General features: G+C 45.8%; 2 protein-coding genes and 1 non-coding gene across 5 annotated transcripts; 1 reads left to right on the top strand and 2 right to left on the bottom strand.

Moving 5' to 3' along the window:
• Positions 1–33432: 33432 nt before the first annotated feature.
• Positions 33433–33733, bottom strand: LOC142426394 (large ribosomal subunit protein eL43-like). Its single transcript, XM_075531943.1, has one exon. The coding sequence runs from the start codon at positions 33706–33708 to the stop codon at positions 33433–33435; it is 276 nt and encodes a 91-aa protein (XP_075388058.1). The 5' UTR covers positions 33709–33733.
• A 3342-nt stretch (positions 33734–37075) lies between these two features.
• On the top strand, positions 37076–114284 carry MARK3 (microtubule affinity regulating kinase 3). 3 transcript variants are annotated; one of them, XM_075532094.1, is made up of 18 exons: positions 37077–37577; positions 62473–62664; positions 67364–67417; positions 79905–79953; positions 83418–83483; positions 87801–87871; positions 92342–92398; positions 94636–94872; positions 95043–95162; positions 95397–95496; positions 95835–95947; positions 96435–96588; positions 102450–102667; positions 103973–104076; positions 109523–109780; positions 111235–111261; positions 112314–112358; positions 113806–114284. In XM_075532094.1, the coding sequence occupies exons 1-18, from the start codon at positions 37527–37529 to the stop codon at positions 114149–114151; spliced, it is 2262 nt and encodes a 753-aa protein (XP_075388209.1). In that variant the 5' UTR covers positions 37077–37526; the 3' UTR covers positions 114152–114284. The 3 variants fall into 3 exon arrangements, with proteins under 3 accessions (XP_075388210.1, XP_075388211.1, XP_075388209.1); XM_075532095.1 differs by lacking the exon at positions 112314–112358 and having other exon boundaries at positions 37076–37577; XM_075532096.1 differs by lacking the exons at positions 111235–111261; positions 112314–112358 and having other exon boundaries at positions 37076–37577.
• Positions 58770–58876, bottom strand: LOC142426983 (U6 spliceosomal RNA). The gene has a single exon (XR_012779832.1). It is a non-coding gene; the product is annotated as a U6 spliceosomal RNA (small nuclear RNA).
• Positions 114285–115049: the final 765 nt, after the last annotated feature.

Raw genomic sequence — 115049 nt, 5'->3', positions numbered from 1 at the left:
GCATATAAAATACTTGTTTCCTGTATGGTGTCTGATAGCCACTGTCCATTTTATAGACAAGAGATGACGGTCTCTGAAAATTCTGTTAAATAACAATGTTACTTCTCAAGGAGGGGAAAAATTCCTTTTTAAAAATAAACACCAAAGTCTGGTCTTGAAAGGACTTTACCTTGCGACCAGATGTAGAACCTGCACAAAATCAAGCTCTTTAGAATTTACACACTACTGCAACTGAACCCAAATGTCCGGATGTGTATTCTTTCCTGTAGTACATATCAGCTGATGTTGCAGAACTAAAGACAATTGCAAAAGTTGCTATTACCAATTTTATGTCTACTGTAGCAAGATACCTTAAGTTACAACAAAGTCTTAGGAAAGAAGACCAAATAATATGTGTTATAGAAATACACTGCTACTTACTAACTCCCACCCTCTCCCACCTTCAAAATCATAAGCAGTTTTCTGTTTTTAATTTAGTTTTATTATTTTAAAAATTCATTTTATTGGGGGCTCTTACACAATTCATATATAAATCCATTGTGTCAAGCAATTTGTACATATGTTGCCATCATCACTTTCAAAACATCTTCTTTCATTGGGGCAGGGAATGTATGGATGTGCTTTATACAATTGATGTATGTATATGTATGGATTGTGGTAAGAGTTGTATGAGTCCCTAATAAAATGTAAAAGAAGAAAAGAGAAAAAAATGATTAGGGCAAAGACTGTACAGATGTGCTTCATACAATTGATGTATGTATATGTATGAACTGTGAAAAGAATTGTATGAGCCCCAATAAATTGTTAAAATAAATAAATAAATTTTAAAAAAAAAAACATCTTCTTTCTACTTGAGCTCATTTCCCCCCCCCTCCCTCATGAACCCTTGATAATTAAAAAATTATTTTCTTCATGTCTTACACTGACCGCTGTCTCCCTTCACCCACTCAATGTTTTTTATAAAAATCATTTTACTGGGGGCTCTTACAGTTCATTTTATACATTAAAAAATTCCATACATGATTTGCATCAAGCATATCTGTACATATGTTACCATCATTTCCAAAACATTTTCGACTTGAGTTCTTAGTATAAGCTCTTCTTTTTCCACCTACCTCCCACCTGGTGTGTCCTTGATCAATTGTATATTGTTATTGTTATTTTCTTTCTCACACTGCCCATTGTCTCCCTTCACTCACATTTCTGTTACTTATCCCCTTGTTGGTGCTATATATCCAGTCTCCTGATAGATTACCTCTTTCTCCCCCTCCCCCTTCCCTGGCCATCCCTCGACCCTCATGATACTGCTGCTCCCGTTAGTTCCTGAGGGGTTCATCTTTCCTGAGTTCCATGTGTCCAGACCTCTTGTCTGTACAAATGTGTGCTCACCGGTCAAGCCAAATCTGTAAGTTACAACTGGGTCATGGGGGGTAGGAAGTATTCAGGAACTAGAGGAATGATGTGTGACTCATTGGTGCTATACTACACCTTGTTTGAATCATCCTTTCCTTATACCACTTCTGTGGTGGGGAGATCCAATTATCTACAGATGGGCTTTGGGTGTCTACTCCAACCTCCCTCTTTCACATCAGTATACTTGTTTTGGATCTTTTGATACCTGATGCCTGATCCCATCGACACCTCATGATCACACAGGCTGGTGTGCTTCTTCCATGTGGGCTTTGTTGCTTCTGAGCTAGATGGCATCTTGTTCACCTTCAAGCCTTGGAGACTCCAGATGCTCTATCTTTTGATAACCGGGCACCATCTACTCTCTTCACCACATTTGCTTATGCTCCCATTTTGTCTTTAGTGATCTTGTAGGAAGATGAGTATCAAAGAGTGCCAGGTTATCAGAACAAAGTGTTCTTGTGCTAAGGGAGGCCTTGAGTAGAGGCCCAAAGTCCGTCTGCCATCTTAATATTTAACATATAAATATATGTACACTGGCATCTATCCCTTTCATTATAAATTAATATATTTACATATGTACATGCCTATGGCGATACCTCTCTAAATAGTTTCTGCCTCCTAGTTCTTTCCTCGATTTCCTCTCCCCTTCCTCCTACCCCACTAGCATGCTCACCCTCCATTCGGCGCTCGGCGCTCAGTATTTCCTCCGGGTACATTGCTCTGGATCAAGCCCCACCCAGCATTATATGCCCTCTTCACCATCAATTTTAGATCTCTTGTTGTTATCTCTGAGTTTGTTGGCTCTCAACTGCCCCTCCCCTCCTATGCACCCTCCCCCCACCCCCCACCAGTCCTGCAGTTTTCTCCTTGGGATTGGTCATCCTGCCTACCTTATGTAGACAGACATAGGGAAAAAGAACAATAAAAACAAACAGAACCAAAACATAATCAAACAATGTGTTAGACAGGGTTCTCTAGAGAGACAAAACCAGGTTGCTAATAATTTTATATTTATATATACTTATACAGATAGATAGATATATAACACAAGAAATGAATAAATTATAAAGCAGTACAAATGGCTCAGTGCAACTCACTCCAGTGAGAGAGTTGTGAGACACTGGCAGTCCTTCAAGTGTTGTGGGCCGCCAGGTAGTCCTCTGTAGAGAGATTCAGGCTATCCCGGCACAGGCAGCAAACAGCAAGGCAGGTCACCAACAGTTAGCCAGCTCACCAACAGTCAGGTCACCAACAGTCAGTCCCTAGTCCAAGCGGAAAGCAAGAGTTTTGAGACTGATGAGGGCAACAAATGTATAAGTGTGCTTTACACGTTGATGTACATTCCAATTGTGTGGTGAAGCAGGTCTTGAAGGAACCTCAAATTACAGCGAAACAGTCCACAGGTTAGGTGTCCCACAGGTAGTGTAGCTTGCAAATTGAGGCACAGAACAAGCAAGGCACACTGGTCCGATGATTAAAGAGCAAGAGGCAAGAAAGGCGAGGCTCACTGAGCCATTTATCTCTCCACCCTTCAATTAATCCCACATATGTTATTGGCCAGGCTGGCACAATAAACTAACTCCCTCAAACAAACAAAGAAAAGAAAACAGGAGGAGAGAAAGAAAAGAAAAACCTAATAGATAGTTCCAGGTCTGTCTACTGACCCTGATGTTTGCTTCCCAATCAAGTCTGACGAGATGCCAAGCCCTGTCCCCCAAATCAGAAGTCTATATTCAGGATTCCTTGGGGACTTGGTTCCTTCGCTCCCCCTTGCTGCCCAGTTGCACTCCCTTCACGTTCCACCCCACTGTGCATGGGGCAGACTAGGTACACTTTCTGCACAATGTCTCCAGTGCTGTTCTCTGTAGTGCTATGGGTCAGTGAGGGAGCATCATGTCTCGTGGTGGGGCTGGCCCTACGGTCATCTCTATGTCATTATGGTTCTTTGTTCTGGGTCTCTGATGCCTGATGCCTGGTCCTGTAGACACCTCATGATCACACAGGCTGGTGTGCTTCTTCGATGTGGGCTTGGTTGCTTCTCAGCTAGATGGCTGCTTGTTTATCTTCAAGCCTTTAAGACCCCAGATGCTCTATCTATTGATAGCTGGGCACCATCAGCTTTCTTCATCACATTTGCTTATGCACCTGCTTTGTCTTCAGCGATCCTGTCAGGAAGGTGAGCATTACAGAATGCTAGGTTATTACAACAAATGGGCATCCTGTCATGTTCTGCTCTGCTGGTCATATCCTGAGCGGCAATACTTCCCACCAAAGGGTCAGCAGGATTATGGACTGTAAGAAGTGAGCAGATAGAAAGGAGAACCTATAAATGGTTAGCACTGGACTCCATTTATCTTTCAATATGTCCAAGAATATAACTCCTTGACTGTTAATATTATAGTGCTAGATTCTTATCTGAAATGTAACCTTTGGAGGCTTGAAGGGATACTCTGGTGCAAATATTGAGGAAGAATACACCCCTCATACACAGATCCTGGAGGCCCGAGGATGATCAACTCCATGCACAGATGTTATTGCCCTCGGACCCAGCACTGCAGTTGGGTCTGACATGATGCCCATCAGAGCCTTCTGAATCCTGCCCACTATCACAGGTGACCTGAACTGCCTGAGCCACAGGGTTGGTGCTCCCTGGTGACTACTCCAGAGGCCTCTGCCATCACCATCCAGAGTGTAAAATATCAAAACCACTTTAGGAAAAATTCTGGAAGCTTCTTACAAAACTGAATACATAACTTCCTTATGAACCAAATAATCTCACAATGAATTCTACACCCCAAAGAAATGAAAGCATATATCTAGAAAATACCTGATGAGAATGTTTGTATCAGTTTTTTCGTAATAATAATTCTAAACTGTAAAGCACCGAATGACCCATCAACAGGCGAATAAATCCAATAATAGGCACTAAGCTGTGCTGTATCTCTTAGTGGAACATTGCCCAGGGAGGAAAGACTGGTGCAACAGAATACGTGAATCTCAAAACCGCTGTGGGGAAGGAAGGACGTCTCTTAGCAAGCAATGCATGCTGTATGGTTTCATTTATGTAAAATTCTAACCCAGCTCTCCACAGTGGTGGGATTCAGCCAATTTACACCGGTCAGCAGAACCAATACCCAAGTTTTTGTTGACTTCAGCAAACTGGTTGTTAAAGTGGGACTTGCAACCCAGGTACTCTCTAATATGGAAAACACAAGTTTACATTGCTTACTCTTTTTTAAATGTTCGTCAGAGCTACAGAATAGTCAAAGCATCTGTAGTTGGTGTAAACTATTAGACAGAACTATACTTGTAATATTTATTCATTCACTACATAAAACACATTATATTATTCTTTAAATCAGCTCGGTCATCGGGGCTGTGGCAGCAGAGGAGCTGGGACGATGGTGAAGAGAAACAGAGTGCTATTACTGTTTAAAGGTTCTAAATTTCTCTTCCTCGGCGGGCCTAAAGGGGTGGGTGACAACCGTCTCATCTTCACCAGCATCTCGGCTGCCCTGAAATCCCTCGGGAAGCCCGAGGGTCAAAAAGGAAAACAGGAACTTCATCTGACTCCCGTCCACCTAGAGTGCCGACTCCTCAGGGCTGCTGCCTGCCCAGAAGCAGGACAATAGCGTGCAGAGGAAACACAAGGAGCAGGGCTTGATGCCCAACGTGGGCTACAGATGCAACCAGAAAACAAATGCACGTGGCGTGGCTTCCGAAAGGGCCTGTGGTCAGTGTCCAAGCCCGTCAGCAGCTTCCCGGGCTGCCATTGTCCACTAAGCACCTCCCGGAACCCTAAGAGCTGCTGAGCCAGCCAGCAGTCACCAACCTCGGTGCCAGGCTGCACGTGAACCGAGTGTGCGGACAGCTCCTTTGCAAGTTTCATTTGTGCTGAATAAAACGATGAAAACTTGACCAAAAAGGCAGCAGCAGCTTCCCGGGGAGACCTTGTGGTGGAGACCAGCAGCTGTAGGGAGAGAGCGCGGCAGGGAGGGTTTGCCGCTGTGTGCGACCTCTGTGACCCCTGTTCCTGCCGCCAAGCCCTCACTCTGTGACTCTGGGCTCCTTGGGGCTGGCAAGCAGCGGGGATGTGCCATCCATCCCTGGAGAGGGCTTGCCCTCACCTTGTGAGCCTTCAGCGGAGCTCAGTTCCTGGAGTGACTCCGCTCAGAGCTGTCAGGTGGAGTTGCGGAACTGGCCTGGGGGCGGGGCGGGTAGGGCAGGGAATGGGAGCACGTAGCTGCAAGGAGGGTGTTGTAACGATTGTCACAACACGAAAGATGTATAGACTGTAGAATGGGAAGCTAATGTGCTCTGTAAACTTTTGCCCAAACCACAATTGCTGTTGTTGTGGTTAGTGCCATCCAGTTGGCGCCCACGCACAGCGCCACCCAAATGCACAACCGAAGGGAATGCCATGGATCCCCGCACCATCCTCACCGTCCTTCTTATGTGTGAGCCTGTTGTCAATCCCTCTTGTGTCCTCGTTTCTGCTGCCCCTCTGCTTGGCCAAGCGCAATGACCTTCTCCAGGGACTGGTCTCTCCTGCTAACCTGTCCAGGTACGATAGGCGGAGCTTCCCCAGCCTCACACCCGGATGTGCTTCCTCCAAGAGAACTGGCTTCTCCTCCTGGCAGTCCAGGGTAGCTGCGACACTGACACTTCACCGGCACCATCATGCGATTCTTCTTTGATCTCCCTTAGTCCAGGCCCGGCTTCCACATAACTCTGAGGTGACTGAAGACACTCGGGTGTAGGTCAGGGGCACCACGGTCCTCAAAGTGACAGCTTGCTATCTACACTTTCCAGAGCTCTGTGCAGCAGTCGGCCAGTGCAATTCATCGTTTGATTTCTTGACTGCCATTCCCATGAGCATTGATCGTCTGTTTAAGCAAGCTGAAGTCCTTGACAACTTCAGTCAAAGCCACACTAAAATGGCCCGGAAAATGATACCCAACAATGGGCAATGACACTTCTTCTGGCTAAGTTGTTGAAGTTCAAAGATAAAAGAATTTTCAGATCTCCCTGGAAAACAAGTCACTGTCTAAACTAGGCTGCCCTTTGACTTCTCCCTTAGTTCTTAGTGATTTTTCTGTATGGGGATTATCTGACAACACCTTTAGTCATAGAATTAAAATGTCCAATTGATACAGATGTTTATGACCCAATTTAAAATGATAATAACAAAATCATTACATCTTAACATGGTCGATGACTTTGAAGACAGCTGTATTCTCAAGTCTTCTTTCTGCCTTTAATCTGTTGTGATGTTTTTGGGGGGGGCTGTGGTTTTAGTTGAAACTTATAAAGAATATGTGGCCTCACAGAGAGGGGTAGTTGGGAGAGGAAAGCAATGCTTTAGCAGCTTTACATACATGTTCGCTGGACGACACTAAACTCAACAAGGAGTAGTTCCTTACAGGCTACTTGCAGGGAGGCATCTGGAAGATGAGGCTTCTGTACTTTATAAATGAGAGACTGAAACGGAGAAAACGCCAACCCAGTATTTTTATACAAGGCTTTTTGAGCACAAGGACTCTAATTCTGAGAGGCTGTGGAGGGGCACCTTGAGGTGATTGCCTCGCGGTGAGGGGATCTGTGGGCTGGTGCAGATGCCTGCGTGCTTCGGAGCAGGTTCCAGGCATATCGACAACCCAACCGCCATCCGGGTCAGCTGTCAGCACCCAGGGAAGGGTGGGTACAGAGCCCAGCAGAGCTGTAGACTTACTTTGCTCTTCTTTTTGCATTGTCTTAAAGTGGAGGTTAGGTAGCTGTTATGAGGACTTTCTCGTGGTCATTGACAGCGATGGTCTAAGGTACGCCTGACCCAAGCCACGGTATCTTCGATGCCCAGAAGCATGACAACAGCATGCTTCACGTGCTGTGAATGGTGGACAAGATGAAGGAAGGAAGGCCGGAGAAGGATGGACGCGTTTGAATTGTGGTGCTGGGGAAGAACACAGAACGATCGTGCACTGCCAGAAGGATGACAGTGGCCTGTGTCCTGGAGGAAGGACAAGCAGGAGGCTTCTTGCAGGCGAGGATGGCAGTATCTGTCTCAGGTCCTTTGCACATGTTATCGGGACACATGAGTCCCTGGGAAAGCAGCGGTCAGTGGAGGAACAGCCAAAGGAGGACGAGCTGGACAAACTGGATGAAGATGAACGCAGTGGCTGCAGCGAGGAGCCTGACCATCGTCTGCATTGCGAGGGTGGCGCAGGATGGGGCAGTGTTGCCTTCTGTGGTGGTTAGGGTCTCTGCGTCAGAGCCAGCTTGAGGACATCTACCAACAGCAATGTTGACAGCTAGACATTCCCTCCTAGCATTGCTTTACTGATCTGTCTTCAATTATAAGAGGCATTTTAATAGAAAATATGGTAAGTAATGTTAATAACAAAATTGAAATTGAGCTTACAGTTTAGCACAAATGTCGCTGAGCCAGAGCATTGAGAATGAACAGAACTTAGGTGTCAGAGGTAAGCACTGCTCTTTTATTTTTTCTAAGCACTGCTTTAGTTGCTATGTTGTGTTTTCATTTTTAGTCATCTCCAAGTATTTTTAATTTTCCTTGTGATTTCTTCTCTGACTCATTGATTTCTTAGGAGTGTGTACCAGTGTACATGCTATGGTCTAGCTGGATTTGTAAGGTAGAATTGGGCTCATGATAGTGGGGGGCAGGAAACATTAAAGAACTAGAGGAAAGTTGTTATGTTTTATTGGTGCTATACTGCACCTTGACTGGCTTGTCTCCCTTCTTGTGACCCTTGTCTACAGATGGGCTTTGGGACTCCACTCCACCCTCCCCCTCATTCACAATGATATGATTTTTTTGTTCTGGATCTTTGATGCCTGATGCCTGATCCCATAGACACCTCATGATCACACAGGCTGGTGTGCTTCTTCCATGTGGGCTTTGTTACTTCTCAGCTAGATGGCTGCTTGTTTATCTAGAAGGCTTTAAGACCCCAGAAGCTATAGCTTTTGATAGTTGGGCACCATCAGCTTTCTTCATCACATTTGCTTATCCACCCATTTTGTCTTCAGGGATCATGTCAGGAAGGTGAACATCACAGAATGCCAGGTTGTTAGAACAAAGTGTCCTTGCATTGAGGGAGTACTTGAATAGAGGCCCAATGTCCATCTGCTGCCTTAATACTTAACACATAAGTATGTGCACATAGATCTATATCCCTATCATTATATATATATTTACATAGGTACATGCCTACATTCAGACCTCTATAAATATCCTTTGTCTCCTAGTTCTTTCCTCGAATTCCTTTTACTTTCCTCTTGTCCCACTACCATGCTTGGCCTTCATTTGGAGGGTTTCTGTAATTCCTCTCGGCTACATTTGCTCTTGATCAAGCCCCATCAGGTATCCTATGCCCTCCTCACCATCGACTTCAGGTCCTTTGTTGTTCCCTTGTGCCTGGGTTTGGTGACACCTCCCCTTCCTTTCCCCTACCTCCCCCTCTCCCGTGCCCCCCCTCCCCGAGCTGTTGGTCCCGTTGTTTTCTCCTCCAGATTGTTTATCCCACCTATCTTATCTAGATAGAACCTGACAATAGTAAGCACAAAAATAAGACAAACAAATCAAAAGAAAACAAAATAGCAACAACAATAACAAAACCAATGACAAAAAAAAAAGAAAAGCCTATAAATAGTTCCACTAGTTTGTTGACCTTCAGGTGTGTTTTCCAGTTCAATCTGATTGGGTGCCATGCCCTGGCCCCAAAGCTCCCTTTGCTGCTCTGTTGCATGCCCTTAATGTTTTGTCCACAAGTGTGGTGGGGTCAGATCCGGCACAATTCCCGAACTGTGTCTCCAGTGTTGTCCCCATAGCACTGACCATATGGGTCAGTGAAGGACTTCATGTCTCATGGTGGGGCTGGCCCTATGGTCCTTTCTGTGCATTGGCTGCTCTGAGCAGAAATTCATCCTCAGATGTTGGTGGGCCAGGATGTGTTCCACTCTCTCCTTCCCTCTTCATTTGCTCCTGTTTGACCTGATCAGATGCACCCCTCTTTCTGAGCTGTCACTTAAGTGCTGTCTTCTGAAGTGTGTTCTTTAGGGTGGGGGAGAGGGGGTGTCCACGTAGCTGGGATTGGGGTCGGCCCTGCAGACCTCTCTATCGGTTTGCTACTTCATGCTGGTATGTTGCATTCACATCTTGGCATACCGGGTTGCAGTCTGGTTCCTCTTGCCCTCTCGTGTCAAGATATAAACAAGACTCTACTCTTGGGTGGGTTAGTACTCTTTTCCCTGGTACCCATGTCTTTTTTCTTTCTTTTCCCCTCCTTTTCAGTTGGCTACCATATGTATCCCTGGATTGGGTCTGGCCCCTGCCATAGTACCTGGACTTCACTCCAGGAATGTTTGTATACAGTAGCTTTTTCCCTGTGCCCCTTTTGCATTTTTAAGCTTATTTCAGCAGATTCATGTTGAACATGTCTTTTTGTGCTTGGCTTACTTTGCTTAGCACAATTTTCTCCAATTCTTCCCATGAGACAATGTGATTGATGTGCTCATCACTGCTTTTTAGGATGCACAGTACTCCATTGTATGTATGTACCACCGTTTTTTAATCCATTTGTCTGTTGATGGAAATTTGGTTTGTTTCCAACTCCTTGCAATTGTGAACTGTGCCACAATGAACATTGGAACACAGATGTCTGGCCGTGGTTTGTTTCTTGCTTCTTCTGGGTATATGCCCAGTAGAGGGATTGCTGGATGGTATGGTAGCTAGATTTCCATCTGTTTTAGATATCATCAAATCAATTTCCACAGTGGCTATAAATACCTACAGGGCCACCAGCAGTGGATGAGAGTTCCTGTCTCCCCACAGGTCCTCTGACACTTGTTACCTTCTGATTTTTTTAATTGGGCTATCTTTGAGGGTGTTAGGTGGTATCTCATAGTTGTTTTAATTTGAATTTCTCTTATGGCTAATGATCAGAAACTTTTTCTCATATGTTTATGAACCATTTGGGTTTCTGCCCTTGTGAAACTTCTGTTCAGGTCCTTTACCCACCTCCTCAATTAGTTTTTTCTTTTTTTTTTAATTTTTTTTTTTTAGTTTTTTCTTATTGTAAGTTAGCAATTAATTTTTTCTTATTGTAAGCTAGCAGAGTATTGTAGATTTTAGTACTGTATACACTGGAGTATAAGCTGACCCAAATATCAGCCAAGGCACCTAATTTTACCACAAAAAACTGTATTAAAAATGTGCTGAAAACCTCGGCTTATACACGAGTATATACAGTAATAAGGCCTTTGTCTGATATGTTATTGCTAAAGATGTTTTCCTAGTCTGTGGGCTCTCTAATTACTCTCTTGGCGATTTTTTTCTGTCTACACAGGTGTTGTATATTCTGTATATTCTACTTGTCCATTGGTACCTCTTCTGTGTCTGTGTCCTTCCCTATTTCCAACAGCCTACGTATTCCTTGCACCAAAATTCTCAGATTTGTCCTCATTCCCTCATTGATGGTCCTATTAGTTTGGGGTTTTACCTTAAGGTCTGTGATCCTCCTTGAGTTTATTCTTGTGTATGGAGTGAGGTGAAGGTTTTGATTTTTCTGCAAGTGGATATCCATTTTTTCCAGCACCACTTGTTGAAGAGGGCATCTGCTTCCCTTTGGATGTTTTTGGGGCCCTTATCAAAAAGCAGTTGTCCGTATGCTGATAATTTTTTTCTGGGTTTTCAGTTCTTTTCCATTAGTCTGAGTATCTGTCATTATACCAATACCATGTGGTTTTGACCACTGTGGCTGTATAGTATGTGGTAAAGTCAGGTAAAGCTACGCCCTCCCACTCCGTCCTTCTTCTCGAAGAGTTCTCTGCTAATTCTGGGCTTCTTCCCCTTTCATATGAAGTGGTAATCAGTTTTTCCATTTCTTTGAAGAAAGATGAGGGTAACTGTATTGGGATTGCATTGGATTTATATAGTGCCTTGGGCAGAACTGACATCTTTACTTTACTGAGTCTCCCGGTCCACAAGCATGGGATATTCTTCCATTGGTTGAGGTCACTCTTGGTTTCGTGTAATAGTGTTCTGTAGTTTTCCTCATACAATTCTTGTGTTTTTCTAGTCGGGTAGCTCCCTAGAACTTGTGCTTGGCTATTGTGAAGGGTACCATCTTTCTGACCCCCTCTTCTGTGGTCTTGTCTGATGTTTACAGCAGTCTGATAGACTTCTGTTTGTTGATCTTGTATCCTGCCACTCTGCCATATTCCTCTATCACTTCCAGCACTCCCCTTGTGAAGATTTTTGGATTTTCCATATATAAAAACATATCATCTGTGAATAATGATAGTTTCACCTCTTCCTTCCCCAGGCGAATACCTTTGATGTCTTTTCTTTGCCTTATGTTGTTAGCTAGGACCTCCAGTACGATGTTAAATTCCTGTGTCGGTGGGATTGTTCTTGTCTTTTCTCCATTGACTGCCACGTTGGTTGTTGGCTTTTCATAGAAGGAGTTTGGGAGTTTGCCATCTTTTCCTATGTTCCGGAAGAGTTTGTATAGGATTGATGTTAGTACCTGAATGCTTGGTAGAATTATCCTGTGAAGCCATTTGGCCCAGGTAATTCCTTGATAACCTGTTTGTAATTCCTTGATAAACTTTTCGATTTCTTCTAATGCTAAGGGTCTATTGGGTATTCTTGACATCTATCAGGGATAGTCTAGGGAGGGATTTTTTTCCCAAGTATTTGTCCATGTCATCCAAGTTGTTGAAGTCACTGGAGTGCAGGCCTTCATAGTACTGTGTAACTAGCCTTTTGATGTCATTAGCGTTCGTTGTAATGTCTCTTGGTTCATCCCTCACTCTTGCTATTGAAATTTGTTCTCTCCTTTCTTTGGTTGGGTTTGCCAGCGGTCTGTCGATTCTATCAATCCTTTCAAAGAACCAACTTTTAACTGCATTTATTTTTTCCATTATTTTTTTGTTTTGCCTCTCATGTAGCTCAGCCTTGATGTTTATTATTTCTTTTCTTTTGCTATTAGTAGGTTGTCTTGTTGACTTTGCTCTAAGTTTTGTTCCAGCATATCAATCATAAGCCTCTCTTCCCTTTTCATGTGTTCATGCATTGCTATCAAACTTCCTCTGATAATTGACTTTGCTGTGTCCCAAAGGTTTTGGTACATTGTATTCTCATTCTCGTTGGTTTCTAGAAACTTCCTAATTTCATCTCTGATCTGGGCCAGTACCCACTCCTTTTGCAATAGAGAATTATTCACCTTCAAATTGTTTGCCTTTGCTTTCTTAATCGTTCTCTTTTTTTATTTCAAGCCTTATGGCATAGCGGTCGGAGAGAGAAGTAGTATAATCTCTATGTGCTTGAATTCACACAGATTTGACTTGTGTCCCAGCACATGGGAGTAGCAATGTCATGAGGGCAGGGGGATGATCAGGGAGGGGGGAGGGAGAGAAAGAGGAACTCATCACAAAGTTGGATATATAGCCCCCTACTTAAGAGGGCAAATAACAGAAATGTGAGTGAAGGGAGACAACAGACAGTGTAAGATATGAAATAAAAATAACAACATATAATCAATCAATCAAGGATTCATGAGGGTGGGAGGGTGGGGGAGAAAAGAGGAGCTGACACCAAGGGCTCAAGTCGAACATGTTTTGGAAATGGTGGTGGCAATATATGTACAGATATGCTTGATACAATTGACATATGGAATGTTATAAGAGCTGTAAGAGCCCCCCAATAAAATGATTTTTTTTAAATAAGGAAAGGTGAAGGTGCCCAGCTATTAGAAGATATAGCGTCTGAGGTCTTAAAGGCTTGAAGTTAAACAAGTGGCCATTTAGCAGGGAAGCAAAAAAAAGCCCATAGAGGAGAAGCACACCAGCCTGTGTGATCAGGAGGTGTCAACAGGATCAGGTATCAGGCATCAGAAGACCCATAACAAACAATCAAAGCGATGTAAATGAGGGGGGTAGAGAGGAGACCCCAAACCCATCTGTAGACAATTGGATATCCCCTCACAGAAGGATCACAAGGGAGGGAAGAGCCAGCCAGGGTGCAGTATAGCACCAATGAAACACACTACATTCCTCAAGTTCAGCAGTTCTCAACCTGTGGGTTGTGACCCCTTTGGAGGTTGAATTATCCTTTGCAGGGGTTGCCCAATTCATAACAGTAGCAAAATTACAATTATAAATTATCAACAAAAATAATTTTGTGCATTGACTCTGCAGCTCTGGGAGCTGAACATATCTGATCAGAGCACACGGGAGAAAATGAAGGGGCAGGAGGAGAGAGTGGAGCACAGCCTGGCCCACCAGGCCGTGATGATGATGTTCCTGAGTAGAGCAGCCAGTCCACAGAGAGAACAACATGGCTGGCCCCAATATGAGAAATGATGCCAATCAGTGACTAAGGGCGATACAGGGGACAGCACCGGAGACACAGTGTGGGAATGGCACCTGACCTGATCCCACCACACCGAGGCAAATCACTGGGGGAGTGCTGCGGAACAGCAAGGGAATGGAGTGGCAAGGTCCCCAGGGAATGCTGAAAGTGGACTTTGGGGCCAGGGTGTGGTGCCCCAACAGACTGGACTGGAAAACGCTCCTAAGGGCCAGCAAACGATCCCTGAACTAACTACAAGCTTTTCTCTTGTGAACTGTTTTGTTCTGTTCTTTGTCAGTGGTTTGTTTTTGTTGTTTTGTTGTCTGGTTGTATACTTTTGCTTTGTTTTCCTCTGTCTTGTTTGCGTGCATGTTAGTGTCTCCACAGGTCTGTCTGAATAGGACAGGCTGGATGAACTATCTGGAGGAAAAACAACGGGACCGACAGTTCCGGGGGGACTTGGGGTGGGGGGGTAGGGGGAGTAAGGAAGTGGTGTTAACAAACCCAGGGACAAGGGAAAAACATGGGACCCCAAATGGTAGAGAAGGGGGAGTGGCAGGCCTGGTGGGAAATGATCAAGGGTAAGGTTGCTTAGAGAAGAGGTATACTCTAGCCCAGGTGGCGACGAAGCATGGTAGTGGGGCAGGAGGAAAGTCAAGGGAGATGGAGGAAAGAGCTAGGAGTCAAAGGGCATTCATGGAGGTCTAGATAAAGACATGTACATGCAAATATATATAGGAGAATGGGGAAATAGATCTATGTGTCTATATTTATAGGTCAAGTATTAAGGTGGCGGAAGGACCTTGGGCCTCTACTCAAACACTCCCTCAATGCATGAATACCTCCTTTTATTAAATTGGAACTCTATGATGCTCACTCTCCCGACACAACGGCTGGAGCCAAAGTGGGTGAACAAGTAATTGTGGTGAAGAAAGCTGATGGTGCCCGGCTATCAAAAGAGATAGTGACTGGGGTCTTAAAGGCTTGAAGATAAACAAGCGGCCATCTAGCTCAGAAGCAACAAAGTCCACATGGAAGAACACACCAGCCTGAGTGAGCGAGTGGTCCCAAAGGGATCAGTTACCAGGCATCAAAGAACAAAAAATCATATCATTGACTGCACACCTCCATGATAGGATCGCTGAAGACAAATGGGTGCATAAGCAAATGTGGTGAAGAAAGCTGATGGTGCCCGGCTATCAAAAGAGATAGTGTCTGGGGTCTTAAAGGCTTGAAGGTGAACAAGCGGCCATCTAGCTCAGAAGCAAATAAGCCCACATGGAAGAAGCACACCGGCCAGTGCGATCACGAGGTGCCAAGGGACCAGGTATAAGGCATCATGCAAAAAAAAAAAAAGATATAAGTGTGTGTATGTATGTGTTTATGTATATATGTATATGTATATATACCATATTAAATGAAGGGGAAAGTACAGAGTGGAGACCCAAGGCCCAAGTGTCGGCCAATGGAGATCCCCTTATAGAGGGGTTTAGGAGAGGAGATGGGTTAATTAGGGTGTGAGGTAGTATCGATGAAAAACACAGCTTTCCCCCAGATCCTGGATGCTTCCTCCCCCCAACTACCATGATCCGAATTCTACCTTGCAGGGCTGGATAGGACAGAGGCTGTACACTGGTACATATGAGGGCTGGAGGTACAGGGAATCCAGGGTGGATGATACCTTCAGGACCAAGGGTGTGAGGGACGATGCTGGGAGAGTGGAGGGTGAGTGGGTTGGAAAGGGGGAACTGATTACAAGGATCCACATGTGACCTCTTCCCTGGGAGAGGGACAGCAGAGAAGGGGGGAAGGGAGACTCCGGATAGGGCAGGATATGACAAAATAATGATGTATAAATTACAAAGGGCACATGAGGGAGGGGGGAAAGGGGAGGGAGGGGAAAAAAAAAAGAGGACCTGATGCAAGGGGCTTAAGTGGAGAGCAAATGCTTTGAGAATGATTGGGGCAGGGAATGTATGGATGTGCTTTATACAATTGATGTATGTATATGTATGGATGGTGATAAGAGTTGTATGAGTCCCTAATAAAATGTAAAAAAAGAAAAGAGGAGAAAAAAATGATTAGGGCAAAGACTGTACAGATGTGCTTTATACAATTGATGTATGTATATGTATGAACTGTGATAGGAATTGTATGAGCCCCAATAAATTGTTTAAAAAAAACAAAAAAAATAATTTTGTGGTTGGGGGGTCACCACAACATGAGGAACTGTATGAAAGTGCCGCGGCATTAGGAAGGTTGAGAACCACTGCTCTAGTTCTTTAATGCTTCTTCTTCCCCATTATCATGATCCAAATTCTACCTTACAAACCCAGCTAGACCAGAGCATGTACACTGCTTCAATAAGAGGTTTCAACACAGGGAATCCAAGACAGATAAACCCCTCAGGAACAGTAATGGGAGTATTGATACCATGAGGGTAAAGGAAAGGTGGGAGGAGAAAAGGGGAACCAATCACAGTGATCAACATACAGCACCCCCCCCACACACACACACACAGGGGAACAAACAACAGTAATGTGGGTGAAAGGAGACAGTGACTGAAAATAATAATAATTTATAATTTATCAAGGGCTCACAAATGCGGGAGAGTGGGGAAAGGAGGGGAAAAAAAGAGAAGCTGATACCAAGGTCTCAAGTAGAAAGAAAATATTTTGAAAATGATGACAACATATGTACAAATGTGCCTGATATAATTGATGTATGGATTTTTAAAATAATTTATTGGGGGCTTATACAATTCTTATCACAATCTATCCATCTATCCATTGTGTCAAGTGCCTTTGTAGATTTGTTGCCATCATTTTTAAAACATTTTCTTTCTACTTGAGCCCTTGGTATCAACTCCTCTTTCCCCCTCTTCTCCCTCCCCCCAATGTATGGATTGTTGTAAGAGCTATAAGAGCCCCCGATAAAATGATTTATAAAATAAATAAATAAATTAGGAAAGGTGTGAGTTGGGGTTGTATCCTTTCACTGTACTTATTCAATCTGTATGCTGAGCAAATTTCCAGAGAAACTGGCTAATATGAAGAAGAATGTGGCATCAGGATTGGGGGAAAGCTTATTAACAACCTTTAATATTCAGATAACACACATTTGCTTGCTGACAGTGAGAAGGGCTTGAAGTACTTGCTAATGAAGATCAAGGATTGCATCCTTCAGTGTGGAAGACAACTCAGTGTAAAGATGACCCAACTCCTCACAACTGGACAAAATAGGTAGCATTGAGGTAAACAGAGAAAAGACAGAAGTTGTCAAGGATTTCTTCTTGCTTGGATCCACAATCAATGCTTACTGAAGCAGCACTCAAAGTCAATGACATATTGCATTGGGTACATCTACTGCATAAGACCTCTTTAACGTGTTGAAAACAAGGACGTCACCTTGAGCACTGAGGTGCGCTTTACCTAAGCCATGTTTTTTTCCAATCATCTCATATCCATGTGAAAGTTGAGCACTCAACAAGGAAGTTCAAAGGAGAATCGATGCACTTGAATGATGCTGCTGGCAGACAATACCGAATTCACCACGGACTGCCCACAGAACAAACAAATCTCTCTTGAAACAAGTGCAGCCAGAATGTCTCTTGCAAGTGAGCATGGGGAGACTTTGTTTCATGTGCTTTGGACATGTTGTCATGGCGAGACCAGTCCCTGGAAGAGGACATCGTGTTTGATAAAGTGGAAGGACAATGGAAAAGAGGAGGGCCTCGGGGAGATGGATTGACACGGTGGCTGCATCAATGGGCTCAAACAGAAGAACAATAGTTAGTAGGGCACAAGACCAGGCGGTATTTTGTTCTGCCGCACATAGGGTCCCTATGCGTCAGAACCAAATCAGTAACATCTGCCAGCAACACAATGATTGCCAAAAGAATAAGCCAATATATCCTGGAAGCAGGAGAGCCAGAATGCTCTTTCGAACCAAGGGTGGTGAGATTTCATCTCACATACTTCGGACATTGTGTTAACTGAGTGGACTAGAGAAATGAATCCAGGGATACTCATATATGTGTAAGAGAGCTTTATCTCGTAGAGCAATTGCATATTGAGAAAACATCCCAGCCCAGTGCCTAAGTCTGATATTAGCCCCTATGTCTGATATTAGTCTATACATTCCTCTTCAGACGCACGCAGCACATGCTACGATGCCAAATACATGAAGATTCCAGGCCAGTGAGTGCAACGTCTTGTGGATCCAGTGGTGGTGGACACATCTCAGCACTGGCGCTGGTCTCCATGTGGCTCCTCCAGCTCTGAGAGTGTGGCTCCTCCACCGGAGGGTGAAGCAGAGAGAGAGGGGCTCCTGTAGGGCTCAGCAAGTCCCCGCGTGGCTTGTCCACAGGAAGATGGAGGCAGAGAGAGAGGAAGTTCCCTGAATTCTCATGAGAATACCATGCCCACAGGGAGGCATTCTCAGGCTGTGACCTGATTGACAGGCTAGACTCCACCCTACACTTCGTTATCAAGTTGACATGAAACTGTGTAACTACCACAGAGATGTTGTCAGGAGAGGCTCGTCCCTGGCAAAGGACATTATGCTTGGTAAAGTGAAAGGGCAGTGAAAAAGAGGACGACTCTCAAGGCGGATGGACACGGTGGTTGCAACAATTGCCTCAGATATGACAACTGTGAGGATGGCAGGACAGAGCAATATTTCCTTTTGCTGTACAAAGGGCTGCCATGAGTCAGAATCGACTCAACAGCACCTGACAGCAACACAGGTCTGCCTGACTAATGTCTTCCACCCCCCACCTCCATTTCCCCTTTAAGGAGCTCTGGTGGTATAATGGGTTACATATTGGGCGGCTAAGCACAAGGTCAGCGGTTCAAATCACCCATCTGCTCCATGTGAGAAAGATGAGGCTTTCCGCTCCTGTGAAGGTTTACAGCCTTGCAAACCCCCAGGGGCAGCTCCTCTCTGTCCATGGGTTTCTACGAATCAAACTTGAGTCAGTGGCAATGAGTTTACTCCCCCCTCAATGACTTTTATTCCCCTCAAAGTGAATATTCTCTAGTATATCATTTTAATTCCTTTACTAATTTTTCAAATGTATAAATAGTCTTAGTTATTTTCTGAGTGGTTGCTCTAGGAATGTTGTGGGAAGCTGAAGGCCTGGTGGAGAGTGTATACAGACACATTCTTTATTCTCACAATGAAGAAACCTGGGAGGCCAGGGTTCTGGGTGGAGGGAAGCCTTCACACTTGTGAGTTACAGAGGAGTCCCAATCACATTCTCATATTAAGATTAATCCCCACAACATCCTCCCCTAAGAGTGCTACCTTAAAGTGACCTCTCACAAGCACATGGCTGATTGCTACCTGGCCCACAGCTTCGTCTATAGGGCAGACATGTTGCTATTGTATTGCTCTCCCTGCTCAGGGGATAGTCACTCCCCATTACCTGCACCCAGCACTAGTGTTGGGTTAGTCACCCAATGGACTCACCCTAGAGTTAGAGTACACCCACTTTGTGGTTACCTGTAATTAGGGGGGCTTACATGCCCCCAAACTAAGTTGATGTAAGAATATATTTTCTCTCTGTCCCAGACCTGGTTCCTGGTACCATGGAGGAGGTGAGCACCCCAAAACTTCTGTTTGCCTCTTAGTTCCTTCCCCTCAATTGCAGAACCGCCCCTTAGGAATCCGTCTGGATGTGGGCTGGATCCCACAAATCACAAAACAGCTCTTCTAGCACCAGGTTTGGCTTTTTAATGTTTCCAGAAACGTACATAGTCCACCTAGATGTCAATGATTTTAATACATAATGGTGTATCATTTTCCTAAAAGGTGTCTTGGATCACAGGTACCGCCCGGATCTGTGCTGGATGTGGTTTGCGTGTTCACTTAGTCCTCTGGATCCCTTGGCCTTGCCAGAGGGTTAGTAGTTCGTTGATATTTTTAATGAATCAACTTTGGGTTTGGTTTATTTTTTTTGCTTATTTTCTTCATTTTAGTGTGTGTTTTATCTGTTTGTGCTTGCTCTGTTGTCCCTTTTCCTGCATCTCGAGTTGAGCTCCTGGCTCATGTGTTTTATTCTTTCTTAACTTTTGACAAATGGGGTGATAGATCCTGCAGTTGTGTCCAATCATTGTTTTGTCCCACATATTTTCACATGTCGTGCTTCCTGTGTTACCCGTGTTCCATTCACTCCTGATCCCTCTTACAACCTCCTGTACAAAGCGAATTTAGTCATAAGCCTTCTCAGTTTCCAGACATACTGGATTTTTTAAGTATCCTTTTGTTCTTGTGTTTATTGCATTGCATTATGGCCCCTGGGGACATGATGGAGAGCTGTAGACGCACCCGTGTCAGCAGCTGCCGAGCAGACACACAAAGCAGAAATGTGGAGAGGACAGACAGAGGTGGGCCAGCATAGACCGCGTCATCGCAAGTTCTTGGGAAGGCAGCGGTTGTGGGATCTGCCTGCAGTTCTCCTGCAGTAGGCCTGGGTCAGCTCAGCAACGTGTATTTCCAACACATTCCCAGGGGATGCTCTTACTCCCGGTCTGGGGTCCACAGTTGGAGAACCGCTGATCCTGGGAGGACACAGAAGATGCCTCTTGAACCAGAGTTTGTAAAGAAGCTTCCCTGTGGGAGGCCTGTTCAGCCAAGTGGTGAGAGAAGAACAGAAGTCACCTGAGACCTGCTGGATGAGGGGGGGCAAGGAGGACAGTGGCCATTCCGATTCCGAAGCCTGGGAAAGCATGAGTCATCATCATCGTCATCAAGCACCACCACCACACACACGCACACACGCACCAGCACGCACACACGCACACCACCACACACACGCACACACGCACCATCACGCACACCACCATACACACACACGCACCACCACGCACACACGCACACCACCACACACGCACACACGCACCACCACACACGCACACCACCACACACGCACACATACGCACCACCACCACACACACGCACACACGCACCACCACACACGCACACACGCACACCACCACACACACGCACACACACGCACACACACGCACACACACGCACACCACCACACGCACACACACCACCATACACACACACGCACCACCACGCACACACGCACACCACCACACACACGCACACGCACCACCACACACACACGCACACCACCACACACGCACACACGCACCACCACGCACACACGCACACACGCACCACCACGCACACACGCACACCACCACACACACGCACACACATGCACCACCACCACACACACACACGCACCACCACATACACACGCACACCACCACACACGCACACAAGCACCATCACGCACACACGCACACCACCACACACACGCACACCACCACACACGCACACACGCACCAGCACGCACACACGCACCACCACACACACACGCACACACGCACCACCACACACACACGCACACCACCACACACGCACACATGCACCATCACGCACACACGCACACCACCACACACACGCACACACACGCACACCACCACACACGCACACACGCACCACCACACACACACGCACACCACCACACACGCACACACGCACCACCACGCACACCACCACACACACGCACACACACGCACACATACGCACACACACACCACCACGCACACACACACACCACCACACACACGCACACATACGCACCACCACGCACACACACACACCACCACACACACGCACACATACGCACCACCACCACACACACGCACCACCACCACACACACACGCACCACCACCACACACGCACACACGCACCATCACGCACACACGCACACCACCACACACACGCACACATACGCACCACCACGCACACACACACACCACCACACACACGCACACACATGCACCACCACCACACACACGCACCACCACCACCACACACACGCACCACCACCACACACACGCACCACCACCACCACACACGGACACACACACGCACCACCACCACACACACGCACGACCACCACCACACACACCACCACCACCACACACGCACACACGCATCACCACCACCACACACACGCACCACCACCACACACACGCACACACACACCACCACCACCACACATACGCACACACACACCACCACCACACACACGCACCACCACCACCACACACACATGCACACACACACCACCACCACCACACACGCACACACGCATCACCACCACCACACACACACACACACCACCACCACCACACAGACACCACCACCACACACACGCACCACCACCACACACACGCACACACGCACCGCCACCACACACACGCACCACCACCACCACCACACACACGCACACACGCACCGCCACCACCACCACACACGCACACACGCATCACCACCACACACACGTACACACACGCACCACCACCACACACACGCACCACACACGCGCGCACCCACCTTTCCCCCATTTCAACCCTAACAGTACAGATTTTAGAAGGTGCTCACAAAAACAGTGTTTCGTGCTGTGATGTTCGGATGCGTGTCTGTGTACTGTCTGGATCCGAAAAGTTTGCTTTGGGGTTCACTGGTGGTGAAAGTCAACTGCTGCCTCTTCTGTGGGAACACACCAGTTATTCACGTGTGCTAGGACACCTCACACGCACGTGGTCACCCCTACCCCCTTCCCTGTGCATGAGGGCTCAGCTGTGGAGCCTCACAGGGAAGGCATGGAGGAGGGACTCACGGCGACTCAGAGGCTGCCCTGGATGGACCTCATGTGAGAGCACACCAGGAGGAGGAGGCGGAGCTGCCCAGACAGAGTCTTGTTCTGAGACTGCCCTGGCACCAGGCTGCCTCCCCGAGACCAGGCGCTCAACTGGCCCCACGAGGCCAGGGACCGGTCAAGATGAAAGGCTGGACTTCTGAGGGCTTCGCTCTGTCCACTCTGCCTTGACCTTGACTGGGCACCCCCAGGCTGCAAACGCTTCCCGACAGACAGCTGCTTTTCTGACGATGTGTGTGGAGGAGCCGCGGCAACAGACCGGCTGTGATCAGCAGACAGGAACCTGCTCAGGGGCCGTGCAGGCATGGCCCCTGTGCCCTGCTGTCCACGCCCATGCCTCATCAGCTTCCGGCACAGAGCCACAGGGTGTCCGGCCTGCTGTTAGCCAGGCCCTCGTGCACTGACTTCAGACACAATTAGTTGCCCTTTCTCTTTAAAACACATAAGAATAGCCAATGCCAACCAGAGACACATTTTAGCCTTGTTTGGGGTGTGTGTGTGTGTGGGAGGGGTACGGTTGTCATCCTGACACTTCCAAATGACTGACAGGCTACTCAGCCCAGGAAACCCGAGCGTATGAGGTGGAATGTCTCCACTGTTTTGCTATTAGTTGCCATCTAGTGTGCCGTGACTCACCGAGACCCCAGGTACAATGGCCGTTAAACGCTGCCCCATCATGCACTGGCCCCATGGGCTGGGAATCCCACCATTGCGAGCCATGGGGTTTTCATTGGCTGATTTTCCGACGTACGTGACCAGGCTTCTCTTCCTTGTCTCTTGGCCTGGAAGCTCCACGGAAACCTATCCAGCATCACAACAGCTCACAAGCCTCCACCGACAGACAGGGGCCCGTGGTCGGCTGAGTAATCGCCCCTGAGAGGCGGAGAGCCTGCCAAGGCTCCACTCTACGCAGAGCCTGTGAGCGATGAAATTAAGGATCTTGAGGAGGGGCGAATATCCTAGATTTGGTAAGGAACCCTAAGTACTACCAGTAAGCTGTGGCTTGGTGGGGGTTCTGACCTCTCTGACTGCCCGAGGGCCTCAGGCCCAGGTTGATCCCTCTGATCCGAGATCAAAGGCCTCCTCTTTCCAACGTCTTACCAGTCCTGATGTCGGCTGTCTGTCCCTGGCACTCTGCCTCTCTGCTGGGTTCCATAATTTGTTGCAACCACCACATAGAATTTACAGATCATGCTCCCGGGGGTGGGCACAGTTCAGGCCTGTGACCCCTCTGACCGGCCTCTGCCCTGTTTGGGTCAGTGTCACAATGCTCTTTAGCGCCACAGATAAATGCCCAGAGGTTCTCCACTCTGCAGGGAAGCCTGCTTGGCGCAGCGCAGCCCTCCCGGTCCGTGCGTCAGCAAACCCAACGCCTTGCTTTGTGGCCACGGAAGCCCAGCACACCCACAGGAGTCCTCATTCTGCTGCCGCGGTTTCTCGGCTGTCTTCTGTTGTCTCTGGTGTTACAGTTTGCCGTCTCTATCTCCTGGTGGCCTGAGTCATGACAGTAGCAAAATTACAGTTATGAAGTGGCAATGAAAATAATTTTATGGTTGGGAGGGGGTCACCACAACATGAGGAACTGTATTGAAGGGTCACGGCATTAGGAAGGTTGCATTCCACTCCTGGGAGAGGCTAGTAAAACAGACCAATCCCTTCATTAGCAACCCATATTCCTTATTTGTGTGACCCCACCCACAAGGATGCCATGTACCCGATTTGCATTATTAGCAAGTTGTCCAATGCTCTTGGAGGGCCAAATGCACTTTCTTTGCATAGCCTCACCCAGGCATTGTGTGGGCATCACAGACCATAGCAAGAAAGACCTTCAGAAATCAATCCCTTGAACCACACCGTCACGGGAATCCTCAGGTAATGGAGGCAGACAGGAATTAGACGACACACAGGAGATGGCAACATGCCCACACAGCCAGCGAGAAGGGTGATGCAGCCACAAACCCAGGGCTACTGGCAGCCACCAGCAGCTGGCAGAGTTCTGCCAGCCCCGTGGTTGTGGCCCAGGGATACAGTCTGAATTTCTTCTCCAGGACTGTGCGCAAATGAATTCCTGTCATTTAAGTCACCTAGTTTGTGTCTTGTGGACATTTGTCATGATGGCTACAGGACACTAAGAGAGGGAGACGCCTCACCCACAAACCAGAGAGAAGGCCCCCGGAGGAAAGCTGTAAACTGTGACCCCTCATCAGGAGCCCTGGGGGCACAGTGGTTAAGGGCCACACTGCTAGCCAAGAGGTGGGCAGTTCGAGCCCTCCATCTGCCCTGTGAGAGAAAGATATGGGTGGCACTCTGCTTCCATGAGGACTAGACCCTTGGAAACCCACAGGGGCAGTCCTACTCCACCCCACTGCATCACCAAGGGTTGGACTAGACCCTGTGGCAACTTTTGTTTAAGTTTGTTCTGACTCAAAAAAGTGCTGGTGGCCCAAACGGTGGGCGATGGCTAGGCAGGGCAGGGCAGGGAGACATGAGCAGCAGCAGAAGGACCTGACTGGGTCCCAGAAAGAAGGGCTGAAGTCGAACACAGTCTTTAGAGCAGGGCCTCATTGCCAAGAAGCTCCTAGACCCCCGGGAAGATTGATACCAAGATACATGGAGATGTCCAAGGAACACCAGGCTCACAGATGCTGATGAAAGACACTCAGGCTGGTCACTGAGAGGCTGGTGGTTGGAAGCCACCGATGGCTGTGTGGGAGGAAAGAGCCAGCAGCCTGCTCCTGTAAAGATGACATCCTTCCTGAGTGGGAGGTGAAGAAAGGCAGATGGGATAAGTTCTAATAGTAAGGCCACCTGAGACTGTGACCTGGGCCAGCACTTAGGGTAACGGCTGCATTCCCGGTGGGGCTCACAGACAGTGGAAGCAGCAAGATGAGCAATGGGAAAACTGCAGATGCTGTGTTGACCTGACAACAGAGTGACAAGAAGCTCACGCCCAGGAAAGCACAGGGCAAGATTGTCATTTATTCTGCCCAGGCCTCAGCCGCACCATCTTGCCTCTGAAGGTGGAATGGCTGGACCGAGAGGACTTTTTCCTTCAGGAGGCCAGACTGATCCCACTTGGTCAGTACACAGACTTTCTAGCTCTGTCTTCATTTATCTCAAGCCTCTCACCATGATCAGCACACGATGACCTAATCTTGAAGTCATTGCTGTACCTAAAGGACACATGTAATTCGTTGGAACATGATTTTTTTTTTTAACCTCAGGGTAGGACAAATATTTGTACCGACCATATTTGTGTGCTTGGAAGGGCTTTGAAGTTGTGTGGCTCCTACCACACTGTTATTGCTTTCAATTGCTTTAAAAAGGTGGACCCCGGTGCCCGGTGCCCTTATCGGTGAATCTCTCGGGGCAGAGAGAAAAGGAGAAATGAGCAGAGGAAAGAGGCTCCTGATTACCATCGAGAAAGACAATGTGGAGGAGAGTACAATATTTGGAACAAGGTCCTAGTGCTGAGAACCTCTTAGACCTAGAGGACATTTGAAGCCAAGAAGCATGGAGAGAACTATTGAATTATATGATATGTAAATTACTTGCCAGTAAAACTGTTTGGAAAAGCAGCAGCATGGAGACCTTAAAAGCCCCACAGATGTCAAAAGAAGACAAAGACCTCCGTGCAGAGTGGACCCAGCAGGCAGGGTTTCTGGAGAGCACCACTCTGCATTCAGACTTCTAGTTATGAGAGCGTCTTGGAAGCAGCACAGCCACAATGTGCCTCAGAGGCTTCAGCTCAGGCACTTTGGACAGGTTTTCAAGAGAGACAGTCCCTGTAGAAGGACATCATACTCGGTAAAGCAGCGGGCCAGTGAGAAAGAGGAAGACCTTTGACCCGATGGATGGCACAGTGGCGGCATCGGTGGGCTCAAACAGTTATGAGCATGGCACAGGACAGGACAGTGTTGCGTTCTGCTCTACATAGGATCCCTATGAATCAGAACTGACTCACTGAACCCAACAACAACAACTACGAGATGATCCATTTCTGTTTGTTAAAGCCAGAAGGAATGACCGCCTTGGAAGCCCTGCCGGGTAGTTCTATTCTGTCACATGGGTTTGCTGTGAGCTGGTGTCAACTCCACAATATGTTGATGTGATTAAGTGTCCTCAAGGACCAGGGCTGGAAGTCACTGGGGCTGCAAGTGGAGCCCGGGAGATAGAGTCACCAAGAATGAACAAGTCTGACCTCAACAGAGAAGGGAGACATGAAGGCAGAGGCTGGGGCAAGGGACATGGAGTTGAGGGTCCCCTCTCTTTTTTCAATCATTTTATTGGGGGCTCGTACAACTCTTATCACAATCTACATATATATCAAGCACATTTATACATCTGTTGCCATCATCCTCAAAACATTTGCTTTCTACTTGAGCCCTTGGTATCAGCTCATTTAAAAAATCATTTTATTAGGGGCTCATACAACTCTTATCACAATCCATACATACATCAATTGTGTCAAGCACGTTTGTACATTTATTGCCCTCATCATTCTCAAAACTTTTGCTCTCCACCTAAGACCTTGGCATCAGGTCCTCATTTTTCCCCTCCCTCCCCTCTCCCCCCTCTCTCATGAACCCTTGATAATTTATAAATTATTATTTTGTCATATCTTGCTCTGTCCCATGTCTCCCTTCCCCCACTTTTCTATTGTATGTCCCCTAGGGAGGAGGTCACACATAGATCCTTGAAATAGGTTCCCCCTTTCCAATCCACCCTCCCAGTATCGCCACTCATATCACTGGTCCTGAGGAGATCATCCATCCTGGCTTCCCTGCGTTTCCAGTTCCCATCTGTATCAGTGTACATCCTCTGGTCTAACCAGACTTGCAAGGTAGGATTCGGATGATGACAGTGGGGCGGAGCAGCGGGGGAGGGAGGAGCGCTCTTTTTAGAATACAGAAAAATGCAGGAATTTGTGTCTGAGAGCAGCCCCACCCTTGCCACAGAGGGCTCTCCACAGCAGACTTGCCTGCCAGGAGGGGGTCAAAGTGACAAAGAACCTGAAGTCACAGCTTTGAGCTACTTGGGACTTTTAATAAGTGGAAGTGTCTAGAGGCAGGCAGTGCCCTCAACAGAACACTGTTGGAAGCAGGGAGCAGAGGAATGTGGGTCATATCCACACCTGCCCTCCTCCCCCAAGTCTGTTTCCTTCATAAACAGGTGACAGTAGCTAATGTGTTGCCACAGGTGCCCCTACTTCCCTCCTGCCACTCATTTTCCCTAGACAGAAATGATGACTCAAAAGAGGTCCCAAATCAGGCCCGACAGGCAACCCAAGGAGAATGTGTCCCTAAGCAGAACTGAATATTTTGTCTCATGTAACTGTCTTATTAGCATATAATTTATGTATCATGCAATTCAACATTCAAAACATATTTTTAAAGTTGTGCAATCAAAAATTTTAATTGTGGTAAATATATCTAGTTAATATCTAAAAGTTGGTGGGAGAAATTCCATTAGTTTTCCGTTCCACTTTTCCATGAAAGTTTTTGAAGCCCTGGATAGGTAAGAAACCGTTTGTCGGTACCATGATCTTCATGTGTCCTGTTCACAGAAGTGCCCAACTATCACCATTCACCCAGTGTGTCCATTGTCCTTCACCTAAGCCCAGGGTCCCCAAGCTGAACCGAAATTGTGGATTCTGTCCCTACCCTGTGCATACCACATATGTTCCATCTCAGCTAGTGGTACAACTGCCAAATAAGACCCAGGAGCCAGTCAGTCTTAGTTCATCTTTCCCTCTACCCACAAGAACTTACGCATCAGGAAGTCCTGCACCCCAACCTGACACTCACCTACCGTCACGAGTCCATTCCGATTCAGGGACACTACACAAGGTTTCTGAGTTGGAAATCGTTACAGTTGCAGACAGCTTCATCTTTCTCCCACCTACCTTGACAGGCTCTCTCAGTTCACACTCTGGTCACACGGGATGTGATAGGTAGGTTTATTGTGCCAACCTGGCCAATAAGAACATGTGGGATTAATAAGGTGGCAGTTTAATTGGAGAGCAGAGATAAATGGCTCGGTGAGCCCCACCTCTCTCTCTCTCTTGCTCTCTGGTGATCAGACCAGTGTGTGGCTGCCTTAACTTGTGAGTTACACTACCTGTGGGACAACCAACCCATGGATCTTGTCGCAAGAGCTTGAGGTTTCTTCAAGACCTGCTTCTCCATGCTGCTGGTGTATACATCACTTGAACTTAGGACTGTTGGATCCTGTCATCTGGCTGACTGTTGGTGACCCACCCTGCTATTTGCTGCCTGTGGCCAGACTGCCAGCATTGCTCTACGGAATACTCAGCTGTCTGCTTCCTTGACTTTGGACCCAGCAGTCCTCGAGTTGAAGGGCTTCCGGTATATTTACTGTTCCATGGAAGTGAGCTGAACTGAGTCCTCTGTACTGCTGTGTGGACTAACTAGCTGTTATATTCCATATATATATATAAAGTATCCTGTTTTTCTTTCTCTAGAGAACCCTAACACTCATGGTACCATAATGTGTTAGTCTGGGTAGACTAGAGAAACAAATCCATAGAAACTCATATGTGTATAAGAGAGAGTTTTATGTAAAGGGCAATTGTACATTAAGAAAACATCCCAGTCCAGTCCAAGCCCATAAGTCTGATACTGGCTCATATGTCTGATACCAATTTATCAAGTCCTCTTCAGACTCTCACTGAACACATGCAAGGATGCCGAATGCAGGACAATCACAGGCCAGTGGGTAGAAAGTCTAGTGGATCCAGTGGCATTGTAAGCATCTCAGTGCTGGCTGGGGAGGGGGTGTCTTCACATGGCTTCTCCAGGTCCATCAGGGTAGGTTCATGTGGCTTCTCTTCAGGGATGACTCGCAGGGGAGGGAGCCAAGAGAGAAAGAGAGCAAACTGTTTTCCCTCTTCAAGGAGGAAATTTAGGAATTCCCAGGAAGCCATGCCCACATAGAGACCTAATTGGCTATAACCCAATTGATAAACTAGATGCCATCCCTTCACTCTTGAGCCTCTCAAGTACCAAATTGACACCAGATTATGTAACTACCACAGGGCACTTCACCACTGACTCCCTCACCTTTTCCAGGTCTCTAATGGTTTCTTTTTCTGAAAGGCTTTCCTCAACCTCCTTCCCTCAAAAGGGCAATCCCAGACACCAGACGTGGATCTGCTCAGAGAGAGAGACAGAGGGCCGAGGGGAACCAAGGGGAATGGGAACTTTTGAGCATACAGCCCTTTTCACTTTGGGAATTTTGTATCATGTGTATCTATCACTTGAATTAAAAAAATAGTGAATTAATCATCTCTAATTAGCCTCTAGAACCTGATTTGGTTTTTCTTAGTTATCACAACCTAAAACCATGAATATCCACGAATCCTTTCCCTATGTGTCATAAGGGATACAAGGTATGATAGTTTCCTGTCTTGTTAACAGCTGTATCCTTTGTGCTTATAACACATCGGTGCAAAGTAGGTGCTCAAGAAATATTCCACCTTGGAGGAAAAGAAAGCAGGAAGGAGAGAGGGGAGGAAAAAGAGAGTCACTCTGAGGAACTACTATGGCCTTTCACCCACCACCCATCTAGTAGTGTGTTGTACTGTGGTGACTTGAGTGTCATTGTGGAACTATGCCACCAGCATTTCAAATGCCCACAAGGACAGTTGTGGTGGACAGGCTTCCGGGGAACATGCAGGCACAGATGGTGCTCAGCTCTTTGCATTATGCTCCCTATCAGCTCAAAATACACACACACACACACACACACACACACACACACACACACACACACACACGAATGATGCCCGGGTCTCCCTTTGGGTGGAGTTGTGCAGGCCAGTGCCCCCGTGGTGCTGAGGATGGTTCCAGAGGAGGTGAGGCTGTCAAACTCGACATGGTACAGAGATTATGGGGGGCCTGGGAGTTAAGAGATCTGATCGGTTAGAGCAGTGGTTCTCCACCTTCCTCATGCCACGACCCTTTGATACAGTTCCTCATGTTGTGGTGACCCCCCAACCATAAAATTATTTTCGTTGCTACTTCATAACTGTCATTTTGCTACTGTTATGAATCAGGTGACCCTTGTGAAAGGGTCATTTTACCCCCAAAGGGGTGGTGGCCCCCAGGTTGAGAACCGCTGGTTTAGATGGTGCTGGTTAGCCAAGCATTAGGCTACAAGTAAGAGACAACCTGACGGTGGCAGCTTAAACAGGCGCCCATTGGTTTTATTGCAGGACAAGTCTCGAGAAGAGCAGGGCTGGGACTATCGCCAGTGACTCACAGGTGCTGTCAGGGATCTAGGTTCTTGCTTTCTTCCTGTCGGGTGGGGTGGAAATGCTGAAGACCTCCCACAGTGAGCCCCAAATAATGGTGGAGCCAAGACACAGGCGGCAGCTTGGGAGACATAGGGTCCATTCTGGATGAGCTGCTAAGCTAGTTGTGGAGCTTGAGACAAGTCACTTCACTCGCTCCATCTGTCTCAGGGGGCCACAGGTAAGCCTAGATTATCTTCAGCTTCTTCTTCTTTTTAAACAGTTTTATTGGCACAAGATTTACACAGTATACACTTCAACAGTTCAATCTTTTTTTTTTAACAATTTATTGGGGCTCATACAATTCTTTTCACAGTTCATACATATACATACATCAATTGTATAAAGCACATCTGTACAGTCTTTGCCCTGATCATTTTTTTTCTCTTTTCTTCTTTTACATTTTATTAGGGACTCATACAACTCTTATCACAGTCCATACATATACATACATCAATTGTATAAAGCACATCCATACATTCCCTGCCCCAATCATTCTCAAGGCATTTGCTCTCCACTTAAGCCCCTTGCATCAGGTCCTCTTTTTTTTCCCCCCTCCCTCCCCATTCCCCACTCCCTCATATGCCCTTGGTAATTTATACATCGTTATTTTGTCATATCTTGCCCTATCCGGAGTCTCCCTTCCCCCCTTCTCTGCTGTCCCTCTCCCAGGGAAGAGGTCACATGTGGATCCTTGTAATCAGTTCCCCCTTTCCAACCCACTCACCCTCCCACTCTCCCAGCATCGTCCCTCACACCCTTGGTCCTGAAGGTATCATCCACCCTGGATTCCCTGTACCTCCAACCCTCATATGCACCAATGTACAGCCTCTGTCCTATCCAGCCCTGCAAGGTAGAATTCGGATCATGGTAGTTGGGGGGAGGAAGCACCCAGGATCTGGGGGAAAGCTGTGTTCTTCATCAATACTACCTCACACCCTAATTAACCCATCTCCTCTCCTAAACCCCTCTATGAGGGGATCTCCAGTGGCTGACACTTGGGCCTTGGGTCTCCACTCTGCACTTCCCCCTTCATTTAATATGATAATATATATATACATATATACACATACATATATACATATACACATATATACACATACATACACACACATATCTTTTTTTTTTTTTTTTGCATGATGCCTTATACCTGGTCCCTTAGGCACCTCGTGATCGCACTGGCGGGTGTGCTTCTTCCATGTGGGCTTATTTGCTAACAGTTCAATCTTAACAAGGAGAATTGTACAATCATTACCGTATCAATGCTAGGACCCCCAGCCCCATGGCTCAATCACTTTTAAAAAGAGTTGAGTTGTGCACATCAGTCAGCTCCAGTATTCCCTTCCCCTCCCATCGCCATTTCTCACTCCCCAAATCCCGCTTCCCTCTCTAACACCCACATCGCCACCCCTGCACCCCCTATCGGCCCCTCTATCAGTTATTATCACTAGGCATCCACTCCTTCTGTGGGTCACAGACTGGGAAACTCAACAGAAACAATAGGAAACAAATTTGAAATAAGGTGGTAAGGATAAAATAATAATATAAAGACCAAAAATAAAAACAATGAGTAAGAAAGAAATCCCAAAAGCCAAGGATGAAATTCTGTCATGGCAGAAATAAGAGATACTTTCACCCAGAACCAACTCAGGTTGGGTCTATAGGAAGGCCATCTGGCCAAGGATCAAGTTCAATTCAGCATATTCAAGACTACAGTGGTCTCTGCCTGACGGCTAGAATGGATCTGCTAGCAGTTTAGTCTGACCAGATACTCTGCAGATGGGTTTTAGGCTCCCACTGTCCTCCATAGCCTTCTACAAATTGGGTGTTCATAATTTTAGCTCTGATACTTTTCCTTTGGCCATATTCAAATTTTGTAATTGTCATCTTTGGATCACATAAGCTGGTGTGTTTCTTCTGTGTGGACTTAGTTGACTCCTCGCTTAGATGGCTGCTTGTTTGAATACAAGCCCTTACGATCCCAGACACTATTCCGATTGATAGCCGGGCACCATCTACTTTCTTCAACACAGTTTGCTGTAGCACCTTATCTTTAGTGGTCCTTTCATGAAGGTGAATATCAAGCAGGGCCATGTTATCAGAACTAAGCTGAATTAGGGCTAGAATTCAGTAGGAGCCCAGACTCCTTCTGGTTGTCAGGGGGTTTGCATGTCTGAGGTTTACTTTGACAGTTGTAATATGACAAAACCACAACCCTATGACATCACCTACATCAATAACAGCTATAAGCCAATCAGAAACTAAGTGAACAGAACACACACATGCCAAAAGAAAAGGTGAGCTTCATGGAATCATTTGTTTCTTTAGTTTAGTCCTAAGTATTTAGTCTCAAGTGTGGTTATTGTAAATGGCATTATTGCTTTCTTAATGTCTTTTTCATAGTTCTCTTCGCCGGTATACAGGAATCCCATTTGATTTCTGGTTATTAACTTTGTATCCTGTTACCTTGCTGAATTCCTCGATTGTTTACTTTCCAGCAAGCTTCTATTTATTTATTTATTTATTTATTTTTAAATTAACCCATTTATTACAGGCCAGAGAGGTTTCAGATAGTGGAGCTTCTACTAGTCTTTCAATTCCTTCAGTCTTCTTATGGCAGGCTTTACTGTGACAGCAGAGGTGGTATTGTAGGTCCAGGCCCCACCGGCAACTGTCTTCATGTAGGAACCACAGTGCCAGATGCCCACGGCGCATCTCTTCATCTTGGTTTTACCACAGAAGGAGCAAGTGTACTTGGCATGTTGGCTGATTTCAATTTTCTTCACCATTTTCCTGAGGGAGGCGCCATAACGGGTCCCATATTTGCCCACGATCCCGACCTTCTTGGTGCGTTTGGCCATCTTGCCGCAAACTAGTCCCGAGCCAGAGAGGCTCCAGCAAGCTTTTAAAGGAGAATTTTGGGTTTTCTCTATATAGGATCATATGGTCTACCCATAGGGAGAGCTTCAATTCCTCGTAACTTATTTGTACTCTCTTGATTTCTTTTCATTCTTTGATGGCTCTAGCTAAAACTTCCAGCACGATGCTGAATAAGAGGGTGATAGGGAGATTATTGCCTGGTCCCTATTTTCAGTGGGATCTTCAGCTTCTGATGGCTAACATTGCCTTCTGCTAGACACAAAAGCAAGTACTGCCTATGCACATACACAACTCAGTCTACTTACTTTCACTTTCACCAGGGAGGAGCTCAGGACAGAACTTGTTTTCACATGAAGACAGGCAACAAGGAAGATGAAAAGGGGCCATGCAAATTCCAACTATACCACTGATCAACCTTGAAACTTCGGTCGTCATTGTCACCTCTGCCCATCTTAGAGGGCTACCCTGAAGCCAGAGTGAGGGAGCAAAGGTCATGGCCCCACCAGAGGCAGTGTGAGCTTCCTCCCCTAGTTTTGGGGTTCACTAACTCATTATGGTAACAAGTGGCTCAGGGGAGAAGAGCCCCTGGGCAGGGACCTCGCCTCACCCCCCCCCCACTACTGGGCTGATTAAGTGGTAACAAAGAAGAAGATGCCCCTCAATGAGACGGGATTGACACAGTGGCTGTAACAGCGGGTTTTAACATGGTAGCAATTGTGAGGATGGCACAGGCCTGAGCAGTAATTGTTCCCAAGTCACTTAAGAGTCAGAACACCCGAGTAGTTCTCTGGTCAATGGGGAGTATACTAATAGTCCCGATGCTTTCCTAGTTCCCTAGGAAGCTGAACCCCAACCCATTAGTGTGCTCACTGGGTTTCTCCAGCTAGCCTGAGTGACATTCCTGCTATCGGGATCAGATGTGGCTACACTCTGCCGTGCTATGTGAGATATGGTCCAGCTCCTGCCTGGCCACCAATCTTATTTACCTCTTCCTCTCTTGATGCTCATCCAAACCCTGTTGTTCTTCCTCATCTCTTTGCCTCTGCACAGACTGACATGTTTGAAATGCCTTTCCCACTCACCTTCACCTGGCTAACTCAACTCATGTTTTTATTTTATCGTAATTTTTGTGATTTGAATGAAACTTTAGAGAGTAGATGGGTTCTCCATTGAACAACTTGTATATATTTTATTGCATGACAGTGACTGCAATATCCACAATGTAACAGCACTCTTCCCATTGCTTTCTTGTGTCTCCAGTTTCCCATCATCCTTCTTCTGTGCTTTATCCCTAGGCAATGCTGTCCTTAGGATCTCGTATTGTTCTAGGATTGTATTGTTCTTGTATTGTCTAGGATTGTTCTGAGGTATGCTACCTCCATGTTATTACTACTATTCACCTTATAGGTCTATTTTTTGACTGAAAGTTGAGCCGTGGGGTGAGTTCAGTGGCAGGCCTGAATAGTGACTAGGGGTGATGTGTCTTGTGGGTTCTTGTAATCTTTGTAAGATCAGTTAAGTGTGGGCTTTTTAAAAGATTTTGAATTTTGTCCCACCCTACCCCCCTCTATCCAGGATCTTCTAATTTGATCCTTTTCAGAGTAGTGTCTGGGCACTATCTAGTTCTTCCGGTCTCAGTGTGGTGGATGGTAAGTTTTATGCGATTTGTCCTTTGGACCAATTGTTTCCAGGTGTCTTCACTCTTCTTTGTACATGATGGGAAGAGACCAACTGTAACTCCTTAGAGGCCGCTTGACTGACTCATGATGTTAGACTGGGGATGGAATCTTCTCCAGGAAGCTTTCCTGAATGGAAGCCCCCAGGTTGAGCTCGCTATCCCTGCTCAGGGCTCCTACAACTCTTGGGCTCACCATCACCTCACCCGATCACAGCCCACACTATAAGAAGCATAAATGTTGTTGTCATGAACTGTGGTTGAGTTGGTCCCCCACCACACCTGTAATAGGTTGTAGACTGGACTGTGGGGACTCATACTGTTTTCAATGGATGATTTTACAGAAATAGATCTCCAGGCCTTTCTTCCAGGTCTACCTAGTCTGAAAGCTCTGCTAAAACCTGTTCAGCAGCACAGCAACTTGCAAGCCTCTAGTGAGCCAGGTGGTGGCTGTGCATAGGGTGGATTGGGCCAGTGTTGAACTTGGGTCTCTTTCATGGAAGAAGCACACAGTTACTAACAGGAATTCAACACTCACTGCTTGGCCCCAAAGGGAGACAGAGAATGTCCATTTTAATAGGGCAGCAGTTGGCTCCGTAGGCACTCATAGGAGCACATGAAGTGGGAGCCAGAACACTACTCAATCCTCAGGCTTCTTTGGGTGTGATCCTGGTATTCAAAGACACCTTTGTGCCTGCCTCACAGGGAAGCAAAGGCCCAGAAGAGCAAGTTGGTCCACGTGGAGGGGGGACGGGGGGAGAGGGCACGGAATCAAAAAGGAGAAAGCAAGGCATATCCTCCACAAGAGCTTACTTGTCATCAAAGCTTTTGGAGCTGGGTTCAAATGCCAATGCTGCCACTTTCCCACATTGGTACTCTGGGTCAAGGGCCCCTGTCCTCTGGGACTCTGGCAGCACTGTGTCTGCCCATCTTGGAGGGTTACCCTGAGGCTGATGTGAAGGCAGAAGCTATCATGTACCCACCGGCAGACTCTCAAGAAGAGCTCGAGTTACCCCAGCCCTGTCCTTCTCCCTCTTTGTAACCTTGTAGCCATGGGTTCCACCCACCGCTGTGCAGACCCCGGGCAAGGACAGGCCGGCCGCAGAGATGAGAAGACAATGAGGGCTGCCCTGCAGGCGTCCACAGAGCTGGGACTCTGATGCTCCCAGGCCCCGCAGCTGGTGACCAACCTCTAACGCGCAGGAACCGCTGTCCGGGGGTTGCCTATAGTTTCGACCTGTTGTCCTTGCCCTCGGGATTGCATTCGCTGGATCCTGGTTGACCGATGGCCTTGCCCGACGCCCTGCTGGACGCCAGGGTCACAGTCCACGGTGCAGGGCCCAGACCCCTCCGCAGCCCCGGGGCTCGGCTCTGCAGCGCAGGCCCGGGATGCGCCCTCTCTCTTTGCACACAGCACTGTGAGTGCCCGCCTAGCGGCCGGGCTCAGGCCGTAGTCCAGGCCATGGCCGGCCCAACTGGGGCTGCCGCATGCTGCAGCCGGGAGCCGCGTCTACCGGAGCCGCCCTCCGTGCCGCCCCTCCGGCCGAAGACAGACCAAGTCGCCCCTAGCAACAGCGGTCCGGCCGGCTTCCGAGGGCCGCGCTGATTGGCCCGAGGCCGGGAGGCGGCGCCGTCGTCACTTCCGGCGTCCGGAGGCAGCAGAGGAAGCCGAGAGGCGGCCATCTTGGGTCTGTGAGGCTCTGAAGTGCCGGCAGCGGCGGCGGCGGCCACCGGGCGGCGGCTGAGGCACAGAGCTAGCGGGAGGCAGCGGAGCAGCCGACGCAGCCCTCCCCGGCAGGCCCCTCCATGGTCGGCGCCCGCAGCCCGCGGCGGCCTGTCCTGCGCTTCTCCGGCCCCACAGCCTCCCGCTCCTCAGGGGCCGCCGGCGGCGCTGTGTTGAGGCCCCGGAGCTGAGGCCCGCGGCGCGCCGGCGGGAGCGGGGGAGGAGGCGCGGGGCCCGCCGCCGCGGCCCCGGGGGAGATGCACCCCGGGACCCGCCGGGGGACGGCCCGGCCCGGCCTCTAGACGCCCGCGCGCAGCCTGCTGCCTCGGGGCGCTGTGGCCGGCTCCCCGGGACCGGCGGTGCCGTTTCCCCCGCCCGGTGCACCACCCGAGTGCCGGAAGATGTCCACTCGGACCCCGCTGCCCACAGTGAACGAGCGCGACACGGAGAACGTAAGTGTCGGGCGGGGTGGGGCCCCGGGCGGCTCTGAGGGGCTGGCCTGCACGGACCGAGTGACCGCAGCCGGAGGTGTGAGCGCGGGCGCGGCCGGCCCGAGGGGACCCTCTTGCACCGCCGCCCGCTCGCCTGGCCGGCGCGCCGGGAGCCGAACCGCGTTCTCGGGGGACGACGACGTGTGGTGGCGATCCCTCCGTGAAGGAGGTTCGCCGGCCGGCTCCGAGTTCCGATTCGGCCCGTCGGTATCGTCCGGGAACAGCACGAACTTGGCCCGCGCTTCCCCGACCTGCCCCTCGCGTCGGGACGCTGCTGGCGGCCGGACCCGCGCCCGGCGTTCAGGAAGGTCTGGAGGCACCGCGGCCTTGTAGGGTCGGATAGCTTGGAGAAAAGTAATCGGTTTACGTAAGCCGGGGTCAGCAGCCCTGTCACCCCGAAACGTGTCGTGTGGCGGGGAGGGGGTGCTGTGCCCGGGAGTCAGAGGTGCGGTGGGAGGCCGCCTGCACCTGAGGTGGGGGAGGGTGAGTCATAGGAAGCCTAGCTGGGGTGCTCTCCCAGCCCTGCTCTGCAAGAACCTATCCCGACTTGATCGGTTCCCTGCTCTTCGGCCGCCCCGAATGTGGATGGAACAAGCCAGAAAGTGAGTGGATTAGTGCTGCTCGTTGACCTTCGCCCAGAGTAGCACAGAACCTTCCTGGAACCCAGAGCAGGAGCTCCATGCTCACAGCGAAGCCAGGAGCAGCAGGGTTGTAATGATGAGGGGTTCGCCCAAAGGGGTCTTTCAAATGTACACAGGTAGATTCCCACGTAGGACAGAAGGCGGACATGGTTTACTTGCATCTAGGGATGCATGACTAGGGTGGATGTCGTTGCTGGTTCCCTTGGCTTTGCCCATTCTTTACCACTTCACTGTTGGGTTTTTAAATCATTTTATACCATGTTTTTAAAAATACCGTTCGCTAGTGTTAACTTTGTCCTTAGCGGATGTGAAGTGTGCCTTTTCTTTATTCTTAATGGAATGTATTTAAAACGGAATTTTTGACAGTATTAGAATCAGAGGTTTACACCACAATGTTGCATGCATTCCCCACACCTGTTTCATTCTAGAGTTGGCACGTTCTGGAAGTAACTGGTTATTGGTCACATACTGTCTGAGTGGGCCTCAACAAGTTTGCGGAAAAAACCCACTACTTGTAACTCCATTTTCCCACCAACTTTATGACGCTTCCCCCTTAGGCTTAAACCACCGCCACTGAAGAGCTAATTATTAAACTTTGTGGCAGTTGAATGATGAGGGTGCAAGAATGAATGGCAGCCCTCAATGTTTTGAGTAGCCTTTTGTGTTTAATTAATAAAGTCAGGTTTATTGAGATATAGCATCCGTTTAAAGTGTGCAGTTTGTTGAGCTTTGACAAATGTATAGTAATGTAACTACCCTCACCACCATTTGACCTCTCTACAGTCTCCTCTTTTAGTCCCAGCCACTGGCAATCGCTGATCTGTTTGATCGGTCCCAGTAGTTTTGTCGTTTTTAGAACGTCAAGTAAATGAAACCATAGGGTGTACTATCATTGTTTCTTACTTTTTTCACTTTGCATGATGTTTTTGAGGTTCATTCATTGTTTTGTATCAGTAGTTAATTCCTTGTTATTGCCAGGTAGTATTTTGTTGTTTGAATATGCTTTAAAAATTTACTAGTTAATATAAACTTTTTAGCTATTATTAGAACAGGGTTGTTTTTCTGTTTATCGTAGGAGTCTTGTGCAGATTTTTTAAAAGTATATAATTGTGAAAATATTGCTTATTAGCTCTGTAATAATAAAAGGTGGATAATTTGCAATAAGAATAATATGTCTTAGGCCAGCTTCTACAGAGAAGCAAAACTGGTGAAGCATATATAGGAGGGATCTTTCAAAAAGGTTTGTGGAAAAACGGAATGAAAAGGTAACAGAATTTTCCCATGAACTTTTTGAAGCCCATGTATAAAGTTTTATCTGTAAGAAATGACTCCTGTGCTGGTGGAGACTGGCAGTCCCAAATCTGTGGATTCAGTGTCAGGCTGGAGGCTTCTCCTTACTTACCTGGTTGCAGAGAATGACAAACCCAAATCAGTAGTTCCGATGACAGGCTACTGACCCATAGGGCTGCAGGAGCTGGAGCTGGTGAATCAGATCAGATGGCAGGCTGTTGGCTCACAGGACTGGGAAGCTGGCAAATCCCAGGTCAAATGGCAGGTATCTGGTCTTAAGTCCCAAGAACCAGAGGTCAGATGATGACAGTCTGGATGCAAAATCCAGAATGAGAATGTGCTTTGACAGAACATTCATATATATTGAATGCAGGTTCCGCCCTTACGGAAACTCCCCTTACTTGAAGAAGGTGGTGACTTGAGCAAGGGTGTGACTCGCCCTTTAGTAAGGGCATGATTCAAGATACACTCCACCCTAATCCTGCCTCATTAACACACAGGTTTAGGATTTACAGAACATAATTACACAGTCCCACGAAGTGGAAGACACATTAGCTCACACAGTAGAAGACTATTGCATGCCACTGGCAGTCATGGCCTAGCCAAGTTGGCACACAACAGCCCTTGTGCACTACTATATTTTCATTGGTTTATCCAAATGTGGATATCCACTTTTAGTTGATGGGTATATAAAAGAGCATATCATTTTATAATTTAAAAGGACTAGTTAGCGTCTGATGTGCACAGGAAGCTTAGGTTCGGAGAGGTCACAGGAAATATGTACTTGTGATCACTGACTCTTTAGTAACAGCCTCCTCTAGGGCCTAGTTCTACAGCTCAATCCCCTCTGCTTTCCTCAGTACCAAGCTGTCTCTCAAAAGCTTAATTATCAACTAAGGAGATACAGTGATATAAAGCCTCATAGAGATCCTACAGGACATCATTACAGAGTGACTAAAATACTTTTTTTAACAATGGAAAGCTTCACATAAGTAGAAAGGATAAAGCTCATCAGTTCTCAACTGATAACTGATAGTAATTTAAGAAACAAAGCTTAATAAAGGTATTGTATTTGCAGTCTTTAGAATACCATCAAAACAAAACAAACCCACACCCATTGCTATCACTTGATTTCAACTCACAGTGATCCTGTAGAACAGAAAGAAAGAAAAAGGTCATTAAAAGAAAAGGGAAAAAAAATAGTGTTTATCAGAAGAGACTGAAATTTTTTCATGAATGTAGAGAATGTAAAGCAAGTGGAAGAAACAATGGAGTAAAAGATCTTAAAAGATTTCAAAGGGGCAAGTTGAGAAGAAAAACTGTTATAATGCCTCTAACCTTAACCTGTAGTTGAAAACGAAAATAAAACATGCTTGCCATTTTTCAAGCTGAAAAGACTGAAGAACAAAATTCAAGTCTTAAGTTATGCTATAGAAGAATTCTATGTTCATAGGGAACATCAAACGGGTCTGAAAGGAATTCAAAGCGTCACTGTACCAAAAAGAATTGGTTGAAATTTTTTCACTTCAGGAGGTCGTATATGGTTAAGAACTAATGGTATCGAAGTAAGAAGTTGAACTTGCCCTGTGTAGGCAAAAAAAAAAAAAAAAAAAAAAGCCGGGATCTAAGAATTGTTGGAATACCATCTGAAGGTGTTTTCAACCTGTATTTGTGGCTACTTCAAAGAAAGGCCCTCCAACAGAATGTGGGAACTATCAAACAAAATCATTAATATTCTTTGCAAGTAAAAGTTTGCCGAAGGTAATTTTAAAACATTTTAGCAGTACATAAAAAAGGAATTACTAGAAATTCACATTGGATTCAACGAGAAACTGCTAGACATTTACATTGGATTCAAAAAGGGACATGGAACAAGGCCTAACATTGCTGACACCAATGGATCTTGGCAGGAAGCAGGGAATACCAGAAAAATGCTTACTAAGTGTTTCTTCTCCCATAAAGAGTTATAGTCTTGGAAACCCACAGGGGCAGTTTTACTCTGTCTTTTGGGGTCATTGTGAGTTGCATCTACTTGATTGCAGTGAGGTGGAATTTTTGTTTGAATGTTGTATTTATGGAAAGACATTTGATGGTGTGGATCATAACAAATTGTGTATAACATTACGGAGATTAGGAATTCCAGAACACTGAATTGTGCTCATGCAGAATCTGTATGTACCTAGATCAAGAAGTTGTAGTTCCTACTGAATAAGAGAGTACTGTGTGGTTTAAAATTAAGAAAGGTGTGTGTCAGGGTTGTTTTCTTTTCACCATACTTAATTCAATCTGTGTACTGAACAAATAACCCTAGACACCTGGACTATATTTGTAGAACAAGCTAGCTTCAGATTTAGAGGAAGACCCATCAGCAACTTTTGATAGGCAGATGACAAACCTTGCTTGTTGAAAATGGAGCACTTGATGAAGATCAAGGCTGCAGCCTTCAGTGTAGATTATACTGTAACATTAAAAGAAAAGAAAACAATCTTACAGTTGGATGGATTAGTTATGATAAATGGAGAAAAGATTAATTTTGGTTGGGTCCATAGTCAACATCCATGGGTAGCAGTACTCAAATGACACATTGCGCTGGATAAATCTGCAAAAGATAATATTTATATAGTGTCTGGAAGCAACAAAAAAGTTAAAATTTTAGTTCTACGACACCTGATTTGTTTAGAACATGGACAAATTTCAAGTTTCTGTATGGACAAAATCAGAATTGTATTTTCTCCTTAAAATCTTAAAACATACAACATTTTGATGGCAACAAATGTACAAATGTGCTTGACACCATGGATATATGTATGGATTGTGAAGAGTTGTACGAGCCCCCAATAAAATGATTTTAAAAACAACAACATTTTGTAAGCCTAAGTGATTTGCCACAGTGCCAGAGACCTAGGATTTTTCCAGTTCTTTAACTGCGTTTGCTCTGTATGGAAAAGCACCATGTACTTATCATTAATACAGGTATTATCATTTCTTATCTCTCTGAAATTGGTAAAATGATGATGGCTGTGCATCCAGTTCTTGGTCACGTGAGACTGAATCAACGTGCATGCTATGCGTATATCACTGTCTAGTTGCTTCAGAGGGTTTACTTGGGGACCCTGTCTTTCCTGATCTGAAGGACACCCGGTTCCTACAGAACAAAGCACTCTGAGCTTTGGGAAACTAGTCTGTAAAATTTCAAACTTGCAGAGAAATTAGAATCCTGAGGAGGCACTTATATAAAGCCTTGATTACTGCTCCCTTCCCCAGATTTTGATCCTATAATTGTAGCTTTAGAATTTATATTTCTGACAAATTCCCAGGTGATGCTGCTGCAGGCTGGGACCATGCTTTAAGGCGGTGCTCAGTGAAGACTTGCAAATTACTGGTAATTGATGTTTGTTTTAGATTGTACTATGCTGATAAAATAGTGATTCCCAGTAGGCTTAATTGAGTTTGAAGGGTCCATGATTTTTTAAAAGGCCGGATCCATACCCCCAGTGTGATTATAGAGGGTGACTAGTTCCCATTTGTTGATCGTTCACAGTGCCAAGTGCATGCCTGGTTTCTCACCACCGTGGTGACTTTTGTGATAACATGATGCTGGGAGCTGTGCCACTGGTATTTAAAATACCATCAGAGTCACCGTGGTGGACAGGTTTCGTTTCGGTGAAGCTTCCAAACTAGGACAGACTAGGAAGAATGGCCTGGGAAAATAAGCCAATGAAAACCTTAGGAATCACACAGAATATTGTTCAGTATAGAAGATTAAGAAAAAGAAAAAAGAAATATAAAGAAAGTCCAGGTAGAGTGAAGGGCCAACGAAAAAGAGGAAACAGCTCTGTGTGGTACATTGATACAAAGACCATTGCAGTGGACTCCACTATACCAACAAGATAGTTGCAGACAGGACAGTGTTTCATTCTTTTTTGTTTCATTCTTCCATACACAAGGTTGCCAAGAGTGTGCCACCTGAACAGTCTGAAAAGCATGTTTTACATTGGGTCAAAGTGGTTAGGAAAAGGCCTTTTTCATCTGTATGTAGATTGGATAAAAGTTAAGTAGGAGTAGGCAAACATCAGCAACTCGCTCTGAGTTAGGGCACCCAGTGGCGTTGCCACTAGGAAGATTCTTTGTGGTCACAGTGAATTTTTTCGTAAAAGCAGTTTTGCTGGAACTTTTTTTTTTTTTGCGATGGCCAATTTAAGAGATCAGTGTGCTGCTGTGAAATTTTGTTTCTTACTTGGGAAAAATGCCGCCAAAACTGTTGTGATGTTGAACACAGCTTACAAGGGCAGTGCAAAATGCTGACTTTAGTGCATTTGGAGTTCGTTCCAGCAGGCCAGACTGTTAATCAAGCTTTCTATTTAGAGGTTCTGAAAAGATTGTGTAACCGTGTGTGACAAAAAAGGCCTGATTTGTGGCAGATGGGGGACCGGTCCTGCCACTAGGACAATGCATCTGCTCATGCAGCCATCTCAGTGCACCAGTTTTTGGCAAAAAACCAGCATGCCTCCCTTGCCCCATGCACATGACTCACCTGACCTTGCTCCATGTTACTTCTTTCCATGAATGAAGAGGGACATGAAAGGACAGTGCATCAGTAACTTAGAGGTGAAAAAAAATCAAGGGAGGTGCAGTCAGCCACCCAAACATGAGTTTGAGAAATATTTCTAAGAATGAAATCACAGATAGACAAATGTATTAAGTGTAATGAGGAGTACTTTGAAAGTGATAAGGTTGTTTTGGAGAAAAAAAAATTTAAGTGCTTAGCTTTTGGGGGCAGAGTTCTGGTTATTTTGGGTACCCCCTTGTATATAAGGGCACTTCAAAAAGTTGGTGCAAAAAAATCCATGATTTTAAATTTCCATTTCCCATAAGTATTTTTAAGTGCCTACATAATGCATGGTAAACACAATTTAATAGAAAATTAATACCATCTAGCTTTCATTTTGTGTGTGTGTAAGAAAGAGCTTTATATACAAGAGCAATTGAATATTGAGGAAATATTCCAGCTCAGTCCAGATCAAGGCCATAAGTTCGATATTAGCCCATAGGTCCAATACCAATCTATAAATAGCTCTTCAGACTCACGAAAACACATGCAATGGTGCCCAAAGTGGAAGATCACAGGCTAGTGGGTGGGAAGTCTTGTGGATCCAGTGGCGTTGTAAGCATCTCATGCTGGCAGGGGCCTCTACGTGGCTCCTCCAGCTCAGGGCACTAGTGTAGCTCCATGTGTCTTGTCAGCTGCAGTGTCTCCCAGGGAGTGAGCCTGTGTCTTGCCTTCAAGGAGCTATTAATCTCCTTTTTAAAAAAAAATCATTTTATTAGGGGCTCTTAAATAACTCTTGTTACAATGCATACATCAGTTGTGTCCGATATATTAGTACATGTATTCCATTGTTCTTTTCTGGACTTTTACTTTCCATTGAGCCCTTGGGTTCAGCTCCTCTTTTTTCCCCTCCCTCCTCCTCCCACCATCTAGCTTTCATTTTAAAGTCAGTTGCTCTGGATTTTACCATTTTAAGATGTACCATATACACTCGAGTATAAGCCTACCCGAATATCAGCCAAGGCACCCAATTTTACCAAAACAGCATTAAAAATGTGCTGGAAAACTTGACTTATACTTGAGTATATAGGTGGTTAAATTTCCCCCCTGGAATTTGTTCCCAGCTTCAACGGAAGAATCAGGAATTTGCAGCCCTCTGGTCTCCAGTAGGAGGAGTAAAGCAGATATTCACATACCCATTTTAAAACTTTAGCTAGGAAGGAGAAAATAATCTTATTTGGGAGTAGGATTTGAACTCTGTACACGCTCCTTTATCTGCACAAGAAGCTAACTAGGGCTTCATGATGACTTAGGAACATCTACCTGTACATAGTGATGGGGAGGGGACTGGCATGGGAATAGAGGACTTTTCTTCTGTGAAAGCTACTTTTTCTTTTTTTTAATTAAATACTTTTATTGAGGGCGCTTACATCTCTTATCACAATCCACACAATCATCCGTTGTGTCAAGCACATTTGTACACATGCTGCCATCATCACTTTCAAAGCATCTACTTGAGCCCTTGATATCAGTGCCTCATTCCGCCCCCCCTCCATCATGAACCCTTGATATGTTATAGATTATTATTTTCATACTTACATCTTCCTCTGTCGCCCTTCACTCAGTTTTCTGTTGTTTGGTCCCCTGGGAGGGGGCTATATGTTGATCCTTGTGATTGATTCCCCCTACCTTCCCCCCATCTGAAAGCTACTTTCTTCAGCCTAGAGTTCTTTTAGCACTGCACTCCAGCCCCTGAGCTGTTATCTCACTCATGGTTAGACTCATAAACTCTCTAGTGTTATTTTGTTGTTGTTATTGAGAATATATAAGCAATTTAGACAGTTGTTACACGTACCATTTAGTGACATTGGTTATATCCTTCAAGTAAGCAGCAATTCTCACCCTTGTCTGAGTTGTTTCACTTCCATAAAACTCCCTGCATCCGACATTCTATCCAATTCCTCAAGGGAAAATTCTGTTATCACTTCAATCCTATATGGCTCGATCTTAAAAGAGAGTAATGAACAAGGCAGACTTTTAAAAACTGGCTGTTTCAAGGCCATTTAAGGGTTTATTTTAGTTTAAGGTTTAAAAATCCCCCCAAGCCATGATTTCCAGAGGTTTAGTTTCCTCTTGCACATTGCCAGAAGTTCCTACCGGATTCAGAAGAGGCCATCGAACAAGGCTATCATTGCTGATGTCAGATGGACCTTGGGTCAAAGCAGAGAATTCCAGAAAGATGTTTACTTGTTTCATTGACTATGCCAAGGCATTTGACTGGGTGGGCCATGGGAATTCTGGAACACTTCATTGTGCTCATTTGGAACTTGCACATGGATCAAGAGGCAATTGTGAGAATAGAACAAGGGAATATTTCATGGTTTAAAATCAAGAAAGGTGTGCATCAGGAGTGTATCCTCTCACCACACTTGTTCAATCTGTATGCTGAGGAAATAACCAGAGAAGCTGGGTTATATGAAGAAGAGTGCAGCATCAGGATTGGAGTAAGGCTTATTAACCTGTGAATATGCAGATGACACAATCTTACTTGCTGAAAGTGAGGAGGACTTGAAGTACTTGCTGATGAAGATCAAGGATTGTAGCCTTCAGTATGAATTATACCTCAATGTAAGGAAGACCAAAATCCTCACAACTGGTCCAATAGCCAACAAGGTGATAAATGTATAAAAAGGTTGAAGTTGTCCAGGATTTTGTCTTACTTGAATCCACAATCAATGCTCATGGAAGCAGCAATCAAGAGATCGAGAGACATACTACATTAGGTAAATTTGCTGCATGTGGTGACCTCTTTAGAGTATTGAATAGCAAGGATCTTTGAGGACTGAAGTGAGCCTGACCCAAGCCATGGTATTTTGAATAGCCTCTGTGCATGTGAAAGTTAGACATTGAATAAGGAAGACCAAAGAAGGATCAATACATTTGAGTTGTGGTGCTGGACAAGAATATTGAAAGTACCATGGACTGCCAAAAGGACAAAACCATCTACTGGGAGAAGTACAGCCAGAGTGCTCCCAAGAGGCAAGGATAGCAAAACTGTCTTACATACTTTTGAAATATTGTTCCTGGAGAAAGATATCATGTTTGGTAAAGTGGAAGAGTGGCGAAAAAGAGGAAGGCCCTTGACAAGATGAATGGACACAGTGGCTGCATCAATGGGCTCAGGCATAGAAACAATTGTGAGGATGGCCCAGGACTGTGCAGTGTTTCATTCTTTTTTTTTTTGCAGTGTTTCATTCTGTTGTACAGTGTTGTTATGTGTTGGAGCTGACTCGCTAGCAACTAACAACAACAGTAGTTTCTTCTGTTCTGTTGGGGACTAGCTCAGGCATTGTTTTGTGGGTTTGTGGTATGGACATTTTACATGAAGAACTATTTGAATTGGTACAGCTTAATATGGGATTTGAATAAATTGAGCCCCAAAGTGTTTATTCCAGACCTTTGTCAAGCCCCGTTCTTTATTAAGTCAGTACTTTAATGGTTGCATTTGTGACCAACAGGTTCTAGAGTGAGAACCCCAGTGGAGCAGACCAAAAACCACAACTTAACTCAAGCTGTCTGTCCAGAAGAGTAATTCTAATGGGAGCAAGTGACTTTTATTGCTGGTGGCATTTGAATTGCTTTTTAACTGCATTCTGTGTCCATATCTCTCCTTGCCTTCTTTTTCTTGTTCAGCCCTTGCCTTAGACTTGCCCATGGATCCCATAGATCAGCATTAGCTTTACTAAGGGAGTATACTAAGGACCTGTTTTCTCTTTTTAATCATCATAGTGTGTCAGCTAGACATATGGTCCATGCTATTTAAGGATTGCAACATGTTCCTATTTCTTTTTCTGTTTTACTTTAGTTCAAGTTCTTAACCATTTATTTTCTGCTTATTGTGTCATCAATTTAGTTGTTATTGTTGTGAAATAAGCCACTTTACAACTTAGTAAGGTCAGGCAGCAGCCATCTCATTATGTTCACAGATGGTGTGTGAGGACTCTGGCTGGGTGCCTTAACTCTGCCCACTGTTGGGGACCTTAATTGCTGGGGATAGAAAGGCGTGGGGTGTGAACAGCTGGGCGGGAGGATCCACTTCTAGACTGCTTCTTTGCTTCCATATCTGGCACCTTGGCAGGTATGGCTAGAGGGCAGGGCTCAGCTGGCCAAAACACCGGAATGGTCTGCCTAAGATGGAGATTTCAGAGTTGGACTCTTTTGCTGGCTCAGTGTTTCAGCAAATAGGTAGAAGCTGCCTGCATGTTTCTGTGACCTGGCCTCAGAATTCACAGTGTCACTTCTGCAGTGTTGTCTTCATTAAAGCTGTTACAACCACCCCTTACCCACCAGATTTTAGGGGCACTGGACATGAGACAGTACCCGGGCCATGTTTTAAACTACCATTGTCATAACACTGATCTATATCATATTATTGTATGACAGTAGACAAGTAATGTTAACTTATTTGTTCATTAACTATTCATTTAAAAGAGTGAGATTAGAAATAGAGACAACCTCCTGGGGCTGTTCATTGGCCTAATGCAGGGAACTCCAGCCATGGGATTATAGGAGAAGATGCATAATCCATTGTGGAGACTGTGCAAGGTAGGATATTTATAGCATCCTTGGCCTCACCCACTAGATTGCAGCAGTCTCTCTAATTGTAACTACCAAGTGCCCCCTATGGGGGCAGACTCACCATGGTTCAGAGCCAATGCCCCGAATTCTCTATCCAGGTGAATGTGCTGAAAACCCAGATGCTGAATGATCCATCAAAGCCAGTGTGCTAAAGGAGCAATTCACATGGTTGATTCACCAAATTTTACCAATTAATTAAAAATGTATTTAATTAGTAAGTTTACTCTAATTGATATTGGGTAAAATGGATTGAACAACTTTTAAGGATCTTTGCCGTTCAAGTTGATCAACTTTATTTTGAATTTTAATGTATATTGCAAGTTAAGGGGCATGTGACAACTAAGGGATTTATAAATTTGTTTAAAATACCATTGGCATCAAGTTAGTGCTGACTCAAGGTGACCTATAGGATAGGGTAGAACTACCCCTGTACGTTTCTGAGACTGTAACTAGTAGAAAGTCTAATTTGGTCTCCCGTGGAGTGGCTGGTGGTGTTGCACCTGAGTATTTTGCAGATTGCTGCCCAAGGCATAACCACTGTACCACCAGGACACCTTTATAAATATGCTTAATAATACTTATAAGAAGATATTTTCTTGTATGAGCCCCTAATAAATTGTTTAAAAAAAAAAGAAAGAAGATATTTTCATCACCAGTAACAAAATTTTGGTGTTTCATTTGGCTGTCTTTTAGTTCCTATTGATTGTTTTTAATCTTTTAAATCCTCCCTTTCTGCAACCATCTTGAGGACTCTATCACTTACCAATTCAATTCTAGCTTTACGTGTCTCATAATGATTTTAGATTTTTAATCAAATTATTGCTTCACAAATACGTATTTCTGGCTAATGTATACATCTTCGCTATACTGACCATTGTTAAGAGAGACCAGTCTCTGGAGGAGGATATCATGTTTGGTAAAGTAGAGGGGCAGCGAGCAAGAGGAAGACCCTCACGAGATGGATTGACACTAGCTGCAGCAGTGGTCTCAAACTTTGGAAAAATTGTGAGGGTGGGATAGGACAAGGTAGTGTTTTCCGTTACTCTTAGGGTCACTAGGGGTCAGAACCGACTCAATGGCACCTAACAAGAATAACAACAATACTGACCATATATGCTAATCCGTTATGTTAATCCTTTCTGGACTTCTCTGTTTTTTGTCCAGCTTCATGGTTATATGGCCCCAGTGTGTGTAAGTTGAAAAGGGGGCCATCTAACCTGTCCTGAGAGAATTTCCCATTTAAGTAAGTTACCAGTAACTCTTTTTCTTAATTTGATAATGCAGTATTTTTAAAAAGATCACTTTATTGGGGGGCTCTTTCAGTCCTTATAACAATCCATACATCATTTGTATCAAGCATATCTGTACATGTTGCCATCATCATTTTCTAAAACATTTGCTTTGTATTTGAGCCCTTGGTATCAGCTCCCCCCCCCATCCCAAGTTGACTCATTTTAAAAATGAATAAGTAACATACTATTGCTACTTGATTATTTTTCCTTTTTCACTTTTAGGCATTTTCTATTATCTTTCCACTAAGGAAGAAAGGATTTTGTTTTTTAACCTGTTGTCCTTGTTCTTTCCCCCTTTGTGTAGCTTTTACCACTCCCATCCTTCCAGTAGGAACGACGGTGGTTAAAGCACTTGATCAGCAGATTGAATCTACCAAACAATTTGAGGGAGAAAGATGTGGCAGTCTGCTTCTATGAAGACAGCCTTGGAAGTCCAATGGAACCATTGGACTCTGCCCTAATGCTTTACTGAGTCTGAATCCACTTACCTGTAGTAGTTTTTTTGGTTATCCTTCCATTATCAAAGAGGAGCCCTGGTGGCTTATGCTTGGGTTGAAATTTACATGGTTGGCAATTCGGAAACCACCAGCAGCTCCATGGAAGACTGGGCTCCCATAAACAGTTAAAGTCTCAGAAACCACAAGGGTTGCTAGACCTCATCATTGACTCAGTGCCAGTGAGTTTGGTTTTTCCATTATTGTGTTAAGCCACAATTTCAGCAGGAGCCTTGTGCAGTTTTTACATCAATATGGTCTTATAGATGATGCTCTTGAGTTTTATGGTGTGCAGGGGTTACTTTTTCTCCTTTGAGTGACGTGACACTGCTGGAATTCCCAAAGGTCATGTTTTATTGTTTGCTTAGATTTTTATGACTTGTCACTAATTCATCCTCACATTTCCCCCCCAGTTTTTCTGTCACTGTTCAGCTCCATCAGGATCCTGTCACTGCCATCTGCTTGTGTACTCACTCCCAGGCTGGCTTGTGTGCAAGGGCTGCCACATGAGGTCTCATCCTGGGGTCACCCACTGTTGACTTTTTTACCATCTCATGTCTTCATCTTTCTTGGTCATTCTCAGATTTCCCTGGAGCCATTCCCCTTCAGTGGTTCCTGAGAATGTGAGAAGGTGACTGGGAAGTAAATTTTAAATCCGCGAATATCCAAAAACACTTAACTGTCTTCTCAAACTTAAAGGATGCTCTGTCCAAGTATTGAATTCCAGGCTGAAAATTCTTTTCCCCCAGAACTTTCGTTCGTTGCCATTAAGCATCTGATGTGCCAATCCGAGAAACTGCCGTTTGAAGTCTTACTTGTCTGCCCTCACTCAAGACGTTGAAAGGCTGACTGGAAGTTCCCTGCTGTTAGGCAGGTCTTGAAAGCTCTGGGCCTTACTGTCAATGGGAAACTTCTGATGTTCGGGTATTTTGTTCTACCTCTTGGACTGGGCTTGCAGCAGTCTAGACTTACACTTAGATGCCCAGATCCTAGGAGCTGAGTCTGGGAAGAGGCTCAGAGGAACAGTCTGTGTCACATGACTTTTCCTGCTTTCAGTGTCCTTGTTCTCAGCTAGGCCTGTGTCCTTAAACCTAGAGACTTTCCCGGAGAGCTCCAACTGTTTGGTCAGAATAGGCATAGGGATCTATTTTGTTTCTTGAACAGTCTTTGAATGAGTCCTGTTGTCAACCTTGCTTCACCCTATTTTCAGAGGTGCCTAATATTGCTGATTCTGAAACCTTCTGAGAACTCTATCGGTGATTCAGGCTTGTCGAGCATCTCCACAATAGGCTTAGTAATACATTTTCTTTTGTATATTGCCATTTCCCTTCTATTTTCTAGTTCTGTCATCTCTTCGTTTTTCTTTGTTTTATGCCTTAAAAATGATTCCTTTATTGTCATTGTAGTGGCGCTGGTGGAGGGAAGGAAGCCAGTAAGCCGATGTTTCGATCCAGCAGTGGATCGGGTACTTATAGATGCCATGATCTCATTTTAAGGTTGTGCTACCAATGAAGAAGTACGTCCAGAGTCCTCCTTAGAGAATTCATCTTACATACTTTGGACATGTTGTCAGGAGAGACTGGAGGAGGACACCATGCTTGGTAAGTAGAAGGGCAGCAAAAGAGAAGACGACCCTCAAGGAGATGGATAAGCACAGTGGCTGCAACAATGCGCTCAAGCACAAGAACAGTTATGAGGTGGTGTAGGACTGGGCAGTGTTTCCTTCTGTTATGGATCAGAACCCACTTGATGACATTCTGTAACAACACCACAAAAAAAACAAACTCAAGGGCTCAAGTAGAAAGCAAATGTTTTGAGAATGATTATGGCAACAAATGTACAAATGTGCTCGACACAATGGATGTACATATGGATTGTAATAAGAGTTGTACGCGCCCCAATGAAATGATTAAAAAAAAACAATCAAACTTAGTGCCTTTGAGTTGTTGCCAGCTCTGAGCAACCCTGTAGGACAGGATAGAACTGTCCCTATGAGTTTCCAAGACTGTTCACAAGAGTAGTAGAAAGCCCTGTCTTTCTCCCACAGAGCTGCTCGTGGTTTCGAACTGCTGACCTTGCAGATCACAGCCCAATGCTGTAGCCACTACACCCATGGTTATAAATAGCCACTTAAGATTGACTGGCTTCCTGAGAAGCCTCTGCCATCTTGTTGATTCTGACTCTTCCTGTAGGAAGACTGAGTTGAAGTGCCCTATGGAGCTTCAAAGGCTGTCATCTTTACAGAAACAGACCCCCACATGTTTCTCCTGCAGAGAAGCTGCTGGGTGAAACTTTCTGGTGATAAATTCAATTAGAGACAGTTTACCTTCTAGTGGTTAAATTCAACTAAAGAGAGAGTGCCAGGGAGCGAGGCCTGCCCTTTAGTGACCTTCATCTCCTGTTAGCTGCCCACCCCCACCCTACTCCCCTATCCAGATCCTGCCCTTCACTCCTTGGAAACCTTGCTGTGCCAAGACTGTTCAAGAGCTACTTACTCCCTCCCTGCCTGTGGCTACTGAGCACCCAACGTGAATTAGTAAGACATTTGGGCATGAAAAGGAGGTAAATGCTTCATACTTTAGTACTTCATGTTACATTTGTATTTTGGGAGAAGTTTGGTTAAATAATAATCTTAAAATTAACCTTGTTTTGTTATTACATTTTTTATTGGGCGAGTCTACAAAACCCATTGCTGTTGAGTTGATTCTGACTCATAGCGACCCTGTAAGGCAGGATAGAACTGCCCCTGTGAGTTTCCGAGACTAGAGAGTAGAAAGCCCCACCTTTCTCCCTCGAAGCAGCCCAACCCATAACCACTACGGCACCAGGGCTCTCTATTGTAGCTGCTAGCAAACATAAGCTTGGCACAGGTTTCCCATTTTATATTTCTGTTGATAGTGCTTAGAGTACTCAATCTGAGTTTCTCCTGTGTTACTGTCCCAGTTTATGCCCCAGCTAGATTGTATCCTCTTGTAATGCCTGATACTTAGTAGTGCCTAGCTAAAAAAGCAAGTATGTTACTTTAAGGACTAAAGTGCCTGATCCCAAACCATGGTATTCTTAATTGCCTTATATGCATGCAAAAACTAAACAACGAATAAGGAAGACTGAAAATGCCTTTGAATTTAAGGTGTCGGTGAAGAATATTGATGTATACCATGGACTGCCATAATAACAAACATTGTGTGTTAGTCCAGGGAGACTAGAGAAACAAAGCCAGAGAATTTTATTTCAAGAAGTAATTATGCATCATTAAATCAATTCCAGCCCATTCCAGATCAAGTCCATAAATTCCATATTAGCCCATAAGTCCAATATTAGCCCATGAATTCCTCTTTAAGACTCATGCAGCACATGTAATAATGTCGAATGCAGAAAGATCACCTGTTGTTGGGTTGGAAAGTCCTGTGGATCCAATGGCAGTGGATGCATCTCCAGGGCTCTGGCTGCCGATAGTGTGGCTCCTTGTGGCTCTTTAACAGGAAGGTCAAGCAGAGAGGTATGTGTTCCCCCTGCAGGGAGAAAGGGAAGTTTCAGAGGAAGTTTCCAGGAATCACCTGAGGTTACACCCACAAGGAGGGATCACCAGGTTATGCCTTAATTGACAGGCTAGACTCCACCCCTTCATGCTCATTTATCAAGTTGACGTGAAATTATGTAACTCACAATCTGTCTTAGAAATAATATAGTTGCAATGTTCTTTAGAAATAAGGATGCCAAAAAAAAAAAAAGAAATAAGGATGCCAGCACTTGGTCTCACATACTTTATACATGTTCCCAGGAGGGAGCAATCCCTGAAGAAGGACACCTTGCTTGTAAAAGAAGATAGTTGGCAACTAACAACCCAAGAAAACTGAAAGATGGACTGAGACAGTGACTGCTACAATGGGTTTCGAATATGGCAGTGATTGTTGAGGATGATGTAGACTGGGCAGGGTTTCACTCTGTTGTACATTGAGTGAGTCTGTGAGTTAGAACCAGCTCAACAGTACCTAACAACAAGAGCCGCCATAGAACTGGAGTCCCTGGGACTGCTAGCACGAATGCTCTAGGTTGATAACCAAGTGGTTGGAGGTTGGAGCTCATCCAGAGGTTCCTCCAAACACAGGCCTGGTAAATGGCCTCTACCAGACAGCTGTTGCAAACCCTCTGGAGCACAATTCTCCAGACACATGTGGGATTGCTTGAGTTGTAGTTAGCAGCTGTTCTTCCTTTCTAGTTAGTTGATCAAAAGTCACAGACTCAGTTTCATTGTTAGGTGCCATCAAGTCAGCTCTGACCCATAGTAACACTATGCACAAGAGAATGAAATGCTGCATGCTCCTGTGCCATCCTCACAATTGTTTCTATGCCTGAGCCCATCGCTGCAGCCACTGTGTCCATCCATCTTGTCGAGGGCCTTCCTCTTTTTCACTGCCCCTCCACTTTACCAAGCATGGTGTCCTTCTCTAGGTACTGGTCTCTCCTGACAATATGTCCAAAGTATGTAAGACAAAGTCTTGCCATCCTTGCCTCTAAGGAACACTCTCATCTTAATTCCAGTAAAGATTGGTTTGTCCTTTTAGCAGTCCAGGGTACTTTCATTTTTATTCTTCAGCACCACACTTTAAATGTATCAGTTCTCCTTAGTCAATATCCAACTTTCACTTGTATTTGATTCAATGTAGAATGCCATTCAGTTTTATTAGAAATGATTTGTTTGTACTTCATAGTTCTTTTTTTTTGTGACAAAACCCAAGTCCATTGGCATCCACACTATTCAGACTCTGAGGTCAGCTTATACATTTTTTCCAGTGTATTTTATTATACTGTGATAGCTCACCTGTTATACCAGAAGCAATGATCACAATAAAAGTGAAATCAAGTTGATTGAATCTTGAGATGGGAACAATAATTGTTCCTCTTTCTTATTCATATTCTTAGATGCTTTTTAAGTTGACTCTGGTGTAGACTTGCATTATCATCTTAGGGTCACGAGACCCTTTTCTTGTCTTTATTCTTGTAAATCATTGTGTCATTCTACTCGCTCTGGGAGGCTACTGTGACCAGGTCTTCCTATGCTGTGGTGGTGTGTCTTTGTAAAGTGTATTTTGGTGCTCGAATGTAAACAGGACCTTTGTCTCATTCTGTTTCACATGTCACTGTGGTTGTCATTGCAGTTGTGAGCATGCTTCTCTCTGTGCATCTTTGTGGTTTCTCCCGCTGCACAGCACACCACGGTCCCAATCTCTTGTTGTGAGCTTGTCCACTGCCCCGGACTGGACATAGGCCTTGCATGTCTATAATTTTAGTCTCCATATATTCCTTGGCTTTGAGGGTCTTTACATCTACAAAGTACCTACCCTGTTTCCCCGAAAGTAAGACATCTCCCGAAAATAAGACCTACTTACAGTTTTACCTCTCGCCGAAATATAAGGCACCCCTCCCCGAAAATAAGGCCCCCCGAAGCTACCATAACTCTGGACTGTAGCGTCCGGCGTCACGGCGCAGCCGGCGCAGCTGATTGTTGGCCGCAGCACAGCCGGAGCAGGCAGGAAGTGCGAGGTCTCTTTTAATAAAACAATAAACAATAAATGTGTATAATATTCATCCCCTGAAAACAAGACCTAGTGCATCTTTGGAAGCAAAAATTAATATAAGACATTGTCTTATTTTGGGGGGAAACAGTATTTTTCCGTTGTTCAGTGTTCTGTTGTGTTTCTGTCAGGTTCATGTTGATTTAACTATGCCTTAATTTCCAGGTAGTTAGTTGTATGTGGAGGCATCAGGCGCTGCAAAGGCTTCTTGTTTTTGGCCTCTTTCCCTGATGTCATTCATTGACCGGAAGGCCTTAAATTGGGTGTCAATAAATAAAGATTTTGCTTTATGTTTGTTTTTTGAAGAGCCCAGGTGGCACACCACATGTTCAGCACTGGGATGCGAACTGAAAGGATGGTTCAAACCCACTGACCTCTGTAGATGAGGCTATCATCCGCCATAGAGATTCACAAGCTGAGAAACCTTACAAAGCAGTGAATCAGAATCAACTCAAAGGCAGTATTTGTTTTTTAAATGTTGAATTGTTGAATGGAAACCAAGTTCTGTAAACTTTGACTCATCACAATAAAAAGTGTTAAAAATAAATAAAAATGACACAATAAATCTTTGTTGCGTAAACATTGAATACATTCAAAGTCTGATCTAGCCCACTCTTTCTATCCCACAACATCATTCACAATATGCTAGCCGAAATCCTTTTTGACTCACTGTGCTCCCTCAGTTTGAATGCCCCTTTATTAAACCTATGAAAAACCTACCCACTGCATTATGTGTGGGTCATCTGCTGTGTTCCTCATGAAGTAGTAGGAATTTCCAGTGTCTCTTCAGGGTTCCCAAGGAACTCTGCTATAGCTCTGCATTGCACTATTCTTTGTTGGCGACAATACTTTATTTACTTCATGGACTTTTTCAATTGAGCGCATGGAGGATTGCATTCTCCCACTTTGAAGGTGGTCACAGCCATGTGACTAATTCAGGCCAATGAAATATGAGTGAAAGGGATGTGTCATTCTATGCTGAAAAGATTAGTTGCCAGTGATTGATTCCCTGGCCCTGCCTTCTCTACTCACTCAGATGGATGGCCATCAGATCAAATTGGCCTGGACAGGAGGACATTTGCCGGAAGACGAGTGCCTAGGTCAACTGTGTGTACAAGGTTGTTTACATATTAAGTCACTAAGATTTTTGTGGTGTGTATTACAGCATAACTCATCCTAAAAGAATACATACCTATGCAAATCATAATGTAAAGCAGAAAAGAATGTGAATTAGTGAGGAATCTAGTAAGTGTACAAAGAACAAACAAATGCCCTGATGTTAAAAGTCAACAGTTAAATTTAATATATTTGTTGCTTTCGATTTTTGAGTTGAAAAATCTAGTGAATTTAACTTAAAATATAGTTTTTCACCCAAAATAGTAGCACATTAAGTCTTGTTTCTACTTGGCCTTCATTTTCTTTTCTTTTTTTTCCATGGAAGAAAAGGGTTCTAATTACCATAGCACTCAGTTCAGATGCTTTGCATTTTAACAAATAACTCTGAATTCTTACACTCTTAAGTACATCATACACAGAATTATTTTCTCTACCTAAATGAACCAGCAAACAACTTGAGAACAAAAAATAAAGTCACCTAATTCTTTTGTAGCTGTTGTGGCAGGACTTGAGCACATAAGAGGTGCTCAGAGCTGCTGGATTTAATTCCTCAGATTAAAGGAGCCCTGAACCTTCTTCCATGGAACTGAACTGGTAACATGCTGTTTGTTCACCACCAACACTAGAAAGACTAAAGAATGCATTATCAAGCCAAAACAGATTATTAAAATATCTCAAGAACTCATGTTTCTCTTTTTAAATTTAAATTGTGGTTTAGATGAAAGCTTACAAAACATACAGTTTTCCATTCAGCAATTCATGTACATTTGTTTCAAGACATTAGTTTGAATTCCCTCGAGGTAACAGCACTCTTTCAACTCACACTCACTTTTATTTATTTTTAATATTTATATTGTGATGAGTCAAAGGTTACAGAACTTGGAGGGGCGAGGGAGCACTTGAACTGATTGTGATTCTAACCACTCATTTTAAAAACGATTTAACCATGGAAGTACATGATATGTGAATACTATTTCAAGAAAACTATGCGGGGGGTGGGGGGGCTGGCAACCAAAACCCAAAATCGACCAAGGGCTACCATAGGTGAAGGGGAAAGAGTTGTTCTATAGGGGGCTTTGAGTTTATGTCAGTGGTGGTAGAATAATTTGGAATGGTGGCTGTACAGCACGAAGAGTATCATCAATGACACAGAATTATATAAGTAGAAGTTGTGGAATTGGAGAATGTTCTGTTGTATAATTTTTGCCACAATTAGAAAAATAATATCCTGGATAACAATTTCTACAAGAAAGGGGAAAATGGTCTAGAATCGAATATGACAATTGTATACCTCTTCTACTGAATTGTATATGTGTATTCAAGTGCTAATAAAACTATTAAAATATATATTCTGCCTCTTTATGTCTCATTTTAGAAAAGTTAATACCTTAATATATGAAGACCTTAATTTTTAAACCATATACTAAATTTATTACTACATTTTTGAGTAGTAGTATAGGGAATATATTTTTACTGTGTTAGCAAATCCACTTGACATTTACTTCAGGAGATCCTGGGACTTTGGTTTATGCAATGTTGTTTTCCCTTTTTTTTTTTTAAATAATGGAACGCTTCACAAATTTGCGTGTCATCCTTGCGCAGGGGCCATGCTAATCTTCTCTGTATCGTTCCAATTTTAGTATATGTGCCGCCAAAGCAAGCACCCCTTTTTTTTTTAATACTTTTATTTGGGGCTCTTACATCTCTTATCATAATCCACACATTCATCCAGTGTGTCAAGCACATTTGCACATATGCCGCCATCATTTTCAAAACATTCTCTTCCCACTTGAACCCCTGATATCAGCTCCCCATTTCTTTCCCCTCCCTCTCCTGCCTGCCCTCCCTCACGAACCCTTGATAAGTTATAGATTATTTTTTCCATATCTTACATCCTCCATCGCCCCTCCACCACTTTTCTGTTATTCGTCCCCCTGGGAGGGGGCTCTAGGTTGATCCTTGTGATCAGTTCTCCTTTTCTCCCCCCACCCTCCCCTAATCCTCCTGGTATCTCTACTCTCCTTGTTACTGTTATTTTTCTTTTGTCTCTTTTTTAAAAATCATCTTATTGGGGTCTCTTACAGCTCTTATAACAATCCATACATCCATTGTGTCAAGCACATTTATACATATGTTGCCATCATCCTTTTGAACTATGGTTTTTCTAACACACTGAGAATGCCTGGTGTATGCACAAAATCTTAGTAAATCTATGATCAACAAATGAATAGGAGGAAGAAATTTGGAGGCTAGAGAAATTTCCTATAATCTGATCATATGAGGATATCAGATACTTTTGGTCATTTCAGTATCTATTACGTAACTGTTATGAGGCTACCCACTGCCATAACGTTAAAGCCTGGGTAACTCACAGGGGTAGTTCTACTTTGCACTATAGGGTCATTTAGAGTCAGAATTGACTTAATGGCAGTGAATTTTGTTTATGTGCCAGCAACATTTGCTGAAGATAATTAGAAACAGCTGCTGCTGTATATCAATAGGGAACTGCCACAAGTTCAGAAGAGGATGTAGACTGTGGGATCTCATTACTGCCTTCAGGTGGATATATGCAGCCAAAAGCCAAGAGTAGCAGAATGATGCCTACCTGTGTTGTATCAACTATGAGGATGCATTACCTGGTGTGGGTCATAACATTGTAGATATCATTGTAAAGAATAGGAATTCTGAAACACTCCATTGTGCTCCAGAAGCAGTTATTAGAACAAGGGGACACTGAAGTTTAAAACCTAGACAGGTATGTGGCAGGGTTGTCTCCTTGTACCTTGTTCCATCTGTGAATTGAACAAATAATTTGACAGGCTGGGCTGTGTGAAGAATTAGAGGAAGACTTATTAGAAACCGTGAGCTAGGCAGGTTGCTTGCCAAGAATGAAGATGACTTGAAGGATTTACTGATGAAGGTAAAAGACCCCAGACTTCAGTGTGGATTACAGCTGAACAAATAAAAACAAGACCAAACTCTGCCGTTGAGTCCATTTCAAGGCATAGTGACCCAAAGGAACAGGGTAGAACTGCCCTTGTGAGTTTCCAAAACAGTAACTTTACAATAGTAGAAAACCCCATCTTTGTCCTTCAGAGAAAAAACTGGTGATTTCAAACTGCGGATCTTGTGATTAGCAGCCCAGTGTGTCACTACTATGCCACCAGGGTTCCTTGCAGCTGAACATAAATGAAAATCTTTAAAATTTGACCAGTAAAGGAACACCATGATAAATTGTGAAGATAATGAAGTTATCAAGCATTTTATTTTTCTTGAGTCAGCAATCAGTAGCAGTCAAGAAATCAGACATTGTATTGTATAGACAAATCTGCAGCCAACGACGGCGTTTCTTAAAGAGTTCAAAGCAAATACATCACTGAGGACTCAGGGCTGCCTAACCCAAGTCACGGTCTTTCCCATTTCCTTGTGTGCACACAAAAGGAAGACTAACAAAGAACTGAAACAGTTGGATTAGGATGTTGGTGAAGAATATGGACTATGCTACAGACTGCCAGAAGAATGAACGCATCTGTGGTGGACAAAGTACAGACAAGAATGCTTACAAGCGAGGATGGAGAGACATGTACTCTCTTGATTTGGACATGTCGTCAAGAGAGACCAATAGCTAGAGAAAGACCTCATACCTGGAAAAGGGCCAGCAAAAACCAGGGAGCTGAGTTACAGCGTAGTAGCACAGACAACGGGGTCAGGTGTGGCAGTGATTTTGAAGATCAGGCAGGACTGGGCAGCGTGTCTTTGTGTTATATGGGAGATTACTGTGTGCTGGAGCTGACTCCATGCCCCTGACAACAGCCATGTGTCAACCCCTAAATCTAAAAAAGTCAATTACTGCCCCCCCCCTTTTTAAATGAAACTTATGTACTGGTGGAATTAAAATCTGGTTTGGAAATAAGCATAACAAACATCACCAAAATTCTTTTAAAACCACATTTGCCTCTGCACCTGAAAAATAAAATGGGCCCTGAGTGGCATGAACCTGTGTACAAAGGGGGCCAGTTTTCTGTAAAGCTTAAAGTTACAGCTTGGTGGCCATAATTGTTTGTCTTTTTTTCTTTGATCCGGAAGTTCTAATTTGGAAATTAGAACCATTTTTGTTTTTAGGAGTAATGCTGCAGCTAGCTTAGATTTTTGTAACTTGTTTTCAAAAACCTATAATCACTAAAATAAATATAAAATAAAAATAGAATTGTTGCAATGAACAAAGCATCATGTTGTAATTGAATAAAACAGTGATAGTTTCCACCTGGTGCTCCCACACCTGGCAACAGCTAAGGATGTGGAACCCAAGGAAGCTGATGAGGATTTCCCAGGAGATTCTGGGTTGATGGCACCATTTCTTAAGCTTTTACTTTTTAAAGATTTGCTTTTCCTTTTATTTTCTCTGTATTTACAAAGTAGCTTCTAAACTTTATAGTGAAAATCAGGGTCATTTTTATTGATAGGTAGAGAGACTGAGAGAAACAGGGTCTGCTTTCCTGGACCATAAATTGGAATACAGGAACGAATAAGGGAGTTGACAGTGTTTGTGTATATATGTAAGAGGTGCCTTTGGGGAAGGAACACTGGGAGGAGGAAGGCGACCTCCGATGTGGTCATCACTGGTCTAGTGTATTAGTGTTTAAACAGGGCTCCAGGTGTGTTTAAGTCATCAAATGTTTATCGAGGGTCAGTCTGTTTATTTTTTTGTTTGCCGTCTTTCTCCCTCCCCCCATCTGTTTCATTAGCATCTCCACTTGAGTTCCTGTTGGCAGCATACTGTAGACAGAAATGAGGGTTTCTCCCTCCACCATGATGTGCTCTTTAATGAGCCATCAGATTGGCTGCCTTCTCAAGAGCAGTGAGAATCCTGTGTGGTGGTGTGTGCAATGGCCTTGGAGAAGTTCAATCCTTCAGGATGTGTGGTAGTGCTGCTCCGCCCACTTCATGTGACAGCCACATGTGTAAACTACTTCCTTAACACCAAGCTGACTTAACATTTGATTGTTTTCTTCTCCCTATTGCTTATTAAATTACAAGTGCTAGATGTATTTAGATTACACTTACAGTGGTGATTTGATTTGCAGAGATTTCAGCCAGTGTCATGGTACAATTTGTCAATTACTGAATGGAAAATCAACGTGCTGTGTAAACTTATCTGAAATACAATAAAATGTTGCGGAAAAATGGTGTTGTTTCTTTAAGGGGAGGCTGGTGTCCTGTGTCCCCTCACTTCCATGTCTTTGTGCATGTTGTCTCCTAGCACACATCTCATGGCGATGGCCGACAAGAAGTCAGCTCTCGAGCTGGGCGCTCCGGAGCACGCTGTCGAAATTCCACAGCGTCCTGCGCGGACGAGCAGCCTCACATTGGAAACTACAGACTGCTGAAAACAATCGGCAAGGGGAATTTTGCAAAAGTGAAGTTGGCAAGACATATCCTTACAGGCAGAGAGGTAAATACAAGTTATGCTTATTTTGTTACGACACTGTGCCATGTCATGTGAGAAGAAGAATGAGAATGTGTGTACTTGGGCTCATTTCTAAGCGAAGTAATCTTTTTACGAGTAACAGAAACTCCTCACCTGGAGTCCGTTATTACAGCCCACAGGTGAGGTCGTAGCGTGGAAGCTTCCCCTTTTGCTGACCATGCTTCCTGGGGTGGTAGTGTGTTACAGGGTGGGGCAGTGTAGACTCTACAAGCACGGTCATGAGTTTTTAATCCTCTTAAATTCAAATCAGTTGGTCTCAACGCCCATGAGTTTAGGGTTCAAGATTAATTTTGACGTAGGTGCAGCTGGCTTCTTTTCAAACTTGTGTGGCAGCAAAGGATGTCATGACTGCTCTAAGTCAGTTTGCTTGATGCTCAGGTACCAACATCTCACCCACGTTTTGTTTTGTGCCGTCGGTGCAAGTAGCAAGCCGGTGGGAAGAGGTGAGTAATGTCCTGCTGCTGCCTTGGGAATAGCTTTGACCTCATGAACGACCCTAAAGGGTAGGGTCTCAGGACCCTTCTAGGGGGCTGCACACTTTAAAAAACACCAGGTAGAAATGTCCTTTATTCTCCATTCTGAATATTTAAGATGCCTACATTTGGAGAAGGTTTTAATTGAAGGAGATTCTGTTTAAAGTCGATTCAGTTTGTCAGAGACACTTTAATATTTACTATTCCCATCAAGAAAGGCATGGGTGGTTTGTCTTAATTACATAATAAAATGTATAATGAGGATGTGATTTCCCCCGCCCCCAGGAAAGTACCCTCTGTTTTAAAAACATGGAGTACTGAATACTTTACTGGAGGACATGTTTGTTTTGGCCTTGTTCCAGAACGATTTGAGGCAGCTTGTCATCATGGCTTTAAGCTTTGTTACGTTTAAGTAGACACCTGTGAAGATGGGCAGGCCTGTGGGAAAAGCCCAATCCCCGCTTTCACTCCCAGCACTGGTGGAGGTGGGCCTCTCACACCTTTGCTCACTCCCAGCTTAGTGAATGTGGAGTGTCACCTCCCCTCTGCTGTTAGTGTCATCACTGTGATGTGATTGAAGGCTTTGTATGGCATTTAAATCTATGGGAATTCACCTTTAACGCATATGACTCGAGTATTATCTGCATGTTTTTGCAAATTGGGTGACTCACATATGCTGTATGAGAACAATGCAGTGGTCAGAACTGGTTTAGTGGGGACTTGAGAGGATTTTTTTTCGGGTGGGGGGGATATGCACTATTATAGTAACTACAACTCCGCAACATATTAATTAACTATTGCTTGTAATTTTCCTTTGGAACAGATGTGTGTGTGGGGGAAATCCTTGAATTTCCTCAGATGTCTGGTGGTCTTTTATTTTCTGTTTCTATATTCAAGAGTGGGGCCCTACTTTGAAGATGACAACTGGATTAATAATTACCTGGAGGCTTGAAAAGGGCAGTTGGGGGAAAACGGAGAGGCAGCAAGATTGGGGATAGGAAGGAAGAAAAGGTTCTAAAGTTGATTGTGGTCATGATTGCACAACTCTTCATAATATGATGGAACTATTAAATTGTATGACAGGTTAATTATATACCAATTAAAAATTTTTTAAGTGTGGGGCCTTAAACCGCCAAGGCTAGCTCTGTGTACCCTGGGGGGGAAAAGGGTCATAGGCCAGTGCCCAGCTTGGTCACCTGCGGATAAGAGGAAGGATGGCCATAGGTTTGGACAAACCCAGCATTCGGTTTTCTAGACAGATGAGTTTTCCTGGACTGTACTCTTCTACAAGCATGTTTCAGGCTCAGCTGCCATAACCTGCACACGTAACATGCCACCAACATCACTTGTCATTCTGATTCTCAGATGGGAGAAGAGATGAGTGCATGTTATCTGTCTGCTGTCTTTTCCCAAATGTCTTCAAGATGAGGCGGGAAGCACTTTATCTGGTTGTTTTTAGTCAGCTTGTGTGTCTCATGGCTTATGGTGTTGGGCTCGCTATAAATCTCGCCCTGCCATCTCCCAAGGCAGCCACTTGAGTCTTTGCCGCAGCACCTCTGGTTCTCATGCCAGCCATCGAGCTTGCTCCTTCTGTTTTGGCATTCTTACTGGCTGTTCCCTTTTTCACACATTGTAGAAGGACTTACTATTTTTAAAGGCATCAGCTTTTTTTTTTAATAATCATTTTATTAGGGGCTCGTACAATTCTTATCACAATCCATACATATAGCTATTGTGTCAACCACATATGTATGTTTGTTGCCATCATCATTCTCAAAACATTTGCCTTCTACTTGAGCCCTTAATATCGTCTGCTCATTTCCCCCCTCCCTCTCCACTCCCCCCTACCTCATGAACTCTTCATAATTCATAAATTATTATTATTTTAGTCATCAGCTTTTTAAAAAATAAACGTTTTTCTTGAGGAAACAGCACATACACAGAGAAAGTGCTCAGATGGTTAACTATAGAGTTGGGCATGTACTCCAATGACAAGCATGCTGGTGTTGCTGCATCCAGGGCAAGCTTGCACCATGCCAGTCTGCCTTCCCTTCTCCATGCCATGCTGTGGCACGCTTTACCTCTTTGTTGGCAGGTCTAGTTTGTCTCAGCTGTGGGACCAGTATAGCTTTGTCCCTTTTCCAGGTCCATCCTCTCTTCAAGGGACTGTGCTTCCTTTGCCTGCTCCTTGCTCACATGTGGATGCTCAAGTATGTGAGCAAGGAGCCACCGGGGTGAGCTCTAGCACTGGGGTGAGCTGACAGAGCCCGGCAGAAATGGCCTCTTCTCCAGGTGAGGGTTGGGAGAGATGTGGGAGCTTCTAGCATGAACAAGCCTCTGCTCTGAGACTTGCTGCTGGGCTCCTGGCACCAAATAGAGTAAATGGAATCTCCCCAAACTGTCAGGGCAGTGGCAGGGCCACTTCTGTTCTTCTCCTAGTAGAATCCTCCTGCTCTCAGAAACCCCATGGTCTGGAAGTGGGTAGTCTACTGTCCAATCTCCATCTCAGAGAGTGTCCCCTCCCCTCATTTTGACTTAGGGGGGAGGGAACAGGGCGCTGATGCACTCCCTCACCCTCCGTGAGCCTTCACTGTCCTGGTATATGCTGGTGGGTCATTCGTGCATACTGAGCGTGGCCAGCCTGATGTCAGCTGCTGAGAGAGCTCACGGTGGAGAGAAGTGCCGCTTGGGTCCAGAAGTTGTGGGCTGTCCAGTCGAACCTTGTGACTGAGGAGGAGAGTGGGCTTGGGCCCACAGCGTTGGCCCCTGGCAGAAGTCAATGTGCTGGAGAGATTTCTGTGCTGCTCATGTAGGACAACTACAAAAGAGAAGGGTTGGATCTGTGAGAACACTAAAATCCTGTTTCTGCCTACGCCCTGATATGCTCGGTTCCCCTTGTTGACATCCCAGACCCTGGTCCCCATCGACCACTGCCGCTGTGCTCCTGTGAGCATCAGGATTGGACCTGGACTGGCACTAAGGACATCACCTCCCTCAGGAGTCCTGTCGTGCTCCAGCCCGCATGCTGCAGCTCTGCAGGGACACAAGTCTGACTTCGTTTTCTCAGGGGCACACACGAAATCACCCCAGCTCTCCCCTGCTTTACTTCCTCCCCTCTGGGCTGTTTCCTTCCCCTCTGGGTCCAGTTCTTCCTTCCGCTGCTCCCTGGCCAGTCAGCAGGCTGGGAGGACACAGAACTGGCCCTGTGTTGTCTGATGTGCTTATGTGTTTTCAGTAGAGGTTCAGGGCCTGGTGCAATGAGTGGCACGGGAACCCTCAGAGGCAAAGCTGTAGTACTGTTGTACTGGTAAGACATCACCTCCTCCCTTCTCATGTACATGGGGGTGGCCATTTTCTAAGACAGTAAATATTAAATGATAAGACCAATTGTAAGCCAGAGCTCTGAGGGGCTCTCAGTAAGAGTGTAAAGGAGACCGTTTCTGAGAACAGTGATGTGGAATTCCCTCCTCACCAGCTTTGCCCCCTCGTTCCTAGAAGTGCCGAGTGTGACATACCAACAACAGGTTGCCAGGTGAGGTCAGGCTGTTCCCCTTATTAGAGGTGAGATAAGCTGGACTCACTGAGAAAGAGATGCATGTGGCTGGAAGCTCTGGCACCGCCTTCTCTCCTGAGCCTAGTGGCTGCTTGGGCACTCAGCCCTCTCTGGGCACACTGGTCTGTGTCCACACATCACTGAGCTTCACCCCATGGTCTGATACCACACCCTTTTCCTGGTCTAACCATGAAGGACTCTACAAGTCGAATTTTTTTTTAAGTTTACAGATTCATTACCAATTCATTATGTTCATACACTTAATTTTCGTACCCTGCGATTCATTGGAGCTGCAGAAAAGCCAGAGGTCTGCCCTCTGAGTCGAGATAGGAAAGTAGCAAGTCGGTGTCACCGTGGGCCGTAGATTGTGATCTGATAACCCACCTGAAGATGACATTTACACGTTTTGGGAGGAATTCTTTCTCTTGTTCATAAGTAACCTAGAGATAGAAGCTTGTGACACCCTTCTTGGCACAGATCCCTTCCTTGCAGTGTTCCTTGTGAGTTGATCACTTTCGAGGTTTTGGTTGGTTTGTTTGATTTTTTTTTTTTAATAAACCAACATGTTTGGGGTTTACAAAACTATTGCCAACTTCTTTAAATCCATGAATATTTAATTGTTTGATTTTTTTTCTAGGTCGCAATAAAAATAATTGACAAAACTCAGTTGAATCCAACAAGTCTACAAAAGGTAAGGTTTTTCGTATCTATTGGCCAGTATTTTGAAATCATTTTCAGCACTAATTCCCTTCTAATTGGTTCATTAAATACCTCTATGATTTCTATTGGTTGGTTTAGTGCAGTGGTTAGAGCACCTGGTGGCAGACTGAAGGGTCAGTGGTTTGAGCCCATAGCTGCTCTGGGAAGGAAGCTGTGTAGCTGGCTTCCATGAATGTGACAGCCCTGGAACCCTCGATGGTCGGTTCTCCTTTGTCTTCTAGGCTCCTCTGAGTCCTTACCAAGCCAGTGGTCCAGTGTAGTAAAGCTTAGTATACCTCTGGTGACTGCAGCTTACTTGTGATACTGTGGTAGAAAGGAGGGTGGATGTAGAGCTCACATGGTTGACTGTTGGAACCCCCCCGAGACCCTTTGGGAGAGAGTCCCAGTGGCAACCTAAGAAGGTCACAGCCTCACTAGCCCTCAGCACCCTCAGTTGGACTGGAGGCTGCACACTTACATTGCATATTCCATGTAGCAGCTGGAGTACTTATGAAATAAAAATAAAACTTTTGTGTAATTGCTATTCTGGAGATTTTTCCATCTTTCTGATGGGTAACATGGAGCTCTGTAAAATCAGCACCTTGGCCTCTTTAACTCTGGTGGGGCTTTTGGATAAGTGTTGAACTGCTTACCAAGAGGTTGGCAGTTCAAACCCACCTACCTTCCACTGGAGAAAGATGAAGCCATCTGCTCCTTTCAAGGTGTACCAAGCCCAGGAACCCTGTACAGGGCCACTGTGAGTCACAAAGGACTTGATGGCAGTGGACGTTCAGTTTTAAGCTCTTATCAGAAAACATCCAGGTGCAGAATGAGAGAAGCAATAAAAAAGCAATACTGCCCGTGGTCACATCTGACTTCAGATGTCCTTAGCTCCGTTACCTTTAGACTGGACAGGGCACTTCTGAAACCCTGGCACCTGTGCTGCATAGAAATGAAATTGCCTAATGCCAACCTGGTAGGTGAGGTGGGAGCAGCAGTTGACAGTGCGGGGTCTTCGTGATAAGATCCTGCTAGGACTTCATAAGGAGCCCTGGTGGTATAGGGGACAACGTGCTGGGCTGCGAGCCACAAGGTCAGCAGTGCAAATCTGCCAGCTGCTTCATGGGAGAAGGATGGAGCCATCTCTGCTTCCAGGAAGACGACTGCCTTAGAAGCTCTGTCGAGGTGCTGTTAGAATCGCCTCGATGGCAGTTGCAAAGGGCACTTCATGGTTTTACCCAGCTTTCTACCTAGCATTTTTTGATTCTAGCTCTGATAGAGCAGTCGTGGAGCAGAGACCCGAAACTGCCAACAGGAAGTCTGAATTAAGTCCTGGCTCTGCCACGTAGGAAATACTTCACTTGACCTTGAGCAAGTGACTTAGTTTTCCTGAACCTTTTATCTATAAGATGGCGATGATAACTTCTCAGGGTAGATGTGAATGCTAATGAAACACTGCTCACAACGGAGCTGTAAACAGAAAAGCAGCGCGAAGCTCCGAGGTCTCAAGATCTCTAAGTGTAAGACCCAGTGCTTCCCACGAAGGCCACCATAACTGGAGTGCTCCTCTTGGTGGGTGGGAGTGAGGTGGGCAGTATTTCAGTGGGCCCCAGGGCTTCTCAAAGTGATCATGGGACAGATCTAAAAAGAGGAACCTGCCTCCCTTGCTTTCCTTACCTCGGAACTTAGTGCTAATAAGAGAATGAGGGGTCACCAAAGTGTGGTGCTAACCAACTGCAGAGGCCCCGTGTGTACGTGAGCTTGTCAGAGACAGAGTGCCGTGGGCTGTGGTGTCACAGCTCTCCTGTTATCTGTGCATAGCTGTACATCACTGCCATCCCTGGGGTGGTCCGGGAGGATTCCTTCAGAGTTCTCTCCAGTTGTTTGAAGCCTTTTTTTCTTCCGTCCTGCCTTCCTCCTTCCTCTCTCTATTACTTTGCTTCTGTTTCTTAAATTGCTGCTGTTACCCTTATTAGATGTTATGGATTGTTCTCATTGTCTGCTAAGTGTACAGTGGTTCATCTGCTCAGCAGATGGGTTGTCATGCACATTTGCGCCAGGGTTCCTTTTGGTGTCCTATAGCCGAACAGTAGAGATGTCTTGGTGGGTACTTCAAGTGTGATGCACCCCAAAGGTGGCACTTATAGGTAAGCAGTGAGGCAGTGCATGGTACACCTGAGCCAGTCCAGCCTTGTGGTTCTCTGTTGTGGCACTGGCATTCTGGGGGGAGCAGCTTTCATGAGGTTGTAGCACACTGCCACATTGGTGCTGGCAGAGGCTCTGGCTTAAGGAGACACGTGAGTCACAGTGTTGCTGTCCTGTGTCAGACCTGGCTGACTCTTGGGGGCAAAGGTGCTGGAATGTGAACCCCACCAGGAGGGGAAGGGCCTGGCTCAGCAGTGGTTGCCTGGAGCCCATGTCTGGTGGGGGGGGGGGGGCGGTGTCGCAGAGGAGCGGGACAGAGTAATTGGTGTGGTCCTTGCTGATTGGAGGGAAGAGTAGACTGCCTGTCAGGCCAGTTGGAGGCCCAGGAGGCCAAGGCCGCTCTCTGATGTTTGGGAGCCAGTGTGTAAGTAATAGAAACTTCACATCACCATGTAGTTGGCACAGTCAGTTCAAACTTGCTCTCTTTTCCTTAAACAAAACAGGAGCCACTTAGTTAAAAAGCAGAAAATTGTACCATGTAAATGACACTCGACCAACAACATGTGTTTATGTTGGTGAGTCAGTTCCACCAGTTGGGGGCCATTGTGCTGATTGTCACTCATGAGACCCCATGTTCAACAGCAAAATCCTGCCCAGTCGGTCTTGTGTTAGAGCCCGTTGTTGTAGCCCCTGTGTCACTCCGTCTCCTGGAGTTTTCCCTCTTTTCCACTGACAACCTATTTCAGCAAGATGATGTGTTCCCCCCCCCCCCCAGGGGCCGCTCCTTCTTGATCACTGTCCACAGTATGGTTTAGTCTTGAACACATCCAGGGGTAAAGGCACGCCCTTCCTGCGCATCGTGGCCCCTCTTGGGCAGCTCTAGTTGTTAGACAGTTTGTCTCTGTACTGGCGCCTCTCTCTCAGAAACTTGTATGCCTCTGTTCTTGATTCTGCCATGTGGCGCTCTAAAAAATATGCCCCGCCAGATCCAGCCAGTCCTTGGAGGATGCTACTTAGGGTTTTCTTGATCTTCCCTTCTCCAGAGTAAATACCCTTAGCCTCTTTGGCTACTCACAGGAATCACTCTCAAGGTAGGCCTAGTGCATTTCGTACTTAAATGTCATTTCCTTTTCTTAACAGGAATTGGTTTGATTCCTGAGGAAGTGTATGTAGTCATTTTTTGCCCTATTTTTGAGTAATAGGCCTAACTATATTAGCTGTCACGTATAGTTAGGTGCTGTCTCAGAAATAGTCCATAAAAGGAGACAAGGTCCTGTGGTAAAGAATCCAGTTGGTCCTGCTGACTCAGTAGAAAACATTTGTGCTGTTGTTGGTTTGAGCCATTGTTCTTGAGTCTAGGGCAGTGGTTCTCAATTTTCCTGGTGCCGTGACCCTCAATACAGTTCATGTTGTGGTGAGCCCCCAACCATAAAATTATTTTCTTTTTTTTCCATAAAATTATTTTCATTGCTACTTCATAACTAATTTTGCTACTGTTATGAATCGGGCGACCCCTGTGAAAGGGTTGTTCTACCCCCCCAAAGGGGGTCACAACCCACAGGTTGAGAACCACTGGTCTAGGCTTCTATGAGAGAAGGAAAAAAATCTGAGGTTTTAGAATTGTCATCAGACTTGCTTAACGGATACAAAGCAGAGACATTCAACACCATATGTGCACCATGCACAGGAGATGGCCGGTCACCGGAGGCTTTGACCAGAGCTGGTTTTGTCAGGTCTTTGTGGAGGAAGTCTGCTCCCACCACCACAAGTCTTCGCCACGGACAGCTTGCCATTTTTGCTGCCGCAGATGCCATCCTGCACACTGCCCCAAGAATCCCCTCTGGACTGGGCCCAGGCCAAGCAGGCAGTGCAGGGGCATGACTGCTGCCACGCTGGGCTACTGGGACCCCACACCACAGACCTTGCTGCCCCAGGCTGGGTGGGCCTGGTGATTGTGAGGGCCTTCCTCAGTGCCCCCCAGAGCGCTTCATTCCCTGAGGTAACCTGCCTGTGTTAGAGATGTCACCCCTTCCCCACAGGGCCCATCCTACCTGCTGTGTGTGAGCTCATTCCCTGGAGGGTCTCTGTCAGCCCCTGTAAAGTTCTGTGGGCAGTTCTCTTCCATCCTGTAGGGCCGCTGGGAGTGTGAACTGACTCCATGGCACACCACCACCACCACCACAGCAGAGACCTCGTTCCCTTTTGTGGACAGACACACAGGTTGTTGGGGGCTCTTCTTAAGGAAACTTCACCTCTAATTGTCTGTCTTTTACTTTCTTGTTACCGCCCTCTTCCTTCTCTTGGTCTTAGATTGATGTCTTAAAAGGCTCACAGTTCAGGCCAGAAGCAAAGGTGCATATGGCAGTCCTGCTATTGCAGCCCAGGGCTCATGTTCAGATACGCCTCCTGGATAGGATCCGGTCGGGTCCTCCAAGGGGCGGACATAGGACATCAGAGGCAGCATTCCTTTCTTCTTGGGACTCAGTGGTGAGTCGGAGCAAGGCTCCCACAATAGAGCAGCTTTCCCTCCAGCAATCCCAACAGTTTGTTTCACGTGAAAGGACAGGTCCTTCTGGAGTATACATACTTAGACTATAAATAATAAAAATACAAGCTTTATTAATTTTAGACTTAAGAAGATGTGGAAATAAAAAAAAAATAGAGCTTCCGTGTTGCTGATTCTTAAAGTAAACTTTATGCCAGCCTTATTTTCGTTTTGGCAGGAAATCATGTAACTGGATGTTAAAAGTAGATTGTTAATTCTGAATGGGAACATTAGACTTTGTTTTTAATTGTTCCAATGATTTATCGTACTTTTTTTCCCCACACTATTTTTAAAAAGCCCACCTATCTGCAGTGGGCTAAAACATAGAGCACAGAGTGGACCCATTTGTAGAAAGTCAGGGACTAGACACAGGTTAGATTTCAGGGGAGAATCAGCAAATGGCCATAGACTAGCTGAGCATCCCATGCCAGACCCTGTTCCTGACTAGTTGTGTTCCTATCTCATGTCATCCAGCCTTCACTCACATGGTAAACCAGGTAGAGACCCCACCAGAACTGTGGATGCTTTGTCCACACCACCACAGCCCTACAGCAGGTCACTTGCTCAGTCTGTGATAGAGCTGGTATTAGAACCCAAATACATAGCTCCCCTCTCCCCCGTGGCTCTCCATACCCCATCCTTCAGGGGAGCTCAGTCACAGCACTGGCCATCTGGAGGTATCTGGGAGTACCCAACGGGTCCTTCCACACTGAAATCACTGGCTCTTAGGAATGTTGGCCCCCAGAATCTTGGGTTTTAAGGTCCTAGAAGGATTTCTTCATCTGATTTTGAAGTATTTGATTATAAAAATCCAAATGGCTTTTACTCCTATATAATTTTTTAATGTCCTTGTTTTGTAAATTAGCTTAACCTGAGCAAATTTTAAAAGTTGCACTTTAATTTTTGTAAATGTTGGCTATGTAATTTCATAATGAATATAAATATATATGCGAAAGGAATACCTATATACCATCTGGCTCAAGCAATATAGGTAATCAATAATGTTTTTATATTATAACTTACATAATATGACATACACGGTGACTTCAAAAAGTTCAATAAACCCCCCATTGTCTTTCAATTTCATTTTCCCATGAACTTTTGGAACACCCCCTCATATTGTGCCCCTTTACATTCTGATGCCCAATTTTCTTTCCTTCCCACAAATGATATTATCTCTCTGATGTATTTATAGTTGTACCACATATAGACAGCTCATCACTGTAGTGTGAAGGGCTTACATTTTATTGTATCAGGCAGTCATGGTCTCCATGATGGCCAGCTGGGCTGCTCTTTCGACAGTGGCTTTGCAATTCTTGGAGGAAACGTTGTGAGTGATCTCCAACCAGTAAGACTTGTTGCACACCAGCAGCACTTCCAGCTCCTTGACCCTTGTAGACCAGGAACTTGCGGAAGCCTCTGGGCAGCATGTGCTTGGTTTTCTTGTTGCTCCTGTAACCAGTGTTGGGCATCAAGATCTGGCTCTTGAATCTTCTCCGCACCCTGTTGTCAGTGCCTCTGGACTTGTGCCAGTTGCGCTTAATCTTGACATAGTGGTGAGATTGGTGCTGGATGAACTTCTTGGTCCTCTTTTTTTTTTTTTTTTTTTTTTTAATTTTAGGCTTTACCAAGGGTCTGAGGGCAGTCCCTTTGGGAGATGGCTGCCTCCTTCATAGGCAACTCCGAAGGAGAGCCATTATACGTTCTTTTGCTCAAATCCTGTCCATATTGATGTGTACAGCTATGAGTCACTCCTGGGTTCCTGTTGAGGATGCATAGTGTTCCATTCAGGACAAAGGTGGTTTGCAGTCTCGGAAACCCTCAGGGGCAATTTTACTCTGTCCTGTAGGGTTGCTGGAGTCGGATTCGACTTGGTGGAAGTGAGTGTGGTTTTTGATAGAGTTCCATCTTATGGAAATGCTGCCCTAGACCCATTCATCTGTTCAGGGTCTTTTGTATTGTTTTAGCCATATTTGTACAACAGGCGTTGCTGTTTGGACATGTCCTGTACACGAGTGTCTCCTGGCACACATGTGAAAGTTTCTTCAGGATACCTGCCCAGTAGTGGAATGCCTGGTTCACATGTTGTGTACCTCCTCAAGTTCATTAGAGGCCAGGTTTCCTCTAAGGCAGTAGCCCACACTATACAAATCCCCTCAGAGGCATATGAAAGAGGCTGGAAAATAATGTGTCATCCTCATCAAAACTTTATCTGATTTTTATTCATTCTTACCAATCTGGTAGATAGAAAATGATACCTCATCAGAATCCTAATTTGCATTGCCTTCATGACTCATGAGACTGTATGTCTTTTCATATTTTATTGACATGAAGTTCATGCTCGAGTCTTGTTTCCAATTTCTAGTGGGTCTTTTTTCCTACCTCATTCTAGAGATTCATTATAAATTCCGTTCCTCCCACATACTGCAGATGCCCTCTTCCTGTCAAGTGTCTTGATGTCACCTTTTGATGATAGCAGAGGTTCTTAATTTTAATGCTGTTGAACTTGCCGGGCATATGTGGTTTGTACTTTGTGAGTTTGCTGTAGGAAGTTCTTCCCTTCCTACAGAACAGCTCATAGCCTCTGCCCACCTGACCTGTGAATGTGCTGTGAAGGAGGGCATCCAGTCCATGTGTTTTCACATGTGCGGTTGCTTACCGTCTGGCCTCTCCTCTCCCTTGGTCTACAGGGCCACAGCCACAAGGTACCAGCACTCGTTCTCTGAGTCTTCAGAGTACCTTGAAACAGTAGTTATTTTAAATGAAATTATTTTTATTTCTTTTTTTTTCCTTTTAGCATCAGACCCAGGAATGATTCACAAAGTCACTTGTCATTGAATCAATTCTGACTCATTGTGACCCTATAATGCGGTATTTAAGGTGTCAATTTGAGCTGAAGTAATAGAAATACAGATTTAGAATAGGAGACTCTTCTCTCTTTCATTTCTCATTGGACAATTACAATAGAAAGTTTAATATGTAATTCCTCACCAGCCTGAATTGCAATTTTGTGCAAATGTTCTTAAACACATCCCTTTCTCGGCACACATTGTAGTCATGTACCAGCAATACTGTAACTGATGAAATTCCTGTTGACTGCCAAGTAAATGGTTTCCTTTGGATAACACACCTTTCAGGGGTGGCTTGGTTAATGTAATTAATAAGCCTGACCAATAGATATTTCCAGATGGCAGTTTCTGAATATATAGTAATAAAAATAGAAACCAAAAGTGCAAACTGGGATTTAACATACACAAATTCTTGATCAAATAGAAAATGAAAACGAGCATTTTATTGTCCCTAAAAGCAACACAGGTTTAAATTTAGTACTAGAACCACTGTTTTTTTGGTGATCAAGAAAATTCTAACCTTAAGTACATGATTCAGCAAGAAAGACTGACAAGGAATACATTCAATGATAATCTACTAAATTAGAAAAAGAAGTAGTGAATCTCAGTCCTTAGTAATAATATAAGGAATTTGCGTTAAAAGCAGGAATTAATGAATTAATAAAGCATTAAAAATAATACATCTTAAGGTTTTTTCTTCTTCAGGGGAAATGGAGACAATGAAATAGACTTACTACTTTAGTAACAGGGGCAGTACCAGATAGAGAAGATCTGAAATTACAACACTGCAAGTAAATAAAACCCTCACCATAAAAGTTGGTCACTTTTCTAGGAAAACTTGTCATTGGAATTAAGGAGAAAATCTGTACATATCAATAACCACAGAAGAAATGGGGAAAGTGGTTAACCAGGCCACTTGTAGTGGGTTCTAGCCCACGTGTGTCAGGGTAAACAGTGGCCGGTTTTCTCGAAGTCCGTCTCCAGGCCTTCCCCCTGGGGACACTGCTGGTGGACTTTACCCTCCAACCTTTTGGTGAGCAGCTGAGCTGGTATTTAACTCAAATTGCCAGACTCAGAATTGCGTGGTTTTAATTTTTTTATAGTTTCAATAAATAGATAGTCCTTCCTGCATCCAAATGCTCCAAAAAGCACAGAGAGAAGGGAAACTCAGATTCTTCCCACAAATTCAGAACACTGCTTTCCAAGTGTATTGAAACAGGAGGTAGAACTCTCGGTCTGTCGCACTTAGAACATCCATTCAGCAAAGGGAAGCTCAAAATGTCAAATAGGGCTTCCAGTTAAAAGTACTGGTGCATTTACCCTTGGATGTCTCAAGATTTATACAAGGAGGACGGAATTTTAAAAGGGAGTGTCCAAGAACACACCCCAGCATTGCCTGGATGGAAACTTATGAGTAGTCAATGACCCTAGCCAACCAGAAAGAGGGATTCAGGCGGGTGCTGGGCAGGTAGCAACAAGAACCTTGCTGACTCAAGTTGCTGGCCCCTGAAAGCTTAGGAGTGACGCTCTGCTCTTGTGGGTGGAGGTACAAGTAGAACTGAAAGCAGGGATTACTTAGTTGAAAATATGTACTTGGACCAGGTAGACCTGTGTCACCTCCTGTAACCTGGACGGCCAGACAGTAGCACCTTCTCTGCTCCTAAAAAAAAAAAAACAGGAAATTTGGTCTCTGAAGATGTTGGTCAAGAGCACGTGGGCATGGCAGCCATCCTAGACTCAGGAGCCCACAGAGTGCTGCAGCCCTCATCGGGTGTCTGCCTCAGAATTGTTTTACAGGAGAAAGCCCGCAGGAGTGACCGTCCCAGGAACCTCCAAGGTCAGTTTGCCCTTTCCTATAGGGAGGGTCTCTGTGACTTCTGTGGCAGGATACATTCACACAAGCATATGTAATTCTACCAGGCAATTAGAAAGCTTGTCTCTGGGAAAGTTGGTTATGTCAACATTTCTAGACTTATCTTTCAGTAAAATGACGACATCTTTGCCTAGACATCCTGTTGTCCATTCCTTGCATGTAGAGCATTCAGTCCACTGGTTCAAATGTGACAGGACAGCCAAGACCATAACTAGAGACTGAAAACTCGGGGTGGGATGGGGGTGGGGGGCTATGGAAGGAAGAAAAACCAGAGGAGAAAACAATTGTTGCCCTCCCAAGAAAATATTATTAATCATTTCAAAGATTGAGTAGGAAAGGAAGAGGATAAGATGGTCATGACAGTTAATACCCATTCCCTGTTTATCAGCTGTCCCATTTTCCACATTTCACATGTAGATAGTTAGAAATCTATTCTCTGCTAGTTTTTTGGATTAACGGAGCATGTTTGACAGTAATAGATGTTGAGATACAAGGTGAGAGGAACATGGGCTGTGGTGGCTGAGGTTGTGTGTCCAGTTTGCTGGGCTGTGATTCTCAAGTGGTTTAGCAGTTGTGAGATTGTGTAATTTGGGAGTCATTTGGCAGCTATATAATGATGTGGTTACCTTCTGTTTTCACATAATGCCGATTGTTGCATAAAAACCTGGTCTTTAGAACCTGTTAGGCTGAGTTGAGTAGAGAGACAACTCAGCCTAACACTCCACCCCTCCCTCCACATCAAGTTGAAATTATGTAACCACTACAGAACCTAACCATGTTGGTAAGTGAGGGGAAGGTGTATATTCATGAAAGATTGAGTTATAATGACCTGGTCTTTGGAACCTAACCTGGTTGATCAGTAAGGAAAAGATGTATCTTGATGAAAAAAGCAGAGTGCGATATGGAAAATGACAGTGGGGCAAGAAGAAAGGTATAGCTCAGAAAAGAAATTCTGTAAAATGATTGAAATATAAAGACCATTCCTTTATTACTTGGAAAGTAGTACACAAACTAAGAAATGAAAATTAGGGTATAAAGATGGGCAGACCTATCTAGGAGATCCATTTTGCAACAAAAAGAATGAGTACAGGAGGTGACTTCTCAGAACCATAGAATGTGGCCTTCCAGAAGGAACGGGCTCCGTGAGTGCCCAGCACACCAGGTGATGGCAGGCCCACCACTTCCCTGAACTGAATACTGATGTTCCACGGTGTGCAATTTGTGCTGCATTAGATTGTGAACATATCAGAGTGAAGGGGCAGGCAAAGGAGAAAATTAGGTCACAGGATTGTAGCAGAATGATAGCAGACTTGCTAACAATACTGGAAGCAACAAGATAATCTATTAAGTCTTAAAATTCTGAGAGAATGATTTCTAATGTAGGAATTTTTTTCCCTAGCCAAAGCTTCAATCAAAGTATCTATCAGGCTTAGTTTCTGGTATATAGTAAATAAGTACACAAATCAAAATGTATTACTACAACTTGAAAACATTCTGGGGGGGAGGGGATCGGTTTTGAAATGATTCTTAGGGACTCCGCCTGAAGGCTGAAGAGGCCAGAGGAAGGAAAGGGCAGAGGGTGCCTCAGCGAGGAGGCTGGGGAAGCAGAAGGTGAGCAGGGCTGCTGTTCCGGCCAGACCTGCATTGTAAGGGCAGTATTCTACACAGGGCCCCAAAACTGGTATTTCCCGATTCAGTCATGAGGACCTGTTTCTAAAACGTGGGGGACCCTGATGTTGGCCAGAGTGGGAATTTTACAAGTCATCTCCCTGCTAGAAACACCACCCAATGTGTGTGCCTCGCATAGCAAGCTACCAGGTCTATACGTCATGACCCACCCCAGCCCTCCGCCCCTTGGAGTCTCCTATCCCGGGACTTGGACTGTAACTGTATTATTGTACTTTGGGTGTTTTCCAATTTTGCTGAGTCAGCTGTGACTAAACCAACTCAAACTGGCTGAGAGCCCTGAATATGAGCTATACTCACTGCCATCCACTAGACCCCAACTCATAGTAACCCACCCTGTGGAGAGAGCCTAAGGCTGTAAGTCTTCGTCTTTCTCCTGAGATGTACAGTCCAGCACTTACCCAGCAGTGCTACTAGGGCTCCTTGATTAAATGCTGTCTTGGTACTGAATCCAACGTGCAGTTCCTCTGCTTTAACAATAGAAATAGCTGGGAGAAATAATTGTGGAAATAATTGGGAGATTCACATAGATTGAAGTGACAAACAATTTACATGTAATGATCTAGCTGGATGGAGAGAAGCTGAGCAATAACTTAGGCGTGAATGGTGGTCATGGATGGTGGGCGGCAGTCTTCTATCTTCTCCAAACATAAACATGTATCTGGGAATGACCGCAGTCACATTGATGGGAGGAGGGGGCATCCTCTACCTTCAGCAATGAGCCATATTTTAGATGGGAAGCCTCCTCCATCCTCCAGCTTCTTCCCATAGTGGCAGAATCCCTTCCAGAAAGAAAGCCCCAATGTCCTGGCAATTTTACACAGCCCCTGCTTGCTTCACATTTGCTGATGTCCCTCTGCCCAAAGCAAGACACACTGGGTGTGAGAAAGCATGCCTCCGGAGCACGCCTGCTAGAGGTGTGATCCCTGAGGTCATCACAGTAGCACTCTTCCTATACCTGCTAGATCGTCTACCTGCCTCAGTGCTGGGCCCCAGGCGTGGCTTACTCAAGGTCTTCTGAAAGAAGAGGACATTGGCATTCTCAACCTAGGGTTCCCTGGCTTCCTTCCTTGGGACTGCCTGAGTTCCTGTCCCTGCCTGCATGTGTCTTCCATCTTCAAGATGGCGGAATCAAAGGGGGAGATGGTGCCGTATCTCTGATGTTCTTTGGAATATAAAGTGGCACTTTGCTAATACTTATCTGATAGTGGGCTGTACGCTGTTTCAAGAGTTAAGCCCAGTCCTGCAGATCAGTCGTAAATATGGACTATTAAACATTTGCAATGCATTAGTTATCCAAGAGAAATAAAATTTTTTATTGCAACAGTGGAATGTAATGTTGAATAACTTGTGTTGGGGAATTGTATGTGCTTTCTTTTAGCTCTTCAGAGAAGTAAGAATAATGAAGATTTTAAACCATCCAAACATAGGTATTTTCTCCTTTTTTTAATTTATTTGGGGACCTTAAATGCATTCTTCAAAGTATCAGTGGGTGCCCACCTTCCCGATACGATCACTGAAGACAAACGTGTGCATAAGCAAATGTGGTGAAGAAAGCTGATGGTACCCAGCTATCAAACGATATAGCGTCTGGGGTCTTAAAGGCTTGAAGATAAACAAGTGGCCATCTAGCTCAGAAGCAACAAAGCCCACATGGAAGAAGCACACAAGCCTGTGTGACCAGAGCTGTTGAAGGGATCAGGTATCAAGCATCAAGGAACAAAAAATCTTATCATTGTAAATGTGGGTGAGTGCAGAGTGGAGACTCAAAGCCCATCGGTAGCCAACCAGACACCCCTTACTGAAGGGTTGTAGGGAGGAGATTAGCCAATCAGGGTGCAGGGTAGCAACAATGAAACATATAACTTTCCTTTAGTTCTTAAATGATTCCTCCCCTCCACTATCATGATCCCAATTCTACCTTACAAATCTGGCTAGACCAGAGGATGTACATTGGTACAGACAGCAACTGGAAACACAGGGAACCAAGGAGAGATGACCCCTTCAGGACCAGTGGTGAGAGTGGCGGTGCCTGGAGGTTGGAGGGAATGTATGGGTGGGAAGGGGGAACCGATTACAGGAATCTACGTCAGGCCTCCTCCCTGGGGGATGGACAGCAGAAAAGAGGGCGGGGGGAGACACCGGACAGTGTAACATGACAAAATAATCATTTAAGAATTATGAAGGGATCGTGAAGGAGGGGAGAGGGAAGGGGAAAAATGAGGGGCCAATATTAAGGGTTCAAGTAGAAGGCAAATGTTTTGAGAACGATGATGGCAGTAAATGTATATATGTGGTTTGACACATGGATGTATGCATGGATTGTGATAAGAATTATATGAGCCCCCAATAAAATTATTTTTTAAAAGTATGTCATAAAGCTAAATATACATTCAAGGAATGAAAAGAAGGGTTTCCTGCCTTCCCCCTAGTTTAGGTACACTTAAAAATTATATTGACATAATTTATATACCTTATAATTCAGTGGCTTAAATACATGAAGAGTTGTGCAGTCCTCATCAAATTCCATTTTAGATTGTCTTCATTCTTATACCCATTTTTTGCTTCCCTGCCAAGGAACATTTTTTCACAAACTATATAAGATACTGATCATTTATATTAGTGTTTTGAAATTTCTGAAGACAGAACAAACATGGGCATTAAATATTTGAACTTAAAGTGCTAATGCAGTAACAACAGCTCTATAATTAGATGATGGCTTAAATATATATATATTAGAAACTAACATAATTAAGTTCTTTACAACTAGTTGATAGAAATTACCGTAAGACCTCGAGTTAAGATTTTTAAAGGTATGACACTTTGCTGTGGCCCTAAGAAAATACTGGAAGTGCTTCATAATGCAAGTGGGTGGTCAGGGTCACGTGCTCTGTGGCAGCATTCTGGGTGCAGGTCCCCTGTGCACAGCTCTGTGCTGCTGCTATGCGATGCGGGAGGCCCGTCCTGTACATGCAGCATCACGAAGCAAGCGGGAAAGAGCACTAGCTCTTGCTGAATACCCACCCTGCTGTGCCAGTGCCCACCTTGCCCATAGCCCCTGGGCTGGCTCACTCCAGAACTCTTGTTAAATAAGATGATGATGTTTCTACTATCTATAGGCCCATCTGATAACTGACATCCATACGAGTTCAAGATCTTTACCCAGCCAAGTATGTCATTTTGCCTTCAAAATCAGTCATAGGAAGTGACTAGGTGGTCTTATGCTTAGGAAATGATCAGAACATTTTGATGAGGCTCAAGAATAGAAGATAATGTTTCTGACTTCAGGACCACAGGAGGGAAAAAGCTTTTACACAGCTCTGCTGCTAACCAGGGTTTCCAAGCTCCACTCCTGACCCAGATGCCCCTCAGAAGAAAGGCTCTGGTGATCAACCATTGATCACCCTGGAGAGCACAGTTCCACCCTGACACAGTGAAGTGGCTTTGAGACATGGTGGGGATCGACTTGTGACAACTACTAGTTTACAGGTTTGAAAAACTAAGTCGCTGCCAAAGAATTGTAAGACACTGTTAGGTTGACAATCAGGGGTGTTAAAATGGAAAGTGTCTATGTCTCAGAATCACTGACTAAGGATGTACTTATCAAAGACTATTGTCACTGAGCCCATTTGAACTGATAACCACCTAAGTTGTGCCCCAATAATTTTCAGGGCTCTCTTCACTAAGTGGTGGCGTATCTCAATCTCTCCCCAGAGAGCCACTAGTCACATTGGCCTTCAGAAGCGTGTTACCATTGTTGCCCACCAGTACATATTGACTCTAGCTCTCTTTAAATAGTTTTTTTGGCAAAATGTAGAGCGTTTTTCATTAGCAGTTCAACAGACATATTTCTTGATGAACTCCCATGTCCTTAGCATTTTACTCATCTACTACTGGGTTGAAGGAGCCTGGAGGGACAGTGTTTTAGATGCCTGGCTTATACTCCCTTGACTGAAAGGTCAGCAGTTCAAACCCACCCTCGATTCTGAGCAGGAAGACCTGGCTTGTCAGCTCCCTTAAGGGTGACAGCCTTGGAAACTCCCTGCTGGAAGCTCCACTCTGTCCCGGGGGTTTCAGAGTTGGAAGGGACTCACTGGTCATGAGTGATGGATCATTAAGCACCAGCAAAGACCCCAAGCCAGAAAAGACTGACGCAGATATATTTGTCATCCAAGTGGAAGGCTGGCCTGGCTGCTTACCTGCGTCCATTATGCCTTAGACTGAATTAGCAGTAATAGAAATAATACCTCTCTCTCAAGGGATCACTGTAGCATGTTGCACTGACCCGTTGAAAAGTGATTTTGCATGGGGGTGGTGGGGCGGTGGGTGTAAAAGGGAGCCGTTTTCAAAGAGCTCAAGAAGAAAGAAAATGTTTTGAAAATGATGGTGGTAGTAATTATACAATTATGCTTGATCTAATTGAACTATGGATTGTTAAAATGTCTTTAAGTGCTCCCAATAAAAAGATTAAAAAAAGAAAAGTGATTCTGCTGACACAGTGAACTCTTTGGCTAAGTGCTGAGTGGCCCCTTCTCCCTCCCAAACAGTCACAGGAGCCAAGGCCTGCAACTGGTGGCCACTGTCCTCGGAGCTCTACTGAGGAACCACAGGATGTGCTCACAGGACCCCAGCAAGACCCTTGGCCCCTAGAGGACATGAGGGGTTGCAGGCAGGCAGAAACCGCACCCTCTACACAGCACAGGGCACCGTCTGGGCACTCTAGGGTGCCTGTATGCCCTGGCCCAGCCGTCCCAGAATCCGTCTATAGATGTCCTCTAGGACAGAATGCCACCCACCTATTTTCTGAGGGCCAGCAACTAAGATTGCTGTTCTGGTTGAGTGTCTGTATGCAGTGTGTTTGTTTCTCGTCTCATTCTCTCCTCTCCTCCTTCAGTGAAATTATTTGAAGTCATTGAGACCGAAAAAACTCTCTACCTAATCATGGAGTACGCAAGTGGAGGTAAGGACCTTTCTTTCTGTGGGAGGGCCTGTCTTCCCTTCTGGGCAAACATAGCACGCGGCCCATGGGAACATTTGTTAGCCCTCCAATGTAAACTTAGTAGTTCGCTATTGGCATTATTAATTCATCTTATCAATATGAATATTATTTCTTAGCTTTAGACAATATTCATATTATCTCTTAACAGTTTTCATACATTAATCAGCTGGCCTCTTGAAATAAATTGGTTTACATGTTCCCCAAAGCCAGAGATGATGGTTAGGATAAGTGCATGCCCTTGGAATTCCCTGAACTAAAGATAAAGGACCGAGAACCACTTTAATTTATTTATTTGACCACTATTTTAAAGAGAGAAGCAAGAAAATCGAAGCTGGGGAAGGGGAGAGGAAAGAAGGGAGCGGGAGGGAAAATAGTACTACACAGTAAACAATGGAAAAAATAAAGATTAAGGACCAATAATTACCTGTCAGAGGAGCCCTGGTGGTACTAGGGCTAAGTACTCAGCTGCTAACCATAAGATTAGTACTTGGCAGCCACCCAGAGCGCTCCATACCCTCCCCTTCTCCCCTACCAGCCCTGCTGGAGAAAGCTCGGTGTGCCTCGCTCCATTCAGGAGCCCATTCTGGGCCGATAGCCCCACCCCTCATTGATGGAGGATGACAGCAGTCTCCTGTGAATGCAGGCTTTCTCCTGAAGGACTTCCACAGGGCCTCCGCCTGTTGTGGCATCTCTGGTTGAGGGCCTTCAGCTGGATAAGCTTGTAGTTTGTGGCTGGCTGAGTCTCAGGGCTGCTGGAAGACCGACATTCTTGCCCCCGGGTGTCCACATCTCACCCATTGCCAGGCACTGAGCAGATCTGCACCAACATAAGTGTGGAGCAGAATTTAGGAACCATCAGTGGTGGAACCATCATAGCTGCCAGCCTAGCCCTGCTGTGGTCCCAACAGAAGACTTTTTTTCTCAGGAGACTGAAAGGGAACCCCACGGGCATGTCTCCTGCCAACTTCTGTACTCCGCCCTGGTGCTGAGTTCTACATTGTCCACCTGTGGTCTGGGGCTGGAGCTTTGGGGGGCTCAGAAGGAGCACTGACAGTAGCAGAAGCAGGGACCTCCATGAAGTTAGCACATCCCCTGTGCCTGTGACCTGCAGTGCATGGGAGGGGGACTCTCTCAGCCCGTAGCACCTCTTCTTCCATGGTTCAGCTAGTCACAGGTTTTGTTCACAGCTGTTTACAGTGAGGGAGAAGGGTCTGAGAAGTACCCATTTGGGGTAGAAAAGGAGTGGGGTCCATGCAGACCCCAACTGGCCACAAGACCTGGCACCCCAGGGGCCAGTGCTCAGCTCCATAACCTCAGTTTACAACTCTGGGTTTGGGTTCTTCACCCTACTCAGCAAAGCCTTGCCTGTATTTAGGAGGTAATCTATATCCGCAATGCATTTGTCACTACAGCAATCATGGTGTCCCCAGCCTGGTCGCTTTGATCTGCCAGTCATAAAATTGGCGGGAACCAAAGGTATCATGCAGGACCACTATCTGCCATTTGCAGGTGGTCCTGTGCCAGGGGCCACAGAGCTGGCCAGGTTGGGGGGCTTCCGCTGCAGATTTCTAACTTCACAGCCTGGAGATCTCCCGGGTGAACCCATTCTCCCACTGCACTGCTCCAGAACCAGGCCTGGGTACAGGGAGCAACTTTCTGCTTTCTCCCCTCCAGTCAATGCTGTTAGAGGCTTTAATCAGGCCTGGGTTGGATTCCCGATTGCTCACTCAAGATTATGTGTGGCTTTGTGGTCTCAGAAACCTTCCCTCCAGAATAGATTTATGCTGTCTTAGAACGTTGGGAAACCCGGGCTTATCTGTGTGATTCCATAACCACTAGTGGATTTATTTACTTATTTTTAAAGTTAGGTATGATATGCGCCTATCTTTGTTTCACTGATGAATCTCGTGTACTCTTCTGCAAATAGAAAATTCATTCACTTAGGAAATGCTAACATCTCACTATCTAATATTTAACTTCAGGATTCTTCATCGTAAAAACCAGCAGTATTTAATGCCTTATAGAAGATAATATAATTCATTACTTAAAATCAAGCTATTGTGAGTTAAGGTTAAGAATTTAAAGGGCAGAAATATTCAGAATGACTTTTGCTTTTACAAAAATCTTTGTTATGGAACTAAGCTCTCCCCCTACTTTTTACTGTGAATTAGGTAGAGGTCTACAGATCAGTTTACATCCAGCAGTCTATACACATCCATGGAAATCCCCTCAGTGCACCGTCATTTCTTCCACTTCCTCTTGGGCTTCCTGTTGCCATTTCTCCTTCTGCCAGAACTCTCTGAACTTTGTCTGTGGGTAAATGCTGCACGTCTGAGTGTCAGTGTTTGATTGTTTTGTTCTAACACAGGGGTAAGTTCAGTTCCAGACCTGAGTCCCACCAGTCCCCTGTCCAACCAATAACCCTGGTCTCTTAAGGATTTGGGTTTTGTTTGACATGTTTCTCCCAGCCTGTCCTTTTCAGAGCTGTTGGTCATGGTAGCTGGGTGCCAACTGGCCCTTCAGTCTCGAGGTTGCAGAGACTGATGTTTGTGTGCTCCCATTAGTTCATTCATATAATTCAAATTTTGAATGATGGTGCAAGTACCTGGACTGCCAAAAGTACAAGCAAATCTGTTTTGGAAGAAGATCATGCAGGACCACTTAGAGATCCTTGGAAGCAAGGATCCGCAGATTTTGTCTGGTGTACTTTGAGCATGTTTTCAGGAGAGACCAGTCCCTGGAAAGGTCACCATGCCTGGTAAAATAGAGGGGAGGGGAAGGCCCTCAAGGTGATGGACTGACACTGTAGCTGCAGCAATGGGCTCCGGCACTAGAGCTATTGTGAGAATGGTGCAGGACCGGGCAGTGTTTGATTCAGTTGTACATCAGGTCACTGTGAGTCGGAGCCAACTCAACAGCACCTAACAAAATTATTAGTTCATTGCACTCACTGTGCCACGTGTCTTTGGCCTTTCATCACTCTCCCTTCCTCTGGTGGGAAGACATAATAGTTGCACCTGGCACGGCTGCTCATAAGTCCCCAGTCACTATTCACCAAAGTGGGGTGGGGGTAGAACTCTGACTTTTGGATGACCTGAAGCCATGTGACTTGGTGCTTGGAGACTGTGGTCCTGAGCCCCAGGCCCAATGACTCATCCCCTCAATCCAGTACTGTAGTTCAGTTGATGCGTATGTGTCCTCTCTGTGTGAAGTAGACCTATTTTTCCCAAAAATCACTTTAAAAAAAGGTTAATTTTCTACATCAATCCTCTATTGATTTGTGTCGGCCTTGGTGTTTCATTGCTCTACTTGACAAGTAATTGGCAGAGCATGTGACCTTCAGTGATCACCAAGTCTCCTGGGTATTACCAGTATGTGAGCTGCCACCTCAGTGTCGGTGGTGCAGTGGTTAAGCGCTCAGCTGCTAAGCAAAAGACTGGCCGTTCAAAGCCCACAAGAGAGGGCGCCATAAGGGAGGCATGTGATGGGCGTCTGTACACACAGAAGGATTGTTAAAGCTGTGCACCCCATAGGTCCGTTCTACTCCACCCAGTAGGGTCACCGTGAGTCAGAATCAACTTGTCAACTCTGGGGTTAAGCTCTTCCATTCAGACTGCATCCTGAACCCCCTACCCTCAACCTCACCCCATACCACCATCAGCCTGCCAGCATGACACCATATCTCCTCAGCACCCCCTTTCCAGGCTATAGCCTGCACTTCTCAGAATGCCCTGTCTCCCCACCACACAGCCTCTTACTGCTCTCTGCTTGTAGTCTTCTTCCCCAATAGCACACTCACCCTGTCAGCACCGTGCCTGTGCATTTCCTGTGATTCGTAGCACTTACTCGCCGACAGGCTATATGCGCTTGTTTTCTGTCCCCACTGGAACGGCAGCATTAGTGCCATGCTTCCCTGGGCCTAGCAGTAAAGCACTTGTTGGATGAAAGCAGGTTCAGGAAGGGCTTCTCTGTCCTATGACACATACAGCTGACCTGGTCAGCTTTGCTTTCATTGCTCAAGCAAAGGGAAAATACATATTCCTTAAAGGCAAGGTGGAGAATTGAAGCATATTAAATGTTTAGGCTTTTATATACAGATCTGATTCACAGTAAGCAAACAGCCAGCTGAGTTTGGAGTCCACCTTTTTCTGGCTGTCTTCACACAAGCACTTCCCAAGATGGACATTAGACCTTGGCCAGAAGCCAGACGCTGTCCCTTTGAGGACCGAGTGGTGTTAACCTTAGGCTTAAGCTCACTATGCTTTCTCCCACCGGCAGGTGAGGTGTTTGACTACCTGGTTGCACATGGAAGAATGAAAGAAAAAGAAGCAAGAGCGAAATTTCGACAGGTACGAATAGTCTTCCTTTGTGTTTGACTGGAATGAAGTTAGGCACCTGCCCGTCAAACCCCTACTTGCCCCGTTAATGCCCCAAGGTCTGTTGGGCTAGTGGGGCTTGTCCATTCAGTTCAGCAGAAATGCGTTGAGCGCTTCCTGTGCCACAGGCGGTCTCACTTTGTGGTCGGAACAGGCCTCTGACAGTTCTGATAGTTGAGCCTTGGTAAAAAAAAAAGCTAGACTCATTCAAAAACACTCATGGTTATATTCACTTAAACTGAAAACGTTTCCCCCACACACACATACACAATTTTTACCAAGAAGAGTTACAGTCCCAACATTACTTACTCATTTTGTCTTACAGAAGCCAAGATCAGATAGAACTGAATCTGTTAGTGATTTAGAGATACTGAGTATATACTTGAGTATAAGGCAATCTGAAGACCAGCCGAGGCAGCTAATTTTACCACAAAAGCTGCATTAAAAATTTGCTGGAAAACTCGGTGTATACACAAGTATATACAGTACCTGTTTTCATAAAAGCAAGTTTTGAGTGCAAAGGTGGCTTAACTCTCATGTCTTTATTGATTATGACTACATTTAAAACAAGGGACCCTTGAGTGTGGCAGTGCCGAAAGTACAGCAGTTCAAACCCACAAACTCCTCCAAAGGAGGAGAGCATGGCGTCTGCTTCTACAGATTTACAGCCTCGCTCACGCAAAGGCCACTCTGCCCCCCTTCTCTTTGTAGGAAAAGGATGGACTTCTGACTCCATTGTCTTTGCTGGTGGGGCAGTGTTGTGGCCTCCACTTGCCCCATGCGTGACATGGAAGCGGGCAAGCAACACACAGCGTTTACAGCAGAAAGCACCAGTGTTCTCAGCGCTCCTTGGGAATAACTTCTGTGGCTGAGAAGCTGGTCCAAACTAGTCACAAGCTAAAGCTGTTTATTTTCTGGTTATTGTGATGTCAGGTTAGCTTTGGGATGTTGTAGAAAAGGGAGAAAAACCATACAGGAAGTGGGGAAAGAGAGAGCTGGACCAAGCAATGAGAGTAATTTAAGCCATCAACCTAACTTCCCTTTGTTTGCTTGTATAGAGAAAACAATAGCCTCTCAGCTCTTTCCTCTATTTCCCTTGACTTTCCTCCTGTCTCACTATCATGTTCAGTTCCCACCAGGGTTTCATCAATTCCTCTTGGTTACATTACCCTTGATCATGCCCTACTCACCACCAATTTGGATCACTTGTTCCCTTGTCCCTGGGTTTGTTAACACCACTTTCTTTCCCCCCCACCTCCCATGTCCCCCCGGAACTGTGGGCCCTGTTTTCTCCTTCAGATTGTTGATCCAGCCTATCTTATTTGACAGACCTGCAGAGATAATAACATGCACAAAAACAATACAGAGCAAAACCAAGTAGCAATATACAACAAAACAACAACAAACCAATGACCAAAAAATAACAAAACACAATAAGAAAGAAAAGCTTGTAGTTAGTTCAAGGATCGTTTGTTGGCCTTTAGGGCTGTTTTCCAGTCCCGTCTGTTGGGGCACCACGCCCTGGCCCCAAAGTTCACCTTCATTCCCTAGGGACCTCGCCGCTCCATTCCCTTGCTGTTCTGTTGCACCCCCTTAGTGTTTTTGCCTCGGTGTGGCGGGATTAGATCGGGTGCAATTCCCACACTGTGGAAAGAGCTGGGAGGCAAAGGGCATTTATAGAGGTTTAGATAAAGACATGTACATATGCAAATATATTTATGTATGAGGATGGGGAAATAGATCTATGTGCATATATTTATAGGTTTAGTATTAAAGTAGCAGAAGGACATTGGGCCTCCACTCAAGTACTCCCTCAACACAAGAATACTTCTATTGGCATTCTATGATGCTCACCTTCCCGACACAACCCCTGAAGACAAATGGGGTACATAAGCAAATGTGACGAAGAAAGGTGTTGGTGCCAGCTATCAAAAGATAGCATCTGGGGTCTTAAAGGCTCGAAGGTAAACAAGGGGCTATCTAGCTCAGAAGCAACAAAGCCCACATGGAAGAAGCATACCAGCCTGTGTGATCACGAGGTTCTGAAGGGATCAGTTATCAGGCATCAAAAAACAAAAAAATCATATCATTGTGTGCTCACCTCCATGATACGATCTCTGAAGACAAATGGGTGCATAAGCAAATGTGACGAAGAAAGCAGATGGTGCCCAGCTATCAAAAGATAAGCGTCTGACATCTTAAAGACTTGAAGGTAAACAAGCGGCCATCTAGCTCAAAAGCAGCAAAACCCACATGGAAGAAGCACACCAGCTTGTGCGATCACAAGGTGTCAAAGGGATCAGGTATCAGGCATCATTAGAACAAAAATTTTGCCATAGTGAATGAGGCGGGGAGTGCGGAGTGGAGACCCAAAGCGCATTTGTAGGCCACTGGGAATCCCCTTGCAGAGGAGTCTCAGGGAGGAGACGAGCCAGTCAGGGTGTGATGTAGCAACGACGAAGAACACAGCTTTCCTCTAGTTCCTAAATGCTTCCCCCCTCCCCCCACTACCATGATCTGAATTCTGCTTTGCAAGTCTGGCTAGACCAGAGGATGAACACTGGTACAGATAGGAATGGAAAACACAGGGAATCCAGGGCGGATGATCCCCTCAGGACCAGTGTTGTGAGTGGTGATACTGGGAGGGTACAGGGAGGGTGGGTTGGAAAGGGGGAACCAGTTATAAAGATCTACATGTGACCTCCTCCCTGGGGGACTGACAACTGAAAAGTGGGTGAAGGGAGATGTTGGACAGAGCGAGATATGACCAAATAATAATTTATAAATTGTCAAGGGTTCATGAGGGCATGGGGAGCAGGGAGCGAGGGGAAAAAATGAGGACCTGATGCCAGGGGCTTAAGTGGAAAGGAAATGTTTTGAGAATGATGAGGACAATGAATGTACAAATGTGCTTTACACAATTGATATATGCATGGATTATGATGAGTTGTATGAGCTCCTAATAAAACTATTTCAAAAAGATGATAAAGTAGAAGTGAGATAGAAAAAAAAGAGGATGAGGACAATGAATGTACAGATGTGCTTTACACAATTGATGTATGTATGGATTGTGATATGAGTTGTATGTTCCCCTAATAAGATGATTAATTAGATAAAAAAACAATAGCAAAAAAGGTGATCATCCAAAGTAGCTGGTGCTTTAAAAACCGTCTTTTGACACATGGACATTTTGCTGCCTTTAGTTAATAATGAGTTAAGTATTCTGGATATTTTTATATAAAGTAATGAGGGTTTTTGATGACTCTCTGATCTTGGCATCATCCCATTTTCTTGCTTATTTTATACCAACCTATCAAACTATAGAACCGGCATCTGATTTTATATCCAGCAGTTGTGCAGCTGGTTTTCATTAAAGGTCAACGGTGATTTGGAAAACCAAACTGTTTTCATTATAATTCGTTTCTTTATTTCCTAAAATTTTTATAATGAGCATAAAAGCTCTAAATTAGAAAAACAAGCTTACTAAGTAAGTAGTAGTTAGTCAGTTAATAGTAAGTTAGTTGTTAATATGAAACTTGGTAGAACAGTTGTTAATGTTGCTAGTCATGGGAGTGAGGAGCCCTGGTGTCATTGTGGTTCTGCATTGGGCTGCCATGATTCTTGTGTACAGTTACCATCTCGGGGGAGCCAGAGCCACAGCAGGCAGTTCAGAGATAGCTGATTTAATGGCACACTGCTGCCAGTCATTGAACCAGTTCATTCAAGACTGACAGTGAAATCGGAGCAGTCGTCACAGTGGGGACCATTTCCAGTTGAAGTCCGGGAATGGGAGGCTTAGAAGAGCTGCAGTGAGCCTCTTCTGGAGCTCAGTGCATAACCTGGATTATTGCCAGGACTTTGGAGAGTGCCACACACACAGAGCGATACCGTTGACGTTCCTGGCTATCAGGAGATTTGATTGTTACGCAACATGCAAGCAACCCTTGTTTTCTAAGCGGGAAACTCATTTCCTTGCAAGGAGTCCATCTATAGTCTCACCCATTCGGTGCACCCCCATTTAATAAATTAGGGTCTGTTCCAGTTTCCCTTTTTAACCCATGTCTGAACTGGGAAGAACCAGTTTGAGGCTCTGTTCACCATGCTTCATTCTAAGGAAGAGGACCCTGCCCCGGGCAGCAAACTGCCAGCAAAGGGAAGTGGTGAGAGGAGAGGCAGCCTGGAGGAGAAGTGCTCCTCTGGGCATTGAGAGCCCCCCAGCCCTGCAGAACCTCAGGGTGATGAAGGGTAGTCAGACCGGAGGAGCTCCTCACGCTAAATCCCTCTGAACTGAGATCAGAGTCTACAGCAGTGGTTCTTCAAGCTCCGTATACACTCACTGTGAGCTCTCCAGGTGTGTGGTGTGTGTGAATGTTGCTGCGCATGTGTGGGTCTAAGCCTGAGTCTGGCCAACGCTGACTGTCCTCCTCGCCCGTCCCTGTCCAGATCGTGTCTGCGGTGCAGTACTGCCACCAGAAGCGCATCGTTCACAGAGACCTCAAGGTGAGGAGCCCGCGGGCCCAGCTCGGCTGCATCTTTCAGTGAGAGCAAACTGGTGTGATGTTACCTCAGAGGCTTCCAGGGGGAGTTACAGATGGGTAGCAGGAAAGCCTCCACAGCACATGGTCTCCCCTGGGCTTCACCCTCGCCTGTTTGATGTATTGACTTGAGGCCTTCCTGGCCCTCCACCAGCACCCTCACTCAGCATGTAATGGACTTTCCAACTTCCTGGGGCACATCTCCACCAGCACCCCCGCCCATCTTCTCAAGCCTGCAGCCCCTCGGTGACTCCTTGTCTTCATTCTGCCCTGTCTTGCCAACTTCTCACAGCGGTCCTGACCCATCTACCCTGCTCTAGCCCGTTTCCCAGGCCCCCTCCACTTCTTTGCCTCTTCACAGCCACATGTCTCTAAGCATTGTTGTGACTCTGGGGCTTGGTGCCCATTAACCTCCCCACCCACCCTCTGGTAGCTTCAGGACCACTCATCATCCGTGAGTGACTCCCAAACCCATCCTGCAGCCAGAGCCCTGCAAGAACCCAGCTCTCACAGGGGAAAGGGTACCTTTCCTCAGCAAGCCCCTCCCTCCAAGTTCTCTTCCCCTTGCTGAGCTGCCCTGTCACTAATTGCTGCTGCCTCTTCCCAAGTGTTCCTCAAGCTCACTGTTGTTCTTCCCCATTGGCACTGCTCCGACCAAGACCACTGTCACCACCTTACTTGGCTCCCTCTGTTGTTTCTTGCCCGTCTCCCAGGGATGCCCAGCATGCCTCTTCCTCCCATGCTTTCTCCACGCCATGTCAAATGATCTTAAAACACAGGTGCGACCAACCAGTGTCAGCTCAAATCCTTATCCAGTAGCTTTCTTTTCCCGAGTGTGAAAATCTAAACTTTCCTGGCCACCACTGCCCAGTGGTTTCTTGTGCTGAGTGAACCATTCTCTCATCTCTGATTTTCAGACTGTTGGTTCTTGCTGAAATACCCTTCCTTCAGCACTCCCACACCCGTCGATTAACCTGCTGGTCCTTCCAGCTGGAGCTTACATTTTACCCTCTTCTCAGTAGCTCTCCAGAACCCCCAGGGCTGATTGCACGGCTCCCTACACCCACTATTCCAACACCACTGTTCCATTTCCATTGCATTGTTAGTGTCATCTGGGAAAAGTTTATGTACACATTGGTTTTCCATTCACCGTTTCCTGCACACTGTGCATAGGGCATTGGGTGCAGTTCCCACCATGTAACAGCTGGCTCCTGTGTTTTCTATTCCCATTGTCCCGGGAAGCCAGGCTGTCCTGGTGCTTGCCTGTGGCTAATGGTTCCAAGACTGGCTACCTCTCACCTTGTAGACTTGTCTGGTGTTTGCATGAAAGGTGAGTTCCATTCTTGGACTGCAGGAAATCTAAGGGCCAGAGTCTCGGTGCCACCAGTCTCCGTCAGACCAGCAGGCCTCTTTATGATCTTGAGTTTTGTTCCACATTCATTTCTAACTCTTCCACAGAGTGGAAGGTAGAGATAGCCAGGCACCCCTAGATGGAGGATTTGGTCCACATCATCTGTCTCTTGTTTTCTTCACTTTGCGCCCCATGGCGAGAGAATTATAGTTGTGTCTTAAGGTGGTTATTTAAAAGCTTTTAAGACTTCAGCCACTACTCAACCAAACTAGAAGTAGAACTTGCTAGGCCACTTGCCCAGTCCCAGGGGCTCATTCCCTCTAGATGTCTGCTTCTTGGCTGCCTACTTTTCTGTCTCTCCTAAGCTGAGAGCTCTCTGAAGAGAGGCTCCTCCCTGCTGCATGACCCTTTCATATCCAGACATCAGTGCAGCTACTGAGATGTAGCAGTCATATGCTAAGCCCTCGATGGAATCAGTGGAAATGGCTGGTTTATATCTCAAAGGTGTTTCTGATTCCCCTTGACAGTAACAGTCATTTTACAGCTTACGTGGTTGTCTGCATGAAACAGCTCTCCACATGGAATTGAGTACCCATTTTTTAATGACATCTGTTATTAATTGAAAAAGCCAAAATTTTCTTGAATATGGAGCATTTGATGTTTAAAGTTGTGCTATAATTCATTTTATCTCCTGGGTTTTATCTTCCCCCGGAAGAACGTTTTCTCATTTTATTCATTAGGCTGTATTAATGTTATAGCAGTATGAAAAGCTTTTATGAAATGCCTAATTCTATCACAGTTCCCGTTATATTTTGGTTAAATTTTATTTTGTCTTGATGTTTTCCCTCTAGGCTGAAAATCTATTGTTAGATGCTGATATGAACATTAAAATAGCAGACTTTGGTTTTAGCAATGAATTTACTGTTGGCAGTAAACTGGACACCTTCTGTGGCAGTCCTCCATATGCGGCCCCAGAGCTCTTCCAGGGCAAGAAATACGACGGGCCTGAGGTGGACGTGTGGAGCCTGGGCGTCATTCTCTACACGCTAGTCAGCGGCTCACTTCCTTTTGACGGGCAGAACCTAAAGGTACAGGAGGCCTTGCATCTGCCTTCTTCAAAGCTCGAATAAGGTGTTCTAGTTATAGAGGGGCTTTCTGGAATGTTACTTGAGTCAACCTAGGAGGTTCAGTGGGAGTCAGGTCGAGTTTTCACCTAAAAGTCCACTCACTCGTTTCTTTCCTCCCTGCCCTCCCAAAGGAATTGAGAGAGAGAGTACTGAGAGGGAAGTACAGAATCCCTTTCTACATGTCCACGGACTGTGAGAACCTCCTCAAGCGTTTCCTGGTGCTAAATCCAATCAAACGAGGCACTCTAGAGGTAATCACATGTGCACACAGTCAACAGGGCTTTGAGCTGCTTTCAGAACTCGGTGTGGGGGGCAGCCCAGGGGCTTTTTACTTACGGTTCTTAAACAGCCATTCATCCATGAAAGTGGTTTTTTGCATTCCTCTTTGAGCTATAATCGATGAAATGTTGAAAATAAGTATTTCTAAATATTGCGATTACACATGTATTTACCTTATACCACTAACGAATAGTTCACCTTTCCAGCAAATCATGAAGGACAGGTGGATCAATGCAGGACATGAGGAGGATGAACTGAAACCATTCATTGAACCAGAACTCGACATCTCGGACCAGAAGAGAATAGGTAATTTATCTGTGCCCCCAGGCACACACATACATGGCCACATGTGCACATGTCACGCTTCTGTTGAGATTCTAGTAAATATGCTTTGACTGGGGACAGTGAAAGGGAAGTACAAGGTAATGAATTTGCCTGTCCGTTTGGTCACATTGAGGAGCTTACCTTCAGTTTTCTGTAAACATCCCGTAACTCAGCAACAAGTTAACTGTGAATTTCTGTTAGAAATTTAACAAGTTATTTGCAGGTTTCTGTAATAGTTTTTAGGCCAAACACGGAAGACAGTTTCACCTGAAACAAATGGTTACTAACCCCCACAAACTGTCTTCTACCCTTCTTCTTAGATATTATGATAGGAATGGGATATTCACAAGAAGAAATTCAAGAATCTCTTAGTAAAATGAAATATGATGAGATCACAGCTACATATTTGTTGTTGGGGAGAAAATCTTCAGAGGTAAGAATCATTAATCAGAAACGATAGTATTCTTCATCAACTCTCAGTTTCAATATGCTTGCCTTAGTTGTGTGGGTGTGTTTTTTTTTTTTCTTTCTTTTTTTCCGTATTTGTAGCATTTTTGTTATCATACTTAAATTTACCTGGAAATTACAAATTGAACTCCTGTGGCCATTACTACAGTGACTCTCTTAGAGTAACTGTCTTAACTTAAAAGATGGGTATGTCACATAATTGGCTGTCACGGGTCAGTTGATAACATGAATGTTTCAGTGAGCATGTGATGTGCTCTGAGAAAGTGCTTTGAAGTGCCAAGGAAAGTCGCTGTGCACTTCCTTTTGAGCTTGCCACCAAGTGTGTCTCTGGGCATGGTGGCATTGGGGCACAGCAAGTCTGCCCTCTAAATGAACTGTGTTGGGAGAGGTGTTGAGTTTAGTGTGCTGATGAACCATTGGGTTTGTATTGTGTTTTCCTCTGTTTCTCTTAGCTGGATGCTAGTGATTCCAGTTCTAGCAGCAATCTCTCACTTGCAAAAGTCAGGCCAAGCAGTGATCTCAACAATAGCACTGGCCAGTCTCCTCACCACAAGGTGCAGAGAAGCATCTCCTCAAGCCAGAAGCAGAGGCGGTATAGTGACCATGGTAAGTCTGCACCAGCCCGGCACACAGACTGGAGGCTTGCTAGATTTCCCTACGTTTTTGTTTTTCTCTAGCCCCCATGAAGTACTGGTATGAGCTCTCTGTGGCCCCCACCGCCTCGAAAGGAAGGCTTACCACGCACCCCTGCAAAAACCCTGCGCATCCTCGAGCAGCACTGCCCAGCAGATGAAAATATGCTGCCCAGCACAGTAATGGCTAGCCACATGTGGCTGCTGAGCACTTAAATTGATCTTTCATTTCAGTTCATTTAAATGAGTCACATATCTGTACCCACTACCACATGTCTGTCAGTGTGCCCCACTGGTGGCTTACGTGTTGCTCTGGTGCTGGAAGCATTGCCACCAGCATTTTCAATACTAGCAGGTCCACCCATGACAGAGCAGCTCGGGAATTTCCATACGAAGACTGGGAAGAAGGACCTGATGATCTGCTTCTGAGAGATGTGAGCAGCAGTGTGCTGTTGAGTGTACTGTCAGATGAGCCCTGCAGGTCGGAAGGCAAGCAAACTACCACTGAGGAACAATTGAGGGCAGGGGTAAAGCTTTCAGGACCTTTACATGCTTGTGTGGCTGTGGCACCATTCAAAATGGAAAGAAACAGCAGAAAGCATCAGAAAATTGGAAGTTGTCAAAATTGTTCGGGAACGAATGATGGTCCATGTCTTAGACATTGGTGAGCTGAAATGAACTGATGTTGGCCATTTTGAGTCATTCATAATATGGGCTATGTCCAGAGTGACAAACTGAAGGAATTGAAGAATTCCACATACTTCTGCAGTCTGAACTGGATCGAACATTCAATTGAGATGTATTGATAGTTACTGGTGATAGAAATGCAGAATTTGGAAACTAAAAGGATTGGTAGTTGGAATTAGGGTGTTGATGATAGAAACGACCAGGAGATTGCATGGTAGCTTCTGTAAGGCCACAAGCGTTTTCATTGCAATACCTTTTTTCTTCTTCTTCTTCAGTAGCAAGTGGACTGCACACTTACGTGTGCATCCCTGGATAGGATACATAGGAATCACAACTGTTATTACATCTCTGAAAAGACACGATGGAGAAGCTAACACCATCAGTCAGAACAAGCCAGGGACTGAGTGTTGAAGGAACCATCAGTTTCTCATGTTCAAATTAAAGTTGAAGAAGAAGGAAATTGAAACAACTTCACAGATGAGTATATCATATCCGAACTTAGAAACCATCCCAAGAATAGATTTGATATATTGAACTTTCTAACTAAACATCAGACGCGCTGTACGATGCGATCAAGGATGTGATTCATAAAGAAAGCAAAAGGTCGTTAAAAGGACAGGAAAGAGAAAGCAAAAGGTCATTAAAAGGACAGGAAAGAGAAAGCAAAAAATGGTTGTTAGAAGAGACTTGGAGATTTGCCCTTGAACACAGTGAGTAAAGCAAGCGAGAGCACTGGTGCAGGAAGAAGAGAGCAGCACATGGTGCAATAAGGGGGTCGCTCAGAAACAGTGCAGAGCCATGAAATGTGAAAAGATGTGAAAATCAAAGGGAAAGAGCACAGTTGCCATTTCTCACGCTGAGAAAACTGAAGAAAAAATTCAAGCCTCAAGGATTCTATAGGCAAAACATTGCATTCTGCATAAAACATCAAAAGAAGATGAACGAATACATAGTCAATGGACCAAAGAGAGTGAATCTGTGTTTAACTATTTCAAGAAGCATGATCAAGAACCAATAGTACAGAAGACATTATGAAAAACAAGTCTCCAGCAATCAAAAAACACTAATCAAAGCTCACTGGTTTATACCAAGCAATCTGGAAGACCGCTGCCCGGACAGGTGCCTGGAAAAGAGAACTGCGTGTATACCCATTCCAAAGGTGATCCAACAGAAGGCAGACGTTATCAAATAACATCATTTATATCACATACAAGAAAAATTATGCCAATATTTCTCAAAGGTTGCAGCAGTTTACAGCATAAAACTAGAAATTCATCTGGATTCAGACAAGGAGTTAGAACAAGGACTGTCATTGCTGTCAGATGGATCTAAGCTGAAAGCAGAAAAGGCCAGAGAGATGTTTACCTGTGGTTGACTACGTGAGTCATAGCAGACAATGGATAAGCATTGAGAAAAATGGGAATTTCAGAACACTCAACTGTACTCACATAGAGCCTATGCATAGACCAAGAGGCAATTGTTGGAACAAAACAAGAATACTACTTGGTTTAAAGTCAGGAAAAGTTTATATCCAGGTTGAATCCTTTTACCATACTTACTCCTTCTGAGCTGAGCAAATAACCCAAGCAGCTTGACTCTGTGAAGAACCTAGCATCAGGAAGACTCATTAACAACTGCAGTATACAGGTGACAACCCCAGATTGTTGAAAATCAAGAGAAATTAGCATATCCGCTGAAAAGGATCAAGACTACAGCATTCTGCATGGACTATAAAAACTCACTGTCACCGAGTCGACTCTTACTCCTAGCTACCCTGTAGACCAGTTGATGACAGGAGTCAACAGGAGTGGAGAGCCCTAGCTTTCTCCCTCGGAGTGGCTAGTCATTTTGAACTGCCGACTTCGAGGTCCGCAGCACAATGCATATCCGCTACACCACTAGGGCTATCCCTCACCATAAAACAAAGGAGGGAGATGAAGGAACAGGCTGAGCAGTGGTTCTCAATCTTCCTAATGCCGTGACCCTTTCATACAGTTCCTCATGTCGTGGTGACCAGCCCCAACCATAAAATTGTCTTCATTGCTACTTCATAGCTGTCATTTTGCTACTGTTGTGAGTCATCATGTAAAAATCTGATATGCAGGATGTGTTTTCATTGTTAAAATTGAACAAAATTAAAGTATAGTGATTAATCACAAAAAAAATGTAATCATATATTGTGAAATATTTATTTCTAATGACAAATAAATGAAATTTTGCCTAGCTTGAGTATTAGTCTTCATGCCAGGTACTCATAGGTGGGCATATATGCATGTGGGCGGACCTGCCTGGAAACATAGAAAAGCGGTGTCTCGCTTCCTAAGACCATTGGAAATATGTGTTTTCCGATGGTCTTAGGCAACCCCTGTGAAAGGGTCATTTTACCCCCAAAGGGGTCTTGACCCACAGGTTGAGGACCACTGGACCAGAGGGTTGACTTGGGTGAAAGGGAAGGTGGAAGTTCACAAGGAGAGCAAGAGACATTTGGTGAGGGCTTGGGGTAGAATACTGGGGGGATTGATGAGTGGTTTGAACTATTGAATACAGAGTTGATGCTCTGAAAGGTAAACCTCTCGTTTAATTCACAATTTTAAACATCACTAAAAAGGGGGAAAGAAAACAAGGATTCTCACAACTGGACCAGTAGGCCCATATCATAATAAAGGCACAAAAAGGTTGTCAAAGGAATTCATTTTGCTGGAATCCACAGTCGCGATGCGTATGGAAGCAGTAGTCAGCGTATCAGACAGCAGATTGCATTAGGCAGAACTGCTTCGACTGTGAAGCTTTTAAAAGCAAAGGTGGCGCTTAGAGAATTGACCCATGCTGTGGTGTCTTCATTTGACCCCTGTACATGGAAGAGCTAGACAGTAATTGAGGCCAAAGAACGATGGATGCATTTGGATTTTGTTAGTAGAGAAGAGTATTGAATATATCACAGACTGCCAGAAGAATGAACAAAACTGTCTTGGAAGAAATAAAACCCAGAACGCAGACTCCTTAGAAGTGAGGCTAGTAGGAGGTTACCTCACATACTTTAGATGTATTTTCAGGGCACCAGCTCTAGGTGAAGGACATCATGCTTTATAAAAGTAAAGGGTTGGTGAAAAAAAACCAGAAAAGCCTTCAATGAGATGGCTTGACACCGTGGCTGCCATAATGGGCTTGAGCATAGCAACAACTTGGAGGATGGTTCAGAACCATACGTGGCTTTGTTCTGTTTTACGTGGGGTTGCTATGAACCTGAGCCAATTGGATGGCATCTAACCACAGCAGTGTACCCACATGTTGTGGCTAGAGGCTATCATATTGAACCTATGCAGTTCTAGAGACTTGCCTTAATGGGTTTAATTTTTTGGAGCAGTGTCATTCTCGATCCTCTCTTTATGTTGGTTGGGCTAAACTAGTCTCACTCTTAAACTCCTTGCTATGGAAGTGACTCAACTTTGTAAGGCTAAGGACCCCAAAGGATGTATTGCCTGGACAGCACCTTGTGTGGGTGCCCTGAGACAATATCCTAGTGTGTGTTCATCACCATTAGCCACGAATGTGAACTTCAGGAATAGTTCCTTTAATTCCAGGATTCTGGAATACAGAATTTGTTGGTCTAGTCCTACCTTTTAATGATACCCCCTTTACCCCCATGTTGGTTTTTTGTTTGTTTGTTTTTACTGTCTCTGGACTTTTTCCATCTGCATTCTGTCAGGTGGAAAGAGTGGCCCATGTGTGGACACATGTGATTTTGCAATTGAGGTGAAGATGTAACTAAATCTGAAAGCATAAACCCCTTGCAGCAATAGAAGATAAATGGTCATTTCCTTTCTGAATTTCTCTTTAAACACACACTGAGGCCAATCAGCTCCACTCCATAAAACCCACTGTCTTTGTGTGGAGCCAAGGAGCACACTGCTGAGACTCACAACTGTGTGCGTGAATCTTAAGAGGGTTCTGCTCATTGAAGCAAACCAGTGTGAAACAACCACTCCCTAGACAGACTAGAAGGACAGTGTAACAGAAATGGGAGGGGGCTGCTGGAGTCAGCAAGCAGAGGCTGTCTCTGAGGGGACTATTACATCCTGCCTGCTGGACACACAAGGACCAGATGAGTACAGGTAGGACCAGGGAAGTGTTTGGAAACATCTGACTTATATTTGATGCATTGTATCATGTCTCCCAGGCAGATTCTCAAGCCTTAAAATAGTAAAAATTTGTGATTTCTAAATATAAATTATAAAAGTTTCCAAATAAGCCAGTTTGGCCAGTAGCCACTTAAAAGTCCTGGTCATTCGATTTCTTCTGATAGTGAGGAAAAGGTCATTTCACTCTGCACTTTGCTAAATTTTCTTTTTTCTACATTCAAGTTTCCAAATGAAAACATGTGCTGTCTCCATGGGTAAAATGAAACCTTGTTCGTTTTTCTTTTAGCTTTCCCGGAAGTGCTCCCCACCCCCTCCTATTTGTAATCGACTCTATAAAGAAAACTCCTCCGTCATAAGAGGACAGTGAGGTTCATGAGGATGTGAGGATGGTGCAGCACCTGGCAGAGTCACTAGGTGGCGACACTCACCACCACCCCAGGGTCAAGGAGGAGTTTTTGGGGTGGTCCTCCAAGGTTTCCACAGGGCAGCATTTGTCATAAACTCCCAGGAACCCACTTCCAGAAGTCTCTACTCTGCGAGCTCCTGGGCTGTTATGGGGACTGTGAGCTCTCTGTGCATACCACTCCTTGGCCACAGCTGTCCATATCCTTCAGGAAGGCATTGCTACTTAGGAGTTTGTTTTTTAAATCAAAGATGAAACCTAAAAAAAAATGACCCGTGAAACTTTCTCTTGTTCCATCATCCCACGGGAGCAGTTGGTGACGTGGGGTCATCTGTGCAGCAGTCCTTCTTGCGTGTTTCCAAAGCACAGCACCAGGAGCCTTTAGTGGGAAAACCCTGGAGGAGGAGGAGGAGGAGCATGCTCGAGACCATTGCGTGCACTTGGACTTGAGCTCCCCTGTGAATGGGAAACTGCTTAAGAAGAGATGGTGCTATTCCACATTTTTTAAGATGCATGACCATTTTCTCAGAATTCATACCCTTTATATCCATTGGATAAAATGGGAACTCCCCTTCTGGCTTATAAAAGTTGAACTCTCTCTTTTAGCCGGGCCAGCTATTCCTTCCGTTGTGGCATATCCAAAAAGGAGTCAAACAAGCACCACAGATAGTGACCTTAAAGAAGATGGGGTCCCCACCCGGAAGTCAGGTGGCAGTGCCGCTGGAGGAAAGGGAATCGCTCCAGCCAGCCCCATGCTTGGCAACGCCAGCAACCCCAACAAGGCAGACATCCCCGAGCGCAAGAAGAGCTCCACGGCCCCGGGGGTGAGTACTGCCACCCACTTCCTGCCGGCTGGGCGGGGTCAGCAGGGCCCAGGTGTCTCGCTCCTGGAAACCTGAGCTGTGCCTCAAGGGCTGGCAGTAGCCTCTCAGTTGGGCCGGACCCTGAGAGGTGGGCGTGCTTCAGTGAGAGTGCAGCCACAGACGCTCCGTCGTCTCCTGGATGGAGCCCTAGAAGGCTAGACTGCTCCCAGGCCAGGGAGATGCTGTGTTGGCTGAGCATTGGACTGGTAGCCACTCTGGGCAAGGAAGATCAGGCTCCCTGCTCTTGTACAGACATACAACCTCAGAAACCTGTGCAGCATTGGTAAGAGTTGAGAATTGGCTCAGCTACTAATAATAATCGCAACTAATAATATTGTAATGTAGTGTGAAAAGATTTTATAAAACCAAGTATTCATATAAACTACAATATGCTACATTTAAACTATCACATTAACTTGATCATAAACATGACAGCCTTCTGAGGGATCTGCTAGGGGATGGAGAGAATGACCCCATGAGTTAGCGCACTGTGTGATATCCCCAAAGTGATGCCCTCTCCTGCCCTCCTCAACTAGCTGCCACTCCAGTGCAGAAGCCTGCTCCTCTCTGAACTCTTTCATGCTTCCTTCAGGTTCTTGGAGTTCTGGTGGGCCCTTGGCCTGGTGCTCAGAGCAAGTCCTGGTGTGAAAGGCCTTTAACTCTGCCTCCAGGTGCCTTGAAACAGGGCACACTTCACTTTGCCCACTGACATTTGCTGACAGTGTCAGAGAAGGCTGAGGACCCTCCGCCTTCACCACTCAACCTTGTCGCTCCACTTCTCTCCATGCCCTTTGGAGAGCACGTCCCCACGGTCTCCGTCACCATTGAGCTCTCAGTACATGGTCCTCTCCTGCCTCCCTCAAGGGCATAGTGCCTTTTCTGGTTACAGTCCTGTTGTCTTGTCAAATCCCAAGTGGCTCCCTCTGTCCTTCCCTCCCCTCCCGCAGTGCTCGCAGTCTGTGCTGAATCAGAGATGCTCTTCCCCCCCCCCCCCCATCAAGTCAGCTGTCGCCTGGGACAATCTGTGTCCCACAAGGTTTTTCAGGGGTGGGTTTTGGGAAGTAGATCACCAGCCCTTGCTTCCAAGGCTCCCCTGAGTGCGGCCAGCAGCCACGTGCAAGCAGGCGAGTACTATCGTTAACCACCCAGGGACTGCTGGGCCATCATCTTCACTAATGTCACCTTTAGAGAGTATTATTTACATAGATAACTAATCGTTTGTAATTTTCCTAAGATCAATGGTTGTTTAAAACTTCATTTTCATAGAGTAACACAGCATCTGGTGGAATGACGAGGCGGAATACTTACGTTTGTAGTGAAAGAACTACAGCTGATAGGCATTCGGTCATTCAGAATGGAAAAGAGAACAGGTAGGTATGGGTTTTTACCTGTTTGCAAGGAAATTTGTTTTTTCCAAGTGATCCGGGCTTTTATCATAGTAATTCCGATCGCTGCTGTAAGATTTCTCACAGATAAGTTCAGTTGAAAGCTGGTTCACAGTGAGATTCCAGGATTCTGTGCACAAAACACCTCCCAGCCCCCCAGCTCCCCTTCATCCTCACAGCTGAGGGGTTGGGTGAATCCAGAGTGTCCACGAGGAGAGTAGTACTGGGGTGGGGGGCACAAGGTGGCTGTGTCGCCAGTTTAAAGATCAGATTACCAGTCCTCAGAAAGGGCTGCGTGGGCAGGCTGGTGTGGGGGAAGCGTCTGATTAAAGCAGTGTGCCTCTAGGATTTGTTTTCCAGTCTAGTCTACAGGCCATTCTGTCCTCATCTGCTACATAGAGGTCCGGGGCGATGACATCAGACGTTACCAAGAGTTGTAAAGTGAGATTTGGGTCAGTTCGGAGGTCATGAGGTAGAGTTCACTTGGGGGAGAGGGCAAAGGGAATAAAGGAGTCTGGTGTTGAGAGAGGATAAGCATTCTTAAATGCAACTTGTAGGAAACTGGCCGGAGAGCAGGCTAGTATGTGTTGCACTGGTGGAGCTCTGTGGTGGCTGCTCTCACCGTGGTCTGCCAACCCCCCCAGGCCACGTGGCCTCTGCCCTGCCATGGGGGGAGCTGTGGTGGTTTCACTCTGGATGGAACTGTGGTCCCAAGAGTTGAATTTGAAGAACCCAGAGGATTCCAGGCCAAGGTGGGGGAGGGCATAGTGTACCTGCAGGGAAGAGACAGCAGGGACAAGGGTGCTGATATTATGGACAGAGTACAGAATCGCACTCCCATCTTCAAGATGCTGAGGTCTGCAGGGCAGCAGGCACAGGAACATGAGGTCCAATTTGTGCTTAAGCTGTACATCCTCTGGTTGTGGGGCAGCCAGTGAGGCTAGCTGAGGAAGAAGATCCTGGGGGGCGTGGGGGGAGTAGGGGGTTGCACAGGTTGCTCTGTGTTCTGTGGGTGTGAGTGAATTAGGCAAACAGGCCAGATGGCTCCTAGAGTCTCTTCAGGAAGACCCAGAGTATGCGCCGAGTCCTAGGTCCAAGTCTGTGATGACCTGGGAGCGTGTGGTGTGTATGATTGCAAGTGTGCAGTGACGTGTGTGTGTGTGTGTGTTGGGGTTTTGAATTACGGTGATTGTAATGACGTTTGTGTGTGTGTGTGTGTGTGTGTGTGTTGGGGTTTTGAATTACAGTGATTGTAATGACGTTTTTTGTGTGTGTGTGTGTGTGTGTGTGTGTGTGTGTGTGTGTGTGTTGGGGTTTTGAATTACGGTGATTGTAATGACGTTTGTGTGTGTGTGTGTGTGTGTGTGTGTGTGTGTGTGTGTGTGTGTGTGTGTTGGGGTTTTGAATTACGGTGATTGTAATGACGCCCAGAACTGACAGGCTTTTCATTCTTTTATTACTAAAAGATCATTTTACCAGGGCCTCTTACAGCTCAAAACAGTCCATGCATCAGTTGGGTTTTTTTTGTTTTGTTTATAATCTTTTTTGGGGGGCTCATACAACTCTTATCACAATCCATATGTACATCCATTGTGTCAATCACATTTGTACATTTGTTGCCATAATCATTCTCAAAACATTTGCTTTCTGCTTTTGCCCTTGGTATCAGCTCATTTTTTCTCTCTCCCCCTGCTCCCCCTTCCCCAATACATCAGTTGTATCAAACATATTTGTACATATGTTGCCATCATTATTTTATAAACATTTACTTTTTCTTTTTTGTAGTTAGTCCAAGGATTGTTTGTTGGCCTTTAGGAGTGATTTCCAGTCAGTCTGTTGGGGCACCATGCCCTGGCCCCAAAGTCCACCTTCAGCATTCCCTGAGAACCTCACTGCTCCCTTCCCTTGCTGTTCTGTTGCACCCCCTTAGTGTTTTGCCTTGGTGTGGTGGGATCAGATCGGGTGCAATTCCTACACTGTGTCTCTGGTGTTGTCCCCTGTAGGACTATGGGTCAGTGAGGGGCATCATGTCTCCTAGTGGGGCCAGCCGTGTGGTCCTCTCTGTTGACTGGCTGCTCTAATTGGGAACATCGTCCTCACGGCCTGGTGGGCCAGGATGTGCTCCACTCTCTCCTCCTCCTCCCCCTTCATCTGGTCCCGTATGCTCCAATCAGATATGTCTCTCTCCTGGACCTGCAGGTTCAATGCCGTCCTTTGAAATAAATTCTTCTGGGGGTAAACATTTACTTTCTATTTTAGCCCTTGGTATCAGTTCCTCTTTTCGCTCCCTCCCTTCTCCCCTTGTGACCCCTTGATAAATTATAAATCATTGTTATTTTCTTGTCTTTTTTTCATTATTATTTTCATATCTTAGACCATCCACTGTCTTTCTTGCCCCACAGTTTCTGTTGTTCATCCTCCATGGGGGGGGGGGTTATGTGTCAATCGTTATGATTGGTTCCCCCTACCTCCCCTCCTCTCTCCACCTTCCCAGTACCCTCCTGGTATCAATACTCACATTCTTGTTCCTGGGTTCCGAGGTCTTTCATTCTTTTGTGATGGGCCATCTTGAGTGGACGGCGCCTTCAATCCCAGCAGTGAGATGCGGCCATTCTGTCTGTAGAGCTCTGCCAGACGAACTGCAGCCTCTGCCTGTTGCTTGTGCTCTCTGTCTCAGCACATGGCTGCTTTAATTCTTGCTCTTATTTATTTTCACTTTTGGAAAAAGTTGGGAGTTCTGTTTGATTCCTTAGGACTCGCCTTGTGGGTTGTTGTGTTAGTTTCAAGTTGTTGTTATTGGGTGCCATCGAATCAGTTCTGACCCATAGCAACCCCATCCACAACAGAATGAAACACTCCCCTGCCCTATGCCATCCTCATAGTTGTTCCTGTGCTTGAGCCCTTTATTGCAACACCTGTGTCAATCCGTCTCCCAGAGGGCCTTCCGCTCCGTCCCTCCCCTTGTATTTTACCAAATATAATATTCTTCAGCAACTGGTCTCTCTCAACATGTCCAGAGTACCATGTATACTCATGCATATGCCGAGTTTTTTCAGCACATTTTTATTGCAGTTTTTGTGGTAAAACTAGATCCCTCGATAGAGGCATTCAGGTCGACTTACACTCGAGTATACGTGGTATGTAAGACGAAGGTTCACCAGCCTTCCCTGCAAGGGACACTTGAAGAGATCCTGGACTGCAGATTGACCCAGTGTAACCCATCTTTTGACCTCTTGGCTGTTGTTTCCATCACCATTGATTGTGGCTCCAAACAAGACAAAGTCCTTGACAACTTCAATATTTTCTCCATTTATTATGATGTTTCCTTTCAGTCTAGTAGTGAGGATTTTGGTTTTCTTTATAGTGAGTTGTAATCCATATTGATCACTCAGTCCTTGGTCTTCTTCAGCAAGTGCTTCAGGTTCTCCTCACTTTCAGGAACCAAGGTTGTTTCATCTTCATATTGCAGGTTGCTAATAAGTCTTCTTCCAATCCTGATGTCATGTTCTTCATAGCATCCAGCTTGTATGGTGATCATCTCAGCTTATAGATTGAATGAGTATGGTGAGAGGATACAATCCTGATGCACACCTTTCTTGATTTAAACCTTGCAGTATTTCCTTGTTCTAGTTTCACAATTGCCTCTTGATCCATATACAAGTTCCAAATGAACACAATGAAGTGTTTTGGAATTCTTTCTTCTCAAGGTTATCCGTAGTTTATTATGGTCCACTCATAGTTAATAAAGTTGCGTCATCGATAAAGCACAGGTAAACATCTTTCTGGTATTCTCTTCTTTGAACCAAGAGTCATCTGATGTCAGCAATGGTATCCCTTGTTGCACGTCCTCTTCTGACTCAGGCTTGAACCTCTAGTGGCTGGCCCCCCAGTAATGTATGGCCATTACACCATATTTGGGTAATCTCCTATAAAACATTACCAGCATGCATTAAGAGTGATGCTGTTCTGTCGCTCAGCCATTCTGTTGGGTCACCTTTCTTTGCAATGGACACAAATAAGGATCTCTTCCAGTCAGTTGGCCAAGATTTCCTGGCATAGACAAGTGAGTGCTTCATCAGCTGTTGAATCATTTCAAGAGCATTCCATCAATTCCTGGACCCTTGTCATCTTGCTTTGGGCTAGTGCTTTTAGATATGCTGGTTTTCTGACTCTAGGTCTTTGCATGTTTCGTTATAATACTTGGCTTTGTCGTCTTGCTTTGTCCTTTGAAATTTTCTATTGAACTCTTTGACTTAATAACTTCTTCCATGTGCCTTAGCTACTCCACGATGAAGAGCAAGTCTCAGAGTCTGCTGACATCATGTTGATGTGGTCCTGTAGGACAATAGAGCTGCTCAGTAGGGTGTTAGACAGTCTCCCCTTGGGACCCACAACTTGCAGCCAGCAGCCGGCCACATAACCGCTGGGCTACTGGGGCTCCTAGGTGGGTCTCTCTCTGCAGTAGCCATTGTCGTCAGCTGCTAGAGGTCCTTTGGCGGCCCCAGCCAAGTGGTGTGTGCTTTCCTGCAGAAACATCAGTGGGGCCCTCTGCTTGCACAGCCCACTTCTGTGTACAGAGCATCAGGTGGGGCTGGTCTTATGCTCTCACTTTTAAAGTTAAGGATCCTTGAGCTGAGTCCGGTGGGCAGCTGCTCTAGAGCCCTCAGCGTAGTTTGAGAGCGCAGAGTCCTCTGGAAGGATGCAGATGGAGAGGCAGGTGTGTTCCTGGGGACCGGTGGCTCTGCCCTTCCTGGCTGGCTAGAAGGGCTGGTCCCTCCGTCTATCCCAGGCAGGCAGAGGGCTTGGCTTGCCCAGCAGCCGAGGCATCAGGAAGTAGAATACCCCAAGACGATGTCTCCACCCCACCACTGTGAGCTGAAGCTCTGCGCCCTGGCTTCTGCCCTAGTCTCAGGGTGGCCCACGTCAGGGTTTCCTCTCAGCCATCCCCTGTGTTTGTGTGTCCCAGGGGCTTTGCCCCTGCCCCAGCAGGGGGTCCTCTGGCATCATTGGCTCCTTAGTGTGCCCCCAAACAGTCCCGGTGCCTGTGTGTCAGTGACATCAGCACATGCTCACTGTACCGCTTTTCTGTGGGGAGGGAAGCCCTTGACTTCGCCCTTCCTTACTGTGGGTGGCAGTCCCTGCCTTCCTCTCAGCCCCAAAGGCCGTGTGTGCCTGTCCCTCTGCTACCCCACCCCGCTTGGCACTTGCTTTCCTGGTTTCCTGCTGCCACCTGCCAAAGAACAAGTGAGGGGAACAGGGGGACTGATCCCAAGGGCTCAGTAGACAGTAAATGTCTAGAAAAGAGCGATAGCAATAGATGTACTAATATGTTGGATACAATTGATGTATGGATTGTAAGAATTGTAGAAGCCCCCAATAAGATTATCTTGAGAAGAAAAAGAACGAAGTGGACCGGTCCTCTCCCCTGCAGTGCCCTTCCGGATCAGAGCGCTCCAGTTGCATCAACGCACAGTGTTAGCAGCGCGGCCACCCCCGACCGCATACGCTTCCCCAGAGGGACGGCCATTCGAAGCACTTTCCACGGCCAGCCCCGGGAGCGGCGGACAGCCACATACAACGGCCCACCTGCCTCGCCCAGTCTGTCCCATGAAGCCACACCCTTGTCCCAGACTCGAAGCCGGGGTTCCACGAATCTTTTTAGTAAACTCACTTCAAAACTAACCAGGAGGTAAGTGCTGAGTGCTGACAGGGTGCAGACTGCTCAGAGGAAGAGCTGCGAGGTGGGGGGAGTGGGGGCACCTGCTGGTGGCATCCTAGTCTGTGCTGCTTGTTGTGTGTGGTGTCCTTTCTGTCCTTGAGACAAGGGTCTCCGCAGGGTAGGGTCACACTCTGCCTCTGGGGGGGGGGTGGATCAGGGTTCTGGATTCAGTGGTCATTTGTGGCAGGCACTCACCCCCAATTGAGGGAAGGTGCACGGAACCTGGCCCCCAGCATCCTGTGGAGCCGGGGATCTCAGAGCTTGGTACCTCCGAAAATTTTCCTGCCAGCAGGGCAGGGTGAGGAGAACCTGAAGTATTCTCAGAGGACAACAGTGTGTGAGCAGACTAGAGCCCCTGGCGACTTTGACCAAGGAGGACTTCTTTCTCTGCCAAATGGTCCAGGGCCCTCAAAACATCCGATGCTTCAGGAGGAAAAAGGAAGATAACCACTTTGCCCTATAAGCACCTGCCCTACCACTGGGAGCCCCAAGGCTTCATCCCTTCCAGTATGGCCTCAGCCCTGTACACCAGACTGGCCTAGGGGGCCCCACCCGCACCCAAGCAGAGCCGTGTGGAGTACAGTGCCCCAAGTGTCCCTGCTACTTCCTCAGAGATGAGGCTGAAATGAAATCTGTCCCGGAAACGTGGGTTGGAAATGAGGCCCCCGGTCAGCCCCCAACCTCCACCTCAGGCCCTTTACCCTGCTCTGTGGTCAGCTGTTTAACTATACCTCATACAGCTGTTTAACTATACCTCATACATCATGCAATCCTAGACTTGTTTCATGGTTGCCCTTGTGCTTGAAGTTGATCGTCTTAGTACAATCACTGACAGATTTGGGCCACCTGCCTTGGACCGAGGGTTACACTTGTAGCACTTCCTTGTGGCCTCAGTGTCACCCGACCATAGATGGCTCAGAGATTTGAAATCTCACACCACAAGGGGGTTGAGCTTGTCAGCGTCCAGAGGAGACCATGGCTCATGCCCCCACCATGCTCAGCACCTGCTTCCTTAGACCATCACCCCTCACCCAGGACCCTCACCTCACCATGCTCTCCACCCTCCCCACCATGGTTACTTTTAGTTGAAATCCCCTTGACAGCAGTAGGTGTGGGTTTTCTGGGGTATGTCTAGTTCTGAGGAATGATTTAATTAATCCATGGCTAATGTCAATGTTTGCTTCTAAATATTTTCTTACAAGTAGAGATTTTCTCACATTTCTACTTAAAAGATCACATATTCATGTAGTGACCTAATACTTTTACTGTTCAACACAATATCCCTGTGTGTGAAGCATTTTCCATCCACCAAAGCCGGGCCCTAGTTTAGTGGTGGTTTTTCTTTCTCTCTGTAAGTGATTAGAGTTTCTACTTGTGCAAGTTATTTTTTGGTAATTTATTTTTTTTGGCTTAATTTCTTTTAGAAACATGTCATTCAGGTTTATCAAAAGGTAGGATTTATATGTACACATATTTTTTCCAATCCTCACCCCCAAATGGCTCCTGCAATTAACATCAGGTCTGGCTTTCTAGCCTTGTATGGTTTTCTCCTTAAAAACTAAACCTCCTGCTGAGAACTAAATGCTTATTTCTTTGAAAGGCATGTTTGGACAGAACTGCCCTAACTCTGTAGGGCATTTAGAGGGCTGTGGCCCCTCGGCCCGCCTGCGCATGCTCTGCATTTCCTCTCTGGTAGAATTATTTAGCATCGAAATAATTCTGTCTCCATACTAATGACACTTGGCATGCTCCTGTGTGCAGATGGGGCGTTCAGTGACCTTACGTGCTATGAATGCCCATCCACAGCCTGGGAGAAGGGAAGCGGGCATACCTCGGTCACTCTGTCACCCAGCACTGAATTGGCACGGGGCTTTGAAATGCCAGTGTAAGATGCACTAAAGTCAAGTGTGGGCAGCCACCCCGGCCACAGCAGTCACCTTGGCAGAGGCCAGGGCCACAGCATGGATGTGTGCAGGGCTCTCTGACCTTCAGAGTGGGACTGGCTGCTACTTCACCTCAACTCTTGTCCTGAGCCTTACTCTTAAGGGAAGATGGCCTTTCTGATGATGACAGTCATTCAGAGGGGTCACAAATGTGTCTCTGTCTTGGAACTTTCCACTGGGGGTGGGGAGGGAGGGCTATGCACAGCTGTGCCTCCTGACTGTTCTCAGAGGACAGGCCACCTCAGGGCCACATCATCTCTGAACCCCAAAGTCCCAGGATTCTCCCAACAGGAGCACCTCCTCCTCCTTGGTGCACATGCGCCCAGGGCCTCACTGATTGCCCAGGGGTCACACTTCTCCTTGGACAGAGTTTTGTCACTGACTAGAATATTGCCAATGGGGCTTCCCCTTTCCTCAGAAAAGCCAACCCAGTGCACGTGGCCTGAGTGCGTCCAGCAGCTGAGCAGCTCACGTGTGCGTGTGTGTGCGCGCGTGTTCCAGTACTGCTAGCTTTTGTAAGATCTCTCTTCTCTTTCCCACTATGCGTTCTTTCCATTGAGGCTTCCAGCTGAATATGAGAGGAACGGGAGATATGAGGGCTCCAGGTGAGGGGGATTATTTCTGTTTTAAGTTTCTTAAAGTACATCATGCATGTCCGTGGCACAGGGGCTGACACGTGGTCAATGTTCAGCTTGGTGTAGGCTCAATATAGAGGTGGGGTGGCCGCTCCCCAGTTGGCCACATGAGGGCACTCCCTCCACAGGTTTCATGTTTAAATGACATGCCTTTCAGGGTGCGGATTGTCTGGTTTAGGGTCACTATGCAGGTTTAGGGCTCAACGAACCCATAGTTCTTTGTCCCGTCCACTTGTGCCCTCCCACAGCAATCATCACTTGACTGTGTTAGCCCCTTCAACTTCTCAAGACCCGCTCTACCTCCCACCTTCCTACTCCCACTCTGGCCTGGGCCAACTTGATGGTTCCAGGAGGATGGTCCTCTGCATCAAGATGTGCAGAGGCAGGGATGTGCTTTTTTGGGGGGGTGGGGGTGGGGCGGGTGCCCCATTCACACATAAAGAGTCCTCCTGGAAGAACCGAGCCTATCCCTGCCACCCGCCCACAGCCATTGTGTCTGCCTGTCTCAGGCGCCAGTCTGCTGGGGAACTACTGCCTCACTGTCCTGGGCCCTTCACCCACCACCACCCTTGCTGTCCAAGCTGCCTTCTCTCCCTGCCACACAAGCCCCAGATCTGGGTCCCTGTTATACACAGAAAACAAAACCAAATCCCTGTCCCCCCCACCCCCCCTCAGAGCAGCCACTTGGGTGGAGGAGGCTTCTAGTCAGTGCTGGTAGGGCAGGGAGTGCTGGGTGCCCCACCCCAGGGAGGGTTCAGCATTCTTATCCTGGGTGTGGATGCTCCACCCCCACAGAGGTGCCTGCACACACAAGGGATGAGAAGTGTTCGTGGTGAGACCATGCTTAAATGCCAAGGAGGTATTCCCATGGTGCTGGGCCTCCACTTGCTTTCAGTGGGCCATGCCCAGGTGTGCCCTTACCCAGCCTCAGAGCCTGACAGCCAGCCTGTGTCACTGGGGTAATCAAAGGCCAGAAATGGGCCTGCATGGAGCAGAGAAGACAGGCACTGCCCAGCTGCCACACCACAGCAGCAGTTGGAGCCGAGAATGTCAGGGCACGGGTGCAGTGTGGGCTCTGCTGAGCTGCACTACAAGGAAAACCCTGTAGAGGGGCAGCTCGATGGCGCCCCAACCTAGCCCCTGTGGGTGACCCCGTCCCCTGGCTTGGCCTGTCTGCCCATGATTTCCTGCAGGAGCTTTCAGCCCTCTTGTCCCTTTAGGAATTCTATCTAGCAAATCATGTTTGGAGTTGTAATAAGTGCAAGCTGCCTGGTGGAGCTTTTTGAGCCTGGTTTACAGATGTGGGAGGGTGCCTTCTTCCAGTGGGGGGTGTAGTGGGCCAGCAGCAGTGGGTTGCTGCACCAACTCCGACTGGTGTGCCGTGCACCTAACACTCACCCTGCCTTGTGCATTCCAGTCGCAATGTGTCTGCTGAGCAGAAGGATGAGAACAAAGATGCCAAGCCCCGCTCACTGCGCTTCACCTGGAGCATGAAGACCACGAGCTCCCTGGACCCTGGGGACATGATGCGGGAGATCCGCAAGGTCCTAGACGCCAACAGCTGTGACTACGAGCAGAGGGAGCGCTTCCTGCTGCTCTGTGTGCACGGTGACGGGCACGCTGAGAGCCTGGTGCAGTGGGAGATGGAGGTGTGCAAGCTGCCCAGACTCTCTCTCAATGGCGTTCGTTTCAAGCGGATATCAGGCACATCCATCGCTTTCAAAAATATCGCTTCCAAGATTGCCAACGAGCTCAAGCTGTAGCCCTGTCAATACGGTATAAATTACGTAGCCGTTTTGAGTGTTTCCCGGAACACAAAGACGTATTTAGAACCCTCTTTAGGCAATAACGTCTGCATCTTCTAAATCATGATATTAAAATCTGAGAATGCGCGCACGCCCAGGAGCAAGAGCTGGCCTTTTTTCTGTCTACGTACACACTACATGAGAGATGCGTGACGCCCCGACAGGTCTCCATCACACCCCTCCTGCCCTAGGGGTGCGTGCCTGGGACACTGCTGGGTCCGGTCCCTCGATGGGAGATCATTTGGTGCTAAAACGTTGACATTGCCAAGGAGGAAAATACTGAATTAACTACACATTAACCTTCAGCCTTGTGGATAATTAATACAGGTTTACAGTTCATGACTGTGGTTTTGTGTTTGCTGTTTTGTGGGTTTTTAGTGCAAAAGGTTTAAATTTCTAGTTGTGAACATTGCTCGTGTGTGTTTTTCTAAGTAGATTACAAGATAATTAAAAGTTCACTTTTTCTCAGTAAAATCTCGCATTGTCTCCTGATGCTCTATTTGAGGCGAAGATTCAGGCAGTCATTAAAGACACGCCTTGTTTGCCCCTCTCCTGCCATCCCACCCACCCAGTTAAAGAGCAAAGGAAACAGGTTCAAGGCCTGGAGCCACCCTGTCAGCATTTGCTGACTGCAAGCACCCCAACCCACCCCCAGGTCAGCCACACCCGCTTGCTGACCTGGGAGGAAGCCACTGAATGCTTCAGCCGTGACTCCCATGTTCTCCATGAAGCCTATAGTTTTCCTTTCATGTGCTCTGACTCAGTGCTCAGTCAGACCTCAGACTCAGGCCTAGCGCATGCCTGGCTGCTGCGGAGGCTGGTAAGCCCAACAGTGACGCCGTCGTCTCGAGGACGG

This window comes from Tenrec ecaudatus, chromosome 14 (assembly GCF_050624435.1).
Source record: "Tenrec ecaudatus isolate mTenEca1 chromosome 14, mTenEca1.hap1, whole genome shotgun sequence".
In the NCBI taxonomy this organism is placed as follows: Eukaryota; Metazoa; Chordata; class Mammalia; order Afrosoricida; family Tenrecidae; genus Tenrec; species Tenrec ecaudatus.
Note: the sequence above shows the minus strand (reverse complement) of the source record. Positions and strands in the feature narration are given on the sequence as shown.

Bases quoted from the DNA above. Each gene is read 5' to 3' on its own strand.
- LOC142426394 (XM_075531943.1), bottom strand. From the start codon at position 33,708: ATGGCCAAACGCACCAAGAAGGTCGGGATCGTGGGCAAATATGGGACC.
- MARK3 (XM_075532094.1), top strand. From the start codon at position 37,527: ATGTCCACTCGGACCCCGCTGCCCACAGTGAACGAGCGCGACACGGAG. The intron at 87,872-92,341 runs GTACGAATAGTC...GTCCCTGTCCAG, and splicing joins CAAGAGCGAAATTTCGACAG to ATCGTGTCTGCGGTGCAGTA. The intron at 95,163-95,396 runs GTAATCACATGT...TCACCTTTCCAG, and splicing joins TCAAACGAGGCACTCTAGAG to CAAATCATGAAGGACAGGTG.